General features: G+C 44.6%; 3 protein-coding genes across 5 annotated transcripts; 2 read left to right on the top strand and 1 right to left on the bottom strand.

Moving 5' to 3' along the window:
• The first annotated feature begins 568 nt into the window (after nt 1-568).
• ADSL (adenylosuccinate lyase) lies at nt 569-16,173 on the top strand. The gene is made up of 13 exons (XM_042837868.1): nt 569-738; nt 4,140-4,343; nt 5,490-5,534; nt 6,306-6,385; nt 8,080-8,251; nt 8,410-8,456; nt 8,855-8,945; nt 9,677-9,746; nt 10,721-10,868; nt 12,669-12,759; nt 13,298-13,387; nt 15,563-15,739; nt 16,030-16,173. The coding sequence occupies exons 1-13, from the start codon at nt 583-585 to the stop codon at nt 16,114-16,116; spliced, it is 1,458 nt and encodes a 485-aa protein (XP_042693802.1). The 5' UTR covers nt 569-582; the 3' UTR covers nt 16,117-16,173.
• A 1,816-nt stretch (nt 16,174-17,989) lies between these two features.
• Nucleotides 17,990-43,590, top strand: SGSM3 (small G protein signaling modulator 3). 3 transcript variants are annotated; one of them, XM_042837581.1, is made up of 22 exons: nt 17,990-18,058; nt 25,051-25,134; nt 26,388-26,473; nt 27,651-27,717; nt 29,097-29,305; nt 29,449-29,556; nt 30,296-30,439; nt 30,818-31,013; nt 31,231-31,376; nt 31,932-32,159; nt 33,299-33,353; nt 36,384-36,511; nt 36,810-36,965; nt 37,576-37,630; nt 38,078-38,127; nt 39,351-39,503; nt 39,603-39,673; nt 40,018-40,066; nt 40,383-40,468; nt 40,758-40,880; nt 42,042-42,102; nt 42,443-43,590. In XM_042837581.1, exons 2-22 carry the CDS (start codon nt 25,128-25,130, stop codon nt 42,524-42,526), a joined length of 2,262 nt encoding a protein of 753 aa, XP_042693515.1. In that variant the 5' UTR covers nt 17,990-18,058; nt 25,051-25,127; the 3' UTR covers nt 42,527-43,590. The 3 variants fall into 3 exon arrangements, with proteins under 3 accessions (XP_042693515.1, XP_042693517.1, XP_042693518.1); XM_042837583.1 differs by lacking the exon at nt 17,990-18,058 and adding an exon at nt 18,441-18,522; XM_042837584.1 differs by lacking the exon at nt 17,990-18,058 and adding an exon at nt 23,508-23,657.
• Nucleotides 43,591-46,620: 3,030 nt separating this feature from the next.
• Nucleotides 46,621-123,081, bottom strand: MRTFA (myocardin related transcription factor A). Its single transcript, XM_042837580.1, has 15 exons — nt 123,006-123,081; nt 117,439-117,537; nt 73,374-73,439; nt 58,458-58,513; nt 56,837-56,912; nt 56,012-56,173; nt 54,444-54,619; nt 53,824-53,979; nt 53,069-53,322; nt 52,560-52,731; nt 51,158-52,264; nt 49,907-50,029; nt 48,087-48,308; nt 47,633-47,693; nt 46,621-47,220 (listed from the first exon to the last, which is right to left on the bottom strand). Exons 2-15 carry the CDS (start codon nt 117,446-117,448, stop codon nt 46,721-46,723), a joined length of 3,141 nt encoding a protein of 1,046 aa, XP_042693514.1. The 5' UTR covers nt 117,449-117,537; nt 123,006-123,081; the 3' UTR covers nt 46,621-46,720.
• Between the last annotated feature and the right edge of the window lie 15,367 nt (nt 123,082-138,448).

Raw genomic sequence — 138,448 nt, 5'->3', positions numbered from 1 at the left:
AAAAAAAAAAAAAAAAAAAGGAAAAAAAAGAGAAAAAGAAAAAGCAAACAAAAAGGGTGATGTTTTATTGGAGTGTAACAAGTTAAGAGTAATAAGGAAATAAGTCGTCGTCATTTCATTGAAACTGAGAGATGGTGTAATACATATATAAGTTTTCTGAAGGTTTTTTTGGGCTTTTAAACAGCTTTTTTTTTTGTTGTTTCGTTTTAATTTTAATTTTTTTTTTTTTTTTTTGAAAGATATGATTGTATTATGTGCAACTCAGTTGCTTACATTATAACTACAAAATATTTTTGGGTTCCTGGAAAAAAAAAAGAAAGAAAAAAAAAGAAAAAAAAAAAAAAAGAAAAAGACTAATAAATGTGTTTGGCTGCTAAGCATTTAATCCTCTGCCTTCCCGCGCGTTTTCTTTGCTCCCCCGCGCCGCGGCCTCCGCCCGACAGGCGGCGCTGTCTCCCCCTCCCACCCACCCTGGTCACCGCGTTGGGGGCGGGGCCTCGTGGCGAGGCGGGGCTCCCGCCCTTTATCCCCCCGCTGCCGGCGGCGCGCGTCCCCTTTCCCCCCTTCCGCCGAGCCGCCGTCATGGCGACCCCCTGCGCCGAGGAGGACCCGCTGGCCCGCTACCGCTCTCCGCTGGTGTCGCGGTACGCCAGCGCCGAGATGGCCTTCAACTTCAGCGAGAGGAAGAAGTTCGGAACCTGGCGCCGCCTCTGGCTCTACCTCGCACAGGCCGAGAAGGTAACGGCGCCGAGACGCGGCCGCTGCGACTGCGGTCCTGAACGGGCTGCCAGCCTCGGGTCCCTTGAGCCGGTGCCGCGCCGTGCGGGATGAGCTCGGCGAGGCGACCTTCGCCTCCTCCAAAACAAATAGAAGCGTAACCGCTAAAAGGGGCTCCGATGGGGTGTGTGAGCGCGAGGCCGGCTGTCCTGCCGGCCCCAGCCAATCGCTGCTCGCGCTGCACGCCGCCCTCCCGCTCCCCTGGTTGTGAAAGAGCCGCGCTCGGCAGCCTTGCCCGCCGCAGATGTGGGCTGAGGTGGCTCGTGGTCCGAGCGAGCAGAACGCTGAGCCCCCCGGGCTGAAAGTGAAAAGGCGGGCGAGTGCTGCCGCAAATAAAAGCAAGGCGCAAAAGCTTGTGATGGGACAGCTCTCACACTGTGCCTAGCTAGCGTGTTTCAGTAGCGGTGTGCAGAGGCGAGGCGGGCTCCAGGCCGAGCTGTCACTGCTGGCCTGAGGGCAGGGAAGCGCGGTGCTGGAGGATGAGCAATCAGTGCTCGGTGCGGCTGAGGTTTTCCTTCTGCACCAAAGGCAGCGTGTTGGAAGCTGGAGCTGTTCTGATACAGCTATATTGTGCTCGGGTGAAGCATTACATGCTGAAGTACAGTGACGGACCTAACAGGAGGAAGCAAGCTGCCGGAAGAACCAGTGAGAAGTTCTTGGTGTCTGCTCCCAGGCCTTGAGCTCGGGTTCCCGTGTCTCCTGCCCCTTGCTTTGCCTCCCATTGCCTCCACGGCTTTGCTCCCAGAAAGCTGAGGCAGACAGTGCAGTCTCTAAAGCACACTCTTCAAAGTGGGAGGAAGGATGCCGCTATTTTTATCTGTCTCCTCATTCCAGAGGAGTTTGTCTTCTGAAGTCAGATCTGGCCTGAAAGAGCCAACTCCTCAGCACCTGTTATCTCTGTCAGTGGGCAGGTTGTGATAGGTGCAATCAGAAGTGATTTCCTGAGGTTGTTATTAAAAATGCATAGTATTTCTTTTTGCATACAGTAAAGTAATAATAATAATAATAATGTAATGAATGAACCGTGGGCAACATTTACGCCAGTAATTATCTTCACTGTCTTTCAAGACGTTTGTGCCCTGCCTCTCCAGTCACCCTAGCAGCATTCCTGTAGTAAATCAGAATGGTAGGAAAGCCTAACAGTAAGTTTTCTGCAAGCTGTAGGGAAGTAGCAAAAGAGAACGTACGATTTAGTTATAAGCTTTAGGTGAAGGATAAGGTGAGGTATGTGGTTTCAATACCCACCCTATTCATTGGAGAAATTTTTCAGTGTGCCCACTTGGAATATGTGAAATAGCTGAAAGATTGTGTCACTAGATACTGGGTTAAACAGACAATCCAGGTTGCGTTTTGTTTCTTACAGCAGGTGATGCCAGGAGTTTGAAAGAGGAGAATCAGCAAAGCATGTGGAGACAGCTTCTTCAACTCACCTTCTCCTAGTTAATACTAGTTGAAGTCCAGGCTAAGAGCTAAAGTATGGGAGTTCATATCCATCTCCAAACTCTAATTTTTTTGTTGTTTGTAATGTAAATTCATTTGTATTACAACATTCCCACATCATTCTTTAATTTGAGCCTCGAACTCCAAACCTGACAGTAAGTTGTTTGAAAGACAAGCGAAAAATTAATGGAGCTCTTCTTTCCAGTAGACATCCCACAGCTTTGACCCAACCGGTAGTGTTCTGCACATGTGGAATCTCAGTGTTTCCTCTCCTAAGGATAAGCACCTACAGTTGTTCTCAATTTTTTTCTTTTCCATATGAATTTGGAGTATTTATCTGACGTGTTCTTCATCAGATGTGCAGCCTAGTGTTCTTATTCTGTTTGTCAGAGATGTTCTGTATCACACATCTGCTTTGTTCTGACCTCTTGCTATAGGAGGGAGTAAATGATCAGAGCAGTTACAACATCACGTCACTGTGTTGGAACAGCCTTAGAGAAACTGCACCTTAAAAGCACAACGCAGAAAGCCCATCACTGACTTATGGCACTTCGGAGAAACGTCATGATGTCACTTGGGTCCTTAATTTTTTCAGGTGGACAAATTTGAAGGACATCTGATTGCTTTCTCCCTGAGGTACTGTCAATATTGACAGAAGGTCATAGGGAAGAGGCATCAACGTCATGTTTGTGGGCACGTGAGGGCACAGCGTTGGCACCTACCTTACATGTACTGACGGTGTGACAGTCTCTCTTCTTGGAGATTATTTCTTCCTCTGTGGCTGCCAGCAAGCACATACCATCTTCAGCTTTTCAGAACAGCTCATGGACATGTGAACAATACAAGAGCTGTTAGCGTAAGACTGTTGCCTGATGTCTTGTCTATGGGTTTCCAGGCAGTTATGATCTGTATCAGAGCACCTCAGAGACAGCAGTCTGGAGCCAGCTGCTACCCCTTGCTCATCTGGACATTCGTGGTTGTGTCATTATGCTTGCAGCAAGGTATTTTAAGTTGTTTGGGTGCTAATTACCTGATGAAGACCCTGAAGACTTATCTGCTTCCCTTGCTATTTTCTCTAATTCCAGATTCCACATGTGCAAACACTTTTTTAATCAATTTGATTCTGAATAGAACGAGCTTTTGAAATGCTTTGTATCATTAAAGCTTCCTGGTTGGAGAATTGCAATTACTGCTGTGCAGAATAGTAGCATTTTAACATAGAAAAGGCAGCAGTGCTAAGTTCACTGCGAGACTGTTAAACTCACCATATTAGAAAGAGACATTTTGCTCATCTTAATTAGCTTGTGTAAGGTTTATACCAGTACTTACTCTGTTTTTAAAACAGCTTCCAGAAAAAGTTTAACAAATATTTTAAAAGATGAACTAGGAGTATTTGTCTCGTGCTTCCAGATCAGGGAATTAGTTCTCCCAGATCCCAGTTTCAGGCTGAGATGAATTTTAGGGCTTTTGGAAAGGTGCAAACAGCCTTTGCTTTCCATATGCTCTAAGCAGTTGTTGTAAGCACACCATATATGCTTGCAGTTGTTTTGTCCAGAGTTCCTCCTGACACAAGCTATGTTGTCACCTGGTAGCTGAACTGTTCCTTACCCAAATGGTAAATTTCACTGAAAGAAGTTAAAAGTGTGCTATTTTTTAAGTCTTTTTCTCTGTATGTCTAATGTTTGCAGTTGACACAGGGATGTTCTGTGATTGAGGGAAATGTGAAGCCTAGGAAGAACATCTAATCTTGAACTGTGCCTTACTGGAAGGGTTTGGAGAACTCTAGAATGAAGCATTTTCTCTTGCAACTTTTGACTGTGCCCAATTGCCGTGCTTCCATGAGCTGTCACATGGGAGTAAATTATTTAAACAGCGCCTGTATCAAATTTGAGTTTCCTCTTAAAGTTCTTTCTCCTTCGCAGTCACTTGGGCTTCCCATCACAGATGAGCAGATAAAGGAGATGGAAACAAATCTGGACAACATTGACTTCAAGATGGCAGCGGAAGAAGAGAAGAAGCTGCGCCATGATGTGATGGCACACGTTCACACCTTTGCCCACTGCTGTCCCAAAGCTGCAGCCATCATTCACCTTGGAGCAACTTCCTGTTATGTAGGGGATAACACGGTAATATAAGACTTTCATTTTCCTGCCTGCAGAGCTGGGCAAAACAAAGATGCAGTTTCTCACTTAGCAGTTCTTTATAAATAGCTCTTTATCATTTTGCTTATAAAATAATAGTCAATCGATTATTTTTTTTCAGACATCTTTATCAGTCTTCCTGTTGAACCTGATTACCCTTTTTCCTACGTACCCTAGGAAGACGGGCTCCTCTTGTGGCTTCTCCCCTTTGATATGAAGCAACATCTACCTGCAAATTTACTGTTCCCTGAGCTCTGTTTGCATGTTAAACATTCAAGGAGATAAGATATTCACAATGAAAATGTATGCAGACACACATGAGCTGTCAGTTACGCCAGCGGGACAAGAGTTCACTGGCCTACAAAATAAGCCAACTTTTGGCAGCCCGTGGGCTTTCAGCTGTTGCCTGGGGCACCAGCATTGATTCGGGGTAGATAAAGCTTTTCAATAGAATGGATAAATGTGTTGAATAAAAAAGGAAGTGCCCCCATTCTGCAGAACTGTCAGACGTCAGGAAAAACCTGTCTGAACCTGAGCCCAAACTAAACTGCATATTGCTGCTCCATGATATCTAAGTCATTGCAACTTGCTATCCTCTTTTGTTCTACAAGAAAGCTGCTGCATGATTGTACTTACTCCTTTGAAAATCAATTTGGCTTTTAGCTAATACTCCTTTCCTCAGGTCATTTGGCACCTGTCTGTATTTGAGACTGAAAAGAGGAAAGGCAGGACTGATGCGTGATCAGACCTCGCTCTTCTGCTACCCTTAGCCCGCTAAGTGCCACCGTTTTCTCCTTTGGTTCAGTGATTTAATCTGTCATGTGCATCGTGCGTATCTCCAAATAATCATTATGCTCAGTTACTGGAAATAGGTCTTCTGCTGCCAATATGACTCCCTATGGATAGTATAGTAGGAACAGTGATGGATCCAGCATTTTTGTCATAAACAAGTTCCCTGCAGTGTTTAGGCGCAGGAATAAAAGCTGATGCCTTGTTCTAAGAAGAGACTTCTGGAGCAGGCAAAGTATTTGATCTTCTGTGTTCTTGCTGAGAGAGGTCCTTGTCTGCTCCTTCAGGCTGAATGGCTGGTTGTCAGACATGGCCCAAATTTCCTTTCTTTGCTTCTTTCAGGATCTGATTGTCCTCCGAGATGGGTTTAACTTGCTGCTACCCAAGGTGAGAAGGTGATTGTGCAGTCTCAGAAGCTGGCAGTGCTGATGTTCTGTGGATAGCACGTGTTCAGCCTGGATTTTCTTAGGCCTCACTGAGGAGCTAGGAGCTGGCTGCTTAGGTTATCCTCAAGCAAGTGAACAGTATCTTCCTTCTTCTCAAGTCCTTCCCTAAAGCTTCCCTGCTCATCACAGGAATTGTGAGCAACTTTTGTTAGGTACTAGCAGTTTGTGTGTGTCACAGGTATCAGTCTCAAAAAACAACTGTATTGCTTTCAAGATGAGCTTAGGCAGCCATGTAACTATATCACCAGGAGTGCATCAGCATTAAAGAGGCTATATAATACAACTTTCTGAGTTCAATGTAGATGGAGTGTAGCTGGCCTGAATGTCTTGGCACCCAGTTTTCCCTGGACTGTAGATGTGTCCATTATACCCCAGGCAGCTTTATTTCTGACCAGGACTGAAGGAAATACTCAGGAGTAAACCAGCCTGGGTTGGGTGTGAGCACTGGACTAGCTTCAGCTGAAGACCAGCTGCTTTCATCATCCCGTGCTTGATTTCCTTAGCAAGTAGAAATTGTGTGTGTTCCCTGGCAATATGAAGGGCACCATACTGTCTGGTTAGACAGAGATGTTCAATGACTGTATGCTTGTTTCCGTCCCCCTTTTCTCGCAATGTTATGCTTGAGCATGCCAGCTTTTGTTCTGTTTTTTTTTTCCTCCCACCCCACCCCTTTTTCATTCCACCTCTTTTCCATCCTCCCTGCATCCACCAGCTCGCAAGGGTGATCAGCCGGCTGGCCGACTTTGCTGAGGCACACGCTGACCTGCCTACCTTGGGCTTCACTCACTACCAGTAAGTAGCTACCAGTCTTTGCTTTCATTTGTTCAGCTGTGCTTTGGATAGACTGACCTGCTACTATTTTTTCTTTCTCTCTTCTCTCTTACCATCTCTGATCTCTGGCATTTGGCATTGCAGGACATTAAGATGGTGGTGGTTCAGAAAGGGAGTGTGTTGCTATCGTTGGCCTCACATCAGGAAATTGGACTTTTCTTTGAATACTGTCAGCAGTTGTTTGAACAGAGCTCCATAAGGAACTTGTTAACATAGATGTAAATTGTGGGTTGTTTCAGAAGGTGTGATTTATGAATTGCATTAAGCCTGTCAGATATTCTTAATGCTTGTTTTCCCATCAGTTGTATTCCACTGCATCTTAGAAAGGTTTGTTATTGGAAGGAAACCACAGCTATTCAGTGTGCTAAAGCCTTCTTCTCAAGTGATGATGACTAAAAGATCTCTGTTTTCATATATCTCTATATGACTAAAAAAAAAAGGGAAGAATTTCCCTTTCAACTAGACAATGGCATTTTCTGTCCCTGGAAAATTTCATTTTTTGTGCAATGCTATTGGCATTACTGCTTGTAGGCAGGTTCCTGAGTCAAAATACAGCAAGATTTGGACTTGTCTGTTGTTGGGGAAAGTAATTAATCTGCTAATTCATGAAGATGGTTTGCTTTCAGAGGCTTTAAACTATAAGCTTGGATTTTCTATCCTGGTGACATGGAACAACAGACCCATGGAAATTAAGCACAGATCATGACAGGATCAGTGTCCGTTGCTTTAAAATTACTCCCAAAGGAGAATGGGAGCGTCAGATCAGGTCTCTTGATTAATAATCTTGCTGTATGTGTTGTGTTGTTCAATCAATCAGCTTCAGTCCTTGGTCCCTCTTTATCAAAAGCTTTTCAGAGAAGTAGTATCTGGTCTTTGCTTCACTCTGAATTTTAGAAAGAGTGCAAAGGAGTATTCAAGAAGTATATGCAAGGCAAGTCCTACTGGTGAACACCATGTTAGAAGGCAGCAAGTACCTTGACATTTTCAGTCCTGTGTCAGCAGGGCCCCCTGACTTGTTTAGGAGCAGGTCCACATTTTCCCTGGCTTCTCTTGCTGCTTATGTACTTGCAGAGTTCTTTATTCCTGGATCGCACATCCCTGCTTCCACATCTTCTCTGCTGTCTGTGCCCGAGCTTAATCGGAGCACCTTGCTCATCTGTGAAGTCTTTAAAACGCTTGAGGCCCTCTGTGTCCTTGACATCAGAGCAACTAGGGCAGGTGGTAGTGGTACTGCACTTGCTGTGCTTTCCTCCCAGCTCTCTGCCTTCTCCTGCCGGGCCGGGCCCCTAGAGGGTGCTATTTGCCTGCAGAACTGCTCCTGCCGAGCTGGCTGCTGGATCCTGGTAGCTGTGGCTGGGGAGCAGAAATAAAGAGCCTGGGAGTGGACCCTCCACTCCGTGTTATTTGTTACCAACTAAGGCTTTTCCATTTGACAGAGTTCTGGAAAAAAGCCATCAATATTAAATTTTTTTTTCCTGAAAAGAATAATCTTATTGTCTAGTGTAATTGACTAGTGATACATAGGTACCAAATCTTTAACTCCTGCTCTGATGAGTCAGAGGGATCTTAACAGTAGGCTCATCAGCTAAGGATGGTCTTTTTGGAGTTGTTGTGCAAATCACCAAGGAGTGATTTCTGTTCTCGGTTGTTTTCAGACCTGCACAACTCACCACTGTGGGGAAACGCTGCTGCTTGTGGATCCAGGACTTGTGCATGGACCTGCAGAACCTGGAGCGAGCTCGGGACGACCTGCGTTTTCGGGGTGTGAAAGGCACCACTGGCACTCAGGCCAGCTTCTTACAGCTCTTCGAGGGAGACCATAGTAAAGTAAGTCAGCCAGAGAGCAGACTTTCAACCTTGAAATATTCTCCTGTCTGGAGTGCTTTTCTCTTTAGGGGCACGTGGAGGTTCTGGCATCAAATACTTTTTGGGTCATTGAATACTGAGGTTCTTTTTGTTTTGTTTTTGTTTTTTGTCCCTCTGAGGTTGAAGAGCTGGACAGATTAGTGACTGCAAAGGCAGGATTTAAGCGGTATGTACCAAGAATGCTTAGTAACCTAAATGTGGTGTTAACAAAATCTGACTCTTGTTTTCCGTGTTGACTCAGAATCTATCAACTGCCAAACTGACATCTGTGCTGCTGCTGATTTTACCTTCCCTTGTGGTCTTTCATTCCCACTTGAGGCTCTCTGGGGGGAGCTCCATCTCCTAACCAGGCCACTTCTTTAAAGCACAGCTGTCCACTTTTCCTCTGCTTCACTCTCTCTCCTTGTGCATGCTACCCAAAGAACTGACAGCCTGAATCCAAACATGTCAACAGGGCAAAACGATGGCATTGTCATCCACTTCAAGAGCCATTGTCACATCTTGCTCTCAGTCTTCTCATCCAGTTTAATGTCTGAAGCATTCGACTTCTGTGCTTGTTTTTAGATCATACATGGTCACAGGGCAGACCTACAGTCGCAAGGTGGATATTGAAGTCCTGTCTGTACTGGCCAGTCTGGGGGCATCTGTTCACAAGGTGAGCACCCTGTGCATATACAGCAGGAAGGAGGACAAGAAAAGGTGCTTGTGGTGCTGAACGCTTACCTTGGGAAATAATAATTGATGTTTGTTGTTCAGCTCCTCTTTGACATCACGTAAATCACCATTGGGTCCTTGCTTAGGCATCAGATATCAAAGATCTTAAGACCAGGTATTAGTCTAATCTGTGCTAAATTGATCCAAGTAGAGTAAATGTCTTTCCCAGGGCATATGAGCTTTTTAAATTTCTCCATTTTTCTCCCCATCAGTTGCATCTCTGATTTTAGTGTTATTCTGGCTGTCCTTGTGGATTCTTTTCGTTGATTTGTCTCTGTTCCCTCCCTGGTCCTTCTGTTGGGCTAAAATGCTCTGTGGCATTCTGGTTTAGTTCTGCAAGCTGGCTGATTCAGTGAGCAGTTGTTATCTATGTTTGCTAATTACATAACTTCTGTTATGCTTTTTCAGTGTTTCTTCCTGATCTTTACCATTCCATGCAAACATTGGACCTGCTGTGGGGTCCTGTTGTATTCTGATACAGTGGAGGGACTTTTTTGCTGATGCTTTCTTGACTTTGGGATTTTTAGGTCAAGAAGCATGATTGTAGTGGCAGTTTTTCATTGTTTCCCAAGTTCTCATCCTGGACACAAATGCAAACAATTCTGCACAAACAGTGACAGGAGGTGTGTGTTGGTTTGATTCTGTTTGTTAATTTCTTGGGCTTTTTTCTAGATTTGTACTGACATTCGTCTCTTGGCCAACCTGAAGGAGATAGAAGAGCCTTTTGAGAAAGACCAGATTGGTAAGGGATGGTTGACATTTCTTGGGACAGTGTATGGACCTTTTGTTTGTGCTGCTGCAGCCTTTGAAGCAAACTTAGAAATGTCACTGAAAGAAGTTGTTTTAAATTAACTGGGGTGTAAAGTTTTTAGTGTATTGAATTATTAAAAAAAAAAGAAAAAGAGGAAACAACCAAAGACCTCTGGATATTAAATAATTAACCTGATTTTAGTGTTTGTATTCTTCACTTTCTGGGTTTTGGGAAGAGAAGAATCAGTCATGTATTCCTCGTTGCCCACAAGACAACCGGATCTGAAGAGAACTCAGTGTTCTCCATTCCTCATGAAGCTAACAGGAACTGTAGGTTTTCAGCTTGACTCAGCACGTTTTGTTGCCTATTTACACACAGACAAATTTAGAACAGTAAAACCCTTTCCAGAAGAACACCAATTACGTGTTTCTAATGTTTGTTTAAAAAAAAAAAAGAGAGAGAAGGAAACATAATTTTGGATGTTGGCTAGAAGAAAGCTCAGGCACCCTGAATATTTCCATAGGATTGAGTCAGCAGTTGAAGCCATAGCCCTGTCTGTTAGTATTACTGATCTACATCTTATGCTTGGTTTCACTGGAGCAAAAGGCATCAGTGGAACTATGTGGCTCTCAAAGACAGTGCTCTCATGATCCTAGAGAGATGCTGCTAAGCGCTGCGCTACGACTGACGTCCATCTGCTCCTTTCATGTGGAGGTGCTTCTGCTGTTTTGTACAGTGGCAACATGTCTTCTCACTTTTTTCCCCACCACATTTAGATGTTTCTAATCTGAAGAAGTGTGATGTCACTTTCTTTATTGCGTTTTGTCCTCAGAAAACTATCATATTTTGAGGCTTTAGCATGTTAGGAACCATTGTTTGACTTTTCTTATCCGGGGCAGGACCTGCATCTTCCTGAGTGTGCCATCTCTATTGCCCCATTCCCATCACTCTTCCTCCTTCCACAGGTTCAAGTGCTATGCCTTACAAGAGGAATCCAATGCGCTCGGAGCGGTGCTGCAGCCTGGCTCGGCACCTGATGACTCTGGTCCTGGATCCCCTCCAAACAGCTTCTGTGCAGTGGTTTGAGCGAACGTTGGATGACAGTGCTAACAGGTTTGTGTACTTCGTGCAATGCAGCAGTTTGAGAATACCTTGAGCAAGAAGCTCCTTTGATATGTTTGGAACGGACTGTTTTTACACTAAAACCACGGGTTGCCATCCTGATGAAAAGCAGAGTTGATAAAATCTAGAGACTACAAACTGGTTTTCTCTCAAAGATCAGATGAAAATTGTTAGTTTTCTATAAGTCAAGATCTTTTTGCACAGCAATCCAACAGAGAGAAGAGGGCTGCAGGTGATTGATTGATCTGGTTTAAGGATGTACTGTTACAGCACATGACATCTCACATTTTGCAAATTACTTTTTGTTCCTGTTTTGAACACAGCTTTTGACCCTACTCTTCTTCAACTCATAATGTTGAATGATGCAACAGTTTCTTTGTAATCCCTTCACCCTCCAACTAATCTAAAGAAACTTATTTTCATCTCTCTGTGAAGTGCTCTGTAAAAGAAGTTATTTAGATCCTAAAGAGTGAGCACAAACCATTATTAAGCAATCTTATAGAAACCTGTGCACATCTTCTAGCAAAGTTTGCTGAGCGATGTTTCTGTTTTGTGATTCTTCATTATGACTATTTTGAGATGAACCAAAGTTATCTATAATTAATTAAATAGCAATCGCATTCAGTTCATTCATCTAGCAGTTAATATTAAATTTGCATAAAGTTCGTATTTACCTTGGATATTTCAAAGTAGTCTTCTTCCTTTGAATGTATTTTTCTAAGAGGACTTGACTCCACAGCTGCTAATATTACCTGTCTTGCTAAGGAAAGAGCTGCATAGGCAGAGTAAAATACAGCGTTTAAGAAGTTGGATGCTGGTTGATACAGTGGTTTCATTTCCCAGTAGTTGCCAAGTGTAGAAATATTATTGGAATGTTTCCTATTTATTTTCACTTCATTTAATATAAAGGGCCATTTGTTCATTCCATACTTGATATAGAAAACTCTGTGCCTCGGACTTCTGTTGCCAGAGCTAACGTGTTTTGAAGGGAGGGCAGGACAGAGAAAAGGCAAATGAATGACCTGTGAAACAGCAGACAGAGCGACCTTTTCAAAACGGTATGACAGAACTGGGAACCTTAAACGTAGCACAGGACTGAAGTGCAAGTGTTTTTTTAAAAGATCACAGTTGAGAATGGATCAGGTACTGCTGTCACAGGAGGGTGATGCTGTACTGGCTGTGCTGTGACCCAGAGCCCTTTGCCTGATACAGCTTAGTGCCCTTATTGCTTTCCTCCCTCTCCTTTTTTACTCCTTTTTTGTCAGGAGCCTCCTGAGCGCTCAGGAGCTGATCTCTTAGAGAAAACCCCCACCACTCACATGGACCGCTTTGAAAGTTCCCAGCTGAGCGAAGCCAGGTGCAGAATGAGCATGCAGCAAGTCTCCTGCTGGAGGGCAGGATCAGTAGACGAGGCAGTGCAGAGCACCTGGGGAAAGATAGGTAGTTGCTGGCTCTGTAAATTGCTGCCCTCTTTTCTAGCCGTGTTACCATTGAATTATCTCAGAGCTTTCTGTGTGTGTCTCTGTGCTTTCTCATCTTCTCTTTCCCTATCTCTAGTGACCCAGCAGCTCCCTTCTCACAGCAGTAGTTCTCAAGATGGGTAGCTCTTATTTAGCTTTCCTGTTTGTGACCTTTAAGCAGCAAGAAGCACCCGTAAAGAGAACAATTCAAGCACTAGGGTCTCTGTAATGCTCTCTGGAGACACTTGGAGAAAGTGGAGAGCTGAACTTGTGGTAGACTTGAACGTGACCTTTATTGCTAACCAGGGCCCTTGGGTACCTGTGTTCATAGGCGTGTGTGCCTGGCTGAGGCTTTTCTCACAGCTGATATCATCCTGAGTACACTGCAGAACATCTCCGAGGGACTCGTAGTATATCCAAAGGTAAGTAATGAGATAGCATATGCAGAGTTGCATCCTTGATGATACGGCAGCTGTGCCAAAAAGGCAGAGGGTGGGGCTGGGGGGGGCAGAGAGAAATAGTAAATCTTCCCAAAGATTGTATTCTTATCTATTTGTTCAAACAGTCTCTGAATTTTTGCTTTGTGTTTTCACTGCTTGCAGCATGGATACACAATGGTATTTGTCAAAGCCAAACTTCTTAAAAGGGGCACTTCTATCTGAACTGCACCGTGAACCTGTAGGATTTACCATCAAAAGCAACTGTCAACACAGGTCTCATACAGCCCTGTAAATCATCCACAGGTTTTAAAAAACAACAGCATAACAACCTCGTTGTACACCCTTTCCACTCTAACATTCCCAAGTATAGTTTCAAGCTAGTAGCTTTGTGCTTGGATTTCCAGAGCTAAAATCAAAAAGAGAAATTATCTTTCCTGGGGATTTAAAGGCAGAGGAAAAAGCTCACCAGGAGTCCCAGCTGCCTACAGAATTCCTGTAACACTGCTGTCTTTGTTTGAAGGTGATTGACAGGAGGATCCGGCAGGAGCTGCCATTCATGGCCACAGAGAATATCATCATGGCAATGGTGAAAGCAGGGGGCAATCGTCAGGTACAGATGAATTCCAGAATACCTTTGTTCACTGCCTGATGTCTCACTCTTAACAAACAGAAGCTGCTCCTTTTTTTGTCTTCCTGAACATCTCCCCTTTCTTTGTTCTCCCCTTTCTCCCGCAGAGTTACTAATATTACACCTGTGCTGCAAAGCCAGACTCTGCTTTCTGAGGAGAGAGCAGTTGTAGAGATCCTTATTTACTGTTAGGAATGCTGTGTGTTTGAGCTAATCTGGCTGTCTGTGCTGGAGGGCAGAGAGACCTATTTATTTTTATTACAGGAGATACTAGCAGGCACTTTTCTTCCGTAATTGTTTGAGGGAACTTGGAATGCAGGCCAGACTTCTTCAAATGGAGCCTGTTGGCAGTGGGGTACCTTTATAAATTAAAGGAATGAATCAGTGCAAGTAAGCCCAAACCATTTGTTCTTGTATCACACTTCCTCAGTTCAGTATATTGCCTTTTATTGCTTTTATTTTTTATGGTCCTTCATTCAGTTTTCTGTGTCCGAGCAAATTGAAATCAGAAATAAGAAATGTTTTTCTTAGCAAATAGGTTCGGACACAGATTATAGTTCCTTATCATTTAATTTCAAAGTTCAGTTTGAAACGGGTAATAAACTTCACATCCTACAAAACTAGTTTATTTTCTCTCACCTTGAGACTATAACATTTCCTTCAATAATTGTTTCCCATAAAAGGTGAAGTGAAACTTGCAATATAGGAATAACAGAAGGGTTTCCTAGAAGCTTTGAGTAGGATCTGTGGTTGTGGCTCTCTGGAGCACTTCTGGCAGCTCACCCAGTTAGGAAACATCCTTTTTCCTGTCTTTGTGCCTGTGATGTTTGTCACTGTGTCCATCAGTAAGGTTCCTAATTAAACATACTAAGATTCATATTCTGTGTAAAAGTTTTCTTATCTTTTCAGCTGGTTCTCTTTCTAAAGCAACCTGTATTTACCTAAACAGTCTATTTAATTAGATTGAGAAGCTCATTTCATTTGTGTTTGTTATTGGCTTACCTTCTTTCCGGTGCTCTTTAATTACAAATCTTTAGAGTTGAATACACTTACAAAAGCTGTTCTTTTTCACAGTATGTTCTGTTTTTATGCGCCGAAAACTGTAACAACAAAATTTTCTGAGGAGAAATCTGAGGCTTTCCTACATCATAGCGTAAAAACTCACTTGCCTTCCTCACCACTGAACAGCTCCCTCCCCCAGACATCCTAAACAGCTCTGTTTGCCTGAAGCATGTCAGTGCTGGAGCACGATGGCCTTTGAATAGAGGAAACAAGGAATAGGAGATCATTTTCCTTCTAAACCAAGATTGCTCAAGGATAATGCATTTGAGAAGACTCCTGCTTGACTATAAATGCAATCACATAAATATTTTAGTGCCAGCATGACAGCATCTGATCTTGTGGGTGGTCCTCAATGGCATTTGGGCTTCCTTGTTTTTACAGATGGATTTCACAGGAAGTCAAAGGTGGGGGAAGTCTTTTAGAACAATTAGGACTTTTGTCAGTCTTAATCCATACGAAGATTCTCTAGCAAAGAATGTCTTAAGACCCTTGAATTTGTGTGCTTTTTTCCCTTCAATCTGTTTGTCCTTTTGTAAGCCATGGTTTACATAGTTCACTGCTGATTAAGTTGGACAGCTTCTCTTCTTTTATTTTCTTTTTTTTTCCAAGTTTGTAGATTGTTATTCTCTCAAGATGTTCCGTGCCAGGGATGACTATTTGTGAATAAGGAATTCCTCCATTGTAGTTCATAGAATATCTTGGGAACAGCAATTAGAGTCTGTCTTCAGAAAAAACCGTGCAAGTAGGGAATGGAACAACTGGAAAAACAAATTCCATAGTGAATCCTAAGAGTATGTGGAGAGTCTGAGAAAGTGTGAAGGGTTTTACTGCCGTAAGCTTGTGGGGTGATTGAACAGGGAACATGCATATCATTCAGACTTCTTTAGACTCAAAGTGCAGAGATGTAGAAGGATCAGGAAAATCTTGTTTTCCTAAAGTGATACGAGATGCTACAGTCTAAGCTGTCTCATTTGTGTGCCATCCAATGCAGGATGCTTTGATGTTTCCCCTCCTGCACAAGCAGGATATATGTGAGAGTGAGTAACAGGGGACTGAATGTTTTCCTTTTCCCTCCTCTTCCCCCTGCTCCTGTAGGATTGCCATGAGAAGATCCGTGTTCTCTCCCAGCAAGCAGCTGCTGTTGTGAAACAGGAAGGGGGTGATAATGACTTCATTGCCCGTGTCCGTGCTGATCCTTACTTCAGCCCCATCCATAAACACCTTGACAGCCTTTTGGATCCTTCCTCCTTCACTGGACGTGCTCCTCAGCAGGTAAAGAGGCTACAGGTTTTAGGTGTTGTTATGCAATTATGTTTTTTAATCCTGCATCCTGTGTACTCATATTTCATACCTCTGTTCCTACTACTGTGGCAGACACACACTTACCTTGTTTCATTTGGCTGCCTTGTCTTTCTGCCCTATGGGCTTCACACATGATTCTGGATGTAGCTGACACTCAGTGCCTCTGTGAAATAGACCCCAGTGAGGCAAGCAGGTCTGAATAAGGAAAAGAAGGGAACATCTTTCTTCTACTAACTTTCTTCTTCCCTTTCCTTAAACAGGTGGCAAAGTTCCTAAAGGAGGAGGTTCGACCAGCACTGATTCCATACCAAAGCAAGATGGGTGGGAAAATAGAGCTGACACTTTAGGCACATTCAGCAAAGTCCTCTGGTTACAGGAAAATAATAAAAGCCTTATTGAACCAAGTCTGCTTGTGCTGTCACGTTATTTTGATGGTCTACAGTGTTTAACCCTCAGAGCTTACACCACTTTGATTCCAGATGGGCTTTTCAAATCTTTGCTTGCTGTTTAATCAAGCCTCCATCCATTGTGTGTAGTTACTGAGAAACACTCAATGGTGACAAGATTGCTTTATCACTGTGCCTTTTGATGAGCCCTTACAGAGCACTGCCAGCTGTTTAAAGAGCAGGGTCTGGTGCTGCCTGTCATTCATGTGTGACTTACTGATGAGCCAAGGCTAAGGGGAGCTGAGCCCACTCCCTTCTTATTCATCTTCTCTTAAACTTTCTCTACAGGTAGTTCAAGGAATTCTAGAGGCTGTCCTTGCTGTCAGAGTACTGTAATTTGGGGAACAAACAGGCAAAAATGATTTGAAAGGGAGAAACCATGGAATTTCTGGGCTGCATCTAACTGTGGTTGTCTTTCAGTTAGTGATGTCTAACTGTCCTAATACTGTACCTTCTCACAAGCTTGTTTACCAGCCATTGTGATTTACTTTTCCAGGTCCTTGGCTGTGGGTGCTTGTTTGTGAACTGTATGTAGGCTCTGGCAAACGCAAGTCATTTTCTACCGCAAGTTTTGTCTGATAAGAAAAACGATGCGGGAATTCACTGAATGCCAGAGAAATTCAAGAGGTCTTTGGTCTTATTTCTGACCTTCAATATTCTGCTTATAGCATCTGTGCTTTACTGGGTATTCGGTACTGGACCAAACTTGTCTCCCTCTGACTTAAACTGGAATGAGTTCCTTACCTCTCCTTCCTCAAAAGCTCCTTCTTACCTTTGTTATTTTTCCTGGTTCTCAGCGATACTGTGTTAAACATTACTAGATTCTTGGAATGTTATGGCTGAAGAAAATTACAGAGAACAGAATAAACTGAAACAAGCTACCTGCTCTCCTTGAGGCTGTGATTGCTTGAAGAGGATTTCAGAATGCAGTAATGTGTTGTAAAGAGACTTGTCTAAATTAAGTATCTGGAGAAGTGGGAAGCTTCAGGCCACGACCGCCTCTCATCCAGCTGCCTCTAGAGTAAGGCGTAAACACTGGTTAAGTTTTATGGTGCCTAAAATATTTTGCCTGTTTGTGCTATTAACATTTAATTAGCCATCTGTTTAGAAAGGGGGCAACTTCAATTGAACACTGTATCCCGGGCTGTGGGAAAAGAGAGGTGGCAGCAGGGACAGGGAGGGGATGGTCTGCCCTCATGGGGCCCCATCTGGAGTGCTGCATCCAGGCCTGGGGCTCAGCACTACAATCACGTGGAGCTGTTGGAGTCAGTCCAGAGGGGGCCATGAGTATGCTCAGAGGGCTGGAGCATCTCTCCTGTGAGGACAGGCTGAGAGAGCTGGGCTTGGAGAAGAGAAGGCTGCAGGGAGACCTCATTGTGGCCTTCCAGTACTTGGAGGAAGCACACAAGCAGTGGGGGGACCAACATTTCATGTTGCCTGATAGCGATAGGGCAGGGGCCAACGGCACTAAACTAAAAGAGGGGAGATTTAGGTTAGATGTTAAGGAGAAATACTTTGTCGTGAGGGCGGCGAGGCACAGAGATCCGTGAGTGCCCCATCCCTGGAGGCGCTCAAACCCGCGTCGGATGGAGCCCTGGGTTATGAGCTGGCCATAACCAACCGTTCCAAGCCATTTCTGGTCGCTTCGCACCCCACCCTCGGGCGCTCCCCGCACCGCCTACAGCTCCCAGCGCGCCCCGCGCCGCCACCCGGATGCCGCGCATGCGCGTAGCGGCGCCCTCCGGAGCGGCGTGTGGGGCTGCCGGCGCTGCTCGGGGTCCCGACCCGCCGCGTGAGGGCGGGCGGGTGGCGCAGCGGGCGAGAGGGGCGCCGTAGGGAGCAGGTGAGCGCCGGGCGGGGGCGGGGTTCGGGCCGTGCCGCCGAGCCGGGGCCGCTCAGCGGGCCGCCCCTCAGCCGCGGGGCTGTCAGCCGCGCCTCGCCTCGCCCCTCCCCTCCACGGCGGTCGCGCGGTTCCGTAACGGCCGCTCTCCTTTGCTCCCACCCAGCCGGCGCCCCCGTGCTGTGACACAGCCGCTCCGTGCGCCTCGGCCGCCGGCCTCGCTGCCCTCCGCATCCTCCGCTGTCTGGCTGGGTGGCGGCCTGCCCGTCTCCTATCAGCCGGGGGCAGAGGCACGCGTGGCACGGAGAAGGAAACGTGGCAGAACCTCGGATGCGTGAGGTGCCGGGGGAGCCGGCGGGCAGCGGGCGCTCCTCGTGTCTGCGGTGCTGCCTTCGTCCTGCGGGCTGGGAGCCCCTCGGCAGGAGGCGGCTGTGGGCTCCGGGAGTGCCTGGAACGGAGCTGGTGAGGTAGGGAGAAGGAAAAGTTTCTTCGCGTCCACCTCTCTGCCTTCCTGATTCTTTGAGGGCTCTCTTTGCGTGTACGCAGGTGCTTTCCTGCTGATCGTGTAGGTTTCAGTCATGGGCTGAAACGATCTTGCTGTGATGCTTTGGGGCAAGCGGTGGTAATAACGTGGTAAAAGTGCCGTGAGGGTCCTTCAGCCCTGGCGTATGAGAGGAAGAAACAAAGTGTTGCAGGAATTAAGAGCGTCCGCTGTTCACTAATGGGAAACCTGGTCTTAAAATCCCCCCAAAAGGGACTGCAGCAGTGAGACGCTGCTGTGCTTTTGCAGAAGGGAACAGGGTTGCTCAGTGGATAATCTGAATTCTAGAATGGTTTTTCAGCTGCTCCACTGGGAGGGGGTGTGCTGGAAAGAAGAGCTACTGGAACGAAGGTTGGCTTCATTGTGCCTGTCTGGATGTGCACAGCATCTCTGGAGTTATCCCTCTGCTGAAGTGAAAGGCACGTTCCTGGAGGATGCATGAAGTAAAAAGGGGAGCAGGGCATGAGAAGAGGCATGGTGTGTAATTATAGATGTCAGGGTGTGGTCTGGTCGTGTCCTGTTAATATCAACTTATGTTAATTCTGTGTTTCAAAGACTAAATCGCCAGGTGCTGCCTTTTTCTGTTCCTGTTTAAGATGCTTTGACAGTGTGTCTCGGTAAGCTCAGGGAGATGTTCAATAGGGGACAGATGTGAGCAGCAGCAGCACAGAGGAGGGGCCACACTGGCGAGGGGCTGAAGCATTCAAGGCCAGGCTTTGGCCTTGATGAGACTTTGAGCAACCTGCTCTAGAGGGAGGGGTCCCTGCCTATAGCAAGGGGATTGGAACTGGATGATCTTAAAGGTCTCTTCCAACCAAAACCATTCTGTGATTCTATGACAGTGAGCATCAGCTGGTGAGCTGAGGGGAGCGCTGCACTGCTGCTCAGGACTGAAACAATTCCCCAACACTAGGGTCTTTGCTATGTCGTTTTAGATTTGGCTTTATTCTGTGCTATTAACCCAGCATTTCAGCTTTGTACCCTCAGCAGCACACAGACTTGTTTAAACTTCTTTTTTTGCCGCCTTTCATCAGACAGTCAAAACTGGAGTCACGCAGAGCTCGCTCAAGGTGAATATTTGGGAGGGCCAGGAGGGGTGTTCCTGTCTCATCTTGCTTGTCAACTGTGCTGCTGCGGGCTGCAGGTAGTAAAAAATCCATTTGTTTTATGAAATGGGAGAAAAGAAAGCTGGCACATTGTCATTAGTATGATGAGAGCAGTTGTCACTGCCCAGTCAGTGCAGTGTTTGCTGGCTGGGTAATACCTGATGATTCAGAAATGAGAGAAAATGTCTATAACCCTAACAGCCCTTTTGTTCTGGAGAAGAATTCTTCCTGATCCCAAGCAACAGGAAATATGGTTAATTCTGTCTTGTTTTGTTACATACACTAATGATCATCAAGTTGTTTGTTTTTGTGTTTAATTTGACTTGTCTGCTCGAATAAATTTTTGCAGGAGCAAAAACCAGTTTTGTGTTAGGAGCTTTGCGAACAGTCCTGGATGGTGCTGTAGGTGTTATTTGTCTGTTTCAGAAAGTTGAGTTGTGTGAAGGCAGAACCCCAAAGAAGGTAATCTGGTGTGCTGTGGGAGATATTGTCCTTTAAATGCCATTTTTTTGGAGCCAAATGAAGTGAGAGCTGCTTACGATGATGAAGAGAGAGTCCTGCTGGGTGAGACTGAGGCTCTTTTGCTAACATGAGTTGTACATGAACAGCATAGCTATATGGGAGCGACCTGAACTGAGCTTTCCTTGTGTCTCACAAGGGATTGATAACTAAAGCTCTGCAAATCCATCTGTACCATGGAAGAGCCATTCTTCGGGCTGCTTCTTTGTCACTGGCAGCAGCAGGATGAGAGCAGCCCGAAAAGCTTCTTTGTGCAGTGAGCTTTCAGGGCCAGCTCTGGATCAGGGTCAAAGTCTCACATAGAAAACATACTAATAGCATCTGTAAGTAACTGTCAGTAATGTCCTTCTACCTTTCTTTGGTTTGTAACAAGGAGAGTTCTGCGGTACAGTAAGAGAGGTGAGAGCGGACACCTTGCTGGTTTGTATCCCGGCCTTTTCTTCCTCATCCAACGTAGATTTGCGAAAACAAATCCCACTGCTCCTTCTCTCAGTGCCTAGTCTGTCCCTCTCCTGTGAAGCGGGAGCAGCACTCTACATTCACATCACATATCCCATCATCACTTAGGAATATTGGAAAAGAGAGATCTCCACCTCTCATGATCCCAAGGATCTGGCAAACAAGGTGCTCTGCTGCTGTTTTTGTTAGCAGGCTCCCAGCTTTTGTTGTGTAAGGCCAGACAGCTTTCGCTTTCCAGGATTAAAAGCGTGGTGCTTGTATTAGCAACAAGAAATCAGCAGAGCCCTAGATGAGTTCTGTTTTGCTCTGATGTTTTTTTTCCGTGAACCACACGGGGGAAGCCTTTGTTATCTCCAGATTTGAGAAATAAGTGCTACAGGCAGACCCTAAAGCCTTTTCAAGCTGTGCCCTGCATAAAGGATGTGCTGTCTGCTTTGGAGCCAGCTAGCAAAATAAGAAGAGGTTTGTTCTGCGAGGAAAACGTCTGTCCATAGGCAGGAAGTCTGCATTCTGCGTAAGTGGGTGTTGTGTGGGAGTTTCTGTCGAGACAAGCTTGACATGTCAAACTGTGAGCAGGAAATCAGGCTGGGTTCTGCCTGCCCAGTGCAGAACCAGTAGGAAACAGCATTCTGCTTTTTCACATCCTTATTTTCAAAATGGATACACAGCTGGAAGTGCTCTGTCCTTCTGTGTCAGCTAGCCAGGCTTTGTCCCTTTGGCTCCAGTTGAGTGCTGCTATCCTTGCAGCAGTACAGAGAGCAAAGCAGAGGCATGGGAGTGTCTCTTACAGCATTTCTGTGCCTGCTTGCTTTTCCAGCCTGGCCAGGAGTCTGCAGGATGCTTTTTGGCAGGAGACACGACAGAGTTTCTCCCAGTTCATCTTTTGCTGGGACTGGGGCCACTGAACCCCGAGGCACACTGCCGCCGTCCATGACAGCACCATCAGCAGCTTGCATCATTCCTGGGCTCTGAGAGGGTGTCAGCCCTTGCCACTGCTTGCCAGGCTCCTTCCAGCCTTTCTAGGCTGTCGTGTCCTCTGATGGAGGATTCTTACGGGGAAGTGGGATGAAGGCAGCTGAAGTTCCTCAGCTTTTCATTCCCAGTCACCAACTGAGGTTGGAAGTGAGCAGGAAGGCTTCCTCAGCACCTCCCTCCTGCACCCAGAGCAGCGTGAGGCCGATTGTAAACATCTCAGGTCTACAAACCTATTTCAAGGTATTTCCTGTGGTCATCTAGGTTTACTGGTATCACATTGAATGCTTAACCAGGAGCCTGTGCAGCGCTATGTGGAATTTTACATGCTTCCAAAGGCAGGGGTTGGGGTACCAGGTCCAGAAGTAACTGTGTCTTATCCCATGCTCAGAGGTATGGCTGTGCTGTGCTCACTCACCTGCTTATCTGTGATGCTGGAGTTTTCTTCTGACTGTATGCATGCAGAACAAATATTGACTCGTGGAACTAATGGCATTTGTGGCTCCAGGACACGCCTTCACCTGGCTGAAGGGGAAGCTGCTGGGGGAAGGGAAGGCAGAGGGAATTACCGGGTTCCTGCTGAGGGTTCTCGTTGTGCCATGCATTAGGTGAGTCATGGTTTGAGCTCTGAAAACAAAGCTTCCCAAGTGTGAGGGCACAGAAATGAGCTGCCTGATTCAGTGCAAGCTTTTTGTCTTCATTTCTAAGAGAAGGACGTTCTATATGTTTAATTGGTTGCAATCTACTTGGGGTTTTAAAAGCTGAATTGGAAGGGGCTTCCAGAATTACACCAAGTGTGTGGCTTCCTGGTGAGTACTGTGGCTTTGCTATTGCTCTTACTTCTCCTACAACTCTTTAAATAAAAGAAAACCATAGCAGTGAGCAGTGGAAGCCAACTGACAGTCTGTGTTGAAATTAAGCATGGTGGTTAAAATTGGCAGGGGAAGAATATGCCTGGGAAGGAGTTTTGGGGCCAAAATAAAGATCCTACTGTAAAGCTCCAGACAGCATTGCTCCACTAGGAACAATTTCTTCTCAGTAAGAGAGGTGCTGCAGTGGCACAGACTGACCAGGGAGGTGGTGGAGTCACCGTTCCCTGGAGGTGTTTGCAAGCCATGTGGATGTGGCATATGCTTAGTGGGCATGGTGGGGATGAGCTGGCGGTTGGACTGGGTGATCTCAGAGGTCTTTTCCAGCTTTAATGGTTCTGTGATTCATGGCCTAGCACATCCAGGCACTACCACAACAGGGTTAAGTGGAGATCACATGGCAAAAGAAGCCAAGCGAGTAAAGCATAGGCAGCAGGAGATTGTTATCTGTTTGCAGGAAGGCAGGTATTTGAAATCTTTTGAATTGCGGCTGTGTGGAAGGGCAAGTTTGTCCAGAGGAGGCTTGGTACTGTCAAGTGGAGGTAAATTTGCAGGTCTCCTTTGCAAATATCCATTTCTAAAGGACACTTGCAGGGAAAAGAAAGTAAACAGATGTATTTCTTTGTGGTGCGTTGGTGACTCTGACAGGGGTTTTGCAGCTGGAGCGCTTCAAACAGCTGCAGCTTCCACTGCAGCACCTTTTTTAGGTACACAAGCTGTCCTTCTGGCTGTCCCCCAGTGAACTGGGAGCTGTGCTGTGGTTTGTTTTCATGCATGTGCTTTCACTGGGTTCATGGGATCTCCTTTGGTTGCTTACTGTCTGCTGGCTAGAAGAGCTGAGAGCTGCTGTAGGGTCACATCCCTCTGTCCTGGCCAGCAATGTTGGCACCAGGTCCCAGCTGGGTGCTTTCGGGAAGGTTTCCATGGGGCCCAGGGGCAGGAAAAGCCTGCTCTCGTATCCGGGGCCGGCAGGAGAGCAATGACGTGGGCAGGGGGAGGTGTTCCCCTCTGCTGCACCTGTTGTGGGATGAGGAGGGACCTCAGCACTCCTCCCCAGCTTCCTGGGCACCGTGCTTCGTTCACTGGCTACGGGTGTTCTCTTGTGTATGTGCCTGACGCCAGCTCCTCAGTGACAGGTTGGTTCAGCACTGACTGTGCATGCATGAAGGTTAATGGTGACCTGGGGGCTAGAGGAGGCACTGAGCGTGCCAGAGTGGTGGCAGGGCAGCGGGGAGCTGGAAAAAAGCCTCCAAATGCATTGGCAGGAGTGCCATCAGCAGTTACCTGCTTGCTGCACACACCCTGAATGCTGCCACGTGAAGTGAGAGTGTTGGTGCTCTTTTTCTATCCTTGGGATGGGTTTACCTACTGAGGGAAAACCCTGCACTAAGAGAGCTGGAGCGACAGGCAGCAGTTAGGGGCAGGGCAGAACACACAGGTAAGCAGCTGGCCATGCGTGGTCATGGCAGCTTCTCAGAAACAAAAGCTGGACTTGTGGTTGCTTTGATTTGTTGTTTCTTTTGTTTGTTTGCTTCTTTTTTGCTCTAAGAGTTGGAAGATTGGCATCTGTGCAGCCATAGCAGCTTTTCTCATGCAGAAAACTGCTTAAATCTGGGGGGAAGAAGCCTTATTTGTGTTCTCAGATGCAGGTGCTTTTATAGCTGCTTGTCTTGGAGCGCCGGAGCAAGTCACTTCATAGAATCATAGAATGGCCTGGGTTGAAAATGACCACAGTGATCATCTAGTTTCAACCCCCCTGCTATGTGCAGGGTTGCCTACCAGGCAGACCAGGCTGCCCAGAGCCACATCCAGCCTGGCCTGGGATGCCTCCCCTGTCTCAGTTTAAAACCATTCCCCCTTGTCCTATCAATATCCACCCTCGTAAACACCCGTTCCCCCTCCTGTTTGCATTTGTAGGCTCCAAATGCTTGCTGGAGATATATAACCTTGTACTGCTGAGCACTGTAAACAACTCAGACAAGGCCTGCTGGGTGAATCCCTCACATTCCTTCTTGCAGTGGTTTGCAGCCAGAAGTGGCTTTACTGAAAAAGGAAGCTGGAAAATCCATTCAAAGCATGCAAGCATTAGCTTCTCCTAGGTTCTTTTTGAAGTAAGTGTGCTCCTGTGTTTTGCTTTGATGCTCCCAAGATCTTTTTCAGGCTTCTTGCATCTCAAACTCACTTCAACACCCTGGTCCCTTCACTGTGGGCAGTAAATTCAGAGAATGGTGATGTGCCATCTGCTTTTTTAGTGTTCATAATTGAATAGGATTCAGAATCTGTGATGGAAAAGATAATGGAATTTGATTTGATTTTTGGCATTCTTTGAGTCAGCAATGCTGCTGCAGTCACAGAGAATTTGGTAGGTGATACCATGCTCTTTGTAGCTGATGGGTGTGAAATCAAGAAGGAATTTCCTCTTGGGAAGTCTCTGGAGTTTGCTGTGTGGAGTTTGTGCCTGGGGACTGTGTCTGTCCCTCACTGTGCTCTCAGATGCTAATGGATGTTCTTTTTTTCTGTTTGCAACAGGGCAGTGACCTCTCACCCTTGAGAACAGCATTCCTGGACCTGCTGACAGCCTCTGCGACTCAGCCTTACCTAGAACAATGTCAGGTGAGCAGGCAAAAATGGATGTGATGCCTTCTTTGATGGCTTTCTCTATCTTCATCTGCGGCATGGTAAAAGAAAGTTACTGATTCCAACAGCCGTTCGCTACGTTAACATACAGCTCTGCCTGAAATGGAGGGAGGGAGAGTGCCCAGCTCTTTATGATCTAGCAGCCTTTTTGCTCAGAGGAGTGCAGTTCCTTCTTCTACCCTTTGCTGAAGCCTTCAAATGCTGCTTCAACCATTGAATTACAGAGAAAGGAGGAGGATGAAATGAAGTCTGCCTCCCCATTCTCATAAGACCTGCTCAGTTCTGTTCTCCCAGGACTTGCCCCAAAGTAGGTGGCTTGCTTATGACCTGAGAGATTTATTCAATAAAGTGGTAGTTCTAGGACTGAAGAATTACTGGAGTTTGGCTGTGGGCTACCAAGTTACAAGCTTGACTAATAGTAGGTCTCCTCCAGCACATCCCTCTTGCAGTGGAACTGTCCCACCTCATGTCTTTGCACCTTCCTTCCTGAGCTAGCTGCTTATTTCAGGGAAAACCCTAAAGGAGACTACTTCAAAGCCAGGTAAACCTTGGTGGTGGTGATGTGTACAATGGAAGACCTGGGATGTACTTGTCTGCTTCAGTTGCAGAACTCAATGTCTGATTTCGTTGCAAGGGGCACAGTACCTCTGGGAGGGTGCTTGCCTGGCACACAGAACAGCAAGGTGACAGGCATACCTATGTTGCTGCAGCTGTCTGTGCATGATCTTGGCAGCCTTAGAGGGAGGGCAGCAACATCCCAGCCCTTCAGCAGCAAAGGGAGCAGCTGAACATATTACTGAGGGCTCTGGTGTCCTGTTTTGTTGCCTGGCTGACACAGTTTCAGGGCAGTCTGGAGTGCTGCTGAGTCAATGTCAGTGTCTCTATAGGAGGCATTTACTTCATAAATCTGTTTAATGGTTGCCTTCACTTGGCACAGCTTTTCCAAGAGGAACGATCGCATGATGCCACAGAATGATTTCTGTTCCCCAGAAGTCCGTTTGTTAGAACTCGGTTTGGCCATTCTGCTTCTTTTGCTTGGTAATAAGGGTTCAAACCTTCTAAAATCATTTACCTCCTTGGTGATGTGGAAGCTGTCACAGTGTCTAGAAGTAATGACTAGAAACCAATATCTGGAGTAGAGACTTCTGCATAAATCCTTACCTTGCTGGAGCAGTGTGTACTGAGTGTCCTGGGTTCTCACTGCTGTATGTTGCTCTCTTTGTGTTTAGGCCATCACACTCCCTCTGCTGGGGGTCCCTTCTCAGCACTCACACCCAGCATTTGGCCTCAGGAGATCCTGGCGAAATACACACAGGTACAGTGTTGGGCAGGGTGGGGATGTTCTCTGGCTCTGCAAAGAAATAAAGAGACCCTGGTGATTTCAGGTTGTCTCTAAATGCTGTAAGGAAGAGGAGGGGATGCACTCTTCCTCCAGTGGTTCGCTTGGGGGCACTTGTTTGCTATTTAAACTTCATTTGTTTTGGTGGCTGCGTCCTGGCTCTTGCAAGAGGATCTTGCAGAGCATACAGAAATTTCTGTAAATTATTGCTCTGCTATTTTGTAACTGTTGCTCCCCTGTAAAAAATGTTGACACTCCAAGGGAGTCTCTGTCACCATCAAGCTACACTGGACAGCTTGCGCATGGCAGGAAATGCTAGCCCCAAGGCTTGCCTCCAGGTGGGCAGAACAGGAAGGAAGGAAGCAGATATGGAATTTTGTAACCTAACCCTCAGTGTTTGCTGAAGGCAACTGAGCCCAGAGAAGGAGGCTGAAGCTTATTTTGGAGCTGTGCTAGAAGTGTGCTTCTTTGGGGCTGCCTGGGTGCAATGCTTGCAAGACCCCACAGGAAGGGCAGGTGGGCCAGCAGGAATCAGAGGCATCTGTAGGTATTCACTCCTTACAAAAGCCTAATGATCATAACCACTAGTGCCAACTATGAACACAGGTAGAATAAGCTGAGAATTGAACTGAATTTCCTTTGGCCTCTAATTTGGGTGTGTCTCACAGATCCAGTTTTTTTTCTGCTGTCTTTCAGAGTAAACCTGAAAGCAATAGGCAGGAAGTGGGGCACTGCAGGGAACTGAATTTGCAGTGTGTGCACTCTAGGTTACAGAGGACTACTGTGTCTTAGAGTTGCAGCCAGTAGGGCCCAGTGTAGATGATGTGTGGATTCCTCAGTCCATGAGGAGGACTGTCTGTCCTTTCAGATGGGGAAGTTTTTGTTGTGATACGGTGCTGCAACTCAAGTAGTTGTACCAAGAGATTGTGCAGCTGAGAAAGCAGAGGTTCACATCTTCCATATGGAAGTCAAAATGGGGGCAGCATGCAACACCTCCCCAGCTGGGAATTGTGGAGGAAGGCATCAAAAGTAAAGGTGAAGAATTGCAGTTGCTCAGAGGGCACAGTGTAAGATTGGGCGATATCCACTTGTCTCTGTTCAGTTGCTCAGTGCTGGAGCAGTAAGAATGTCTCTTCTTCCTTATGTCTCCCAGAAAGAAGAATCCATCGAGCAGCCAGAGTTCCGCTATGATGAATTTGGTTTCCGAATTGATAAGGAAGGTAAAACCAGTCCCATCTCTCTCCCTTTCAGTTAGTGCTGCGTGGGGCCTTGGGCAGAATGATTTTGCAACCACTGTGTGCTAGGTTTCATCTATTCAGACGTCAACTTCTTTCCATATACTACTGTTGTTACTAAGGGCCATGTATCAGTTGAGCTGGCCTTGTGGAATAAATACGCAGCAGAGTCCTTTCCATAGCCTTATGTCTGTGGCATAGGTGAGGGAGAGATGGAAGTGAAGAGGAAGCTGCCATTTCCATTAGTGGTGCACTGGGAAAGGCAGCTCTGCTGGCTCACAGCAGGCTTCTGCTGTGGTCAGGAGCACTGAGCACCAATGGCAGGCACAGTGCCACATGCTGCCTATGGAAAGCTCTCAGGTGAGTGGCAGCAGTGTGTGTTCTACACATCCCAGCATCTTGGCAAAGTGTAGAGCAATCTGAAGGGGCAGAACCCACATCCTAGTTTTTCTGCAAGATCCAGTGGCAGGAGGGCAAACAGAAGAGAGCTATGGCAGTTGGGCATTGAACAGCACAGCTTGCAGCCTTTGGAAAGATGTAGAGAAAGGACTGTTGGATGGGGGAATTGCTTTATGTGCTCTGAGAGGAGATTTCCGGGTCTCAGGCCATACAATGAGGGGGCAGAACTTTTTTGCCTGTGGTGCCGTAAGACTCTGCAGTCCTAGGGGACTTTCTTGAAGCAGTAACCTAGAGATGAAGACAGGACAAAGAGACTGATTTCATTCAGCCAAACCATTTGATAGACCTGTGCATTATAAAGTCAGCAGAAAGATTTGGATGGTGTTGTTGAAAATCTGCTATGTGGTGAAGAATGGAGTGCCTTACGTCAAACCTATATTGTGCTAATGTAATAATTAGAAAGCTAGCCTCAGGTTAAGGTACTCTCTCACTGGGAATTGGGCAGTGTTCTTATTAAAGATTTTTTTTTTAATGAATAGGTAGCCCCAGAGTTAACATTTTGTGCCTCATTACTTGCATGAACATACAGCTTTCTGCTTGTCACCTCTGAGACCTGCTATGCTTTTGTCAGCTTGATTTACAGATCCTCACAAAACCCAGCAGGATAGCTGCTGCCAGGGTCTTGTTGAATTCCAGCCACACTCTGCTGTAAATCATGTGTAAGCAGAGCCTGGGCCTGCTGACAGCTTCTTGGTTCTTAAGGCTCCAGTGCCTTTTGCTTACGATCACATTTGCTGCGTGGAGAAGACAGTTAGAAACCAAGCTTTGCCTTCCCATGCTCTGACTGGAAGACGTGAAAGTTTTTACGTGCTTTTATCAGATGGCTGTCCTACTCTCCACCCCGCCCTATGTTTGTTCCCTCTCTCACTTGTCTCCATTTCATTCCCTTCCCTTTGCTGAGGCAGATGGTGCTGAGCCAAACTCCAGCAAACTTCTGGGGCTCCCGCTGATAGAGGAGCCACAGCAGAGACTCAAGTGGCAGGCTCATCTGGAATTCACACACAACCACGACGTGGGTGACCTCACCTGGGACAAAATTGAGGTCACCCTCCCACATTCAGACAAACTGCGCTCCCTGGTGCTGGCTGGCATCCCACACAGCATGAGGCCGCAGGTGAGAGACAGCAGGCTGACCTTCCTGCCTGTGGGAAGAGACAGAGAATTGAGGCCACCCTGTCGTGGTTGAGAAGGTGCCAGGCCGTGGCTTTCTGGGGCTGGTTTAGTGAATTCCTATTGCTGTTCACTCTGTCCCCACAGCTGTGGATGCGTCTGTCTGGGGCCTTGCAGAAGAAGAGAAATTCAGAGATGTCATATCGTGATATTGTGAAAAACTGCTCGAATGATGAAACCATTGCTGCCAAACAGGTGAGAGATGCTGCCTAGTGCTGACTGGGCATAAGGGAGTGGGGAGAACAGCAAGATTTGCTGCATGAAGAGGAAGGGGTGTCTGCCTGATACCTGCATCAGGGACAGCTGAAAGGATGTGTAATTGAATCCCACTAAAGGTTAATCTTACTGGGCATTTATCTGCTTTGTTTGTTGGAGTAGAAGCTGTGCAGATCCCCCACTTCCTAGGGAAGAGGTTTAACCTCTGCTACCTGCAGGCTAGGTTACTACATGGCAGTTTCATCTGGGCAAGTTCCTGATACTGAATGAGGCAGAGGGTGAAAGAGTAATAGATGTGCTTCCACTGAGATAGCAACGGAGGGAAGGACAACTCTGCCCAGGGGGAGCTGTGGGCTGTTCACCTCCAAGTCCCCCACTGCAGGTGTGGCCACATTGTTGGTTTCTAACCAACAATGAATAAGCATGGTGAGAATCCTTGCTTGAAATCCAAGCAGATGAAATTCCCAGCATGCTTACTGCAAGTGGAGAAACTAGGGGCTGAGTGGAGGCAAGTATTTTTAGGGAGTCACCAAGTTGCCATCTGACTGGTTTTTCACATGTTAACAAAGGATATTAAATTAATCCCAGCTGTTTGAACAGTGCCATCTTCTTTGATGCCTAAAGACTTGGGTGTAGGGAAGCAGAGCTCACTGAGAGCAGAAGGCAATTGTTCAAATGCTGCTAACTAACCCTTTCCTTGCTTCTGGCTGTCTGACAGATTGAGAAAGACCTGCTCCGCACAATGCCCAGCAATGCCTGCTTCTCCAACATGAACAGTATTGGGGTGCCACGGCTACGCAGGATACTACGGGGACTTGCCTGGCTCTACCCGGAGATTGGCTATTGCCAAGGCACTGGCATGGTAACCTGCTTTAATAGTGCTTTTGTGATAGGGATTGTTCTGTAGCTACTTTGGGGTAAGTGATTTGAGGTAATGCTGCCAGATGCTGTGACCTCCAGACTAGCTGAAGGGAAATTCTTTTCACACAGAACATATTGCTTGAGGAGGGTGGAACAGAGTAACACGGCATGTCCAAAGGTGTGCAATAATTTGGTTGCTCTGTGGGGGAGGAACTGGTGTTACACTGCACAGAAATCTCTTCCCTGGGAGAGACTGCAGTAGAGCTGCTGCAGAGGAAGGAAGACATTGGTTTCGTAGACACTGGACCATGTGAGGAGATGGGGAAGGAGTGCTACTGTTAGGACAGGCTTGGCATATAATCTTCCTTCAAAATCCTAGGTGGCTGCTTCTCTGCTGCTCTTCTTGGAGGAGGAAGATGCCTTCTGGATGATGTGTGCTATCATTGAGGAACTGGTTCCCGCCTCCTACTTCAGTACCACCCTGATGGGGGTGCAGACAGACCAGCGCGTCCTGCGACAGCTCATTGTACAGTACCTACCCCGTCTGGACAAGCTGCTCCAGGAGCATGACATTGGTAAAAGTGTGCCCATGGCTCCTCTGGGTGGTGTGCAGGCAGAGATAACTGCCCTTGTTTCACAAAGGGAGAGCAGCAGAGCTAGGAGCAAACCTGGCCCTGGAGGCCAGGGCAGTGCATGGTCATCTGTAAGCTGGGAGGGCAGCACTTAGGAGTGTCTGTTTCTGCTGGTTAGCTGACATCCCATAGTGATTCCTTTGTATGTCTCTATTCACAGAGCTGTCCCTGATCACCCTGCACTGGTTCCTCACCTCCTTCGCTAGTGTTGTCCACATCAAGCTGCTGCTGCGCATTTGGGACCTCTTCTTCTATGAGGGCTCTCTGGTGCTGTTCCAGCTCACTTTGGGCATGCTCAGTATGAAGGTAGCACTACCACCACTTCCTTCTTTATAGCACTTCAGTATTTGACTGCAAGATTGAGATGCAACAAGGCTTGCTGTATGTGTTCTGGGAGTGTGCAAGGGAAGATGACTCCTTGCTTTCCTCAGAAGTGGAAGCCGTGAAAACTTCCAAGGTGCTTTGCAGATTCAGGGATTGCTGTTTTCCCTGCTTACCTCATTTGATCCCTCATAATTAAGCCCCATCAGCTGCTCCCTCTGCTCACTCTAGATCCCAACCTGAGAACGCATCCTATTTAAATCAAAATGTCTCTTGGTTTTGCTCTGTCTCTATGACTCAAAAACATGCCAGGTGGAGTTTTGGGAGCAGATCTTAGTGCAGTAGTAAAAAATTGCTGTTCTATTCCCAGAGCTAGCCTGCATTTTTTTTTCTACCAAAGTTTTTAATGTAATTTCATAGCTTTACCTGCATTGTTTCTGGCCTGGGCAGTACACTGAAAGTAGAGTTGAATCTAGCAGCTTCAGGAGCATAACTGTCACGCTCACTGTTCTGTGTGGAAAAACAACTGCATCTTTGCAGGAGGATGAGCTAATCCAGTCTGAGAACTCTGCCTCAATCTTCAACACGCTCTCGGACATCCCAAGTCAGATAGAAGATGCAGATGTGCTGCTGCGGGAAGCCATGCGCGTGGCTGGCTCGCTGACAGATGTGGCGGTGGAGACCCAGCGTCGCAAACACTTGGCCTACCTCATTGCTGACCAGGGGCAGCTGCTCAACTCCAGCACCACTGTCAACAATTTATCCAAAGTGAGCGCTCTGAATTCTGTCTGCCTCTGCTGCTCTGTTTTTACCACTCTGTATTTCAACCAACTGCTGTTTGCGGGCAGGAGGTCCTCCTGTCTGAGAGGACGTCAGCTCTGTCACCCAGAGAAAAGGTCTTGGCAAGAGAAGGGAAGGCCTGTGCTAATGAAATGCTGCTGACTCTGTCCCGATTGATAAATCCACAGATGAAAGGAATGTTGATGTCAATTGTGATTATCATTAATGAGAGTAATGATGGAAAGCATTACATTTCATTAATGAGAAATCATAAAAGAAGCAGCACTCACTTTTGGCAGAATTTGCTTGGTGCTAACGTAAGCGTACAGCAGAGTGGGACCTGGGATTAATCCATTAGTAAGAAACTGACGTGCTGAAATAATTCCAGAAAGTAGAGTGCACTGGCCTTTGAGAAGCTGAATAAGAAACGTATCTGTGTTTAGTCATAGATCACAGTCTGCAGTTGCAGATGTAGTACCTCCTGTTTGTCAAGCCTGCATAAAACATATCTTCTTGACGCTCGTCTTAGTGCTTATCACCAGGCACTCCTGCAATCCCAAAATGTAATAAGCAGCCACTCAGAAATTTAAATACAGTTATGTATGGAAGTGCTTCTGGCAACAGGTAAAATTAAAACTGAAATTATTCAATTGAATCAGAGTTGATTATTGAACTTCATGTATGCTTTTGTCGTAATTGAGCTATAAATAACCCACTGTACATGGAGCAGAGCAAGCAATAGAGCTGATTCATTGCACTGGAACAAGAACAACTCTTGTATAAAATTGCAAAGTCACTTGCCTGCCCCTTGCAATGTTAGCTATCACAGAATCGTAGAAGGGCCTGGGTTGAAAAGGACCACAGTGATCATCTTGTTTCAACCACCTGCCATGTGCAGGGTCACCAACCAGCAGACCAGGCTGCCCAGAGCCACATCCAGCCTGGCCTTGAATGCTTCCAGGGATGGGGCATCCACAACCTCCTTGGGCAACCTGTTCCAGTGCGTCACCACCCTCTGATTGAAAAAAACCTCTATCAGAATCCCTTGCTCAAACCCAACCAGTGTGGAGGATTATTTCATTTACTAAACTTACAAAAGTTTGTGCACTTTGTTCTCTCCTTCTCAGATCGTGCGGCGCAGGACTCAGCGCAGGAAATCTGGCATCACCTCTCTGCTTTTTGGTAAGGACAGTCCTGTGCTTTTCATGTGGTGTTGATGGATCAAGCAGCCATGAGGGGTGGGAGATGCAGGACAAAGGAAAAGAAGAGAAGGGAGCCACAACTGAAGGATGAGCTGGAAGAAGTGTAGCTTTCTATTTGCTTGCTTTGGCCTGATCTTAGGAGGTGCATTTTGGATTAGTTAGTAGGTCCTTAACTGGTGACTTACCATGGATGGGCTCTTTGCACTGGCTAGACGTTTGAACATACTTTCTACTAAACTGTATGCAGTCCATGGGCTGTGTGCTGTACTCCCCTGAAGATCCTGGACCAGGCAGGGTGGCTTGATGTATAACTCATCAAGATTCATAAGTCAAAATTTATAACTGCAAGTATCACTGATGCTCCATGCACTGATGTTTCCATGCCTACTCTGAGAGCTTCACAGTGTGGACATTTTTGATTCTTCCCATTGCTTATGAGCTAACCCAGCCAATGTCCAGAAAGTGCACAGCCAGCATAGATTTAAAATAATGTAATTCTGTGGCTTCATAATAGCCCTTCCTGTTGAAAATCTCTCTGTCATCACCTTCCTTGCAACTGGTTAGCTGTCTTGAAATTGCCACATCTCACCACAGAAATTGTTTTTCTGGGGAAAGAAAATGTACCAAATTTCCAGGATTTAAAAAAAATCTCCTGTTGTTGCAGTAGCCTGAAAAAATCTAAAACTGTGTTCTGCTGGTCTTTTCAGAGAAGAGCTTTTCTGATGATGTCTGAGCAGCTCATGGGCCATCAGAGGCTTGCTTAGATGCATGTTTATACATAACGCTGTACATGGTAGTGCAAGGCCAGTGAAGCTGTTAAGAAGTGAACAAATGCAGGCAGGTTGCTTGTTCAAGCTATGTTCTCATAGCTCTTATGTGTAGTGCTATCATGCAGGCAGTACAGACTATATCTGTAGGGAGCTTAGCTGCCAAGCACATCTTCCTTGTGTCTCAGTTTCCCCTTGGCTTAAGTTTGAGAAGCTTTTGAGCAGCCCAGAGCCACATCCAGCCTGGCCTCGAATTCCTCCAGGGATGGGGCATCCACACCTTCCTTGGGCAACCTGTTCTAGTGCATCACCACCTCTGAGTGAAAAACTTCCTCCTAATATTTAATCTGAACCTCCCCTGTCTCAGTTTAAAACCATTCTCCTTTGCCCTATCACTATCCACCTTCATAAACAGCCGTTTTCCCTCCCCTTTTCCTTTTGGATGGGCATTGCAACAAGGCGATGCATGAGAGTTAACTCTGCACAACTATGCAGCTCATGAGGCTTTGCAGGCTCAAAATAGAGCCCTGTCATGCAGCTGATTTCATACTCGTTTCCTGCTTTTGAAACATATGTGCAGGCATGTCAGGTGCAGCGAGGTGTATCTGCTGGTAACCCCAGCCACTTATTTTGTGTTACATATATTTGAAGGGGGGAAAGGTATAAAACTTTCTTCCTGTCTCTCCTGCTCGTGTTTGGGTGGGATTCATCTGGATGTGGAAGGAGAAGCACGGTATTTTGGCCAGAAGGGACTAAATGATGAAATTGCATTATCTGAAAATGAGGGCAGCCCACTGAGCTAGCGTGGATGTGGTTGAGCAGTTTCTTCTTTAGTCACCTTCTGTTTTAGCAACGTTAATCTTCCGCCCTCTGAGCGATCTGTTTCCAGTCTACCTCTTTGAATCTGTCGCGAGGCTTCTTGCACACTCTGTGGCCACTTGCAGGGAGGTTTTGGTTAATTTTCATTGCTTGGACTGGGACTTAGTGTGTCTTATTTCTGGTCCGGAAACAAAGTTCAGGGTTTTTTTATGCTCTCTGTATCTAAATCTGATTCTCATAATATATATAATCAGTAGAAAAGAATCAAAAATAATTTAAAATCTAATCCTGTGCTTCCAGTTACATTCCTAAAGTTTTGGTCTTTTTAATTAGTATCACTTGAAATTAAAAGATACAGTTCGTCACTCTTCATAAAGCAGGAGCTACTCTTCATGCATACACAGCTATATTGCTCATTCTTTTCATCCTGTTTTCTGCAATGCTGTTAGAAGGCAAGCAGTGTAGTAGTTTGCTGGCCACTGGTTTACAAGGGATGTGTAAAAATGCCATTTATATAAAAACTGGAGTTCATGGAAGAACACATTGTTTTAAATGCCAATTTTGTTAATCAAACTACCAATTCTTCAGTATATTATAGAAAGCAAAAATAGATAGTGAAATTGCACTTTGAATTAAAAACAAAAGCTGGATCCTTTCGTTTAGGAAAAAAAGAGCAAGTGGTTCATTATGCCCAAACTTCAGGTGCCCAATAAAGACTGGATACGTTAACTGTCTAAAGAACCAATACCAGTAGGTATCTATAAATAAGTAGATACTAGCTGTCACTGCTCCTGTGGGATTAGTGAAAGTTGGGAGATGCTTTGGTAACTTTTGTCTTGTACTTGCGACCCTTTCTATATACCAAAATCTTTGAAATGTGTCTGTTAGAGAGGCTAAGATCTCAGATGGAGGCTTGTCTCTTGTGGCTCTCACTTTTAGACTGACAGAAGAGCTGTCTTGGTTGTTCACTTTTTTCTCAAGTTTCAGTGAAGAAGATGCTCTCATCCTGTAGGCAAAAATTAGAAGTAGTTGAAAGCCGTTTCAGTGTAAAGAGAATTTCAATTCATAACAATTTTTGGAAGTTTTTTAGGTTTGAGTCCAACCATTCAGCTGCTTCTGTATACTGTGCAGGCACTGCTCTGAAACAGTAGAGCAGTACTGTGGCATGGTGAGTTGCTCAGAAAGATCAGAATTGACATCCTTCAGCTCCATATGTGCTTGGAAATAAAACTTGAAACAGTCTTGTTGCTGCTTCTTATGTACACTACTGAACAGATTGGCAGTAAGCATCTACCTTAATGTAGGCAATTCTAAGTCAGGCTTGTTTGATTTCTGTAGAACTAATGATTTCTAATATTGATAAAAAATATCTCGTACTTGTTTTCCCTTCTGCATCTTCCCTCTGGCTGTGTGGGCTCCACCAGGAGATGAGGACTTGGAGGCACTGAAAGCCAAGAACATCAAGCAGACAGAGCTGGTGGCCGACCTTCGTGAGGCCATTCTCCAGGTGGCACGGCACTTCCAGTGCGTGGATCCCAAGAACTGCAGCATTGTGAGTGGGAGCTGCTGGGTGCTCCTGGAGCGGGTGGGCTTGAGGGAGAATGCATCAGGTGTAACAGATGGAGGGTGAGGGTTGCACAGCCCTTCTCCAGTGCAGGAAGGCTGTGCTGGGAAGTTGCCTTCCTGTGAGGAGGAGAGTTTGGGAACAAGGGCCAAAAGGCTTTGGTAGATGAGCTGAGTGTAGATTCGTGGGCTCGTTTGAGTTGGAACGGACCTTTAAAGCTCATCTATTCCAACTCTCATCATCTGTTGTTTTTCATTCCTCTGCTCTGTGTCCGTGTGCTTGCCAGGATCTGACTCCAGACTACAGTATGGAGAGCCACCAGCGGGACCATGAGAACTACGTGGCCTGTTCCCGCAACCGGCGGCGCCGTGCCAAGGCACTGCTGGACTTCGAGCGTCACGATGACGACGAGCTGGGCTTCCGCAAGAACGACATCATTACGGTATGCCAGCCTAGGGGAGAGGCACCAGGGCACGATCGTGCAGTCCAAGCTTGTTTGGGATTCTACACTGCCTCTTCTGTGGGGAAACAAGGGAGGAGATGAGCTCAGAGCCCAGTTAGGAGTCTGAAGCGAAGCAGCTGCCTGGGGATGAGGCAGTGTGTTCCTCTGAATGTTGTCATGTGTTGTCTTGTCCCAGTGCAACTGGGAACACCACCCTTTCCTGGCTGCCACACAGCTGAGCCAAAGCTAGATTTAGTCCAATCTGTGCTCCAATTCAACACCACGCACCGGGTTGTGGTAAGACTAAAAGCATCCATTTTGTCTTTTAGTTGTGGGCATCCCATCTGGAACTTAGAAAAAGAGGCATGGAATTGTGTTTCCAGCAGCTTTTTGCTGTTGAAGGCCCAGAACCACGTGAGAAGGGAGCAGTGACAAAAGAGCTGAAAAGAAAGCAGTTAATCATTATGCACCCACAGTCAGGCAGCTGCAACCTTCCTGGCACTGCACGTGCTCCTGTGGGGATGGATTTCTGTTTCCCACTTTCATTTCTGTCTGCTTCAAGTCACTGACACTCTTTCCAACTGCTGTTTTCCACTACCTATTTTTTCAGATCATTTCCCAAAAGGATGAGCACTGTTGGGTTGGAGAGCTGAATGGACTGCGAGGTGAGAGAGCAGGACAAAGCTGTTGTTACTGGGAGTAACAGGGCGGGATGCAAAGCATGCATTCATCCACAGCAACTGTGCTGGCATATTTTAATAAAAAGCACTGCCATTCACTCAGAGGAGCTGCCAGGGACCAGGGGAATATTCCAGCAGGGTATGAGGGTGGTGGTTGCAGCTACATGGTTGCTTCTTGCAAACAGCAAGGTTAGGCTGCATCCTCCTGTCACAGTGTGGTTGGGTGCACATCATCTCTGCTGTTTGTGGGCAGCATCCAGCAATAGGTTTCTTCTTGCAGTTGCCTTAATTCTGGTGATTTTCTGGCTGCTTGCTTCCTTTTTGGGCTTGGACTTCATGAACTCTGATTTATTCCCAGCCTTCACTGGGCTCTCATCTCCCTTAGACAGAATTCTCAGTGTCTGTGGTAGGCTTATGTCTTTGTCTTCGTAGGTTGGTTTCCTGCAAAATTTGTGGAGATCCTGGATGAGAGGAGCAAAGAGGTAATTAAAAAAAAAAAAATATATATATATATTAAAAAAGGTGATGTCATAATTGAAAAGAGCCATGTATTCCCTCTTTGAGTGTGTTTGCTCTCTCTGGCTACTGAGCAACTTGGTGATGTTATCAGCTTATTTTCCTAGGCCTGTTTGCTCAGTTTCCTGAGGCTGGCCACGCAGACAGCACAGGCTGTGGGGGGAGCTGAGTGCAGTGTGGGCTAGCAGGGCCCTCAGAGACCAGCTTTGGGAAAGCAGAGAAAGCAAAAGGCAAGTACACAGCAGGATCCTGTGGTCAGTTGGTCAGTTTTTCTGCCTGCTTCCTACTGCCTGTATTCTCTTCCTCCTCTGAGGTTATTCCTGCAAGTCCTGGTGTTCTGTGGTCACCACAGGGTATGGTCCAAGTAGCTGCACCCCAAAGAGCACTGTCTTGGTTCCTCTTGTGACCAGCAGCAGTGAGATGCCAGCTGTTTAAAGCAGATGCCTCACTGTGGCCCCAAGGTTACTGATAGGAAATAAATATCATCAGCTGTTGGCCTATGCAATTTGCAGAAGTGGAGAAAAATCTGTCCTGCTTCTCCTCTTCACCATTTGGAGAGTGAGGAGTGGCTCAAAGGCTGACCTGAGACTCCCAGTGAAGCCCGTAGTTAGATGTCATCATTGACATCTCACTTGCTTCCTTCACTCCCCTTCTCTGGGCTGGTTCCATAAATGCATGTCACGTATCTCTCTGTATATCAACTGTGCTGCTGAACAGCTCTTCTCCCAGATGAGGATTCCATTTATTTTAATCCTGACATGTTACTGTTAGTCCTTCGGGATAGCAGTGTGTCAGTGTGATACCTTTAAGTGATACACCAGCTGACCTGGGAATTCTCACGTACCCCTATTTATCCTGGCCTTTAGCAGCTGACAGAGTCCCAGGAGCCCTCACTGCTTGTCCCAACCTCACCTTAGCTTGGACAGCATCACATCAAACTGCAACAGTTCCTCTGTGCTGAATGCTGCCAGGATGGTGCTGGTGTCACCAGTATCATGTCCAACATCTAGGCACAAAGGTGCTGGCGTCCCAGCACATCCCAGGGGACCAGCACTGGCACCTTCTGCAAGAGCCAGCAGGAACATAGGAGGCTGAGGAAAATAGGGCATACCTGGGAGTGGAGGACTGGAATCAGCTGTGAGCTGCTCCATTAGCAGTCTGCTGAGAGCTGATTCTCTGTGTTCATCAGTACTCCATTGCTGGAGATGACTCAGTCACAGAAGGGGTGACAGACTTGGTGCGAGGGACGCTCTGTCCTGCCTTGAAGTCCATATTTGAACACGGATTGAAGAAGCCATCGCTGCTGGGGGGTGCCTGCCATCCTTGGCTCTTCATTGAAGAGGTGAGATGTCTCAGTTCCTTTCATGGAACAGTGCTGTTGGAGGGATGGGGTGAAGGGGCAGCAGGGCAATGTGTACTGACTGTCCCTATGCCCTTCTAGGCTGCAAGCAGGGAAGTGGAACGGGACTTTGACTCTGTGTATTCTCGCCTCGTGCTCTGCAAGACTTACAGGTAAGGCCACTTCTTTCATAGCAAGCAGCAGTGTCTGTGCCCTGCTCCTGTCTGTCTGCCAAGCTGCTGCTGCTTACCACCATAGGAAAGGTCATGGTCTGCCCCAGCCTTCATGTGTGTGGTATCAGCAGATTGCCATGCCTTTGCTGACTTGGGGCTGACTTTTGCCCTCTTTCTTGGGTTCCTGCATTCGTATCTGGGGTCATACTTTGCTCTCACAGCTGTGTGATCACCTGTGGGCTCAGTACAAGCAAGGGAGCTGTCACTATTGGGGTTTGGAGGGGCCTACATGTGCCCAGGGATGGTTCCTGAGCTAGCTAGCTTTTTTTCTGTAACCTTTTCAGGCTGGATGAAGATGGCAAAGTCCTCACTCCAGAGGAGCTGCTTTATCGGGTGAGTGCTGCCCCAGCCCAGGCAGAGCCCAGCTGGTAACACAGGGATGTTTGCCATGGGAGCTGCTTGGAGGGTGATGACCTTCTCCAGGGAGATGCTTGATTTCCTTGGTGGTGTGAAGACACCAGGTGCTTGGAGAAAGGCAGAAAATGGAACTGTCAGGCAGTCTCAGCCCCTCTAATGCTAGCAGGTGGTGCTGGGTGAAGGTGGGAAGCTCTTGGAAAGGCAGCACTTGGCTGTGCTGCTGACATGGCTGCTCAGCCCAGCTTAAGGTGAAGCTGTGAGCAGGTGGTAACCACATCTTCCTGCCCTCCAGGCAGTTCAGGCTGTGAACATGACGCACGACGCTGCACACGTACAGATGGATGTGAAACTTCGTTCCCTCATCTGCGTTGGGCTCAAGTGAGTAACCCAGACCTGTCACCTTCACACTGTGGGTACTCGGTGCTCGGGAGGGAGCAAAACAGGCCTGTGGGAAGCAGTTGCTTCCATCTACTTTAGGCCATGCAGACTTCCCCTCTCACTTCAGCCACTGAGTGGTATCTGCTCCTTTCTTGCTTGTCATGGTGGCCCACATAGATTCACCTGGGGCATCCCCCTCCTGCTGGGGCTGAAATTAGGCTGTCCCAAAGGGACAAAGCTTCTTTCCCTGGTTTCAGCCCAGTAACAAACCTCTGCCTCATCACTGCAGCGAACAAGTGCTACATTTGTGGCTGGAGGTGCTGTGTTCAAGCCTGCAGACCGTGGAGAAGTGGTTTCATCCCTGGTCGTTCCTGCGCAGCCCTGGGTGGGTCCAGATCAAATGTGAGCTGAGGTAAGTCTGTTCCTATGGGTCTTGCATGGATTTCCTCCTGCCCTGTGTGGAGGTGGCCCTCACCGCAGCTGGGTTTGAGCCCTCACCGGATAGCAGTAGCTTTGGCTGTCCAGACATCCCCCCCTGCAGAGATCTCTCTCTGTGTGCTGAGGCAGCAGTGACCGTCTAGACAGTTTAATGGGATGCACAGTGCCTGCTTGATTAAGGTCAGAACCTGGCTTCTGGGGAGCTGTCATGACGAACATGCAGGATCTTCCTGACAGCAGCCTCCTCTGGGCCAGCCAAAAGCAGATCAGCCCCGCAGCTGCTCCACTGAAGGTACTACCTTTTCCATCTCTGCCCTTCAGACCCCTCTGCCAGTCACAATGGTTCCCAGCAGGAGCATCTATAGAAGGGAGCAGGCCCATGTGCAGCCCACACCTAAAGGTGCCCTGCTCCTGGTGCTACTGTGGGTAGGAGTTCCCTTCACCTCTGTGCTGCAGTGAGCCTGAGGCTGCTTGCTCACAGCACGGAGCAGTGGGACTGGTTCTTGGCTGAGTTGGGGCTCATTAGGAGCGGGAGCTGAGCTTTGTACCATTCTCCTTCCTGCCTTCATCCTCTGGAGGATCTTGGCCACTCTGCAGCTGCAGGTGTTGAAGAATATTCTTGTCAGATATTCTCCTGAGCCTGGAGGACACTGACAAGTTTGGCCGCTGAACTCTGCATCTGTCTTCAGGGATCCAGCTAGAAGCATCCCCATGCAGCACATGTCCATAGGGGTCAGGATGCCCCTCTTACTTTAGGGAGTGAACAGTGAGTGTAAAATCTTGGAGATGCTGCTGATAGCAGTCAGCTTTCTGGAGAGAAACCTACATGTGTCTGCAACTCAGCAGAGCCATGGGGCTGCCTGCACTTCCCTGCATTGTATTGTCAGGCTCTATAGGGGTTGCACTTGAGTCACATTTCTAAGCTGCTCTTCCCAGCCTGGGCCTGGCAAGATGCAAAGCCCTAAGTACAGGAGGAAACTGGCCACAGACGGCTGGTGCTGCTTTTTTGGTGCCAAAAAAAAGGCTCTCCACCCCTATAAAACTGAGCAATTTTCCAGGGCAAGCTGAGGAGCAGTTGTGTAGCTGGGGCAGCAGCTCTGGATGTGTGCATTACTACCACTCTTTTCCATTTCAGAGTGCTCTGCAAATTTGCCTTCAGCCTGTCTCAGGACTGGGAGCTGCCAATAAAGAGGGAGGTGAGTAGGCAGCATTGCTCCTCTTCTGGGCAGGGGGCTTCGCTTAGCACCTCTCCTCACTATCTGGTGCTCCAGCTCATCCTGGAACCAGCTGTGGATGGAGCTGTTTTCTTTAGCGATGCCCAGGAATAGGTGGCAGGGCACTGCCCACACAGCTGGGGCAGAGGGAAGTGGCAGCCCCTCCCTTCCTCAATGCTCTCCAAACCTCAGGGCCTCTCCCTGCTTCAGCTGGGGTGGTGGGAAGTGCAGGCAGCTCTGCGGGATGCTGGGTGCCTTGGCTGCCTGGGCCCTGCTTGTCTGGATGCAGTGCACTGACCCAGGTCTCTGTGCCTCCTTGCAGGAGAAGGAGAAGAAGCCACTGAAGGAAGGCGTGCAGGACATGCTTGTGAAACACCACCTCTTCAGCTGGGACATAGATGGGTGACCTCCACCCCCCCCTGCCCCGGGAACCTTCTCAGTGGTCTGCACTCCTCTCCCCAAGCCCCATCATCTCACATCCCCTTCCTTCCCTACCCCACACTTGTATCTGTGACAAAATCCCCCTCGGGGGGCTGCGAGGCTACCCGGGACCGATGCAGCGTGGCCTTGTGGCACTGCTGCCAGACCCGAGGGAGGTGATGGTCGAGGCTGATGCTGCACAGGGACATGTGTGTTCTGATCAGAAAAATGAGTGTCCCCTCCCAGCCTTACCCACTTCTGCCACCCCCATTTCCCTGGGGAGAGGGGCTGCAGGCCCAGCCACTGTGTGCCAGTGTTTCCAGCTGCTGTGGGGCAGAGGCAATCCTTGTGGGATGGCTTTGATCCGTGAAGGGTGGCACTGCAGATGCAGGTGGAATAGAGCTGGTGAGGGACTTGATGCTGTGTGGAGCAGGGATGGCACGCACCCCACCTCGTGCTATCCAAGGGCTCACCTCCAAGGGGAGGGGGAGGGCAGAACCTGAAGCACTTGAATGGGTTCCCCCCGACGTGGAGTCAGGGCAGAGAAGGGGGAACTGGTATCAGCCTCATCCCACTTCTCTGGCACTGGTGTGTGGGATGTCGACATGAGGTGCTGGAGAGCACTGCTCTAACAGCCCTAGGGGACGGGCTTTGTCTCCTCTGGGAGCAGACAAAAACCAACACTCCTGTAGAAAGAGTGTTTCATGCTATCATTTTAGTCTCTACGTGATTTTTACTGTTAACCAAAAAGCTGTAAATTAACTCCGAGAACATGTGTATATTTTGGCACTGTCGTAGCTCAGGATGGGGTTCAGGTTGGAGCCGGCTCAGGGAGACCGACTGGTCCTCCTCGCCCTGCAGCGGGGGCAGGGATGCCAGTCGGGAGTGGAGAATTGCTGCTTTGTGGTGGTGGCTCTGGATATGGAGTCTGTGACTTTCTAGTGAAAGCGCTTGTCAGTGAGCACAAACTACTCATGAGATGACACTAGATTCTTACTTTACTTTATTCTGTGGGTTTGTAAATAAACTGCATCTTGGGAGAGCACTGGACTTCGGCTTTGTTTTTCCATGGGACCGGGGCTAACTAAATTCCTTGTTGAGCAGATTGCCCGCAAAGCTGTGGGTGCCCCATCCCTGGGGGCACTCAAGGCTAAGTTGGATGGGGCCCTGAGCAGCTGAGCTGGGTGGGGGCAGCCCTGCTATTCCTCAAGCTCTGCAGCCTCATCTCTAGCAGCAGGGTCCAGGGCAGCCCACAGTGCTGTTAGGAGGCTGGAAGGAGCTACTTGTGCTCCTCCTGCCCTGAGGCCTTTGGTGGTTGCTCAGGTTTTGGAAGGACTCGGAGAGCTCACCCACCCCTCAGCTGGAACAGGCAGCAGCGCCAGGCCCTCCCACCAGCACCACAGAGAAGTTTCGGAGCACGTGGCCGTTTGGAATTTTTTTAATAAAATGTTTTGTTTTTTTTTTTTCTTTCAAATATTTGTAACTGAAAAAATAATTCAATTTAAAGATCCATTCTCTCCCCCATTAACTTGTCACTCTTATCCTTTTCCAGTTGAATACTCGCTCTGGATCCGACACCCCAACACCGTCCGTCTCAGACGGTGCCGATCACCCCTCGCCGTTTGCTGCATAGTGGAAGGGAGAGTTCGTGCTAGTCAAATACACGTTACAAACAAGTAGTGGTTACAGCAGAAAGATTCAGGATTACATTCAAGGTAGAGGCAGAACATCAGACTTCTTGTTTTTCCCAGTGGGTGCAGAAATGTACGTCCAGGGGAATACCTCTTCCAACAAAGAACTATTGAACTATTATTCAAACAAATAATAGTAAGAAAGCAGAGAACTGGGCTAGCCTGCTCTGGGCACATCTTGGGGAAAAGACCTCTATTATTATTTGCTAGGATGAGACGCCCCGTTCCCACTGCCCTTAGCCACCAGGTTATCGCTGCTGTGCTGGCAGAAGCCCTTTGTGCAGGGGGCCCCGGCAGGCTCGCTGCGTTCCTCAGCTGGTTTCAAGTACATTGGGCCAATGTAATGTATTCCTACAGCTTTCCTAAGGGGAGGGGGGTGAGCAAAGGCGAACAGCGGTGCATAGAAACTGAGCCTTTTGCCACCCACCCAGGGGAAGGGTGAAACCAGTAAGGGGCGCTGGCACCTCTGCCAGCAAGGGCTGGGGGCCCCGGCCCAGCGCAAAGAACCATGGCTGAGTCAGGCCTGGGGTGCAGGTGGAGTGCTCCCACCTTCCGTAGGAGTGAATTGCACTTGGATACTTTCATTCTTTATTTGCTGGTTGCCACTTTGTGATTATTTGTACAAAAGAAATCACACAGGTGTTTCTTTTTTTTTCCGGGGGGGCTGCTGCTCTCTGCAGGCTAAAAGCAGCTGATTTTGCTTGAGTTTGAGGAAAAGGCAGCCTCATTTTTCCTCCTTAACATGTGAAATACTTCATGGAGGAAAGATCTTCCTCCTGCTCCCCTGCCACACTTTTCTCCTATGCTGTCTGCCTCCTGTGCCATGTGGTCCCATGGCCAGTCAGCTGTCCTGGGTGGGCTCTGACACTGTCCTTGTTCATATCTCAAAGCAAAGAGTCAGGGCCTGTGCTGCGAGCGCTCTGCAGCATGATTTCTAATCCTGCCTCTGCTCCTCTGTGCCAGGTTCCTGCTTCCCAGTACACACAACGCACAACCACCATAATCATGCTGGGCCTGAGAAATGATGAGTGAGGAAGGCAAGAGTGGAAGGAAGGGGCAGGGATGGTCCACCAGTCCCAGTTACTGGTTTTATGATGGGACTGGGGCTTGGGCAACAGAAGGAGGGGCAGAAAGGCAGCTGTCAGCAGGCATCCCCCACAGATGATTAAGGAAGTGGCTCCCCATGTAGCTGACAAGCAGATCGGGCTCAGGAAGGCAGGACTTTCTCCCAGCTGCACTGCAAGTGTGAGCTCAACCAGCTGCCAGGTCAGTTCCTGACAGCGAGTACTGTGGGGCTGCAAGTGCACAGGAATGGAGGTTCCAGGCCACAGCTCATTGCTGTGTTTGCCTCTTAAAACTGAGGTGTGGGCACAGCAGAGCAGAGACAGAAGCCCATCAGTTCTCCTCAGAAAGGGCCCCCCACAGTAGCGCTCCTGAGCCAGCACAAACCCTCTCAGCAGTGCCTCTTCCCTTTCCTTGCTGCTGGGGCTGACATCCTTCTCTCCTTGGGGCTGGAGGGCAGTTTTGGAGGTGGGAGGAGCTCTTCTTTACACCTGGGTCACCTGCTGCAGGGAGGCAGTAGCACAGCTGAAGGCAGGAGAAAGATTGCACGTGGCCCTTAATGATATGTTTACTCGATGGCAGCTGTGCCCCTCTGCACTCCCCAGGACAGTGGGCTGATGCCCTGCTCAGCTTGGGGGCAGTGAGCAGAGTGCCTGCAGGCTGACTCCAGGCACAGCTGGAGACCTGGGTCAGTGAAGGACAGATCTAACCTGGATTTTAGCACCTAAAAGTCTGTTTTTGCAGCCCAAAGCAAGTGAAGCAAGTGGCAGCCTTCGCCAAGCTCAGCAGGAATTTAGAAACCAGCTCAGAGAGTACCAGGTTGGTGGGAAACTCCGGTTTCCTTTGGCTACATTTGGAAAAGGTGCCTGTTCTGCCTATTCCTTACAGCCCTGTGGCAGAGGTGACCCCTGACGGATGGCACAGGGGCAGCAGGCAGCTCTCCTGGCAGCTCCCTCCTCTGTGCCCTGCTCCAGAGGTAGAATAATCCCCTTCTACAACCATTAACTGGGGCAGCTGGGGCTGTGTAATGCTCCAGATCTGCCAGCAAGGAGTGGGATGCTGCTTTCAGAAGGGCTCGGGTCCGGTCACACCCTGTCCTGCTGCAAGAAGCATTCATCACCTGCAGCTCTATGCCCACATCCTGCAGGAGGGAGCAGGGCTGCCAGCTCTGCTCTCGCCCCAGAGCTGCAGCCATTCTCCTGGCCCCACTGCTCTGCAGGCAGTGGTTTAAGCAGAGGGTCTGCCCTTGCTGCCACTGCTGGCTTCATAGGGGAGGAACACTGTGGGGGAGGAGTATAGATACTAGGAGCTCCTTTTTTTTTTTTTCTCTTTCTTTTGTTTCTGGGGTTTCTTTTGGTTGACTGGCCTCTTCCCCCTGCATGCCCGTGCCCTCCCGCACCCATTCCCTTCAGTCTCTGCTCACAGAGTTACAAGCACGAATCCCAGTGCAGCTGCAGATCATGTCCATCAAGGAAGTCTGTGGAAAAGAGGCTGGGAGCCGTGGTGCTGAGGGGGGCCAGGCTCATGACAGATCCCCCCGGCAACTCCAGCCAGTCCATGCTGTCCAAGTTAGCCTCAGCCAGATCCAAGGCTATGCCCCCGGCCGGCTCGTGAGCAAAGTGCAATTCCGAGGTGTCCATGGGTGAAGGCGGGTGGTCCAGGATGGCCGAGCTGCTCAGCATCTCACTGTGGAGGTCATCGATCAAGGACAGGGGCTCAGGCCCATCGTGGCCTGCCGTCAGCAGCGGGAGGCCGGTGCTGCTCTCCAGGAAGTCCTCCAGCCGCCCCACGGGCACCGTCTGCCCCAGCGACACCGGCACCGCCAGCTCTGAGGAATGGTGGCTGCTGGGCGGTGAGGAGCAGGCAGGGGCTGCAGGTGGTTCTTTTCCAGCTGGGGATGACTGATCCTTGAAGTCAGCAGAAATCTCTGCAGGGGAACAAACACGCCAGCCAGGTGAGGAGACGCGTGGCCAAACACCGCAGCGATTCCTCCCACCCAGCATGGCAACCTGGACCCCCCCAGGATCGAACCATCACTGAGCACAGACAGGGATAAGGAATCTGCCCATGCCTGCGTTCTGCTGCCTGAAGGGAGTTTGTGGTCTGCCCACAGGGAACCCAAGCATTGGCTCAGAGCAGAGACGTGCCCAGAGCTGATGCAGCACAGCAACCAAGCAGCTTTTCAATCCTATTAATGCCCATCTGACATCTCCCTTGGTGCTTTAATGACTGCTAGGGACACAGAAGTAAAGACCTTCATCATGACACATGCTCCCCTCAGTGCTCTATAATCCCCAGGTCAAACCCACTGGCTGGGAAATGCAGGTTTGTCTCCTTACCTCCACTTTCTATGAGAATGTCAAACAAGTCATCCATCTGCTGGCTGGAACAGCCATTCTCCTGGGGAGAGCAAGCACAGGATTAGCTTCCTATTACAGGGGAGCTTCCCTCCAGCAAGACACTTGGCTGCTGGCTGTCCTCCCTCATCCCAGTAACAGGGCTGTCACTGCATGGACAGCACACAGACCCATGGCACCAGACTCCTCCATGATCCCAGGCTGCTACTGGAGGCAAAGGTGCAGTCAGCAACTGCTCTAACACCCACTGGGCACTGAGCAGTTTGGGATCTTTTCCTGGGCATAGGATCTTCCCCAGGCCCTCCAGAATGAATTTCAAGAAGGAATTTGGATAGGAAGGTTCAGAAGGGGTTGTTTTGTCTCTGTTCTCCTTCAGTGGCCCAGGTGAGGTGAGGAAAAAGTGGAATTACAGCAGCACCTTTCCTCCTGTTCTCACCTGGGTCTTTGGCTGCTGCTTCATGGCCTCTTCATAGCCTGGTGGCTGTTTCAGTGGGACTGAGGGGACAGGGAGAGGTGGTGGAGGAGGTCCAAAAAGCGATGTATGCTGCTGCTTCTGCTGCTTCTGCTGCTTCTGCTGCTGCTGCTGCTGCTGCTGTTGTTGCTCCAGGTCCATCTGGGAAGGGGAGGGGGCAGCAGGAGAGCTGGGCTGGGATGAGGGCTGTGCAGAGCAAAGACATAAGGAATGATCAGGAAAAAGCTCATGGTTTCTTTAGCGAATGTCACTCCTTCTCTTGCCTGGGCACCGCTCCTCTCAGCAGCCTGGCTTCTGTGCACTCCATGCACTATGCACCGATGACACAGAGACAGACTTCCCCTCAACTCAGCTGGAAATCTCTCACTGATATTTCTTATGCTAAGACAACCACACCACAAACCACCATCAGGCTGCTCCATGATGGGGAAAGCCTCATTGGTCCAAGTGGGGAACTCCTGGGACTTTGGAAGAGGGCACTTCTCTCACTTTGTTCAGCCTCCAAGCCAGGCCCTCTCCGTCATCCTCCCCTCTTCCCCTCCAGCGCTTGCTTTGGGGACACAAGCAGGCTTAATTAGCAGCAAATTCCACAGCCTGAGGGTGTGAAGATCACTAGAACACTCAGCAGTACCAGAGGTCTCCAAAGGAAACCCCAAGTGTTGTTGCAGGAAGCGGAGCTGGTGACTCAGCTTCACCAGATGAATCAGCACACTGGTGCCCAAAAGAAATGTTACCATGTGGACGGGGTCTTTGCCTCTGCAGTGGTTACAAGTGAACCACATTGACACTTGCTCTGCCAGAGCAGTGATCCCCAGGCAGTTTGAGCCTTTTACGTGTTGATGCTCTACCTCATCCTGTTTTCCCTGGAAATCTCTCTGTCTGCTCTGTGGCTTCTGTGTACAGACGCAGCCCCAGGCGCCTGCCCACTGAGCTGCTCTGGGGTTCTCTGCCTGCCTGAGAGGGGCACAGGTTTTCAGGGACCCTCTGTGGAAGCCATCGAGGCAGAAAGGCTGCAGGTTTGTAGGAGCTGAGAAAGACAATGCGCCCTGTAACAACCTGCAGGGAGGCAAAAGGATTTGGGGAGTTGCTCCAGATGCCCCCACAGCATGCAAGCCAAGGGATTCTAAGGAAAATCAGTTTCTTCATTTACCTTCTGCATTTCCTCAAAGGTCTCAACGTGAACTAAGCCACCGAGCCTTTGCAAAAAGGGTGTCCCACTCTGACTGTGCTAGAAATTAATCCTATCTTTTTATCCTTTCCAGGTTCTGACTCAGAAATGATCCTCCGAAGTCTAAAAATTCTTTGTAGAAATATTTCTGTCTCTTAGTTACATGGCAGAGAGCAAGCTAAGTCATCACTGATGTGGGCTAGCAAGGGAGGAGGTGCACAGCAGGATGTCTTTACAGCTGTCACTTGGAGAAGGGATGATGCCAGAGGTGCTCTCTTTCTCCAGTCTGCACTGCAGATCACAAAGACACAATGAACAGGTATGGTCTCTGCAGAGCAACCACCTCTTCATTTCAGCAGCAATCCTTCAGGAATCGTGAGCACCATTACAAGCCCAGGCCGCCCACTCTGACCTTTCATCGTTTTTAATTGGTAGAAACCCCTGCAGAAACACTAGCTGATATTTCACCCAGCTATGGCAGAAGCTGCTGTGAGCCCTCACTGTGATGATGGGCTCTGACCAGGAGTGGGTGAATGTGTTCCCTCCCAACCAGTGCTACAAACCTTGCAGCAGGCAAAGGAAAACAAAGGGAAAAAGCAAGCAGGCAGCACGCTACCTTTCTGACAGGTTGGTTCAGGCCTCTGGGCTGCTGCTGCTGTGGTGTGGGAGGCTGAGGAGTGCTTGCAGGTGGCTGACACTGCAGTTGGCTGGAAGTTTTAGTGGGCGATGATTGTACTCTCTGGAAAGAAGAAGTGAGAAACTGTTCCCCAGACACAACGTGGAGATAATTGTGATTCTTAAAGGATTTATGAAGTCTGTTTTTCCTCACTCTTTAATCTTTGTGAACTGCAATCATTCTGTCTCACCAAGCAGAGAAATCAAAGTGCAGCAGGATTTGGCATCCTCAATGAGGAGGCAATGCCAGGCTAAGCCCCTTGGCTCTCCGTGGCTTCCTCGGAGTGGCAGCACTGCCACAGCACCTACTGCTAATCCATGCATTTCTGGAGCAGCAGCTGGAGCTGCAGTGTGAGGGGTGATGCTGAGCCCTGGCATTTAGCTGATTTGCATCTCGCCTGCTGCACAGCAAATGCAGCCTGCTCAGGGCCTGTCACTGATAGCAGACACTGCCACTGCTCTGCAGCAGGCGCAAGAAACGTGGCAGCAGAGAATGGAAACGTTCCCTGATTCCGTGGAAGATGCTGGAGTTTGACTTATGCCATAAAACATATTTATGCCTTCCTGGAACTCTTAGAACATTTCTGCTAAGTGCTGGATTCATGCCAACAGGGGAATAGTGGATCATAGCTGATGAAAGACGCTGCTAACCCTGAAATATTGACGTGCATTAAAACAGAGCAGTCAAGATGTAAAAGTCTGCTCTGAGGGTCTGACTTCAGCTCTCAGCAGACAAAGTGATGTATCTATCATTCTGAGTACAATCTCTCCAATAAGGAACAAGGGGTGAAATACACCCTGCTTTTTCTAATGCCACAGGCACAGTTGTTCTTTTGAGAAGTAGCAAAATGTGCCTGCAAACCCTTGTCCTCCAAGCCTGAGATCTTGCCTCATGGGAGGCAGAACCGTGTGTTTGTGAGATTACTGGACAGCCTGTGATGCACGGACATGCACTGCTGTACACAGCTCAGCACTGCCAAATTACAGTCTTTATGGTGAAGTTTTACTTGCACTGCTCTGATGTACATAGCCATGAACTACTAGCCACCATCACAAGCATATCGGGCATTTATTTTGGCATTCTCTGAGTTGAATTTCCAACACAGGAAGTGATCCTATGGTAACCTAGACCCTTGCATGAAGAGGAAGAGGGGAGTCCGACAGCGGCAGTGGGGTTGGGATCTGAGCCTACCTGTGGGGTCGGGCAGCTGCTCACTGCCTTCCCCTGGGGTGAGAGGCCCTGCCTCTCGGCGCTCTGCTTGGTCACGGTGAGGACGATGTGGGTCCCTGTGGAGTCGGTGATGAGGGTTGGAGGAGGAGTGCCCTTGATCAGGGCGCTCCCTTGCTGGCCAAGGAACAGCCGCGGGCTGTGGGACTGGCACGGCGGCTCTGCTTCCGTGGCTGGCACCTCCTGCTTCACCATCACGGCTTTCTTTGGCACTGGGCTTGGGTTCGAAGTGTCCATTTGGCTAGAGGTTGGTGTGGGGTTGAATTGGTCGGTTTGGCCACTGGATTGCTTTGCATACTGGCAGCTCGGGAAACCGTTTTCACTCTTGACCTGGATACCAAATGCTACTGGGTTGGAGGCGAGAGCTGTTCCTTCTCCCGCAGCCGCCGGGGCTGGTAGCGACTGCTGAGCGCGTTTCTCCTGCTCCAGCTGTAGTCTGAGCATCTCAACCAACTGCTGCTTCTGCTTCAGCATGCGGGTGAGCTCCTCGATCTGTTTGTCCTTTTCCTGCAGCATCTGATCTTTGTCCCTAACTTCTGCATCCCTGCTGTTCCCGGTGCTGCACCGCTCCGACCTGGGTGCCGCGCTGACGCTGCAGGAGGCAGACTTGGAGCTCTCTTCCTTCACCAGAAACTGCACTGGAGACGCTTGCAGGGTGAGTTGGGTCAGAGGCGAAGTCACCATCTCCCCAAAGGTGTCCCCAGTGGCTGAATTCTCATCCCCTGTGCTCATTTGTGAGCGTTCCGAAGGAGTGGGAGAAACAGGTGGAGTCGAGCCAGTGCTGCCAAACTTCATCACACCACCACCAGTGACTGTGGCCACAACTACTTCTGCTGGTGCGATGCCAGTGGTGACCAGGGCTGGCCCCGTGCTCAGCCTGGCAGCTGGGAAAGCAACCACTACCTCAGCAGCTTTGGGGAGAATGGCTGCAGTGCTGGGCTTGGGAGTGGAGGTTGTTTGGCTGGCTGTGCCGTTCTGCTCTTGGTAAGCTCTGAGCCGCTCAATCAGTTCTGTCTTTGTGCCCGAGACAGGCAAGGCCCTCAGCTTCAGCTCTTGCTTCAGCTCTGCCACCTGATGGGGGTTGAAAGAGGGCAACATTAAGACAGCAAGCACAATAACCAGAACTATTATCAGCTGCCAGAGCCCTGGGGCAAAGGAGCAAGCTGACCCCCTGCAGGCCAGCAGACTTGCATCTCAGGTCCAGGCTGCAGGGCAGCACTGCCAGCTGTTAGCCTTAGCTACCACCAGTCCATGTCAGCTCTGCTCCAGGGCACAAAGGTGACTCAGTGCTGACTCTCATCACTGACAATGGCAAAACAAAACAGCTGTACAATTCCACAGGACTGAGAGCAGCACCAACTTTTACCTTCATCTCATCCAGGTTGGCAGGGAGAGGGCCTGGCTTGCCCACTGCAGCATTACTGTTTTGTCGCATCAGCCCACCGGAACCAGAGGATACCGAAGATGTGCTATTGACTGCAGCAGAGAGACTGCGTATGGCTGGGGCACTGGCACCAGTCTGCTGCTCTCCTGGAGGCCTGCAGGAAGAGAAAAACCACAGCCATCGAAATCAAGGCAGAAAGGCACTGGAGGCTCTCAGTACAGGAGCAGCCTGCCAAGAGGATCTGTGTACCTATGTATGCCAACAATCGTACAGGTCCAGAAACACCCTAGGCATTAAAGCACGCCTTTGGCTATATTCATCCCTAGGCTACACCCATCTCCAACACTGGCCCTTTCTGAGGCCCACTATAACCCAAGAAGACTGAGTGCATCACACACCCGTTCACCACACCACACACGTAGAACACAATGTGTTTGGTAATAGCACTGGGAAAGGCCTTCCTAAGAGAGCGCTACACCTAGGACCCATACTTTGGTGGAGCTGGCAGGATGGTCTGATAGTTGTAGTGCTGCTGCTGTTGCTGGTTGAGGATCTGAAGCTGGAGAAAGAGTTGCTGCTGCTGCAGTATTTTGGCATAGGATGAATCCATGGGAGGAGCTCCTTTGTCCTGCTTTTGGTCCGGGGGAATATACTGATGATATTTAAGCTTCTTGACTTTCGGCTTCAGCTCCTTGGCTTTCTTACTGCGCTGAGACTTCTCACTAGCAGACTTGGGCTGGCTTTGCTATTCAGAAGAAAAAAAGGAAGCAAATAAGAAAGGAAAACCCTAAAATAACACAAGGCCCCACATAAACCAGAAAGCACGCTGGGATTTTTGTTTCAAAATTCTCCACATCTGACCTCAGGGTCTTTCCACGCCTCCCTAACTCAAGCAATACTACAGCCACAGCACCCACAGGAGCACTGTAGCACCGCTCACAGCAAAACAGCCATTCATCTTTCCCAGCACACCAGACCACTCATCCATCAGGCTCACTAACTCTACTTATAAATAACACCAACTGATTCAAAACGTTCTGCATTTAGGACCCATTTCACAGAAGGTAAACAGCTCACGGAATAGAAGAACCTATTAAATATATTGCTCAAATAGGGTCAGAGGAAGACACTGGTATATAAGCCTTCTTAGCTTCTGTTAACATAGCACTTTCAACTCCAAGTCTTCTTCAGAATAATCATCTCATCTTTTTTCTGAATACACCAATGAAGAAACCATCCAAAATACCTTAATGAGCGTCGGTGGGGGCTTGGCAGCAGGAAGACCTGCTCCATTGGTAAGACTGGGAGGCAGAAGAGGTGGAGGTGGCAGAGGCGGAGGCGGCTGTTCAGGTAGGAAAAGTGTTTCATTGCAGTCTGCACTAATCTGCAATTGGGATGTACCCTGCAGGGACAGAGAAAGGCATAATGAGAACACGAACGAGGAGGGAAGCATTTTAACAGAGTGGTGGGAAGTGCCCACTTAAGGAGGAGCAGCAGAGTATTCAAGTGATTAATTAGATTCCTTTAACCCACTCCATTTGTCCCCAAGAAGCACCACAACTTCCAAGGGCAGAGAAGGAATCAAAACCCTACACTTGCATGTCCAGCTTTGCTTGCCTGAATCAGCTGCACGCCTGCCCAGCCTGCCTCACCAGCCAGGACTGTCCCATTCCCCACATGACACCACTATGGGCACTTCTGAAGGACCAGAGGACATCACCGGTGCCACACACAGCTAAGACCCCTTGTGAAATCTCACTGATTATGCTGTGACCTTTTCGGAGTCCCTTAGCCTTGCATTTTAGGATCCCTTGCCATGAATCAGCAGTAGCTCCAAGGCACTGAAGGAGGCCACCACGCTCTCACCTGAGCTAGTGATGTGCCAGTGGTGGTAGGGAGAGGGTCACAAATCCGTGAGTCCATCGGCGATGGGACAGACCCCTGGGACTCATGGCTGGCTGGCTGTTCTGGGGAGAGGGCATCACTGCTGTCCTCGTCGAAGGAGGAATTGTCTGCAACCTTTGGGTAGTTGACCTGTCCAACTGAAAATACAAACATTGGCCATGGGCTTCCAAGTGGAATTAGAAATCGTTTCACTTGCCACTAGATGTTTCACAAAGAAAATGAAGGCATGGGGAACTGTGTCTGAGTTAAAGTATCATACAAAAAAGAGAAAATGAAACCCAAGTTGGATCCATTTGAAGGGTTTATATTCATCTCTGCTATCAGCAGAATGCACAGATGTGGACTGGGGTGAACCACTTCTCTTGCTTCTCCACAAGATGAGATCAAGAAGCACAACAAGAGCTACTGAAGCCAAACCCAGGGCTGAAGCACGGCCTATTTGCTGACCATGCGGCACCAAAGAAAAAGGTCAGTGTAGGGCTGAGTCATGCTTTCTTGGTGTTCACCCTAGGTGGTGGAAGATAGAATCACTCTTCAAGACAGAATCCTGAATTGTCCTCTACTCTTATAAGCAACAGGGTCTGTGGATTTAGTGGCCCTGACTGCTATTAACATTTCTGTCTGTCTACACATCCCACATACAGCAACTTATCTCAAATTAATCCTGGTAAGCAGAAAATACTATCATTTCCATCTAACATAACTGAAATCCATGGAGATGTGTTCTGCTCAGAGTCAGAAGGAAGCCACTTCTCTAATATGCCAGCTCACAAGCCCACTCTTTCTATTCTTCAGCCATTTCCTGTGCAATAGTTAAGCCAGGTCTCCCCCAGCACTGCCCTTTTCCTTTTTTTCATGAGAAGTATGCAGCCTTGCTCACAGTTGTGTCCCATCTGTCTTTAAAATAGCTGTGTGTGTTTGAGGGAAAGAGTAACCACAGTCGTGCACAGAACACCCAGCCAGGGGAGATGGGAAAGAGCACTGCTGAGGCGGTGGGAAGGCTATTCCTCAGCATTCCTTACAGCCCTTGGAATGGCACTGGCATGATTTACATCTGTTCTGGTTTATTTTTAAAGGGGTTGGATTCTCTGAAGTTTGTAAGTTCACAGACAGCTTTTGTTTCATCACACCTGTTTGTATTCTGTCTCCTTTCCTGATGTGAGTCACTCAGTGGGATCTCCCTGACCAAGGTTGCTGATGTGTCAATATCAGGGGAAACTTTTAACGAGAGAATCTAGGGAATGCAATCTACAGCAGTCTTTCAAGCCCTCAGGGTATGTAAACACTCTTGCATTATTCTGGGATGTCTACACTCATAATTTAATGTCCACAACATAATTTAACATCTCTCTACTACTATCTGTTCCAGAGGGCATTCTGTTTTGCAAAATCCTGGGGGCTGAAAGGCTCTGAGATGGGAAAATAAGAACAATGATAGGATTGCGCTCCCTTAAGCAGGCAGGCAAAACGATAGGAAATCACAGACACCTTGGGCAATGCCCTCCACACAGACCCTCCTCTGGCCTCACCTATAATAGCTTCCTTCAGGCTGGATTCCACAGGCAAGATGTTCTTCTCCACCAGCTCCATGGGACCTGGCCTCTGTGCTATCTTCTCATTGAGGTCATCTGCTAGCCTGGCTCTCTTTAGCTTCAGCTGCTTAGCCTGCAAGGAGGGTTCAGCTGAGGTCTCTGTTCAGGGAAAAGCAAATACAATGGCATCAGTTCAACAGTGACCAACCTACGTACTTTAGCAGTACCTAACTTCTCTTTACAAAGGTAATTGTTGATAATGGTAGATAGCTGTATAGGAAAATAATGGCAGATTACACTAGATAACTACATAATATAGAGATATTATAGATAATATGTAAATTGAAGTTATGAAGATACCATAACAGCTCCTGTGACTCTAGATTAGGATAAACTCACTGTTCTCAAACTATTGTCATCTGATTCTCATTCATCTTTTCCCTTTCAGTTGTGTCCAAAGATGTGGTACTCAGCAGCAGGACAGTACTCCCTCTCTGAAACTGAGGTGCACATTGATTAGATCAAATCTGCCTTCTTCCCACTTCAGTATTTTACAGTGCCATCCCCTAGCAGAAGAGCAATGCCCATTCTATTTCACTGTGGCTCAGCTGCACAAAACTGTACAATCTGAGTTTACATAAGAGATTCTTCAGAGATTGTTGAATCACTCCCAAGAAATCACGCCACAGGCCTGTAGCATGATATTCTGCCCACTCCCAACTAACGGAAAGATCTGGGGGTTGGAGGCACAAGAGAAAGCTGCCAATAAGTAGTTATGACAAATCTTATTGTTGGTGTCTTCCTCTTCCACGTGTGCTGTACCTTCCAGAATGTGCATCCTAACCAGCTCCGATCTCTCTGGCCGGGACCGGATTTTCCGTTTCAGATAGTCCTCTGTCTGCAGCAAAAACAGACAAGCAAAACCAATTTTAGTTGATCAGACACAGGAGATAAGCTTGGACAAGCAAGAGAAGTAACCATCTTTAATTGCTACTGAAATCTCAATAAACTCTGAAGAAGGAAGGGGCGTATCAGAATCCCAAAGCACCACAGAGCGAGTTTATTCTGAAGATGACCTTCTACTGGACATTCCCTCAGTAAAAAAGAGCACTGCTGCCCTGTGGAACTGAAACTGGAAAGGATTTTCTCAAGACCCGAAGCCTTCGTTTTGCCTTTTACGTAACACCACTAGCTTATGCCAGGGTGAAATTCAAGATGTTTCCTTTCACACTGCAGCATGAATATATCGTTCCATTGTTCACAGCAAATACTTTCATATGCTGTTGGCATTTGGCATGACTTGTGGTTCAGGCATATTCTTATTTAAAGACATGCTATTCATTAAGCTACAGACCCTATGCTCTTCCTTGGCAGGCAAAATCTAAATGCTACCAAGACCCACTTCCAGAGCTGCTTTTAGCAACATCTTTGAAGAATGTGCTATGGATGGAGTGATGTATGGAGATGGCCCTGTTACCCTGTGCACGTCCCAGGAAGGGAACCAGGGTGCAGTGGGTAACAGACTGCTAAGTGCTGGAACTTGATGATCTTGAGAGGAAATAAACATCAAAGTCAATCAATCAGAGAACTCCATCGTACTTGCTTAGGTGCCCACACCAGAATGATAACTTAGTAAGAAGGGTTTATTAAAAAATGGAGGAAAAAGCACAAGCCTTTGGGACACTGGTCTTAATGCAGAATCCATTGTTCCAATCCTTCCACCAAACTCAAAGTGCTAACATGCCTTGCAGGTTTTTATCACAGCCATCTTACTTCTTTAGCCTTATCTTGCTTTTAGTTTTAAAACAGAACTTGGCTCACAGTCATAACAGGTTTTATTTCCCTGTAGACTAATCAGCAAGAAAAAAAAAAACAAAAAGACCAACAAACCCCTCTCCTCAGAGGCCTTCCGAGGAACAGAAATCACCAAGAAACCCCCAGTGAGCAAAGGTGAAGTGTGGATGGTGACGCCTAGCTCAGGCTTGCCTTCCTCTTTCTGTAAAGCCAGAAGTCTGCATGATCTCAGTGCTGGCATCCTCTCTATTAACTAAGTTTTCTGTTTCTAATGTCCAAGAGAAACAAGTGCATGTGCACACAAGAAAAAAATCACACACTTTCCTCAGAGGTGGAATCAGCTATTTCAACGACATCCACATCATTGAAGGGCAAAACAGACACTATAAAAATAACATACAGTAAATGAATGACAGGAAGAAAAATATCAGTGACCTCCAAGGAAAATCTAGGTACTGTCTTCAGTGGCTTTTAGTTACAACTGTTCACTGGGGAGTAACCAGCACCACAAATAAAAACATCCCACTCAAATCTGTAACTGCACATTCAGAATGCAAAGGATTCCCTTCTGCGTCGTGTGGGATGCCCAAACTGCAAGACAGACTGCTCCTGATTTCCCTAAAATCTTTGGGAGCATATTGCATCTTACCCTGGCCCGTTCCAAACTCCTTCTTTGTTCATGAAATGCAGCTGGACTTTTCAGAGCTGTAGAAAAAAAACAAAAAAAACACATTTAGAGAATGAGTACAAGTGATGAAGTTCTCTTACCACACGTCCTTCCAGGCCAAACAAATTAACAAATAGCGCACAGCAACTGCCTCGGGCATCTTCCAGCACACAGGACAACATCCCAGCTGGCATAAAGCTGTATGAACTGTCATATTCTGACAGCACAGGAGCTGATCTGTGGGCTACACTCCAAGTGGAACTATCCACTGTTCACCAACAAACTCCTCCAACAAACTCTTCCTACGAGCTTCGATATGGCAACAAAATATCCAGGACCCTTAGGTAAGTGAATGGCACCAAAACAGCAAGGGGATGCATGAGATGGTTGGAAGGATCCTCATGGGGGAGGATCCTAATGAACTGTAAATCCTCTTTACCACCTCTTAATGTCAAAGGAAGCTGCCGATCTTTCCTCCATTTGCACCTGTGTTTTGTGTGCATGCATGGGCTGGTTCTGCAGGTCTACAATAGGACATATACATTGCTCCACGTAACAGAAACTACTATGACAAGAACACTTGGATAGGAAAGTGCATCTGCCTGCTGACAGAAAACCACAACTTGAGGAATTAACAGCAGCACTCCATTTAATGGACCTCCTCACCCCCCCCCACCAGACTAGTAAAAAAAAGCAGAGCCAAAATAGATCAGGTTTTAAGGAACTAATCCTCTGCTGTCCAGGACCGTACTAACCCTAGAAGAATCTCTCGCTCTGCCTGGCTCCTACACAGCACACAGAGCTCATGTCCCATGGGAGAACTGGAGAAAGAGGTGACATGACTTCTAGCTCCATGGAGTCAGTGCCGCTCACTCCTCGTGGTTTTCCCAAGTCCACAAATTGCTTGTTTTCCATAACAGCCCCACTGCGGCCTGTATTCAGAGCTGGCTGGAGGGCACATCACTCGTTCCTATTTCTGAAATATCCATATCTGAAACTACCTGATGGAGTTTCTAAATTTCCATCAAGCTGAGCACCAATGTTCAAAGAGCTTTCAGCTTTAAAGCCACTCTGAAGCTCTTTTGAAGACAGAAGTCTATAAACTGGTGCAGTCAGTAACTCCAATGTGCTGCATCTAGGTCCCACGAAACACAGTCTGCTCATGCTCTTCTTCACTGAAGAATAACGATTAAAGTACTTCTAAAATGCAACTTCATAATGAAATATTGGAACGCTGTTCAAAAATAAAACCTGTGCATAAATGCGATACAAGAAACTACGTCCAATGCACTTCAAAACTTTTTCCCACAGAATAAAATGGAGCACCAAGAAAGGCAAAATGTTAAGGCAGACATTGTCCCCCTCTACTCTGCTCTTGTGAGGCCCCATCTGCAGTACTGCGCCCAGGTCTGGAGCCTCAGTACAAGAAAGACGGGGAGCTGTTGGAGAGGGTCCAGAGGAGAGCCACCAAGATGATCAGGGGACTGCAGCACCTCCCCTATGAAGACAGGCTGAGGGAGCTGGGCTTCTTCAGCCTGGAGAAAAGAAGGCTGCGGGGTGACCTCATGGCAGCCTTTCAGTACCTAAAGGGAGCCTACAAACAGGAGGAGAATCAACTCTTTGAAAGGACAGATAACAGCAGGAGAAGGGGAAATATAAGTGAGGGAGGGAAGATTTAGGCTGGATGTCAGAGGGAAATTCTTTACAGAGAGAGTGGTGAGGTGCTGGAACAGGCTGCCCAGAGAGGCTGTGGATGCCCCGTCCCTGGAGGTGTTCAAGGCCAGTTGGATGGGGCCCTGGGCAGCCTGGTCTAGTATGAAATGGGGAGGTTGGTGGCCCTGCATGTGGCAGGGGGTTGGAGATTCACGATCCTTGAGATCCCTTCCAACCCTGGCCATTCTGTGATTCTGTAATTCTGTGATTTACATCATGGGGTAAAAGCAGAATGCAATCAATATGTGAGGAATTCCAGTACCAGAGGAGGTTCAGACTACAAAGAATCATTTGTAGAATAAGTAGGCTTAAATGAGTTAGAACTAACAGCAATGGGTGAGTATACAAATGATGGGGGGCAAACAGTTCCTGCTGAGATTAAAGGTAAGTTCCATACAATCAAGTTCCATACAAACAGGGAGAAACAACCAGGGAAAGTTTTGCAAGCTGGCCAACAGAATCGCGCTGACTGCACATAAATCAGGATAAAAAACTACACCGGAGACGCAAGCAGCAAACTTCTTCTTGGGTTTCCAAAGGCCCTTTGCCACTAGAACGTGCTGGCATGACAGGAGTGCTTCTCCCTCCCTTTCTTACCTCTGCCGTCAGTATGAGGCAGGACGTGAACTTTACATGACATTTCCCTGGCCACAGCTTATGGTTGCAAAAGTCAACTGCAGGAGTGCAACCAGTGTCACAGGTAGCGTAAGAGGAGCCTTCAATAAAGACGAATAAAGGAAGGAGAAAAGCATCCCTGTGATGAAAGCAAAATGAAAACCTCTCTCTCAAATCACACAGTAAGTAAAGAAGTTGAATAGAAGGCAAAGCAGAAGTGCAAGGGGAAGAACCACACACAGAACAATGTCAGTCTCTCCTTTGGAAACAAGCGCTGTGCTGCAGCTCTGCACTGGCAATATGACAGAGGACTTCATAGCTGACCTCTGGAAATGTCAAGAGGGCACAAATCCTTCACTGCTTCCCTCAGCAATCCAGGATGGGGCTACATGACAGAAGAGTGTCTGTTGTAAAATCCTACTCCATCCAAAATTAACTAAGCCTTGCACATTTTGCTGGGTTTGAAATTGCTAAGGAGGGAAGAGCTGGGCAGTACCTCCCCTAACTTTATTAGAGCGAGTGGGGAAAAAAAGCAACAAATCCTTGTGCAGAAGACTGGAGCTGGGAGGCACAGGGCTGGCTCAGGCACAGGCTGAGCAGACACACATCTCTACCAGTTCCCAGCACTGTCCTTTCCAACCACCTGGCGCCGATTCCTCAACCCATTCCTGCCTCCATACCCCAATGACTTGCTCGCCTGAGTGCTCCTTTATCCATCTCACTCAAGATTATCCACACTGACAAAGCTCTACTGTTCCTAACAATATCTGGTATTCTGTCTCATTTTGATCTTGGCTGCAGATGAGCAGCCAAAAGGATGGAGCCAGAAGCACTGCTAACAGCCCTGGTACAATGCACTGAGGTAGGAAGGCGTGGGGCAGGACTTCTACCACTGGTGCAGGGCATGCATACACAGTGCTTGGTACATAATGCAGTAAATGCAACCCCACAAAGTAAGGATGAAGACACTCAAAGCACCTCATCCTTTCCGACTGCACAGATCTGACGTATACTCAACTACAGCTGAACTGTATTCAACTATACTCAACATACTCAATTGCTCCTTACTGTAAGTTGTCTTATTGTTCTTGAAGACCACTGATGACAAAATGCAGTATTAATGCAGAGGAACTATCCGCAGGCTTAGATGTTCATACTATTTGAAAACATTTCTGAATGTTTAACCTGTATTTCCCTCCTTACAATACATCCTCATTATTCCTTGCCTTAGCTTCCATAATTACAGAGAACAACTTATATTTTCTTCCTCTTTGCATTTATCCCAATATATTTGAAAACTGTGGTTGTCCTAGAATCTTCTGTTCTATAAAATGAGCAAAGCCAGTTACTTCAACCTTCCTTTACAGAGAACATTTCCCAGACCTTTGCTCATTTTACTTTCTTCTGGACTTCTTCCAATTGATCAGCATATTTCTTGGAGCACAGTGTCCAAAACTGAGTATATTTTCCAACTAGGCATTCTTAAATAATACACACACTAGCTCCTTGTTTAAACAGAATTACTGGCGATGGTGAATAATGTCACCATTCAGCTGATGTCACCAATCAGCCATGGACCTTCTTTCTCCCCACCTCATCCAAAAACCCCTCTGTGCTCACCCTCCCCATGTGACACCAAGACTTTACTCCAATGCCGTTTTTTTACCAACTCTGTCCACAGCTTGGAATTGTCCCAGCATGAAAACATCAGGTGAACCTATACCAAGCACCTTACTCAATCCAAGACGTGAAAAAAGGTGCTAAACATTGTGAATTCCTGAGGAGGAATATTTATTCCAGTGCTGGGTACAGCCTTAGCCGTGACTTCTTCCCCTCACCACGTCCCATTCATTTCTGCCTCTCCACTGATATTCCAGTGGCATCCATACCATGCCAAGAGCAATACTAGGCAACAGTCACCAAAAACTAGCTGCTTCCTCCCTGTGGCATGTGCTTAGTCTCAGACAGCTGCTACTTAGAGTGGTTTGAATCCTTGATCTGGCTGACTGCGTGGCCAACCTTGCTATCTTTGCTAACTTGGGGTGAGCTCCTGATGAGAACAGAGTGCTGCTAGAGGCAGAAATCTTGCTGCACTACAATCGCAGTTATCAGCTACTGACGGATTTCCACCTCCTCAATACTTTTCTACTGCTGATATATCCAAGAATGATTAAGTGATTTCCCCCATGCACCTTTCCCATGGTACTCCTTTTGCCTGCCTTTCTGCTTTTCTTTATACACAATATATTCATGTTTTCATCCTCAATAAAGTGAGTTTCCATGTTCTGCCCTCATTCATTCTTGCACCTGGGTCTGGGACAAAGCATGCCAGCCCTCAGCTATGCTGACAACATTTTGTGGAATCAGATCACAGTTGTTTTGAAAGAGTTATTTTAACCTGGACTGGTATGCTCATTTACAGCCCAGCTCCACAAATAATTGTGTCAGCACAACAGAGCAGAAGCTGCCCAACCAGCCAAAGTCAGGACTGAGAGGCTGGGTTTAAAAACCCATTCTGCAGTGGGAGCCGCTGTGAAAGTAATGCCTTGTACTTACTTTCATAGAAACTACAACAGATACAATGAGCACAGTAAAACTCTTTGATAGAGTAAATTCTTAGCTACAAAACACTATTTTTCAACACAGTCACCACCATTAGCTATGCATTTTTACTGGTGATGAACAAGAGCCTGCGTGCCACACTCATCTAAATTTACACCAGCAGAGGGGACCCACTGTTGTCACTGGTGAAATACAGCACCCACCACCTCAGTATGCTCACTTGCACTGTTTGGCCTCTATAAACATTCAACAAGCATCAATGAATGTCAATGGGGACAACTTTTTATGCATGGAGGAATTCAGTGACACACCTTTGCTTTATGTGCACTTCCACATCAGACACCATTTGGTCAGACTGCCCCTCTGTTGATCTGTGTTGAACTGCTGGCCTTCCATCTGATCTCAAAGCTAAGCAGCAGCTATGCGGGACTGCCTCTGATGATAAATGCCCTTCTGTACAAAGCACAGATGGCAATTGCTCATCTTTGCTTAAAAGCAATGTATTAATTCCTATGACACAGAGTTCAGAACAGCAATGCATAACTTCAGCGTTCCCTCCACCCAAGTTGCATTTGCAGATATTGAAATGTCAGTAAAGGGAGATACTGCTGCAAGTGTCATGGTGGAGCTGCTTATAAACAAGGTAACTCAAAATGCAAATGTAGGGTTTTGCATCCGAGGAGAAATAACCACATTCATCAGCACAGATCAGGGGCTGACTTGCTGGAGAGCTCTGCAGAGAAGGAGCTGGATGTCCTGGTTGTCCATGAGCCAGGAGTGTGCCCTTGTGGTCAAGAAAGCCAGTGGTATCCTGGGGTGCATTACAAACAGCGTAGCTAAGCTAGCAGGTCAAGAGAGGTGGTCCCAGTGGGGCCACATTTAGAATACTGTGTCCAGTTCTGGACTCCCCACTTCAAAAAAGACAGGGATCTCCTACATGGAGTCTTGCAGAGGACCACAAGGATGATAAAGGACCTGAAGCATCTTCTGGAAAGGCTGAGTGACCTGGGTCTGTTCAGCCTGGGGAAAAGAAGACTGAGCGGGGATCCAATAAATGTTCATAATTATCTAAAGGGATGTGGGAGGCAAATGGATGAGGCCAGACTCTTTTTGGTGGTGTGCAGTGATAGGACAAGGAGTAATGGCCTAAAACTTGAACACAGGAAGTTCCTTACAAACACACGGAAGAATTTCTTTATAGTAAGGATGGTGGAGCACTGGAACAGGTTGCCCAGAGAAGTTGTGCAGTCTTCTTCTATGGAGATATTTAAGACCTGTCTGGATGCCTACCTGTGTGACTTACTGTAGGGTACCTGCCTTAGCAGGAAGTCAGACTTGATGATCTCTTGAGGTCCCTTCCAACTCCTGCAATTCTGTGATTCTCTGTGAAACCCAAATCAAATCCAAATCTCCAACATAACAGCAGAGACAAAAAGCCAGGCAAAATGGTTCCAACCTTTTCTGTTCAGTGTTTACCCAGAAGCACAAAAACAGCAACTTAAGCCTTGCAAAGCTTTCCAAGACAGTCATATGGAGATATCTGAGTTCCTGTTACCCAGTGTGAGAAATAAGTGGAATCAGAACCAAAATCAGAACCACTCTAAGAACGAAACATAGCAGAGGAAGGTCTGAACCAGCTGCTAAGAAAAAGAGGTCAGAGTGGCTGTATACTGCATTAGCTTCTGCAGTTGACACAAGACACCAAGATCTGTAGAAGCCAAATAATGGATAGAAAGAAAGACAATTTTTTCTCAGATCCTCACAGCTCAAGTGTCGAAGGAGGAGGAGACACTGGAAAACCATCTGGGATAGGCTAAGATCTCAAAATCAGAGTCAGCAATCAGACCTGACAGCCAGTGGGCTTTCCTTGGTCTCTATACTTGGACCAATCTCTTCGGAGACAGCAAGGTGATACCTGAAGTGCAAACCAGCTGGCCAGATATGCAACATTTGTAGGGAGGCTACTGGTAAATTCAAAAGAGTGAATGAAGATTGGCTCTTAAAGGGAAATTAATCTTTGTTTGCTATGACTAAGAGAATCTCATGTCACATCCAAAACCAGCCTCTGACTAATTCACAAAGGCAAGGCCTACTGCTGCAGCTTCTATTCATCTCTGCTCTGAACCAAATTCTAGTTTCTATCTCTTGTTTACTATATGCTTTCATAAAAAGATGAGATAAAGAGCTGCGAGTGTGCTTCACAACTTCCTCTGTCAGTTCAGGGTGGGGTTCCCACCCTGTAGCTTTTGGTGTTTGGTATGCCACGAATCTTGAACCACGGATCAGGGCAGTTGGCATTTTCTTCACCTCACTTCCAAAAAACATTTCTTTAAGGCATGGAAGACAAAAGTATTCAAAAATGGGGTCACATGCACAGAAGGAGCTGTCATTTTGCTGCAGGGCATTATCACAGAGCAGCATGCTGAAAGAATATGGAAGGGGAGGAGGAATACACAGGTGGTGGAAAGAGTGCTCCGTCAGCACCCTTTTGTCTTCATGTAGCACCCATGAATTCCACATATGGGACATAGACCTCATGATAGTTCAGAATCCTTGCTGATTTCATAGCCCTGACATGGATAAGAGCCCCTGGATTAAGACCAAGAGCTGAGTATCAATGTAAGGGTAAGAATACAAATGGTAAACTGTGATTCTTCAAACCCCAAAATACTACAAACTCAGAAAAAGCAAAGTTTAGATTGATTTAAAAAAAAATTAAAAAAAAACAAAAAACAAATTAAAAAAGCCAAAAAACAATCCAAACATTTTTAGGAAAGTAAGAAACACGTCTCTGGCATGCACACAAAAGCAGCTTTGCTCTTTACTAACACCCTTTGATAACAGTATCACTGTCATTACCAGCTGTGAGTGCTTCTAGTCCCAGAGAGAACAGGGGCTGGATAAAGGTTCCTTCCCACATCATTACTGTTGCCAACACTGCCAAAGCCTGGCATCACAGTCACAGGGCTATGGCTTTAGGGGGACTTCGCTGTCGCTGAGGTATTTCAGCTGCTAGAGACATGGCAGAGGATGAAAGGCCATGCGCCATGAAGTTGAGCTGAAGAAGTCCTGCCTTGTAGTGTCGCACCGTCTCCTGCACCAACACTTGTGATGCACTTGGTTTGCTTGGAAGTTTTCCTTTAAGATACAGCAGAAGGATAAGACTTATGTTAGCTGTAACAGCAAAAAAAGAGCCTGCTTGTCAAAGCCAATGTGAAAGAACTCAGAGAAAGCCCGACAAATTGTCAAGTTTGTCAACATATGAGTTAATTTAAACTCTTAACAGAGATGCGTCATTTCTCAGAGACCTTACCCTCTCCAGGAGCAAAGTGGAAACTGTCACCCATGGTAACAGTTATCAGATCTCTGGGTGATTTGCTACAGCTTCATGTCAAAGAAGATGTACAGCAAACACTGATAATGTACAGATCACCCTGCGCATCCCCATTAACTCTATGCATTCAAAAGGCATTACTGAAATATTAATTGGAAAATAAAAAGAAGAATGGAAAGCTTCAATACGGTTATTATTCTGTGTCCAAAGTGAAGAGGAAATGGGAACCCTTTGATTCATCCATTCCTAGACCTGGCCTTATGCCTGCTTCTTTGCTGGGTAACTGTCCCTTTGCAAACTCTTCTGATATCATTACGGAGTGCCAAGGCCGGCTGAGATGTGGGGCAATGAGAAGAAAAAGGGGAGATCATTCCCAGCTAACAAGAATGAACTAACCCAAAAAGACAGTGGGAAAATGAAGGAGAAAGAATTGCATGACATACCAAGTTTTACTTCCCTGAATTATCAAGCATCTTAGCAAACAACCAGTAGAGTTTAATACTTGATTGTTACAGGGAGCTAGGAAAAATGCAGCCTGTCAAAACCTTCAGAACAGACTTTTCTCTCTGGAGCTTCAGAAGGTCAGACAGCATATTTCCATTGCTCACACAATGAACTTTCCTAAGTCTTATGAATCAGATGATACAAACACAGGGAAAACAAACACATGCAGCTATCAAAAAACAAACAGAGCAGGTGCAGTTATTAGGCCTCCTGCAGGGAGGTTCTCTGCTTAACCATACAGGCTCCCTTCTTTCCACAAAGCCTCAAGGCTTTGAAACTGGGCTTCAAGAGATCCAAGTCAGTGAAGCAGCAAAGCATTCCTGGGAGACACACAGAGGGATGATGATCAAGTGAAAATGAAACCAGTTACAGATTTCAGTGTGACATGGCACAAACAGAAGTCCAGCTGGATGTGTCCTCACAACAGTGTTTGGTTTATGATACCTTCTTGGTGTTCCAGTCCTGCTCTCAGAGCGCAGCATCTAGCACTGCAAAAGACTCGCTGGCCTCTGTACTTGAGATTGCATTCTATACACAGCGAACCAGGAAATGCAAAGCTTCAGAGATGAAGAGAAGTACTTTAAAAAGTTTTCATTTTTATATCTTCGAGGCTTGATGGGTTTGGACATTTTACTTTAAAAATCTGGTAGCAATGATACAGTCCATATGTTTGCTTTGAACTTCTTATCCTACGTGAAAGTACAACTTCAGCATGTTTTATGGAAAAAGACAAGAGACAGAAGCAGCACTGGTGGGCAGAACAGCTGATACGGGGTGGTAGGCAAGTATAACTTCGTGTTGTTACTCTAAATAGACTTCCAAAAAATACAAGGAACATCACTTCTAAGTCCTGATGTGTAAAGCAGCAGGAGAATGTTGGAGCTAATACACAGCACAGACAACACAAAGCAGGAAGGGCACATTCAGGGGATTAAAGCAATCGGTTTATCTGCAATTCAAATAGAACACACAACAATCCTGAAATGACCACTGCAGGGCCACAGGGCAACACTTCCGAATCAGTAAAACCCTGCCCAGGCACGGCAGCTCATCGTCTGTCACAGCCATTATGGAGATGAAATAATGCAGAGGCATTAAGAATTGCACCTGAAGTCATCCATGCAACAGCAGAATGTTTCCTGTTGTGAAAAACACAGCACATTTAGATAACTGCACGTGTTCTAACAGCTTGCTACCTTTGCTTTCCTCGATTTACACCAATAGATGCTCCTCTTCAACAAGTAAAACTGGTAAAACATTTTAAAAGCTGGCAGGGGAAGTCTTTTGTTTTGACAATATTCTAGTATGCTCTACCATAGCCACTGTCTATAACAGGAATCAGGATTTGACAATATCCACAAAGGATTTGTTCCCCTCAGCTCCCCTCTGGACAGACCTCACCGTGGCCTTCCAGTATTTGAGGGGAGTCTAAGCAGGAGGGGAATGACTTTTTACATAGGTTGTAATACAACAAGGGGGAATGGTTTTAAACTAAAAGAGGGGAGTTTTAGGTTAGATGTTAGGGAGAGAGAAAAACTTTATTCAGAGGGTGGTGAAGCCCAGATTTGAAGCATCTCCACCTCAGGAGAGTCTGAAACCCAGCAGCACAGGATGCCCACACCTCACGCACAGGCATACACTCAGTAACTGACAGACAAGTCCAAGTAGAAAGCTGCACCTGAGTGTTGCACACCTATAGCACAGAAACACTTCAGGGCTGAGGCCTGTAAAAACAGACGGTCAGAAAGACAATACTGACTCCGTCCTTCCTGGATTCTATTCCAACTGCTATCTTCTAACCATGCAGCATCTGGGAGGCTCTGCTTTCAATTAAGAAGTGATTTGCACTGAACAGTTGGCATGGCAAGAGAAGACAAAACATTACAAACCAGTACTGCATCCAGTAGATATAGAAGAGGGCTCATGGGATGAAAATTCAAAATTGCCAGCAGGAACTAGTAAGCTGACGAGGACTTGAGCTGAGTACTGTATGCTGGAAAGGACAGCACTGTTTTCTTCTTTTAACCTGCCTTCTGCATCCAGTCATATACTCCTCATACACGGCATCCCAGAACCCAAATATACTACAGAGTACTTGGATGCAGGCACAAAAACTGGTGAGCGCCAAGTACACTGAGGCAAAAGGGAAGCTCCTCAAAGTTCTCCTCCTAACCTCCAGCTCACACAATGCCCTTTTCTAAGTGCCTGAGGCACCTTGCAGATAGTCACAAAGCAGTGTTATGGAGCAACACACAGCACATTCCCAGAAATACTTTTCTACTTCTGCTTCATCTGTTTAGGTGAATCTAACGGTCAAAAGAGCAGCTCTGGGGGCTGTGGACTGTGCTGCATGATGACATTCCCCGCTTGGCTCTATTTCATGTCTGCAGGCAGAAGCCAAAGATCACAATCCCAATTGATCAAGCAAGGGGTATGCAAAGCTTTAAAACAGAAAGAGAAAACAAACAGAAAAAGCACAACATGTTTTGCAAAGCAGAGTATTGCTACACTGGCCAAATGCCTTTCCTCTTCAGTTGTTTTACTGTTTTAGTTGAAGACACTTCCCACATGTCTTCCTACTCAGATGTATCTTAGGTGCTGTGTTAAACATTCTTTGTGAGAGCAAAAAACTGAAGATTTGATTTTCACAAAAAATACTTACGATAGCTGTAAACTTTAAATTCAACACTGTAAAAATGGACAGCATCTGACTGTTCTGCAGCATAGCAGAGTGCTTAGCTGAGCACTACCAGCGGTTTTTGTTTAGTTTGCATTTTAAGAGAATATGATGAAAATCACTTCTGTTTATTTACAAAAGAAAAAGAAGAAAAAAAAAAAGCAAATAGTCAAAAGAGCTTGTCTGTTGTCACCATCACAAAACAGGCCAAAACCTGAATAAGTGTAAAAACTTTCCTTGTTTCAAGGTACAGTCCTAGCTCAGATCACAGCTACGTCAGATGCAGATGGAGACTCAGTTATCAATTCTTTCCTCTGGGCAATATTCAATTCTAATCTTCAACTAATGAGTCCCACTGCTAGTAAAAGGTTATGTAAAGTGATAACAGAAGAGTAACAGGAATTAATGAAGCATTAAACTCGATTATTTTGAATCCTCTGTCACTGCTTATAAATGTTTTAGTTCTAACTACATTACACTAATTCTTTAGCGAAGCATAGCCCTGCTGTGTGGTTGGTGGGCTGGAAAGGCTACTCAAGCGAGATTAAGTGTACTTGGTAAAAAAAAATGTTGATACATTTGCCCTTCTATTATATAAACAGAATTCCACATGGGGGAAAGTAAGCAACTCCCAGCTTTGTTCTGAACAAGCAAAGCAGGAGCGGTGTGACTCTCCCTGGCTCTTTAATATGAGCATCACAAAATGTGTTCTCCACTTAGCGGCCAACAGCCCTGTGTGGAAGGAAGCCTGAAAATACAAATCCTTGCTTACAATTCACTAGCTGAATTCAAATACCACATAAGATTTGTACTTCATTCGGAGAACCAGAAGTATCAGGTACCGTATTTGTTTCATAGATTTTTGCAGGTCTGCTTGGTGGCAGGATCCAGGAATTGAATTGAATTAAATGCTAAATCTTACTGAACACCTAGGATAGCATTAAAAAAACCTACAAATTTGCCAAGAAAAACAGTTGATGTTGATCAAATGACATCCCCATCTGTCTGTGATAGTGAAACAGTAGGTGTTGTGCCAGACGAGCTCTAGTCTGTTCCAATGGACTGAATGAATGCTAGGCACAGGCAGAATATCTTCAATTCAGATTCATCCCAATGTAACACAACTCTCAAACTCTGGGACCTTTCTGTGGTGCAAAGTGAGGTACAGCAGGAAGGTTCAATCAGGAATTTGACTTCAAAAGCCCCTTTCCAACCAAAGCTGTAAGGCTAATGGAGATACAATCACAACTGCCACAACTCTTTTGAGAGTGTAAAGGCTCTTCAAATGGAAACAAGAAGCTAGAAGCCAACCAGCATTTCCTGTGGAGGGAGTGTTCCGTGCCGGCTCATTTCATTCAGCACCACACCACCCTCTTGATTCCATGTTTTAATTTTGTTAAACCATGAGAGAGGGCTGCACAGGGCTGGTTTCCTGAGCAATGAACTCGAGAGAGGGTCAGGGTTTAGTACAGCCATGCTTTGTAGCAGATGATGGGAACACAGTTAAGTTTCTAAATGCTTTCACAGAGTGTGCAGGGTAAGGATATGATAGAACTCTGGATACCTGCACATTGCCAGTGGTAAGTAAAGAGTGTTCTGAACTGCTGAAAGTAGGAGCAAAGCTGTTGTAAATCTAAGATGCCCTCAGCAGGAACATGGTCCTTAGTCATCTCCTGTACTTTCCAGGTTAAAAACTGGACTTTGCTTTAAGGATCACAATTTATCTCACATTGATATTCTCATTAAAATGGCCTAGACGAAGAATGTTTTAAACATTTCCCTACATGTGGTTATTCCCAGTTGGCAGGTATGGGTAAATGACAGCATGGCTTGGAGGGAAACACTTTCAAATCATATTTAGAACAGATCCGCTCTTAACTGCAGAAAGAGCCTTTTTATGTGGTGCCAATATTTTCACAATAATACTTCACTGGGCATTCTTCTTTGGTCTGTCATAAAATTCACACGTACAAGACATGAAGCAATGAAGGGTACAAGTCTGCAAAGACTTGTTATTTAGGCTGTATTTTAAGCAAATTTAAGACTGACTAATTACTCCGGGTGCCTTGCTTGAACTACTTGAAAGAGACTCATTCTCAAAGGGCCTGTAAAACAGACCCCTCTCAGGAATCACAAGTTTGGTCAGCAACACCTTGAAGAAAGCCAGTACTGAACAAAATATGTATTTGCCTACAATCTACCTAAAGCAGAAGACCACAAAGAAGTCAAGAACATTTAGGAGTATCTTCTTCTGGGAAGCATTAACAAATCACACAGCCATCAGGACATGAGTTTTTCTTCCAAAATCAAGTGCATTCTGTAGAAGCACATGTATGAACTATCCAGGTAAAAATAAGAAGATAGGCGTGATGAACTGTATCCAGACAGGACAATCTTTCCTATTTAATTTGGTAACAGAATTTTAAACAGGGAGCTGAGAAACATCTTGAGCACGTCACTACCTCCCAGTGAGCTGCTTCAGCTGACAGAGTGGTGCTGACAGGTTGTCTTCATTCAGAGAGAGAGCTGACAGCCTAACCTTATGGCTTTACCAAAGTTTGAGTCACGCCGCTGTGTCGTATTACAGCATGCTCCCCAGAAATAGAAGTAAGAAGAATTTCTTTAGTATATTGTCCTCATGGTGTGTGAAATGGGGAAGGGGGTAAACTTCTGAAAGAAGAAAACATTTACCTGAGCCACTGCCTTTTACTAAAGCTGTGAAGTGAAACTGAGCAGAACTCTAAACACTTGTTCTTTGGTCTTGCTTCAGGTTGTTACCTACATACCATTTAGTTCAGAGGCACCGATGCACGTGGGACAGGGCAGGGAGCAAAACAAAAGTGTTTATTTCTCCTCCTGACAGTGAATTTATTTCACTCAAGGGACATCCAATGCATCCACCCAGGCAAGTATACTGAAGTTCTCTGGCTCTGCAGATTTTGCCTTCCCTTGCAGGAAAGCAACTAGCTGATGCCCGTAGGTCCCTTGCTGGCCTTGTTTTCTAGCTACAAACATAAAACATGCCTCCTCCTGCGTTAACATCTTGTACGCACTGCCAGTTTGGACCAAGTTTATGGAATATGAACATACAAAGCTGAAGCTGCCTCAGAGGTCTGAGGAGCTGACAAACAAGAACAGAAACTGCAAAGGCAGGAAGCCTGTTAGAAGAGCGATTACCAGCATGCGTCAAGAATATATGACACTTCTAACAGTATGGTCTCCAGGAGACTTGTCTCCACTACAATCAAACACAAATGTTCTTTTGGGGTATGGTTACACTTGAAGCCATTTACTCTGCTCCTTGGTATCAAAGGAGGCCCCATACCTAGAGTACCAACCAAGGACAAAGTTCGGTGGAACTGGGTGGGGCTCCTGTATATGATGTTGTTCACTCAGAAACGGACAATTAGACCTTTCAAATCGTACATGAAACCAGTCTCAGCTCAAAAACAAGCACAAAAACATCAAGAGAAAGAGTTGAAGTGATACTTACGCGGCATGATCCCTTGGCTCACCAGCTCCTCCCGTGTGCGTCGCTGCTGAAGCTTCAACTGCAGCACTGCACAACAGCAGAGACAGGGAAGAGAAGGAAAACCATCAGTGTGAGAAGCAATTGAGCACACATTTTCAAATGCATCGTTTTCTTCTTTGGACGTTCAGCGAGCAGCAGAACAAGCAGATCCCCTCCCACCGCACTGCCCTGCACCGCTGCAATTGCAGAAGTGGCTGCAAGCATCGAGGTTTCCGTGTTCTGCTGTGGGTAACGAGGGGAGGAAGTTGAAAAGGGTCTTGGCAGGGTGATAAAAATGTGCACAGCCAGAGCTGTTTCTCAATTCTTTCTAGAGCATCAAGGTCTTACAAACCATTAATATTAAAAAACAAACAGAAGAACGCTGTCTGACAGTACTCCAACAAAACCAGAGTGACACTCCAACTGCTAATGACTCCTAAAAACCCAAATTACTTTGTGCAGATTGAATTGATCTGAGAAAATTATGGGTCATTAGGTTCTCTAAATTACAGGACCAATTTCCTTCCTCAACTGAGACATTCTTTCACCTTCACAAACATCTCATGAAAATGAAATATCATGGCTATCTCTGCAAGAGTCCTTATCCCACAGCAGAAGGAATCCCTCATCACTAGAATGTCCTCTACTTACTGGAGTGCAACAGAATATATGCATTACCTGTGTACGATGCAATTATCTATTTTTTTTTTCAAATGCAAATGACCAGTTCACTCATAATTTCAGCAGCTAGATTTTAACAGCAGTTTCCATTCAAACTATATAATCAAAGCAAAATTGTAGAAGTTGTCCTTACAAATGTTCAAGGGCAACTTCCATACAAAAGGTATCTTGCAAAAGCAAAGAAACATACACGCACACACGCACCGATTTAGGACAACCTGAGAGAACAGACACCGAATCTCATCTGCAGTCAAGCCCAAGCTCCTAAGCACACTCAAGATAAAACAGTATGAATAGCATGGCATCTTCCTTGTTTAAACTTCAATTTCTCTGTCAAGTTCACGTTGTATAGTCCACTCAAGAGAAGTCCACACAGATGCAGCAGAACCACCAGAGAACAAAACTGTTCTACAATCTTATTACAACCCTTACACTTCCTTTCTTAAGTATTCTTTTGGTCCAGTACATTCATTTCCTACACTACACCCAAATTTATACTGTACACACCCTAAAGCAGAGATCAAAAAGCTTAAGCAGAAGATGGCACTTCACCTACTTGCATACATCAGCCCATTTTACCTGTTTCCTTAAACCTTCCATCTGCCCTTTGCATTAAACTGAGCTACACCTTCCAATAGGGCATCTGGTCTTCATGTGAAGTTGGTGAAAGATGAAAACCCCATGTCACATACCATGACTTCCGTGGTTGCTTGCACAGCAGCTAATCATCCTCACCTCAGCTAGGCCGAACTTGCCTAGCTCCAGCTTCCAATGGCTCTCGACATTCTTTTTTGTTTTTCTTTTTTTTTTTTGTTTACAACAATGTGAATATAATTCCTACATCTGAAAGCACTTCCGCGTACAGTGTTCAACCCAGCTACCTTTCTTTTACTTAAGCCAAAGGATTTCTCAGGGGGTTCAGGAGTGCTCCTGCATGGCTGGGTTGTTGCTAGCACTAATACAAAGAGGAGGCGAGACCTCATCCTCCTGCGAGCAGTCTCAGCCCTGCCAGGTAACTCTCACTATGCGACATTTTTTCCACTCCTAAGCCATTTGGGGGGCTCATTTCTGTAGCCTAAACTAGCACATCTTACCAAATGTACACCAGCTAAGCACTGACTTACAGCATCCACCACCCTAGCTTTAACTTCAGATAAGCTCAGCATTACTCATTTCTTCCCACTTACACATCTAGCAGTGTATCTGTCAGCTGGTTTTGCCACTTGGCTATTTATTTGGTGGGACCCCCTGCCTTCCTCACTATGCCAGCTATCTCCTCCACCTACCTCCCAGCTGACTCACCTTTTCCCCAGCACTAGGACATTCAGAGATGAGTTCTCCCACTCAGATGCAGACAGAATTTTCTGCTCCTTGGTGTACACACCTGTAGCTATGCACATTTCACCCAACTGTCCCCATTTGCCTATATTACCTTTTTTTTTTTTTTTAAACCATCACTAAGATCATTTATGACTTCACTAATCTTTGTTCCTTCCACACCTTTAGCAGCGCTTGTTTCCAGGCCATGATGGGCTGATCCCAACTAGAAACTCTACATTCTTTGATTACAGGCAGCTCTTAAACCACTTAAGCACGACATCATTATATTCAAAGACACTTTTAGAAACTAAAACATACTGCACTACGTTAGAGAACTTACACAAGTCTGTTACACCCAGGCAACAGCCTTGGAAACCAAATTTCCAGTATCAAAACAACAAAATCGTGCTTGAGCAGACCTGCTCTCCTAAAATGGAAAAGCTGCATAATAGGATTATACCGCAGCTCTTATTTAGATTATCAAATTTTCCATAGCTTTTTCCCCCTGGAACTGATATTAGATCACCCTCTGGTTAATCATTCTCACTTTTTCACTAGCAGTGCAAGGTTCTACTTCTCTTTCACTCCTCTGAAACCTCCCTACTACTACCAGACTTATTAGAAATCATTGTCAGTCAGACAGAACACGAACTTCACAAACAGCTCAAAAATCCCTTCCTGAATTCAGCTTCCCTTATGAATTTTCCAAATATAACTTAGTTCTATATCAGTTACCATCTGCTACCCTTTTTCTCTCCTCATTTTATGCACCTATTATTTTTAAACACCACATTCCCTCACAGCAAGAAGTAGCAATTGTCAAGAGGACCAAACCAAGAGTAGGAAAAAGGTCATTTTCTGGATATTTTTAATAGCTATTAGGTAATGCCTGGGATTAGTAAATGTATATGCATATTAAGCAGAACTTACAATCAGCACTTTTTTTCCCAATACAGTTTATTCTGGGAGGAGGGCAAAAAAAAGAGGATTAATTCAGCTCACTTCTGAATTCATTTGGTTTAAATAAGTACTCAGAGTTCCAAACACCATTTTGTATATTTAGGAGATCACCTGTTTACGTGTGCAAGTGTGTGAACCCTATATATAGATTAACAGATGTCCCAAGAACCAATCCAAGGCTGTTCCATGTGGAGCTCAGCCAAGGGTCTAGAATGACCAGAGAAATACAAAGTTACTCAAAGACAGACCGAGTGCAAGTCTTTCAATCACAAACCAACCATCTCCTGTTTCCTTTAAACCTGCAGTTAAAACTTTATATTAATTTCCAAGTCAGGAAAGAGCATATATCTGCTGGCTGGAAAATAACTCACGTCTCTCATAAAACTCATGTCTATGTAACATTTTCTAAGCTTTGCATCCTTGCCTGATCCTCCCACCAGAAAATGAGAATGTCTGATCTATTTCATAAGTCTTGAAATACACTTAAATTTGGACAAGGCTTCTAGGTCTCTAATGGACTCCTTTGAGAATGACTAAGACACACCCGTGTTCACTGCAGGGGAAGTTGGGACTAGATGACCTTTAGGGGTCCCTTGCAACTCAAATGATTCTATGACTATGCTTCCAGAGCACCTGGAAGATGGTACAGTGAGTTGTTGGCAGCCATTTAGAAGCAGGGAAAAGCAGCACTTCTGTGAGTGTGTAGCAACAGACAACACTACCTACTTAGTAAAGCTTTTAAAGAAATAGAGCAAGCTGTGACCACTTTCTGTTCATCTTAGCATAGAACTGCAGAACACTGAACTCATGGGCACTGTCTGCTAATGGCCGGTGGCAACAGAGACTGCACCCACACTGACCATAGTACCAGGGTGCCTCAGCAGTAAGCAGTGGTAAGAACAAATATTTATGATGAGTAAAGTTGTTTTTGCCATCTAAATCTGCAACAGCGTGTCTGCCCCTAGGTGTACCTACCTGAAAGCTCCTCAACTTCTAAAGCACACTGCATGTGTAACAGCGTGCACAGGGCTGCTGAAACTAGGCCACAGTCTCTGCATCTCAACTCCTTAGGAGAAAAAAATACTTCGAGCCTATGTCACATACCATGACAGATTTACAACAACAAATTAAAAAAATATTCTGTATTTCCTGTTGCTTGTAACCAGCAATGAGAGGTGTGCGGCTCTGAGCCTGCTATGAGGCCCAAGAGGCAGTATACCCATTTCTGCCAACCTTTTCTCCTAAGGAAACCCCACAGACCCTGAAGGTGGCCTAAGCAAAGGGAGGGCAGGCAGAGTACGCAGCCCAGTGCAGCAACAGAGTGAGCAGAGACCAGAGCCATGTGCTGGCTGGTTGCCTGGTTGCTGGTGGAGACCGCTGATCGATTTTCAAAGTCGGTGATTGCAGTTTGCCCTATATAAAAATTCCTCCTTGCAATCCATAGTCACGATAAGTCACGCGATTGGAATTGGAAAGAGAAACTAGCAAAGAGCAAGTGAAATTAGCCCAGCCTCATTACCATAACTGAGGAAAGTGCAAGGCATTAAGTCAAAGCAGTGAAAAGCAAACCATGCACTTTAAGGCTCATTACGGGCCACGGTGCTTTACGTGTAAGTGCTTAGCACCTCTGCACACCCATGTGAGAGCCCAGAGTTGCAGCACGCTCCCCACTCCCAGGACAGCAGGAACACAAGCTGTCACACTGAACAGCTGGAATGCAACCAGCTCAACTACGATATACAGAAGTACAAGAAGGGTTTGACAGCATGGGACAGCTAGTGAGGAAAACCATTGCAGCTATTTGTGTAACACTAACTTCAATATGATAGCATGTTACCACAGCTTTGAGAGGCAAAGCCCCATTCAAGCCACCCCTCAGCCACCAGCAGCCATTCTAATTACATCAAGAATTTTTTCCTAGCTTCTGCTACATTAAATAGTCACATCTGACCAGCAGCCGTGGAATATGCAGTACATCAACCCCCAGTTTCAGTGGACATTGTATCTTTGGTTTATGACAATTTCAATCACTAGGAGATGTATGGAGAAAGCTTTCCCCCGGCACCACAAATGGTCTCAGCGCTATTTTGGCTGCTCCTGCTTACAACAGAAAGGCTGACTTGCATCAGTCCTTCCATGCTTCAAGGGGAAGCCAGATTACATCCCACGTCAGACACCAGCAAGGAGAGCACGTGGCCACCTTCAACAGCAAAACTGTTCTGGACTGAGGCAGCAAAGGGTGCTGTTCTGAGGTGTCAACAAGAAGCTACAAAAGATGACAGCTCTATGAGTCTATGACTAATGAGTGAATACACAGTGGTCAAAATGAATTTTGAAAATAATTCTCAAATTGCTCAGGTTGGTAATTTTTTCAGAGCTGCCTTTTGTGCAGTTGACTACAGCGGCCCATGACACAGAATTTGCTAGAAAGCTGGATGCCAACAAAGAAAAGCCAACTTTGGGGCCCATTTTAAGGGCAATTTTCTCAGGCTAACAGTGCTTTAATCCACTAACTGCTGATGGGAAACACACGCTGGCTTTGCATTTAAGCAGACTGTGCAGTTAGCAGAGAAGCATTTAAGTGAAGCAGACTGTAAATGACACCCAAACTGCAGGGATTATATGGCAGTTTGCTACCCAGGCAAGGGGCTGCCAAAAATCTGTGTCCCTCTGCGAGGTGAAGGAGAAGCAGCAGAGTGCACAGCTGATCCTCAGTCTGCAAGCAGCCACTGGTGCTGCAAGCAGCATCCCTGTGATTAGATTCATTTGGATGCATTTACAAGAACAGCTTGGAGTGAGCCTGAGCAAAGGGACTGTTAAGCAGAAGTTTATTTCTTTACTACGTGAGATTATCTCACATTTCACTACCTCTTTTCTCCGCTGCAGCAACAACAGCTGCTATTAAAATGCAGGCAGTTTCCTCATCTCTTCCTTAGCAACCATACTATGGCAAAAATTTGGTTTGGGAGGACGAGATGGAGAATTGGTTTAGTCTCTCAAACTGCTGCAAGGACTTTTTGCATTAGAGGCATACTTCACTGACTTCTATTCATGCTGCGCTCGCCTGTTCATGCGAGGCAGGATTGAGGTCCACCTCGCTGCAGCCAAGGAGGAGGTCTGGGCCACATCTCCTGAACAGGAAACAAAACCAGCATCCGCGTGGATCCTTGCTGCAGGTCCTGTGAACAATTTCTTAGCAGCACTGCAGCAATCAGTGCATCCAGCTGCAATATGCTTAGGTGGGCAGGTGTCTCATACAATTTGGGTGATATATATATGAGTGCTGACAACCTCCTTACCCAGCTTGCCCAAGGACAGATGAACATTGACACAAGGCCACCAGGAGGTTGAACTTCAACGTCATTTCAATAGCACTTCAAGTACAAAGGACTTGAAACCTTTCTCACGACCACCTTTTCTTACTCTCTTGAGAGCACAACTCATTGTACATATGGGAACAGGAATACAATTCTCAAAAAAACTGAACAGATCCTCCACCTCCAAAGCTACAACCATCAGAATATTTCACAGTAGGTGGGCAAGCAGTAATCCAGGGATGCAATGTGGGTCATGCAGTGCTAGATTTTTTTCCATTCAGCACTTCAAAAAGCTTTTTAAAAGCAGCTGATAAGTATAGAAAAGGCATGAGTCTGGGCATCTCAGCTGGACATTTAAGAACACAAAGAGAAGGAAGAGAGAAAATAAACCAGCTTTCACTCTCAGGACAAGAAGAGCTGGTTTCTTGATAAAATCATTCTCTTCAAAGTTTCTGTAGAATTTTACAGCTCAAAATGTTATTGGATTGTATACGATCACGACCAAGACATGCAGTCCCCAGAGGCCTGCTGACAGATGAGATGCTGCATAGCAGTGGCCCAAAGGCCTGGCTTCGGATGCCAGAAACAAAATTCAGTGACAAGGCAAAAGCTTTTTGTTGGGAAGATGCTGTTGGAAGAGAAGTATGAAATAGGAAGCATCTTTCAAAATGTTTTTAAAGTATGAGGACATACTTGCATGTGTTATCATTTAATGAGTCCATGTCACGAGGCATTAACTCTTTTAGTGCAGTTACACAAATATGGATTCTTTGATATCACTCATGTAGCAGAATCAAAGATCCCAACCTACCGAAGAAATTGGTCCTGAAAGAATATGGAATGAGAAGCAAATACACAACCAAAAGCAAAAGGATCTTCTCCATCCTCACACACTACCACAGGGTAGCTTGCACACACCACTGAGCACAGAAGAACCACCTTACCAGGTCATTTTTGAGGCTTCAATATCAAATTCAACACAATGCCAAAATCAAAGTAATCTAAATTTTAAGATGAATTTCAAAGACAAAGCCATCATTCACAGCAATTCTAGTTTTGTGACCAGGTAACACTACCAAACAGACAAAAGCAGTAGCATGGTAGGAGTGTAATGACATAACATGATCTAACCTCAAGGAAGGACCAAATCCTGTTCGGTGCTTCTCAAAGGCTTGAGTCAGCACTGCAGTTCTACAGTGGTGCAATGTGCAGGTGTGGAAGGAAGACCAGGTCCATAGACTCAGGAGTTTACAAACTCAGTCTTCAATTTCACAGACACGTTTACTACACAGGTACTGCTCACATATGTACACTGAATAGATGCACAACTTTATTACTACTGCAATCCAAAAGTTACACCAAATTCTGCACATTTCTTGTTATGTTAGTTTAAAGGAAACACCAGCAGTTGTTGTGGATTTTACAGCATTGCCTTTACCTTCTTCCTTCCTAGTTTGTTTAAATTCCTGCAATTCCATACAATCTTGGGGTGGTTAATGAAATTTTGCTCATTGCTTTTTAATGCAACATAAGCTTTGTTTTCTTACTAGCATTTTGAGTCAGATAGATATATTTCATATTATTGTACATATGAGATACGTTAGTACATTAGTCTTTCCATCTAACACAGAGAAGCCCACTCTAACAGCCCACACCTAATAGCCCATTTCAGCACTCACTGAAACTGTTAAAATAGGCCTTTGACAAATGAAGCTGGCATTTTTAGTGAAATACGCAACATGTAAAAGTGTGCAACAAGCTCATCAACAGGAAAAGTGGGTCTTCCTTCTGGGCAATGTATCAATTCCTATAGAATGATTTAGTCCCAGAAATACTGGTTAGGTGAAAACCAAGGATGTGAATAGCCAGGCACATATCCCTATCTATGGAATCTGGCTACCATGCATGATCCAACAGGATGACCTGTAACAAAATACCTAGGTGGAAAGGTCTACTAAAATTGACACATCAGTATCATGAGACAGTAAGTACGTAACTACCTCCTGTTGTCTGTGATGAGTGCTTGTAGATGCCATCTGTATATCCATTGTTGCTATCTATAGCTGGAAGGGAAGCCCTGAGGGAAAATTCTGACTTCATAGAGAATTTCCCAACTTGCCACATGAAGTCAAATCACAAGTCCATACTGATTTATATGTTTCCATGAAACAACAAACAACAAAGAACCAACATTGCCCTTAGCCACCTTGCAAAAAAGACCCCAGAAAGAAATTCTCCGAGATAACTTAACGTGACGTGGCAGATGAGGACGAATGAAGGAAAAAGAAGGAACGGACAGACATATCCTGACAGTCAGATCTACAGCTGTCTCCTAAAGAGACAGAACAAAAGGCAAGCTGCATTAGGGGAAACACACTTGTGCTCTTTTCATTTCATTCTTGTACAAACAGAGGCATCTCTGCCTATAAGAAGTAAGAGCTCCAACAATCTTATTTCCCTTAAAGCCAAGACATCAGAGTTTTTTTCTATTTTGTTTTGTCTTAAAAATTATACAGGAGACAGGTAAAAGAATGTTTAGAAACAACAGAATCTCAGCGATTTTTCAGACTATTTTAAATCCCTCGTTCAAGGGACAACACATATTTGTGCATTCCTATTAAGCAGAAGAAAAATCAATTCTTGAGAGAATGCCAAGTCATAAAACGCACGATTGATTACGCACGTTTATCATATTAGATTTAATGAGGAAAAGCTTTCCATGCCTCTTCCCGCAACAAGAGACGCGACAGCGCATTTTTCCTTTACAGCTCAATTTCTGCTGCACACAGAGCTGCGCTCTACCAGCCTCCCACATCAAGGCCAAACCTTCCCCAAACACTTCTCAAGGACTGCACTGGCCCAGAAATTCAGCCTTCCTTCTATTTCAGGGCACCCTCTACAGATAGAATTTCTCAGCTCCCTTCACAGAAACTACCTCCTGGTGAAGACATCACAGAATTTCTGTACAAAAAGATGGGATCCTTAGACATGTGAGCTGTATTATTTGGTTTTCCACCAAACTGAGGAATCAATTCTACATTTCTAAGATTTTCTTATTTGAAGAAGTGGAAACCAAATGCAAATTAAAGCAAATGCTTTTTTTCATAAGTGGTAGAAAAAAAGAACTTTGAAGTATGCAAATTCAAACACAAAACCAGCATTTCTTTGGAAGAACTAATTAACTGATTAAAAAGGGATCTTGGAAAGTGGGTCTTTATAATTTTAAATTAGCTGGCTTTAGCATCCCTCACCCAGCTTCAGTCTGTTTGACTGTGCTGACAGTTACTTCACAGGACATGAAACAAATTGGGCTTTGCCCAGCATACATACTGCATGCAAAATACAAGCTCAGGGCATTCCCTATCCACCTAGCATTCCTGCCACCAGCTACTGTCCAAATCACAGCATCCTCTTTTAGCTAGAAATTCAGGTAGATGCTACAAGGAACTACTGCACTTCCTTATGAAAAAAACATCTTTGCTGTTTCCTCAAAGAACATATGCCACAGCCATGACATAGAATCACAGAACAGCCTAGGTTGGAAGGGATCTTAAGGATCATCTAGTTCCAGCCCTCACTCACCACATCACGCAGCTCAAGTCCACATCAGGCAGCTCAGGTCCATATCCAACCTGGCCTTGGGTGCTTTCAACAGCTTCTGTGGGCAGCCGGTGTCTTCCCACTCTCTGAGTAAAAAATTTTTTCTAATATCTAACCTAAATTTTCACTTTTTTAGTTTAAAACCATTTCCCCTGGTCCTATTACTATTAGATTGTATAAAAGTGAGGTTTGAATAAAGATCCCCACCTTTTTACTGCAACAACTTGCTGCATTCTTTACAGTCAAGGGACAGAAATTCTACTGTCATTGTGTTTGCACTTGTGAAAAAGTTCTAAGTTTCAGCTATGGCCATTGTGTATTGTACACTGTACAGTAGAAGTCAGTTCCTCCACAGAAGCATGGTATGGAAGCTGATCCTCAGAGTTCACTTTACACACAAAAAGCACATAAAATCCCCTCAAGCTCAACTGTGATCATACACACCTGTCTGCTACTTTTTGCTTTCTCTTTGCATATTCCTTCCTCGCAAATGTCTAGACTTTAGATCTCCAGAACACTTTGGTTTGGGTGTTGAGCTTTTTTTTTTTTTTTTTTTTTTTTTTTTTTTTTTTTTGCATAAGAGAAGTTCCACAACCTTAAACACAGATCAGGGGCTATAGACTTCATGTACTTCTTAAGTGCTTAAGTGCCATCATTGCTGTAAGTACCTAAATAATATAATTTTGTGCAAAAAGTCAACCAGCAAAATAAAAATTAAAATAAAAAAAAAAGAAAAAAAGAAAAAAACACCCAAAAGCAGCAGACTACAGCAGCTTGTGTGACCACTTGACTTCAGCCTGGTGGACAAATTCTGCGGGTGTTTCAATAGCTCCTGCTGGCTCAGAGTTCTTCTGAAGGCCACAGAGGAGCAGCAGGTACCCTCACACTGCCTGATCCGCTGTCAGAGGTGAGCTTTTGCTGATGTTCAGAACAAAGCAAGTGAAGGGCAGACACGTTTCCTTTCCGTTGCTCCTTGCAGTGAAGAGGCAGCAGAGATAGCTTCGTGGTGACTGCACTTGCAAACCGCTGTACTTAGATTCACAGTCACATGTTGGTCCTGAAGACACCATCCTTGTACTGAACTGCCTACAGTCAATGTGACAACTATTATTAGCAGCTGGGAGAGTCTCTCAGTGAGGCACAAAGGCACTGTTAGTTTAGTATCTACTCGTAAAATGTCATCTGTCACTTCCGAATGGCACAATTTGAGATCTGAGCATGGAAAAGGAGGTAAGCTGCAAGCAGGCTTGGGATATCCATTCATAAGTATCATGTGGAAAGAAGTGTGAAAGCTTTGGAAAGTGAAAATGAAGAAAAAGAGCATCAGAAAAGCATCACATGGAGCATTTTGACAGGGGCACCAAAATAAGAACGAAAACATCAGAACTGAAATAGGGACAGGTTACATGCTGCTTGCAATGATGACCAAATGACATGAAGGGCGTGTATATGGTCTGGCTTCCAGCACTGCTGCACAATTTGCTGAGATAAGCAATGGAAGAACATAGCTCCTACGGCATGCCATTCCTACCAAATAACCCACAGCTGTATTCTCCATGCATTTAATACTACAGAAATAATAAGCAGCACAAATAAACTTCACATGGAGAAAGCTGAAAGCAGATCTGTTCTCTCAGACAGCCAAAGGGTGTCCATCCCTCAGTTCTGCACAACAGCCCAGCCGTGCAAAATGTTTGTGCCCTGCCAAGTGTGCCTGTGCAGAAGGTTATTAATCAGATGTGCAGCAGAGAAGTTGGGGGAAGTACTGGGCCCTCAGACTCTGTGAGCTTCAGCTCTGTGAGCTGCCTCTGGGCATGGAGGCCTCAGAACAAGGTCTTTGTAGGCACAGCTGCAACATATGATGCCTGCATCTACCATGGAGGAAAAACAGTTATCAACAATCTGTTAAAACTTTTGAGTAGTTGCCTTTTTTACAAAAGATTTTCCTTACAGCTGTTTACTTTTGAAAAACTGAATTAAAACGAGATTGTCCAGAAAGCCTGGATGTCATCAATTTTCACCATCAATTTAGGAAGGAATCCATGCCCCAAGCTGAACGTCCCCTCCCTGTCACTGACTTTCTCACACATTCCTTACTAACTTCATCAGGCTCAGTCTAACTTCCGATGGCAGAATTGCAGACTAGAAAGTTTGAGCCTTGATTTTCTTGGAAGAATACTTACTACATCATATAAGCCTTCTTACAGTTCTACACACCTCACTGAACATGGAGAAAAATTCTGAATACGCTGATCAGCAAAAAACATTTAGTGGTTCTGACTCGTAATCACTGTACTGTAATGTACTTCAACTACTGCGGGTCTGCTCTTTCCTTCAGATACTCCATGCTAGTAAATTTTACATAGCAACAAGGCAGAACATTGCATATACCTCCACTAGCCCAAGTTAGCAAAGCAAAAAAGAGCCATGAATTCTGCTTTAAATTATGCCATTAATTAGATTATGCATCCACTGAGAGGCCTCCTGCAAGGAGAAGGAACAGGATTTGCCCATCTGGACTCACTGTATCTCTTTGTTAAATAAACTTAAGCTATGTCAGGGGCCATATTCTGTTTTCTACCATAGGCTGCAGAAGTTCTTGCCAAGAAATATGTTGCTTTAAATTTTGAATCAAAATTTATTGATGCAGCAGGTGACGAGATCGGTAATTTGATGCTGAGAAAAGATTGGGTAGATAGGAGTCAGGGCACTGAAATGAAAGATCAAAACAGGCACTTATTTTTTGGTTTAGATATTCTTTAAGTCGTTAATCAATGATTTACAGGAGTGAGAGAATGCTGAAAAATCTGAGGTGAGTAGTGACATATCTCACAGTTGATGAAAGGACCACAATTAGATTTACATGGGCAGCCTGATGTGGATCTCAAAGACATGAGCAACTGTCACCGGCCCTTATCTTCTCTGGGAAGGAGAGCTGCAGTGACATCTGTCTGGCAAGAGCTCTAAACAAGCATATCAGCTCCAGAAGTTGTTTCTGGATGCAAAACAGGCAATCTGAGCTTAAGCATTACAATTTTGTTTTCAAAAAAAGCATCTACTTTTCAACAGCTGCCAGGAAGTCTAAGCATCAATCATTAGCTGCTTAAAAGTACAAACACAGATCTTTTCTTAAAAAAATACAGAAAAACAAATAATTATCAAAAAAGCAATAATTACAAGGCTGTGTGTCTTTTTCAAGCTTTATAAAAATATTTTCTTGTTGCTAGGAATATCAGTACCCCAGCACTACGGCTGTTGAACATGAAGCTCTCAGCTCAACTGTGAAGAAAATCCAGTTGATGGGGCAGGAAAATACTGCAAATTTTACTTGGTATCATTACCAGTTCAAAGCATTGTCTGCATAAATGCTATTGACAGCTGCACTCCTTGCACTGCACCCACTTTATATTCTTTTCATTTCTGCACATGTTGAGTCCTTACATCTCCTTACTCCTGCAGGTCTGAGACTGAAACTCATTCCTTTTAGCACTATTTTGTGCAAACGAAAACTATTATAGTAGATCTTTTCTGAAAAAATGAATTAGATCACAGCGAGGTAAACAAGTTAGCCTCTGCCCCTCTCCTCCTCCTCCTCCCCCCATTCCCAGCATGAAAATAGCTAGGGCTAAAGCAACAGCTGGGGATCATTACACTGACAGGAATAGTTCAGTAAACTCCAAGAGGGGAGAACATGTCATATCCAAAAAAACTAAAAACACATTAGGGCAGCAGGACCAAAAAAAATACGTGAATTCAGCTTCAGGGATAAAGTGATGACTCGCTTTCCACTGATAAAGACTGACTTATGAAAACACTGGTCAGTCAATGTTAACCCTTTCCTGAAGCTTCCCACTCTTGATGACTTATGCCATAAAATTAACAAATACCCTGAAACATCTCTAGTCTTCAGAGTCAAATGAAGTACACTGGGGATTTAATAGAAATAAATTGCCTGCTTACTGCCAACTTTAAGCCACTTTACCTTAATACCTCACTAACTTACCTTCACCGTGCCATGCATTTGCAGAGTGGCTGCAGAACAAGGCTACAGAGACTCACCATACACAGTGGCTGTACCTCTGGATTTGCAAAAAGGAAAGCCAACAATTTAACCTCCCATATATTTGTTACATTTTCTATGCTTTTCTGTGTCATATTTGCCTACGCCGTTCTGAATTTTGGGATATGTGAGGCCGTTGCTCGGAGTTGCTGCAGTGACATTTTGTGACTGGTTTCTGATGGTCCTTATCCATGTATTTGCAGAAGGCATCGCTTTAACATCTCCCCCAGCATCTTCGGGTTCACCCTGAATGAGGAAAACATCGTTCAACCTTGACAGAAAAAGGCCAGCCCACATTTCTGCGAGATGCCTGGGATGCACTCTCTTGCTGGGGATGCCCTTGAAGTTGAAGCCTCCCCATCCCCATGGGCAGGTTCTTCTGCCCTCTGCTGGAAGAGGCACAGGCCACCCAGCAGCCTTACCTTCAGGTCTTGGGAATTAGGACAATGAGGCCTAGATCGCTCCTGAAGAAAGCTAAATATTAACAAGCACTTGCACGACTCCTGATCTCTTCAAAGTGCTGAACAGATATTAATAGTTTAATCAAAGGCTAAGCTAACTCAAATTACCTCACATTTGCTGCGGACCAAGAATGTGCACGCAGTTACCACAGATCAGATGGCCTGCAGTAACTTGTTCGTGCTGGGGCCCCAACACACAAATCTTGGAAAAAGACAGCTGAATTTCACTGTCAGGCTCTCAGTCACATTGAGCATTTTTTGATGCGAAGACTTCCCAAAATAAAAGCTTGAGAGCAATGAACAAAAGACTTTGCAAAGAGGTAGAAAAGTTGGAATTCACTTTTGGAAGCGTTCACTTCTATACCAGTTCCATGAGTGCTCATCAGCTTTAGAGAGGCTTTCTGGAATTTTCTAAAGCTTGCAATTCCTTCCTCCTGCCTTTCATCAGCAGCTCCCATCCCATTGTGCTAAGAGGCCTAAGAGCTGCAAACTAAACTCCGGTATTTGAAAACTAAATCACTCCAAGGCACTGTTTGATGGAAAACATGTTTATGGATTTTTGGATTCTAGGAATTTTACAAATAACTGCTCCAACATGTACTTTGAAAAATACAAGCACGTGTCCTTTGACTTCCCCACGTCAAATGAATTTGTGTGTGGAAAGGATCAGAAGTTCCAGATCACTTTATGTCAAGTTCCACTTCAAAAAAAACCCAAAAACACTAAATCAGATTCTGGATAGCATGTTTTCCAAAGACAATAAAACAAGATAAAATTTATTCCAGATAGCCACTTCTCATAAGATTCACAAAGCAAATAGGAGTGAACCTTGTCAGCACAACGCAGACACCTCTTTTTTTGCTTGGCTTTACTAAGAAGTGAAAGCAAAGTGACACCCATCCATTTGTGGGTGGTAAAATGTGAGGAGAGAAAGAAATTAATTTTCTGTCCTTGATGGTAACAAAATTAAGCTGTTCCACTTTTTGCCAAAAATAAGGTACAACGGTCCTTAGAATTTCATTCAGTTCAGTGGTAATTAGTGACTTCCGTAGCTTCTGTAAGGACTCAGATATGATTCCCTCTGCTTCTCCACCGCCTCTAAGATTTGGCTCTGCAAAATACAGCGAATGCTACAGCATAAATACAAAAGGCATCCTGAGATCACAGGAGACTTGAACGGAGCCGCAGAAAAGCTAAAGGATTATTCTGTACTCCTGTGACATGAAAGAAGTTGGCAGCATGTATTTCTCTTTCCTATCCTTCCTGTTTGGTAGCTGGTAGCAAAAAGCTTTCTCCATTGCATATTAAAATATCATGAATTTTAGGCATGTGGTTGGGCATGGAGGGACGGCTGATTAGTATTGCAGAGAACTTTGCAGAGACAACACAACTTTTTCAAAATACAAGAATTCAATGGTCTTAATTCACTTCAACTTCAGATGGCAGCAAGCATTCCTCTATTGATTACAGTACTATAAGATTACATTTTCCTCACTCTACATTTGATCTCACTGTAGAATGCTTGTGATATTTAGTGACTGGATGAAAGATGTATCCTGGCACATCCAAAGGCTGAGCGCTCACCTTCTGTGAAAATCAATGCCTTGCAAACACAAGACAGCTGCAAGTTTGAGGGTTTGGGTCTGGTTTGTTTTTCCCTCTGAAGACTGATGTATAGCAGGTCTTTGTCTCCAGAGCAGACAGAAGCCACCTGGGAATACCATTTATACTAAAGGATTTACTAGTCCCAAATTTTAATTTGGCTTTTGTTTTCTTTTCTGTTTCTACCCTTGTTCTATGAGGAGTATTCCAGTGAAAACCAGCAACAAAAATAGTGATATCTTAAAAATTAATAGAACGATTACTCCTGATATCTGATAAAGGGGCATGGTATGGGGAATGACAGTAGGGGTAGAAACTTAACAGTTCTGTATGGCAGCCTCAGTAGTCCAAGAGCTGTATGTGAGAGAAGAATCCTCTAAATGCAACTGCTAAAATGGTCTTCTACTCACCAGCCATCTCCCTGTAACAAATACGCCCTTATTCTATCCAACTTTCTGTTCTCAACTTCGACCACTCTTTACTTTTTGATCCAAATTGTCATTGCAAGTCATTTTTCTCTCCTCTCAGATCACATTACCCACTCTTAAAATCACTCATCACCTTACTTCTCAGGCCACTGTGTTCAAGACCTTTGTTCAATCCTTCAAGTCCTTAATAAAATTCCACTTGCAGTAGTGAATCCACTACTTCTTACAAATATAACTCGTTTATTTGTCACTGGCATGTTGTTACGTTCTGTCATTCTACCCTGTAATCTTTTCCCAGTTCCCATTGGTTGCTGTTTATTATGTTGCTCACTATGAATGGATCACTGTCTGGACTCATCTTTTCAATCTTTTCTTCAAATTCATTCTTCTCATAGATAACACTCCTTGAAAATTGACACAGAATCATTCAGAATTGTCAAATCCCTATAAAATTCATGTGAATTCGTAGGAGAATTATCTAATACTGAATCTTACTCAGATATACATAAGCCATTCCTTCCACACTCTGCAAACCGCAACACGGAAACTTAAAACATGATATTCTATCCCCTTCAAGACTGAGTTGCCACTTCAAGATAAGCCTTCATATTTTAATAAAATAGCCTTAAAACACTGTTTACAAGAGCTCTACAGGCATAGAGAGAGAAACTGAAACTTGGAAAGGTAAAGATCCAAACACAAATGAAATTGTCCCAAGGTGCAGCACTGCATGTCACTGCACACAGGGCTCCGACCTCATCCTGTCATGCTTACAAGCGCCCTCAGGAACAACAGGTCACAGGAGTCATAGGGAAACCCAAAATCTGGACAACTGCCCAGGCTGGACAGAAAAAGAAAAAGCAGGCAGATTCTACATGGAAGGAAAAAACAACAACAACAACACAAACCAATTATGCAGTGCCTAAAATGAAGAAAGCAGATACTGCTAACCTTCTCGCAAGCTGTGGTATGAATCCTGATATGTGCTTGAACAGCTCTTCCCTTGCTTTGCCACAGTCTCTGCAAGCGGCACAATCCCGACATAGGTAGGCTGGAGTGTCTTGGCTTTATCCAACATATTAGAGGAAATCCCTGGACCTGAAGGCCGATTCTGCAGCACAGGAGGCGTCCCCGCTAATGGAAAGGGTGCTTAATCCTCACAAGAGATCAAACCACACAAACCCTCGCTACCAGGTTTCTGTCACTGTACCGAGGAGAGTGGAAAAAAAAAATCAGTTTACTGCTGGATTCCAAGACTGTGCTTGCATAGGAACACAGAGGTATGCGAGGCACAGACAAAGCCTGACAGCCAACATCTAAAGATTAAAATCAGCAAGCCTCTTGGTAAAACTCGTCTTCCTACTATCTCAAAGCTCAGGCAGAAACTCCTCTACTTCAGCAAGCGGCTGTAAGCATTCAGGAGCCCAGTATGCAGAGCAGTGCTTATCAACAGATGCGTGGACTTCTCCGTGGGGCCACTGGCAGTAACAGCCAACCTCATTCACCCAAAATAGTGAACAGTTGGTTCTTCTACTCACGCCGCAGACACCTGCCAGACAGGCAATGCCATGTGATTCAGCACTGCCCTCTGCACCTCCCAGCTGCAAACACATGAACCAGGAGCACATCACTGCTCTGCCAGCAGCAGCCACGCTGTCTCTTCTTCTTTCCTATTCCAACTATTATAAACTGAATTTTGGCCGTGGAGAAAGCTCAAATGAGTACTGTGGAAACAGACTTTACACGCATTTGCTTTGAGACTAACTAAGGGCAACTGCAGGTTACTTCACTGCAAGCATGAATGCCTGCCTCTTCCTTCCTTCAATCTTTTCTCTTGACTTACTAGAAACACCCAGATGCAGATAACCAGCAGGCTCCAGGCAATACACTTCTGCAAGCACCAGAATCGCACAATCCATGCTTGTTTGGATGCAGCTGTCCCACCTGGAGATTGTTTAATTCATATAATGACTGTATGTCATATGGCTGTCAGTCTGCAGATACACATTCTACCCAACAAGGTACTGGAACTGGAAGTGGCTGGGGAAAAGCACACTTCATCCTAACAGCAGTGGGGACAGCCAGTGTTCTGTTGTTCCTTAATCTCATGCAATGAAGACCGAGCAAATAAAATAAATAAAGATGGTGGGGGGGGGGAAGGAAGAGAGTTGTTCAATGAAAACACACACTTGAAAAAGGTATTTCAGTATCTTTACAGACTATTCAGCAAAGCATGAATAGTAATTAATGTCAACATACGAGACTGAAGCAAGACAGCCTTCATGGCACAGATAAGGTGAATACTCCAAACCTTACAGGAACAGTCTGCCATTTTGTATTATGGCCCCCATCAAAACAGGGCTGACATTCCTCATCTCCCAACGGTCTGAGTCACGTTACAGAGTGAGGCTGCGGTAACATTCACGAGAGGAAAATCTCTTTAATAATGAAGCTACAATCTGCAAAAAGCGGTGTTCAACCAAACATAAAAACCCCAACTTTAACTGTGCCGTTAGCAGCATGAGAAGTCATCCTTTAAGTTACAAACTAGAAACTAAAGTAATGAATTTTAACATTTTATTAAACCGTGATTCGAGACTGCATCAGTGACACTTCTGAGCTCCTGCAGCAGCCCTCCTCTTAGATGACCTTCACTTAAAAGAATCCAAACTCTAAAGTTACTATGGGTAAAAAAATATGTTTGGTTATAATGAAAAGCTCCACAATAGCATTATTTCTAAATTACCAAAGCAAACCATTAACACACTCTCATCTTAAATTTAGGATTTGTAAAAGTCACGTAAAGATTCAGTTTCACGCTGAACTTTGGCCAATAAGTTCATATTACTGCATATGAGGAGATGATCCCTCTCCTGCACAAACATTAGCTGCAGGAGCTGCTGACCCACAGAGCACAGCACCACTAAAGCCAGCACCAAGGACGAGGGAAACACGCTGCCCACATCTCTTCAGCAGCAACATGGGACTGCACACAGCGCAGGGTCTCACTCTGTGCAGACAGGTCCCCTAATTGCTGCCATTACTGCAAATCTACTCAGTGCCAAACTGAGTCCTGTTCTTCCTGGCAAGGAATACACCATCTGGACAGTGGAAATGACAAGATGCAGCAACAGAGGTCAAAGATTGCTATTACTTTGCCAAGCAGGGCCCCTGAACTCAGCTCACTACTGAGGATAAAGCCTGGCAAATGGGAGCTCCTCCCCTGCCCAGCTGACTCACAGTTCCCCGGGGTGTTGCTGAAATAGCCCCAAGATGCTGCTCGAGTTCTGACAAAGCAAACTTTTAGAATGGAAAGACTGACACCAAGTAGCCAACTATCTGTGAAATACAACATTTTACTGGTGTGCGAAATGATCTAACCAATCCTCTGCTGCTATTACTGACAACTCTATCACGATGAAGATTTCTTCCTCTCAGTGTATTTTTCAGAGCTGCAAATGCATACGCAAACTTACCTTTCTTTATTTCCACGTAGAAAATTGCTTGGAAAGAAAAACATCTGATTGGCTGAATAGCAGTCAAACAAATCTTTTCTTCACTGAGCAATATATTCTAAAATTTCGTTCTACAGTATCACTTTCGGCCTAAGGTGTTACTGAGCATTCTGAAAGGAGGAGCAATTAGCTACACCAGAAAAGGATGGGCCACTCCAGAAAGATGTGGATATGGCCCTACAAGCTGTAAGAAGACAAAATACTGAGGAGTCCGGTTTGGAGGATATCTTCAACACATGAGCAAGCATTTGTGAGACACCTCCTTGCAATAATACAGATTCTAATAGACAAGTAGAGTTATATAAAACACTGACATTACTGCCAGGTGTCAATGACCACCAAGTTAAATGGGTTTCATTTTTTCTGTTTGATCCCAATCTAACAACAATAGAACTGACAATCTGATCAGTGATCACATGAACCGAAATGGCAGTGTGCTGTTACTCTGGATATCAGCAGGGTGGATGGGAAGGTCTGCTTCAGGGCAGAGGTAAGGTGCTCAACGAGTGTCAGTCACTTAGCTGCTCCAGAGAAGTGTCATCAATCCACTTCAAAGCACATCTAGCATTCACTGTTGTGCACAAGCTTTACAGAATTGGCAACATTGCTCTCGGCTGAAAGATCACCTGCATCAGTGGGACCCAGATATTTGCCACAGATTTTTGGTTTGGAAAGCATCAAGCCCAACTTTCACAATTAGTCCACAAGGAATCTATCGAGCCTTACATCATTTGATTTTCACACGGGAAATGAGATAAAAATTTTGGGAACTTATTCTCCCTCAGGATGCTGCACTGCAATTTATGTCTCCACAAGGAAGTAAAGCGTAACATCAGGTGCACATATGGCTTGCACAGATACTGCTGTGAGCGCTGAGGCCTGGTGAGCACAGCACACAACACCCTAAACTGAAAGTCAGTTCTTTTACTGTTTCAAATATGTTCACCAGCTTGCTCTTTTGTTACCTTTCTATTCTCAAGAGCCAAGACAGCATACAAGCAGCAGCTTTTTCAAATTTCCAAACTATGCTAGAAGAGAAATACGACAGACTGAACCTCCCTAACGTTAAAGCTTATTCCCACAAAATAATGTATTCTTCAAGTTAAACAAGAAAAAAATTGCTGGCAACTCACTCCAACTTCAAAATGTTCACTTTTACCACCTTTCCCCTCCTTTACTGCCTGAGTTCTGTGCAGTTCCCTGTCCTCTCCCCCCAGTAACACTGTTCTCGGACGACACAATGCCTGCAAGGATCTGCATGCACACAATTCAGTGATGAAATCCAAACAATGTACTGCTAAAAACTGGCAAACAGTTGCAATATACGCTCTCTCAGGCAACATGAGAAAGATCCCAGTCAAGGTTTAAGCCAGATGAACCTCAGAACAAAAAGTCTGAGCCCAATATACTGGAAGATCTGTCTTCTGGTACTTCTAGCAAGCAGACAAAAGCCAGAAAAACGATAGGATGTTGCACCTGCACCACTGTAAAGTTTTGCTGCCTTATGACTCTACCAATTTTATACTTTGAAATAAATGCAGACTTCACACTGACACTTGTACCGCTTACTTCTCTGCTGAGGATCACATTTATGTAATGTGAGTTAGCACTGGATATTCCCAGGATCCTGCCTCCCACCAACAGTGACCTTCAGGAAGAGGTAGAAACACCAGTCCAGGATCACTGTACATTCCTGCTCCTCCAGTTCGCAGGAAGAGCCTGAAGTTTACAAGCCCTGATCTTCTCAACTAGCTGGTGACAGCCAGCACTGCCAGCTAGTGCTCAGCATGCTCCCAGACATACCAGGTAGCCAAAGGTAACCACCATGCAGATTTATGAAAAGGCAAGAGCAGCAGACGTGCCTGGGAACCTGGATGTTTGCCTTCCCAGCTGAGCCACTCTCCAGCCCCTAGCCCACGCTGGGATATACCACCACCCCCGCTTCTGGCAACTTGGCTGTCACTGAGCTCTAAATACTGAGAGCTGAAAGCATAAAAATAGCTGCTGCACAGGCTGGAAAACCTATCAGATGATGTCAACTTGCATTTCGAGCCCTCCTCCCCCACCACCACTTCCTTTCCTATGTCACTTTCTCATTACCTCACTGTCTCTAATTCTGAAAGTGCTTCTCTCTGCATCTTTCAGCTGCCAAAGTGAACTTTACACAGCGTCCAGAGCCAAATCAACCCACAGCACATATATAAACTCTGCCACCCACCCCATTCCTTGGGATTCATCCAAGATGTCAGTCTGCCTTTCCCTGAAAACACGCACATGAAATCCACAATCCCTATCTGCAAAACACAGCACCAAGAAGAATCAGTTCACTCCAAGGAATGCAGTGCTGATCTACATTTGATTAACTGCAGATAAGTAGTTTCCAACCAGCAAGACAAGTCAGAGTGGTGAGTGAGGTGAGGATAGGCAACAGCAGCAAGGCCTGGCTTCCCCAGCACTGTGCAGGCCTGACGACAAAGGTGTGGTGCAGAGAGAAATGCAAAGTGTTTTTTTTCCATATCGGTCACTGCAGAAGGCTGTATGTACACATGGCAGAACTGTGATGCCAACGCAGAGATTTCTAGCCAAGAGAAGAATTGCAACCAGTAGGTGAATTCCTCTGGCTCAGTTAGTGGCCAGACTCCATCTGCGAAAGAAAACTTCAGAGCAGGGGGAACAAAGAAAGTGGGATGGTAAGAGAAAGAAGTTCTACAGTTAGTTTCCAAACAACTGCAACCCATTATGAATATAAGCCCAACAAAGACAAGCAAGAAAATTAAAATCACGCATCCAAACGCATTTTATTTGCTATTTTTACTATTTGGGTTGATTAACTCTGGTTAGACGCATGCACAGTCAGAGATCTCATTATAGTTTATAGTTATCAGCCCCTTTTCAAATTTCACCACCAGCCCCGTCACTGGGACCCCAGAGCTGGCTGGATGATGTCCTCACTCTGGTGCAGTGCAAAGTTAGAATGATTAGCTCAAATTACCTCTGCTAAGCCAACAAACTCCACAGTGAGAGAGCTCACACATCAAGCACGATGTCTCCAGTGTGGAGAGGGCCTCTCCAGCAGAGGGGCTTAACTTGGAGCTGCTGCAAGTGGCACTGCGCCAGAATGTTCTAAGTATTTCTCTACTTCAGGTATTGCTGTCTTGCTCAAAAACTAATTAGTTTGGACTGAAGGAAGAACAGGTAACAGCTCCCTGCTCTTCTCTAAAAGCAATAGCTTGCCTATAATAAAAGAGTCAAAGGCTTTAAGCCAGAGACAATGAGCCAAGTTTCAACACAGTTAAACTTTTCTCATCAGCCTTCCCACCTGCAGCTGGTTCCACTGAGATACCCACACACGCTCAGGTAACTTGAGCATCTCCAGCAGCAGGCAAGAACATTCAGAAGTTTCAGAAAGACTGACATGTAAGTATACGCTGTGCCCAGTCAAGAACATCAAGCACAAACCTTTCCAAGTATTTCCTCTTGCAGATACTCAGAAGGCTGGAGCACCCCTCTTATGAAAACAGGTTGAGGGAGCTGGACTTGTTCAGCCTGGAGAAGAGAAGGCTCTAGGGAGGCCTCACTGCAGCCTTCCAACATTTGAAGGGAGCATATGAACAGGAGGGGGAACGGCTGTCTACAAGGATGGGTAGTGATAGAATAAGAGGGAATGGTTTTAAACTGAGACAGAGGAGGTTTAGGTTAGATATTAGGAGGAAGTTTTTCAACAGAGGATGGTGAGGCACTGGAACAGGCTGCCAAAGGAGGTTGCGGATGCCCCATACCTGGAGGTTCAAGGCCAGGCTGGACGGGGCCCTGAGCCACGGGGTGGGACTGGTTGGGCTTTGAGGTCTCTTCTAACCCAAGCCATTTTAAGATTCTATGTTCCAGAATTTATTTTAAAACACTGTGAACAAGTGTGTGTGTGTGTGGGGGGGGGGGGGAAAAAAATTCAACAATTTGGTTCTGCTCTTGAAAGCATAAAAGAAAAATAGAGGCTCTGGCTACCAACCAAGAGTGGCAGTGAGCAGAAGAGAGAAAAAAGGGAAGCAAGATATTTCGAATTTCCTTAAAACGGCAATTTCTTTTTTGGAGAGAAGAACTGGGAAAGGATATGAGAAAGATACCTGCTCATGTTAACTAGATGATCATTGTGGTCCTTTTCAACCCAGGCCATTCTATGATTCTATGATCCTGTGCTGCCTGGTTTTCAACTCCCTAAGCAAGAGTGGGAACAGCCAGGCTGCGCTTGATGTTCACACACTACTCGTGAAAGGATCAGCAAACCCTTCACTTCCTTCTCAGTTTATACTAGCAGAACAGCTCCTAGGCACGCTCCTGTTTCAGAACCATGACTTTGGCCAGAAAGCTACTGTTCCTTCTACAAATATAACACTTACACAGGCAATAGTAACAGTACTGAGGCTCAGTATGGCAATCGCCCACGGTTAATGTGACACAGAATTACTAGCCCAGAATCTAGAGTTTCATTAAAGTGTATCTTTACTCTCTATTGTTGCAAAAGAACGCTTCCAAACTTGATACAACTAAGCATTAATGGCTGTATAGTTTTAAAACAGAGTATATGCTGTCCCATTCATGTGGGATGTTATTAGCCAATGTTAATTTCAGATATTTTCCTCTCCCTCCCCTTTAACTTTTCCTCAAAGAATGGTTCTGATGCTTTGTCACAGTGGTAGTGGTGGAGATTGGGATGAGGTATAGTAAGAGAGGAAGCCTGCTTATGCTGCTAAGCCTATTCAGCAGCTGGCTGCTACTGAAAGCAGCAGTCCTTTTTCCATTGTCAGGATGTTCACTCCAGCCCACAGTACAATACCTCCTGTCAGGGTTATTGAAGACAGAATAATTTCACCTTGGAATGTAAAATTCAGTTTTCGCATTGCCAAAAATCTATGCATCACTTCCAATATCCAATACTCAAACTCTAGCACTGAAACTCTGTTACACACTGAAGAGATACTCATCTCAACCTTCCACACTGACTGAACAACCGAATGTATGTTTCCAATATAAAATGGCAAAGCAGATCCAGGTTCTAAGCTGTGGGCACAACATAAAATAAGTCAGAAGCACTGTCCCTCATGCTAGCATACAGCACTGGCATAGATGGAAAGGCTTCCCAGGATTTAGTATGAACTTATACCCTCACCACACACGCAGAGAACTCAAGGCTGTAAGTGTAACAAAAGTCAGGGATCTCAAGATGGAAACAGATATGGGATCATTTTTACCCGAATCTCATTGAATTACTGAGCTTTTGATTAGTAGAAAAATATCCTGGTTATGCTACTATGGAAGGAGTCCTACAATGCCTTCACGGGATTCACGTTCCAATGACTTTGGGGGTATGCAGTTTTGACAGTACTACCATTCCTTCTCCATAGACTACATTTCTACATAAATTGCATTCAGCTTTAATCAAAGCAAAGGTTTATTTTAATTGGAGCTGTCCAAAGCTATAACAGAAGACAGAATCTAACTTCTCCCGATTCATACATCACTTGCACCTCTCCCAGATGATTCAATCACAGTACTCACAGCCACCAGACCAAACACTGTATTTCCCCCCAAATAACCTGAATTGACCTGAACTTCTCATACACTTAATGAGAAATCCCATTTTTCAAGCATTTAAAAAGAACCATTTGGGGATGGAAAACCTCACCAAAATCAGCCTGGATAAAACAGCAATTTCACACAGAGCCATAAAGACAAGAGCTCCCTTCATTAAAAACAGGAGTGGGCTATATTACTTTCACTGTTTGGTAACATAACAAGGTCCACATGTATGGAGAATTGCCACAGAACGTAATACTGTAGCTTCACATCCTAAGCTTAGTTTGCATCATCCATGTTCCACAGCTCTGCTCCAAAGACCTACGATTTTTAAGCACTGATGCACTAACATCACTGGCAAGTTTAAGAGAGAAAAGTAGTGAAGCAGGAAGGGAAAATAGAATAAAATCCAGCATACAGTTTCATCTGATACACGTGGTTACCCAAAAGCAAGGGATGTGAGGGGGAAGCAGAGACACAGGCCTCTTTTGCAAGGAGCACGATTCCTTTTTAATCAAATCTGATCTCAGATCCAGGAGGTCTGATAATCCCAACCTTGAAAGCACAAAGAAAAGACCAGGAAATGGCTGGATGTACCTTCTTCCGCTGCCTCAGCAAAACCTGCCAAGTCTTACAAGTTTTAATCCACCACTGGCTTGAAAACATTCAAAGGTTCAAGCCTAAGTGCTCACAACTGTGCTTGGATACTACGTTCTGATCTGGGTCTCTGCTTTCTGTTTTGTTTCCCTTCTCCCAAGCCTCTGAGCTCACCTGAAATGATACGTACAGAAATCTCTTTCCTCAGCAGTCTGACACCCAGCTAAGAGCTTCGTTTGTCACTTTGGTTTGAGTTACCAGAACTCATTGGTCAGAGCCTCGTATTTAAGGATTTCAGACAATTCAATTATATTAAAAGCCCTTTGATTTGATAAATCAGGTTTACGTGTAGCACCAAGTCTACGTGTCAAAACTGAATTATCATCCTTCCTTGGCGACCAAATCTATTTTGTGAATGCAGATACAAGACAGGGACTGTTAAACTGGGACTGAATAAAAACAAATGGGTTCATGGTATAATTGAATAGACAATCATGCAACTGGAAAAGCTGTGTTTTTTTATATGCCTGCCAGTTCTTAAAGATGTGGCAGGACTCGGATGTGTGCTTCCAATACATCTAACAGCTGGTTTAACAGATGACACTTGCAAACTAACTCTATAGACCAAAAATCAAGTTAATAGGATAGACGTCGCCACATGCTTAGTTTTGGAAACCATGCCACTGTAGGTTCCGAATTTATTGTAAACAAATACCTCTTTCCTATCAGAAAATATTTTTGCCTGAGCAGGACATCTCTTGGGCAAAACTGTCCTTTAGTTTCAGCTACAATTTGGAGTGACAGATGTGGCAGATGAGCAGAGAGCAGTGGATACTGCCCACCCTGACTCAGTAAGGCTTTCAGCACTGCTTCCCATGAGATCCTCACAGAAAAACTGATGGAAGCATAGGCTGGATGGGCAGACAATTAGGTCAATTTAAAACTAGCTGAAGGGCCAGGGTGGTGATCAGCGGCATCAAGTCAAACTTTATGACCCCAGGGATCAGTACTGGGTCCAGCCCTGCTTAGTATCTCAACTCAGAGATGGTGGAGATGGCATCCTTGCAGATCTCCAACAGCTGCCTGGATGCACTATGCTGTAGGTGGCCCTGTTTAAGCAGGGGGTGGCCCAGATGCCTGCAGAGATTTCTGCCAATCTCAGCCATCCTGTGATTGACCCGTAACTACTTTTTTTTTCCAGCAGCACGCTCATCCTAACAACCTCAGAGTAAATCCAAAAAAACTTTAAGATGACAAACTTAATAGCAGGGATATTGTTAATATCCACCAGTATGATATGAAGAGTGGACCATAAAGAATTACCCACTCCTAATGTCATAATTTCTTAATTGCTTGCATCTATCACACTGCATATTCTTCCTTGCTGTCTTATCTCTTCTTTGTCATAGACTTACTGCCCAGATACCACAACCCCTTACTCGTTCCATGATCTGCTTTTCAGCAGTTTTCTTATCTTTCTGATGACTTCATGGCTTAAAACTCATTCTCTTCTCTCCTAACTCAGCATAACTGTTCAGTACACATGGTTTGAGTAACATTACACAAGCCAGATGAAATTATCTACCATCCTGCTTCATTTCTCATAATTCCTACTTTCTGATGGTTCTTTGTCTCATAATAAAGTTCACTGAGTTCATTCAGCTCACTGGTCCAGCAGAAAACATTTTTTTTAAATGGCTTTGTTTTCAAAAATGATTCCCAAAATCTGCATCCAAGCAAGCTGGAGCTAACCAGCAGGTGCACTGAGCTGCTAAGAATGAAAAATGGAGGAACAGTAGGAAAAAAGGAAAAGTAGGGCTTCCTCCTGTCCCTTCCGCTGGTCATCACAAATCAATGGGCAGTTCCAGCTGCCTCCTGTAATTTCATCCTTGACTCAAGTTTTTGTTTCATTTTAATTTCAAACTCTTCACTATAAAGAGATTGGAACCCTAGAGACAGGGCTGCTACATTTCTGTTTGGAATATCCTAAGGACAAACATATAAGCATGTGCTATGTAGACTGCCAGAGCACGTACAATAAATCCAGCACTCTGGGGACGAGCCAGGATTACTCTTTGTACTACAAGTACATTAAATATTTCATTTGCAAAAGCACAACTCTTTCAAGATATGTCAGATTTATTATGTAATAGAAACATATAGGATTTCTGAATGGTTTTTGTCTTCTTGGTTACAGAGGTCTACGTCCAGCAGGGTGGTCAGACATCTGGAAATTCTGTAACAGAACCCTCACGGTCCAGATGGGAGGAAAAAAGGGGGGAAAAAAACCACCAACAACAAAAAAAGCAGACAGTCTGGGAAAATCAGACGTCCAATAGTCATGCTGAAGTTCACAGCGAGAGGCAGTATCTCTCCTTAGACCAAATCTCTGGAAATACGAATGCCTCTAGCTCCCCATAACTGACTCATCCTTTAAGACAGAGCCTTAGAAATCCTATTCTGCAATTTTCTTGTTCTCCAGGATGTGCTTCTGCATGAAAACGTCGTATTACACGACTAATATTACGCACAGCCAGCTTCCTTACGCAACTTAGAAAAACTACTTAAGCATTCATCAGAACTGTGATCTTCAGACAACCTTTCCCCAATGAGTCCTCCCACACTTTCCTCTTTTCTCTCAACTCTCCCCTCCTCCTCCCATAAAACAGTTGCTCACTGTTCTTCATTAAAGAAATCATTTCTCCCTCCCGCTCACTCTCCCAATTATTATCTACTTAAAACAAGCCCTGCAATATTCCGTCCTAATTAAACCAAAGTGAAGATTTGTTCACATAAATAACATTTTCAAGATCTAGTTTTGGCTTCTAGATTTTTGTCAGCAAAGTTTCCAGTCCTGCCTCGGGGCCAGAAGGTTAAACATTTCTCAGTGACGTAGGCTCCCTTAGCGAGAGAGTGACGAGGAAGTGGGCCAAAAACCCTCATTCTTCCCAGGCACTAAATCAACAACTCCAGCAACCAGCGAGTGCCTCTCACTAAGGAAAATTGGGGGGAGTGGAGTAGTCTATTATAAGCAGTCGCTGATTCTGCCATCATAATGTAGAAGCCCAGAACAAAGAAGGAAAGAAAACAAAACAAAGGAAAAAATAGAAATGAGATCTTCTGAGTGGTATATTTAGAATGGTATGGAAAACAAAATTTTAAAAACAAACAAAAACTCATCCATCTGCAGAATACTGGATTTCCATACAAAACTGCATTTCTCTGGCAGTTTCAGCCCTAAACTTGAAAACGCTCTGACTTAAACTTTTTTGATTTTTAAACTTTTCCATGCATGACACATCACTACTTCAGTGCTATGCTGCTCCAGACACGTGCACACGGCAGGCTCCGGATTTTCAAGATAAGATTAGCAATAGAAGTTTTTCCATAAGGAGCCTACTAATCTGGATCTTGTTCTTGCTTAGTTTGAGGTAATACAAGGTCAGTAAAGGCGTGCAGCGAAGCGTTCTCTGTTCATTTGTGCTTCCAGTAAAAGAACGTTGAGGGCTCTGAGCTTTGGAAGCGTTTCGTAGTAAGTTACGTTTGAGATACTTTCCCAAGAGGTTAAACAAAAGTTTTGGGATTCCCATTTCCAACTGGGGGTATCTCAATGCCAGGTAACTTTAACAAATCAAAACTACTCATTTTGAAGTTGTAGCATTTGAGTTGACATCAGCGAGCGCAAACTCCACATCTCATATGTTGGAAGACAGAGAGAAAAACAGCTTCAACCATAGGAAAAAGAAAAAAAATTAAAATCATCACGGCTGACCAAGTCAGATGGTGACTCAGTGGATGTTGCAGCTTTATTTGGAAAGCTTTCATTTCTGAGAATTCAGAATACTTTCATTTTTAAGAAAAAAAAAACAAACAAACGACACAAAAACAGGGCAGAGAAGCTGGAAGAGACTACAAAGAACCATAAATACATTTTTCAACCTACTTTTCGCACAGGGTAATTAAATAGGTTCCTAACCTGCTGGGATTCCCATCTCGTGCATAATGGCCAGGAAGTGTCCTTCTTAATACTGAAGCACCTGACTTAAAATAAGCACTGGGATAGAAAGGAATTCAGTAAGTCACAGTAACAGACACTACTTTGGCACTTGCCCACTTAAGGATTTTAACCTTCTTCTAGTAAAAACATTTAGTCTGCATTAAATCTTACTTCAAGTTAATTAGAAAATAAAGAAATAAATAAAAACAAAGCTATTTGGACCTAAAGACATTGATGTATGTGCTCATTTAAGATTAAAAACTAGAACATTTTTGATTAAAGAGAGAAATCTAAATCAACTTTTCCACTGTGTGTCACTGGCAACAGAGCAGTGTAATAATGCTTTTAAATAGTGCTTGATATAAGTAGGAAGGTCCAGTTCTGGTTTTTTGTAACTCCTTATCTACTTAAAACCATTCCTAAACTTTAACATATTAAAATACACTGAAGTTAATCATTTTAAAAGGGAGCTGTGCCGCTGTAACTAATTCAATTAGCAAAATTCTTTTGACAAAGACACTGGGAGGAAATATTTTTTCCATTAAGATACAGCTTGGTTTCACTTCCATAAGGCAGAGCTCACGTTCCACAAATGAAAAGTTTAGACCACCACAGGATAACCTGTTGAGGATTCTCCATGGGAAAAGAGAATTTGAAACAAATGCCACTCTTCTGGAAAAGCCCAAAGGTCAGAACAGCAGAGGGTGCTGTAAGTCTAAACTAGCTGCATCAGCACAGCAAAGGGGCATCCAGATGTGGCATGAAGCTGTAGGGTACCTTGGTTTTGTTTGTTTTTGTCGCTTTGTTGCTACTCCAGGATTTATGTGAGACTGGTAAAAGCAGAGAGCAAACGGTTAAGTATTAAAACTTATCTGTTTTGTCAGTTTCCACATGACATCAAACAAAATCAGACATTTTCAAAACCTTAGCAACTGCTTATAATCTGTACCACTCATCTATTCAGCTCTGGGCATACATTAAAGACTGCTTCATACTGAAGCTGAAGCTTAAAAATAAAACACTTGCATTTTAAAGCCTATAAGTAAAGCGCAGAGTGGACATGAATCCTATCATTACAAAAGACAAATTGTAAATCCTCATCTAAACCCTAATCTACATTTCTGCTATCATAGAGGAATGGAACACTATGTGCTTTGTTCAACATTAGTCATCTCTTAACCCAGCCGGCACTGCGAGGAGAAAGCAGGTAATGGGAAGACAGAATGGATGCGTCTGCACTGTTCCCCTTTAGGCAAAGCACGTATGGTGTAATCACCGTATCACTTGAGGGAGGCTGAGCACAGCACAGGGTCAGCTATTAATCTAGAACCTAAATCACCGGCAGCCAACAGATGACGATGATCAGCCTGAGTCTGTGTAAGCAATCGGTAATTTTTTAATTTTACAATCATGCCTAAAGACTCCAAATAAGAAGTTGATTTAAATAATTTCTTTTACTTAATTTTGCTCATGCTTTTGATCTGTTTCTAGAGAAAAGCTGATTTATATTCATCACATAAATTAACTGGTAGCTCACAGAATACAGTGATGGCAATTAAGTATGGCCCATTACGTATAAAGTATTAGTTTTTCAGCAAGAAAACTCTGCTTTGATTAAAGCCAGAGAATATAAAACCTTACAGGACTTTATATGCACTTGAAACTTTCATTTAGTTCTAAATAGCAATTGCTGAATGGTACAAATAAATTGGTATGAGCATACAATCAGTATAATGTCCAAAGAGAGCTGTGCACACCCACATCTGTGAGAGCTATGTCTTGTTAATTTTCAAATACACTGGAACAAACAGAAAGGTTAGGAATCAAAGCAATCTGTGAGTAATTGTTTTGTGTCTAGCACATCTTTGCTGTTTTAGAGCAAAAGCATGCTTACAAGTTCATCTTGGCTCACAGGACAGACAAAAGGCTGCCTGGATGGTTTTCTTCATCCTCCTTTTGTTTCAACCTGCAGTGCAACACTCACTGCATACCATGAACGATCAGAGCATTTCCAAACCAGCTGGAGAAAAAATTACTGTTTTTAAAAGGTAACTTAACACTTCAACAAGTACAAGTCCTAGGTTTTAATAGATTCCCAGTAACTTCTTGTTTAAATGTGAAACCGTCACTAGAAATAGGCACTGCTCAATTAAGTGATTCTAATGAGTAATCTTTTATTTAAAACTTCATTAAGAACTTGAAAAAGTAAAGCATCTTTTACATATTTAGCTACACTTCAATCCTTTAACTCTCATTTGACCAACACAACAGCAGCAATTTGATTACTCAATAGTTAATCACAAGCATAAAAGGCAGCAAGAGGTTATGCTCAAATCTTTCATGAATGGAATAACTCAGCAACGTTGCAGCTTACAGCTGTGCACTCCTCACCGCCTGTCTTGTAAGAGCCAACTCAGACCTCTGTGCAGTTAGCAGCAGCTCTGGCAGAAAAATTTCCATATTTAAAGCTGACTTCAAGAACATCCCATTTGCTGCTTCGGAAAGAATTCCCATTGCACGATGACGATGAGGCTCACATAACTCTGTTCAGTCTTTGGATCACATGCAGGATTCTGGTTAAAAGCCAGTGAAGTGTCATTTTATCAGTACTCAGAATATACACATCTCAGGGAACTTTACCAGCAACAAAACCAGGGAACTCTTTACACTCCCCAGGAACTCGCTACCTAGATACAACAGTTACATTTCCAAATGCCATAGATACCAAGTGGAAATCAAAAGTTCTATTTTTAAAGTGGTGATGATGCAAACAATAAAGCCAGGAATGTTCTACCCTCACCCCATCTTCCATCCAAAACCAAAATCCTAATTGCCCTGATTCAAGAACACACTGGAAACTTAGCAGGGATGGGGACTAGGAATAGAGTTTAATGTTCTAAGTTCTGCTATTCAAGCAGAACAAATGGCCAAAAATTACAGGGGAAAAAAAAAAAGTTACAATTAAAAAAACCCTTCTTAATAGTAAATGAAAATACCAGTAAGGGAAAAAAATCCTACTAGCATACTTCAAAAAGACAAGATGAAGTTAGAAGCCATTTTAGTGCATGAATGAGAGATCTCCATTATAAACACCAAAAGCCAGCAGTAGATTTAAACTTTACTGGGAATAGGAAAACAGCCACAGAAACTGCAGCATTACATTTGTCACTCCTGAAGGAGCAGATGGTGGACACCTCCCTTCTGTGAATTCACAGACAGGCTGTCTGCCCCCTTTCCACCCATTAAAAGTGGTTTAGCAACTACATTCCTAAAGCACTTCAACGTAACTACTTTAAAGAGGGAAGAGTCAGCAAGCAACCTCTAAAAGCAAATTGAAGGGAATCACATCCCTAGACCATTAAAGTGGCTCAAAAATGCAACTTTTTCCTTGCAAATGAGTGAAGTTCCATATGTGGTTCAAGATGACTCTAGATTTAAGTGATTGTTGCGGAAAGCAGGTTGGCCACGAGTCAGCAGTGAGCCCTGGTGGCCAAGAAGGCCAATGGTATCCTGGGGTATGCATTAACAAAAGAGTGGCCAGCAGAACAAGGGAGGAGATCTCCCCACTCTGCCCTGGTGAGGCCCCATTCAGAATACTGTGTCCAGTTCTGGACTCCCCAGTTCGAAAAACACAGGGATCTCCTACATGGAGTCCTGCAGAGGGCCGCAAAGACAACAAAGGGCCTGGAGCATCTTCTGTATGGAAAGGCTGGGTTTGTTCAGCCTGAGGAAAAGACGACTGAGGGGGGAGATCTGATAGACATTTATAAATATCTAAAGGGAGGTGGGAGGCAAATAGATGAAGCCAGGCTCTTCTCGTTGGTGCTTAGCAATAAGACAAAGCAGTAATGGCCTAAAACTTGAACAAAGAAAGTTCCTTGTGGAAGAACTTTATGGTAAGGGTGATGGAGCACAGGAACAGGCTGCCTAGAGACATTGTGGAGTATCCCTCCATGGAGATATTCAAGATCTTTTGGACGCCTATCTGAGCGACCTATCGTAGGGTACCTGCTCTAGCAGGGGGTTGGACTTGATGATCTCTTGACATCCCTTCCAACCCCTGGAACAGTGTGATTCTGTGACTGCTTCTTCTAACGGTTTAGAACAACCTGCTTCTGGTTTGCATACCTGATTGACCTTGAATAGATTCTATGTTTTTTTGGAAGATCAATGGAACAACATATTGAAACCCAATGAGGCTATCTAATAAATCACTGAGTGGAAGTGATCATTTTTTCATTATACTCACAGAAAGAAATTAAGATCACACACAATTATTAATGTGCAATGTGCAAACCACTGGGTAAGTGCACAGAAACAAACCAAGAGCAGTAAAACATAGAATGGCTTGGGTTTTGAATGGACCTTAAACCTGCCCATTTCCAACCCCCTCCACAGGGCACTCACCAGTTCAGGCTACCCAGGACCCCATCCAACCTGGCCTTGACTGCCTTCGGGGATGGGGCACCTAAAGCTTCTCCAGGCAGCCAGTGCCAGTCCCTCACTGGCCATCAGTAAAGAATTTCCTCCTAGCATCTAATCTAAATCTCCCCTCCTTTAGTTTAAAACCATTTCATCTTGTCCTATTACTATCTGTCCATGTAAAAAAGTTGGTCTCTCTCTTGTTTATAAGCTCCCTTTACTGGAAGGCTGGCATGAGGTCTCCCCAGTCTTCTCTTCTCCAAGCTGAAGAAGTCCAGCTCCCTCCGCCTGTCTTTGTAAGAGAGGTACTCCTGATAATCTCTGCTCAGCACTATGATAATCTTCATGACTTCCTCTGGATATGCTTCAACAGCTCCACATCTTTTTTGGGCCCAAATCTTGGACACAGTACTCCAGATGGGGCATCATGAAGGCAGAGTAGAGAGAGATAATCCCTCTCCTTCACCATGCAGGCCTCCCCTCTTTTTGATGAAGCCCAGGATCACTGAATGGTTTGAGTTGGAAAGGATCTTTAAAATGACCCAGTTCCAACCCCCCACTAGAGACATGGACATCTCCCCACTAAGTTGCTCAAATCCCCATCCAGCCTGGCCTTGAATGCTTCCAGGTAGGGGGCATTCCCAACCTCATTGGGCAATCTGTTCCAGCGTTTCACGACTCTCACAACAAAGAATTTCTTCCTAAATCTACTCTCTTCCAATTCAAAGCCATTTTCCTTTGTCCAGTTGCTACATGCCCTTATAAAAAGGGCTCCTCCCTAGCTTTCCTGTAGGCCCCCTTCAGATCCTGGAAGGCCTCTGTAATGTCCCCCCAGAGCTTCTCCTCTCCAGGCTGAAGCACCCCAGACCTCTCAGCCTGTCATAAAATCATAGAATCACAGAATGGCCTGGGTTGAAAAGGATCATCTAGTTTCAACCCCCCTGCTATGTGCAGTGTCTCCAACCAGCAGACCAGGCTCCCAGAGCCACATCCAGCCTGACCTTGAATGCCTCCAGGGATGGGGCTTCCACAGCCTCCTTGGGCAACCTGTTCCAGTGCATCACCACCCTCTGGGTGAAAAACTTCCTCCTAATATCTAATCTAAACCTCCCCTGTCTCAGTTTAAAAACATTCCCTGTTGTCCTATCACTATCCATCTTTGTAAACAGCCATTCCCCCACCTGTTCATATGCTCCCTTCAAGTATTGGAAAGCCACAATGAGGTCTCCCCTGAGCCTTCCCTTCTTCAAGCAAAACAAACCCAGTTCCCTCAACCTTTCTTCGTAGGAGAGATGCTCCAGCCCACTGATCATCTTCACGGCCCTCCTCTGGACTTGCTCCAACAACTCCACGTCCTTCTTGTACTGGGGGGCTCCAGAACTGGACACAGCACTGCAGGTGGGGTCTCACAAGAGTAGAGGGGCAGAGTCACCTCCCTTGATCCGCTAGTCACATTTCTCTTGATGCAACCCAGGATATGGGTGGATTCTGGCCTGTGCCTCATGTTGATTCTTTCATTAACCTGCACCCCCAAATCCTTCTCAGGGCTGCTCTCAAGCCATTCTGCACCCAACCTGTATCTGTGCGTGGGACCTTGCACTTGGCTTTGCTGAACTAGCACACACTGTTGGCTCACGTTGAGCTTTTCATCCACCACAACCCACTCAAGTCCTTCTCCACAGGGCTGCTCTCAATGATTCCTCTCCCAGTCTGCACTCACGTTTGAGATGTCCCCAACCCAAGTGCAGCATCTTACACTTGGTCTTGTTGAATCTTACTAGGCTGACATGGTCTCACTTTTCAGTGAAGAAAGTTACACACACATCAAAATTTAGGACAAATGGAAGTAATTAACAAAAGTTAGCTACTGCTAATATCCCTTAATGTGATGCAGTGTTAGACTCTGAGTGACTGTAAGTGGCCGTAACTCTCATCCATCCATGCAAAACATCTGTGAAAGTGATCCGAAGTTTGGATCTGTCTGATTGCACCTCCATACGTGTACAGTGCAAATATTTCTGCCCAGCTACTTGCTAGAATTCATAAAGAGGAACATGTGAAGAATAATAAGAAAAAAAAAAAAAGGGTAATTGTCTTCAGAACTACACTTTAATCATTTAAGCACAAAATTAGCACTTATTAGAAGATCACTAAGTCTGCCCAAAATACTGAATTTCTAAAAATACGAAGGCACATTTTACTAATATCAAATTGAAAAAAAACCAAACACTAAACACTAAAAAAACACTAAAAAAAAAAAAAAAAAAAAACTAAATTCAGCATATGTAGATATGGTCTGTCTAGAAACATAATTTCAGTATGAGTACTCACAAACAAAATAAACCACAACAGTAATCCAACCGTTATTTCACATCACTACCATAACAAGTGAGGTCTCAATATGGAAGCTGTTACACAGGCATCAGACTATACAGAAAATCAGTCACAGCAGGCAAAAAATGTCAATCTAATGACAACTTTCTCTATAGTAAGCTTTACAGAGAGATAAGACTCATGCCCAAAGTTCCTGAGATATCCCTAACCTGTGTAAGTCCTTCACACGGCTGCTCAAAAACTGTTTTATCAGACTGTAGACTGTTCAAATAAATAGAAGTGTTCAAATAAATAGAACACTTTGTTAATAGAAGGAATCTTCATTAACAAAATAATAGTATTTGTGATTCAGCCAAATACTCTGCTACAGAACAAAGCCAGGTCATATCAACATAGCATTCAATCCATATCTTAATCTGAATGGGGACCAACAGCACAAAAATGTGCAAGATCTCTAAATGCGATAACAGGTAGTGACGTGAGTAAAGCAGAGGCTTTGGGAGACCAACAAAAGCAACAAAAAGAGAGAATATGTAGGAAGATTAGACTGAGGTAGATAATGAGAAGGAAACTGCAAGCTGGACTCAGCAAATACATAAAAGGAAAACAAACGAGTCATATTCTAGGTCATCAAAGGCAGAAGAAAGAACCAAGTGACTTTTGGACAGAAAGGATAATCAGGGAATTCCCCCTGCCAAGAGCTTGGTATAGACCTGAATATCAGCTGCATTTTCAACAGAATGAAAACACGCACACTTGGAACACCAGGGATTCCAAACCCAAGTTCTTGGGTGAATGCTGTGTGAACGACTGGATCAAATCTTCCAGTAATTTCAGCAGTCTGATGATATTTCACGTACAAAGTTTCTACTCTCAGCTTCGTACATTTTCTGGGACTGCTACCTTTTTGAAATGTCTTTTCAGCTTGATTTTCACCTTTGCTTTTTCTTCCTGAGGTACAACATGTACCTCAATAATCAGATTGTTTCTGCTTCACTTATATTTTGTTCTGAGTAAGTATTCTCTTACAGAGGCCTTACACAGCCTGCAGTCTGTAGGGCAAGCATTCTTAAAGCATGCAGGTCATAAGAATGCGCTTATTTAATGCTTGGGTACCCAAGCCTATCAGGATGATTTATTTACTCAGCTTAGGCCGTGATTCTCCTACCTCTCCCAAGGCCTTTCAGAAGCTGATTGCACACCTCATGTGTTGGCTGGGATAACTGTTTCAAGTTTCCATCTTTCCAGGGGGGCTTCTGAAGATGCACATAACAGATGTGAAGCCCTGAGAAGTCAAGTCTAGCTTTTAACAAAAAGAAGATTCAATTTCTATCTCTAAGAATTCTCAGGTAGTTTGCCTGACACACAACTTATCACAGTAAGCCAAATAACAGAAGTCACAGAAGGGGTTTTCTTGGAGCAAAATTGTAGAACAATTTGGTTTTGGCATCTAGTAGCCATTTTTCCTTGTCTAGAAGTTGACAGTAAGCTTCCATTACTGAAGACAGATCTTTAAAACTTACTGTGCACATGGCTCCATCCTGTTGTCATACGTTATTTCCCAACCAATCTTGTGAATCCATTTATGTAAACATTTCCCTGTTTTCCCTTGCTAACATTCTCCCAGCAGTAGTTGATCAGGAAAAAAAGAGCTGCCACTGATGGAAGAGGTGCAATGAATGTGTACCCCTCATTAGGAAAACTAAATCTGCCAGAAAATTGCCTCAAAGTTGCAGAACACCACTGCATAATCTAGGATCACAGAATCACAGAATCACCCGGGTTGGAAGGGACCTCAAGGATCATGTAGTTCCAACCCCCCTGCCTAGCAGGGCCACCAAACACACACATTCAGATCAGGTTGCCCAGGACCCTGTCCAACCTGGCCTTAAACACATCCAAGGACGGGGCATCCACAACCTCCCTGGGCAGCCCGTTCCAGGGCCTAACCACTCTCCTTGTATAGAACTTCCCCCTAAAATCCAACCTAAATCTTCCCTCCTTCAACTTGGATCCATTTCCCCTAGTCCTGCTGTTGTCAGCCCTTTTGAAGAGTTTACTCCCCTCGTGGGTGTAGGTTCCCTTCAGGTATTGATAGGCTGCAATGAGGTCACCCCGCAGCCTTCTCTTCTCCAGGCTGAACAAGCCCAACTCCCTCAGCCTGTCCTCATAGGGGAGGTGCTCCAGCCCCCTGATCATCTTAGTCGCCCTCCTCTGGACCCTTTCCAAAATCTCAATGTCTTTCTTGTACTGAGGGCTCCACACCTGGACACAGTACTCCAGATGGGGCCTCACAAGAGCCGAGTAGAGAGGGACGATCACCTCCCTGTCCCTGCTGACCACCCCTCTCCTGATGGAGCCCAGGATCCCATTTGCCTTTCGAGCTGCCAGAGCGCACTGCTGGCTCATGTTCAGTCTCTCGTCCATCAGGACCCCCAGGTCCTTCTCTGCCGAGCAGGATCAGATGACTTAAAAGCAAAGATACATCCAAGTATTCTTTAGTGAGAGAAACTCTCAGTCTAAGTATTAAATGGTTCTAAATTTAGAACAAACACAGCTACAATAGATGTTTTGAAAAAAGTAATATTAATATGAAGGCTGTTTCCCTAATTTTGACAAGGCTTATTTTTTTCTTCAAGTTTCCCAGAATATCATGTACAAATTTAGCTACAAGTACCTTGAAATTTAAATTTAAATTGAGAACAATTAGAAAATCTATTAGAAACAAGGCCTGCTGAGTTAAGTGTCTTTTTCAGGCCCTTACATAAAGACTTTCATATGAAGGAAAACAAAATTTCTTTACAAGACAGACAGATTAAACACTGCCTTGCCATATGCATCCTGTTCCACATCAAACAGCTTGCTAATGTTTAAATCCTAGCTCCAGAATTCAGACTACCAGAGTACCACTGGCAGGATGATGGACTGTGTTGTCTCAAAACACCTTTCTGTAATAGTCACAAATTAAGACAAAGCATGCACTCCATGTAAGATGCAGCCCTGATGTAGCACCTCTCTTGCCTCTCCCGTCTACAACAGGAGGTGGGAAATTCAGTAAATCCAGCCATTTCTGAAATCAACAAAACACTCATCTAAAATTATGAAGTTACTGTTTCACTTGTCTCCTTTCAACTCAAGGAAAAGTAAAAGCATTTAACTTTTAGAAACAAGTCTGTCTTGACACTTTTGGCACTATGTATGGTCAGCTTTTCTGGCAATGCCTTACAGAAGACAAGAGCACACAAATGCAAACTCAAACTTCCACACTACTACTACCAGTATAATGTTGATTCTTCCCAAGGTTATGGTCAGTCCCTGCTCCCACTCATAAAACAGAGGTCATCCATATCTATACATATTTGTTTGGTTTCGTGATTACAGAATGTCCTAATGCTGCAAATAAAAATGCCCTACATAAGTACACCATACTGTCATTAACAGATAATTTTAACTCTATCATGTCTTACGTTTCAGAAAGGCAACTCTGTACATATCTAAGAGCTAAGTGCTACATCACTTAGTGGTTAGGATAAAATCATGTATATGCAAGTAATACCACTTCAATTCTGAAACCATAAAACAAACGCTGTGAACTTTCAAAGTATGAGAGGTTTTTCCCTTCCAAAAATTAAAAAAAATAAATAATAAAATACAGTCTCTCTAAAGAACACATTTCATTGAAAACCAATAAAACTGTCAAATAGAAGCCAACAAAAAATCAGCCAAAAGCTGAACAGAGCAATCTTCTTTAGAATAAGTCACAGATTTGCCAGGGATCTTCTAGTCTTTGCAAGACATATTAACACCAGGGACTAGCAAATGAAGAGTGGAAAGATAATTTTATCTCCAGTGAAGCTCTAAAGTGATCAGTATTTAGCATCCATGTAGCACCCACCTATTTCCAATCTGCACATGAAATCACGACTACTCTCTAATTTGTTACTCAAAGTTACATCCTGTCACTCCCTACGTAGCTCAGCATTCATGATTCACCAGCAACATTTACCCATGGCATATGTTTGGGATGATACCTGATTGGAGTGTTGTCATCTGCATTTCTGGTTCCAGAAGTGTCATTGCTGATCCTCAACTGTTTTCTGAACAGGTACAATCCCTTAGAGACTTCTCTTTACATAAAGACAGATATTTAAAGATTTATATATTAAAAAAAAAAAATTATATTAAAAAAAAAAAAAAATCCACACAGAACCTATCAACTTTAAGCTTATTCAAAACCTGCAAGAAATTCTTATCCGCATATGATGAAAACAGTGCCTACTGAGAAAAGTCAGGCTTTCAACATGTAGTTCTCTGCTTATTCACTACAGGCAAGTTGGAACAGCCCAGAATCAAATTACAGCTAGGAGAAAAATGAATACTCAAAGGGGAACGCAGGATGTGTAGTTTGCAGAAGTAAGGTCCGCCTCTTGGTGCTCTGTAAGTGAAAGGAAGGGGGGAGGAAGGGGTCCGAGATATAAGAACTGGCAGTTTTTTCCTCTTTTAAAAGGGAACGATGACGTCTTAAGCAGACTTTCAATCCCCTAAGGGACTCTGTTGATGAGGCAACTTCATTCCAAGGACAAGGAGACCCACTGTTAACATAAACATGCAGAGATCCTCAGCTTAGAAACAGCGTGGCCAAAAACACATACATCCTGCTGACAGATCAATCACTTTTGGTTAACCTTCATCTGTTGTTTCTCTCACTAATTGCATCGTTTCCCTGTCCCTACCAAAAGCCACTGCTGCACACTAAACCTGAACTGCAGTAACAAGGGATTAGAACTTCTATCAAATGAATGTCAGTGTCGGTTTCTTAAAAACAAAACAAGTAAGTGAAACAGAGAAAGAAAAATATCCTTTCTCCCTCACACTTTTCCCATCATTATGGTTCACAGCCTCTATCCAACCTGTCTGCATGTTAAAAAAAAATGAAGCCATTTCTCATATTCAGATAATTTGTTCCAAAAGATTTGGGATAGTGGACAAAACTCTTATAGTTAAATATTTCTCGAGACCAAAACCTAAAAATAGAATTAAGTCTTTCCTCACTAGACAATTCTAGCTTCTAACAGAAAGGAAATTCAATGTCAGTCTCTAAAGAGTCTCAAGTAATTTACCCAAAAGACAGTTTAATTATCTTAATAAACTAATTCCAATACTTCTGTCCCCAGAGCAGCTTTTCCTTATTCCCCCATCATCCCCAAGGCTCACAATCACTTCTCATTAGGTCATCTGCCTGCAAGTAGCTGCATATATTTGCACCAATAGCCCAAAATACATTAAGCCCTGCATAAAAGATATAAACCAATTTTGACATTTAAAATCCTTTTGAGCAAGTAGATTCCCTGGTCTTCCACAACTGCCTTCACGAAAGTGAGGAAATGGGTGCACAAAGCTGCTTTCTCACTGTCTGCTGCCCCTCCGATCTTAAGCAACCTGAGGGATTCTCTCCCAGTTGGATGCAAGAACTTCTCCAGCAGCTGCTTGACAGCTGTGAGCAGAGCAGGTTATAGCAACACGTCTTCCTTCCCCCACACAAAGACATCTGGGGCTTCAAAGGAGGCTGCAACAACTCATTTGGTGACTTTAACCGCTACAGGAAAATCCCTTGCAGTGATGATATTGTAGTATTCATCTAATTTCCATACACTTTACATCAATAGCATGTTGTAAGAGGAAAAAAAATCAGCTCATTTGGGCTAGTCAAACACCACATATGCAGTTCTAGGTTCACAGTTTTAGATTTTGCTACAGGAACATTGCAGGCCTAAATGTTAATTCTAGCTGCGCCATCCTTACGGAAAGGAGCGATAGTGTCAAACTGTGTTCTGAGAATTTAAAGACACTCATTAGCAAAATAAGTCACTTGAACATCCATTGGGAATATCCATGGTCACCACACAGAAACAGACCTATAGATGAGGGAAGGGATTGTCCCACTGCACTGGTGTGGCCTCACTTTGAACACTGGGTGCAGCTTTGGGCACTGCAGTATAAGGACATAAAACTATTAGGGGGCATCCAACAGAAGGCTAAAGAGTGCTACAGACCTGGAGGGCAAGATGCACGAGGAGTGGCTGACATCCCTTAGTTTCTTAAGCCCAGAGAAGAGGAGCTGAGAGGAGGCTTCTCCAGTGACAGCAACAAGGTCTCATAGAACAGCGTGGAGCTGCATCAGGGGAGGATCAGGCTGAGTGTTAGGAAAAGGTTCAACAGAGGGTGGTTGAGCTCCTAGGGTAGCAGTCACAGCACTGAATTTGCCAGAGTTCAAGAGGCATCAGGACAGTGCTCTCAGACACATAGAACAGTTTTTGGGTGGTGCTGCGTGGAGCCAGGAGTTGGACTCTATGGTCTTTATGGGTCCCTTCTAACTCAGGATATTCTATGATTCTATAACGTTCAGCAGAATATATACTTTTTTTTTGTGGTGATGTGTGGAGAACAGTATGAGCAAAGGGGAGAGGAACTCCTTCCTGCTGTGTCCAGGATCATCCCTTGGCTCCTTGAAGAACATACACATGCACCATCAGTGACTATGGACAGACAGAACAAATTTAAGGCATTAGCCATCACAAACCAGAATAACATTGCTGTACAGAAAGAAGCAGACATTCAGGAATGATGCAGGAAGCAGATATTTTAAAAGTCTGAGAAAAAAACAACATGTGTGACAAATCTTTACTAAGGAGTAAGTTCGTCCTATCATTTTTGGAGTACAGTCAACACTCCTCAGAGTGTATCATACGCATACCCTATTGAAAACTAGAACCTCCCTGGCCACACAGCAACTCTGGTATTGAGCCGGAACCTCCAGTCCATTACTGCAGTACAAAGCACAACAGCAAAGTTACATAGGTAATTTCATATTCATAGTATTAGCAGAATGCCGGGCTTTTTAATATTCAACATAGAGGCAATGAATGCTGCTGTAAGCCCACAAGAAAGGATGTTGCCAATTTGACCAGCAAGGAAGATGAAGATTGCACAACCTCACATCTTCTACCCAACATTTCATCATTACACTTTGTGGTAGCACACTGATTGCAGAGGAGAGCTGCAGTACACAGAAGTGGCTCACAGTGTCCTAATAGAAATGAATTATAGAAAACTAAGAGTTTTTCATAAAGAAAGCCACATGTTACAGAAACAGGCTGTTACCAAAGATGAGATTCAATTTACCAAGAACCATCAGCTATTGTGAAAGGATGTGAATCTTTCTTGCATGAAGCAGCTGCTCATGGTTTAAGTAGAACAGAGTCCTGCAGAATGGCATTCTCCCTTCAAAAAAAAAAACAGAGATCTTTTCATAAGTACACTTAAAAAAGCAAAAAGAGACCTTACTTACGTAAACAAAACAACTGCCCAAATCTGGGTCTGACCTGTGCAGTGAACAGTTGAAATTCACCCAAAATAAGTGTTTTCATCAAATAGGTACCAAACGCTATGTGTATGTGATCACCCAGCAGCCCTTAACCTTGAAAAATCAAAGACAAACTGGAATAAGAAAGGAACTAAAAAGGAGAAACATAGGAGAGAGGGCTATTACACACCAGTGACTGGGGAAAGGCATTACAATCATGTCAACTTTATCAGGAACTAACAAAAACTGTGTTAAGAGCTAACTTACTAAAGCCACCACATTAAAGCTGCCTTTGGCATTACTCCCTCCAGATCAACTATTCCCCCATTGCTATTTAAAAGTTTGTTTGTTTTAAATATTTCAAGAGATTACCACTTCTCAGTTGCTTAGTAGCTCCCACCAGTAACAGGCCAGTCATTTCCATCATGCTCCGACTCTCATAGCTCTATCAGAGATTTTCAGACAGCATACTAAATTTATAGTCTCCTGGGACGCAGTCCCTTAGATCAAATCCATCCAAGATAGACTGCTTGTTTTCATTCTAACAACCATTCCACTTACTCACACAAAAGAGAAAACAGCCAGCCTCCCTGGAATGTGTGTGAAGGACAGATCAGAGAGAGCTGTGCATTTCCTGCCTCAATCCTTTGTTACCATACAGACTAAAGAATCTTCCTCCTATGTAAATTGATGAGGCAGAAATCATCACTTGGTAATTAAGTGCAACTTTGAGTCACATTCTTCCAGAAATCCTCTAGACTGAGAAAACGGTTTCAGAATGATTCCATCTGTAAAACACTCCTTCCACAGGAATAAAATACAACTCTTGTTGATAAGCGCGCATGCTTACCTTCAAGTCACAACAAGCACTTTTTAAAAGGACCATTAAGTCATGATTTTAAGATGACATTATCAATTTTTTTTTTTAAGTAACATTTGCCAGACAACAGCTATACAATTTGCAAAAACTTTCTGAGTTAAATCTGTATTTTCTGAATCTGCCTGTTCAATATGACAATCCAGGACAGGAAAGAGAAGAGGAAGGAGTCTGGAACACATAAACTAACAAAAGAATTATAGCAGCAATCACCCACACAATTCCTTGTAATAAAACCAGGTGCCCTGATACTTCCATATTTTAACAGTAAACGGACTAGGCACTAAATCAGCTCCTTAGAACCATTTTTAAAAGTTCCATGCTGCGATCTGTAAGCGGATACATTCTCCATCAGCTTCTGTGGCACCAATTAATCGCATGCTTTGCACAGCACCAGGTCTTCACTGTAAAGGGAGTACCTTCTGATACCTAAAGCACATGCCTGCTATGTGACTTCAAGTCATACTGAAATTCCACGCATTCCAGTCAGCCTCCTTCCCCCAGCACACATGGCACTCGGGTGAAGACAAGCATCCCAGATCACGTAAACCCCAAAGAACTGACAGGCCGGTGCAAGTTTTGTCCAAACCTGTAATCAAAATGCAACAGATCATTCGAAAGAATGTTACCTGACCTTAAAGAAGCCAACAGAGAGAAGCACCACAATAGTGGCAGGCTTTTAAAACACAAAGCTTTTCATGAGCTCAGCACAGAGGTAACTCTGAATTCATCTGGGGAAAACAGTGGCTAATAAACTAGGGGAGTAAACATAATTTAAAATGAAAGCTAAACAGATGGATGATCTTGATTAGAAATGACCAATCTGCCTAAGATTCTATATTTATTCTGTTTTTTTTTTTTTTTTTTTTTTTTTGTAACCACATTTATCAGGACCCTTACTCTCAGCCTAGCCCCAAGGGTCTGAAAAAGCCATCTTGGCATCTCTGCACATAACTGAAAAAACATCAAGATTCTTAACAGCTTCAGATAACTATGATGACCTTTTTTGGCTTGTGTAAGGAGAGTGAGTCAGTCACTGGTAATCTCTCAGTTTAAGAAAGTAGTGGGATCAAGGCTTCAATGAACATGGGTAAAAAAGGGAAAGAAACGCAATGCGAATTTCAGGTTAAAAAAATCATTATAAAACAAAAAGACCAATTAAATGCCTACACCTTAAATGATTCATTAAGCTTAATGTCTGATTAGAACCTCATAAATGTGTCAAAATATTTTATGAACACCTTACCACATATGGCTCCCTTCCATCAGATTGACAAAAAATGTTTCTTATCTACTCGTTGCGTTGCAGTACTTCACAAATACCCTTATGATCTTTTGTCTCATTTTAATTTAGTATAATTTAATAACAACAACCCAGCCAAGATTTTTAAAGCCTTTACAGCCACCCACCCAAGGACCTACAAGGATAAAGCATAGCTGTGGTAAGAGAAGAACATGAAGTGGAGCTTGGGTCTGAAAAACAAACAAAATAAAAACAAATAAGAAAACACAAAGGTACAGTCTGGAGCTGCTCTCCAGCTCTGCTCAAGTAGAGAAAAAAGAATTTACTGTCCTAGGGCATGTGGCAGCATGTGTACACAGGACTGCACCCCCAGTTCTCCCATAGGATATACAATCTATGATGCTTTACATGCCAAAGAGTTTTCTATTTTACCTCAGCTAATTGTTTACATTCCAGAATCATTGCCTGAAGTAACAAATTCAGCAGAAATCCATGTATTCTTTTTCTACAGGTATCCACAGATAAGGAAAGCCTTCTGTAAGAGGGTTGCCTAAAGGGTTAACCTGTTAGAGCAGTTCAGCTTAAGTCCTTCCTGCAGCTGTGAGTCAGCAATGCCTGTCTAGAGCTGCGACCAGGAGACCCTTTGACACAGATAGGCAGCTTCCAGCAAGTCTCGGATTTTACCATCTCCTCCCTTCCCACCACCACTCATCTTCTATCTTCCTCATACTTGGAATTTGGCAAATTGTCACAGAAGCAGTTTCACTACACAAGATAGGCTTCTGCGACCATTAAGGATCGCTCAAATGTTCAGATTGCTATCTCAACTAGCAGATCATCTCTAAAGATTGTTGAAAATGTTTGAAGCCAATGGCACAGCAACAGAGATTCCTCATAAGCTCAATACTTTCAACAAGCATGCAACTTTTTTCCCAAGGTAGCTGAAAAGTTCCCACTTAGGAGAACTAGTTATCAACTCAAAACACATCAGCTGTGTTTCTCAACAACTCACTAAGCCAAGTCTCCTTTTATGTTGTGACAAGTTTGCAGATAGCCCCATTTCAACAGCATTTTTCAGTCCCACAGAACTTGAACAAATGTACACACAAGCAGCACATAACATATCACAGCCTGGTAGAAAAGTACACTGTATACATCTGAAGATAAAGTCAGGTAGTCTGCAGTGGAGACTTTGGACTTTATGCCTTGTCTGAAAAGCTGCTCCTCCAACAGTCCAACTGCTGCTGTTGAGCTGAGCACTGATAGAGAAGCAGCTCTGAAGGGACCCACCTCATGAGTCACATCCGGGAATATCCTTATTCTCTTTGGCAAAAGGTATGGATAGAGGTGCTCCATTTTTTATATAATTTTTAAACCCAGCTGTATTTCACCTATTCCAGTCAAGTAGGCTGGCAGCCCACAGCGACAAAGCTTTGAGGTTGAGCCCCAAAAAACAACATTTTGATAGAGAAAACGAAAATCACCGATTTCTCTCAAGTTTTCCCAATATGCCATTTTTTAAACTTCCCGAACTACTGAATTGTATACGGACTTTATGTTTTCTGTAAAAGAATATCCTTTCTCTAACCATAATAAATCCTGTTTTGTCCTGGCTTTATCTATTCAAAGCGCGGCGACAAGGTTCTTTTCCCTAACTAGGTACTCCTGTCAGTTCCCAGTAGTAGCATCCCCTTACTTTGTGATATCAAGAATAACTGCTTGTTCTCCTTCACGGATCCTTTATTATGTCTCCTTCCCTATGAAGAATTCTACCTCCAGTAAATTCCCATTGTCACATTCAGTTGGCTAGCTGTCAAGCTTTGGAGGCAAAGAATCATTTGCTTTACCCATGCTGCCTTCAATCCCTCTACCATGCTCAGAACTACTTTCTTTAAAATTAATTAGAAACATTGCCTTGCCATCATAACTATAAAACACCCAAGCCTATCACAAGTAGGAATGTGTTGTGATCAGAGTCTGCCATGCTGACTAATATTCTGTTTTCTTTTATTTTCCACCACCACTCTTTATCCTCATCCGTTGTCTTTTATCTTATAATTTGAAGCCTACAAACATTAATGACTATTAGCTTTTTGTTCTGCCCTTGCAATTTCTAGCTTCTCCGCTTTTAAGGCCTTTGAAAATGACCACAATCACAGAACCATGGCATAATGTATATGAACAAGGAAGTTTTTGCTGTCCTTCTGGAAACAATATTTTGGGTTGAAATTAACTCTTCCAACCAGCAAAACACTAATAGACTTTTCAGGGAAAGGCACACTCAATTTCTGAAGCCGATGAACCAAGCGTGTCAAGTGTGGTATCCATCCAATCTAAACTACTTTTCTAAAGTGCACATATTCCATATCACTTTATCATAAACATTAAGTACTGGCTATAAAGCCACTCCACAACTCTGTAGCATTTCCAATACACTGTGACGTGCAGCCCTGTACAATGCACATAATGCGTAACACTACATGGCATCCAGAAGTCTCCAGCATCTTGCACGTACAGTTGATAACAAGCAATTCACACTACAGCAATTACATAACAAGCCCTTCATTCTGTCAAGAGCCACCAACACATACCCCATGGGGAAAGAGAGATGATCAAGAGGAATTCACAAACAGAAGCCACCTGTTACCAAATGGTTTCATCAGTTTTACCAGGATGTGGCTGAATACACAAAAGTTTCATGGCAGCCTGGAAATCCTGAACTTCACGCAGTTCACGTCCTCGAAATGGAAACTTTGGTCACCCAGTGACAGTTAAAGGGATTCCTTTGTTTGCTGTCCATTCTGTCCAACCACAACTTGAGAAACGTGCTGGCCATTCTCGCGCTAGGACTTAGAGGGCCTAGTAGGATATTTCATTGTTAACTCAAGATCCTGTCCCTCCTTCTAACAAGTATGACAGAACTTTTCAGACGCTCGCGGTGAGAAAGATTACTCACCCTTGGTAATGTACAAACCAAGGTGGCCAAGAAAAATGTACAGATCCTTGATGGCTCTAGTCTGAGAATGAGCTCATACTTCCTTTGATTCTCTCTTGGCCTGGCAAACTTTTAGTCATCACAAATCACATGGAAGTTGTTTCTAGTGTTTATCTAATACAGTAATCTAACTGGTTTCATCAACACCAGATCATTAGCTCTTCGTATGAACAAAATGCTTTAAGAAGCAGCACTGCCATCCAAACACGTACCAGATCAACACCACGGCGCTCCCTGTGAGCCGGCCAATGGAGCTCACCGCACCACTTACCATTCTTCCTTTCGCTGAGCGGAGGAAGGTTGGGGTTTCGGCCATGGTGGAGGCTGAGGGTCAGCTCGGGCTGCAAGGAGAGCTCCTGCAGCTCATTGGCAACAGCTTCGCTCTGAGGGCTGGGGGCCGCCGAAAGGGACACCAACACCGGCTCATCGTCATTTTCGCCAGCCCCTCCTCCGTCCAGCCCATTTCCAGCAATGACGGAAGGGGGCAGGCACACCACGCCGGAGAAATCCACTTTGGCTTTCGTGATGGCAACCTGCAAGACAAACCACAAAGTAAATCTCATGGCAGAGTCCCATCCCATACCTCCAGTTCACTGTGGCACCTCCACGCTCTTGAGAAACAGGCTCTTTAACAGTGCGTGTTGGACTGAAACTCGTCCACTAACTGAAACCTGCAGAACACAAGTTTATAAACTTGCTTATGCCTCCAACAGGGTCACCACAGAAACTATGGATGAAAACTACAAGTTAATATCATTCTCTTTAAAACTTAAGGAAAACACAGCTGTTACTACTGTAGGAACCAAATCTTGAGGAGAAGACGAGAACGGTAAACAGCATGGATTGTGTTGGTGTCCATACTCCAGCTTCCACTGAAGTTAGCCTATTTAGAATCTTAACGAACTCTTGATGACTCTCCTTTCATACCAGCAATGGTGTTTTAACAGGACAACTGTTAATATGAAATCCAGCCAGGCAAAATAAGGCTTCAAAATATACCTGGAAGAACAGCTGAATACAACAAATGAGGATTTTCAAATAATGTAATTTGTATTTCAAAAAATAATTCTCTTACCCTGTTCTCTCCTCTCACTACTAGTGAAAATGAATGCAAGAAATATATATTTATGAAGTATACAGAAAAGCTTTTTTGTCTAAAACAGCCACAGTAACTGAACTGTGCAATATCTAAGGGGGTTTAAATGATTAAACTAAGAAGCAGTTTTGATTTTTTTTTTTTTCATATACTTCCTTAATTCCTTAAAGAACTGTTTAAAAGCCACCACCATGTTAAAATTCGTTTATGTTCACTCATTTAAACAGAAACAAACCAGCTGGAAGTCTCCGACGGAATGGTTACTGTGTTAAAGTCTAAACAGTAACAGAGAGTGTAAGTATACAAGGGCAATCATATTTGGATTTGATTAATGACGGTGAAAGGTTCCTGCTTCTTAGTACACTGCTCCTCTGAAGCCCAGCACTACCACAGTCATGTATCAAGAAAAGTTTTTCCAGAGCTTCAAGATGGAGGCAGAGCTAGCTGCAAAGAAGCAAAGTAAAAAACATCTGGACGATCTTCCAGAAACCACTCACAAAGTACCAACTTGGAGCAATATCTTTAACAACACGTTTTTTTAATTAAGAATCCCCCACTTAATGCTCTTGGTTAACATGCATGCATGTGACAACATTCAACACGTTAATAGCTGATAAAGTAGTTCAAATAGTCATTCCCCCTGCTTCTATTTCAGTTTTGTACTTCATTTGTGAGCAATGTTTGCTCCGTAACGCGCAGAACAGAGTTTTAAGTGGCGGTACATTCGTCTCAAAAACTTGTTCAGTACACACGGGGTGCAACAGTAAGAGTTACTGGTAATGAATACATGCTATTTCATTCCTCGTGTCAGACATTCATTCCCAGGACCCGATGTCACGATCTGAGGAGAAGCAGGGAAAAGAAGGGTGGAGAGGACAAAAAGAAAACAACAAAAACCACTGACTGAAGCTGGTGCTTGTTGTAACAAAACAAATGAGACTGAGCCAAAGCTTACTGCCATATGAAGTATTCGCATTTCTTCAGTTACAGTTTGGCAAGAATGTGCCTGCCTCCCTCTTCATACGTTTCCTGTCCAAAGCAAATAACGCTCACATCCATTTGAGAGCAAATTTTAACGGTAATCTGCAATGAGAATCAAATGGGCTGGTGCTCTTCTTCCCTTCGCAATGGATACAGAAAGCCCAGAAGCACACGCCCTTCAGCTATAGACTTGAATTGTTTGGTCAGCTAAAAGAATCATTTCGAAGGCTGCAAAGAGTTAAATTCTGACCAATAAAATGGACCCCAGGCCCTGTCCTTGTAGTGATGGGAGGCCAAGGGGCTAAAAGAAGGGGTCTTATGGGGGTTAATGCCAATCTGTTTTCTTAAAGGAGATGTGCTGGAGAAAATTTGTCTAGTACCAAATGGTGGCTAGGTCAGATACTGCAGGAGCACAAGTGCAGTCAGCTCTGAATCTACAGACAGGTGACTGGCATCTAACACCTACCTCGTAAGGATTAAAATGGCAGGAGGTTTAATTTCCACCGCAGAAAAGGAGTTCCTTCCTCTTCCACAAGGAAAAAACAAAAAAAAAAACAAAAAAAAACCAAACAAAAAAAAGAATTTTAAATGGCTCAAATGCATGGGAACTGCCTAAGCTAAGAAGATAGAAAATGGACTTAGGAACTTGTGGCACGCTGGATTTTCTGCTAAACAGGAATTTGTAAAAACTAGGAAAATCTCATTTCAAACAATATTTTAACGGCTGTAAAATAATCACTTTTCCTAATCTAGCTATGGCTCCTTTATGTAAAGGCACAGTACCATGCTACAGAAAAAGCAGCCCAGCTTAGTTCAGCCATAAGAGAAAAGAGGGCAGGAGATCAGCTGTGGCACAACAGACTGCTGTGCAACCCTGTGCAACACCATGCCAAGTGATACTAGGATTATAAACCAGAGTTTCTCCAGCAAATTGCCTTGAAGAGCTCCAGCACAAGGCTTGGATCATTGCAAGAACTGCACCTGAAAAGCTGCAGGATTCCTAACTCATGAAGAAGATGGAAGAGATGGAAGGCATCTTCTCAGTCTGGGTTGGCATGTCATTCCATGTCTGTCCACACTGAAAGTAACACAGCTTAGAAACTCTTGCTGTCCCTTGCCTGAACATTCATTTTTCCCCTTTCACCAAGCCCTCTGTTGCACTAGCAAGTAGGGATGCAGCTCAAAGCTAAACTGAAATGAACCATGAAAGGAATGAAGAAATCCTGCATCCTCCACAACCTCTCCCATTTCTGCAGAAGCACATGGATCAGGTTTCTCATTGGTTTATCAATGTAAAAACCCAACCTTTGGATAACCCCTGATAAATCAGGTCCCTGGTACAATGTGCCATGCAGCCACACCAATGCTTGTGCCAGCACACCACTGAGGACAGAACCTGCCTACATTGCTAATACTTCCAAACATCTAGCCACAACCTAAGGGAAAAAGAGCTTTTTTCAGATCAATGCTACGACTCAACAATATGCAACATATCCCCATTTAAAAAAAATAATAAATGCCTGTGGTCCACTAGACTATAGAAAATGTTGTAACTGGGGGGGGGGGTGGTAATTTTGGTGTTCTCAATTACAAGTCTGATGAGGGCATACAGGGATTAGGAAGATGCTTTGAGGATTTATAACCATCCATGTCTCATTAGTTTGAAGTCACAGATCTCCTGCGAAAGACATGGAATCCTTCTCTGTAACCAACAGCAAGGCTGCTATTAGGCTTCCCAGACAGTCATACCACTCTTAAAGTGTCACTGTAGAATGATCAATTGGTTACACACGCTAATACTTAGAGCCCAATTAAAATTTTAAGATGTTTTTTGTCTGTCATTTTCGAACAGATTAGAAACTTTCCCATAGAGAAATGTTCCATACCATAAAGATCTTTAAATGAGTCACGCAGAAGCTGATGGACAGCCTGTAAGAGCAAGCATTTCTTCTACTCCATGAGGGTTTCAGGGTGAGCACTCTCAAGGATTCAGATCTGTCCAGATAACCAGACAAAGCATTTTGCTGTGTTGCGTCCAGCTGGTTCTAGAACATGAGGCTATGATCCCCTAGATGTAATATCAGCTTAAGCAATACTCAAGTCCTCCACTGTCCAGTTGCTCCTTTCTGTCCTCATGCTACCTCTTTTCCAAATGGGGAATCAATTCAATTTGATAATGAGTTTTTCCTGGGTTATTCAGAAGAGTCCATTCCCCACTGCCAACTACAAACACAGCATATCACCATGAGGCAGGGACAACAGCAAGCTCTCAGGAGCCAGGAGTGCTCACATTACATTGCTATAAAGCACAACAGCATTGCCTCAACAACACAAGAGTAGAGAGCTAGGAAGATGGAACCACTCTAAAGAAACATTAGACACTGCATTGAAATACACACATAATTTTCATCCCTTTCTGATTTCCAGAGGCATCTAACAGACCTCAATTTCAGACAGACAAACACGGTGGAGTCATTTGTGAGCAAGGCAGAAGATTAAAAACCATATCCAATGTGAATGTTTGGCAAAAGATCTTTATAAAAATCAAATTGCTCTTTATAGGTGCATCGTCTTGCCATCCCAATGTCATTATCACACCAAACACACAGTAAACGTGATGAGCTTACTCCCTGGTGATGAAGTACTCTACTTCGTGTTCACCACATTACAAAATTACTTACTGAAACTTCTTGCAGAGCTGCTCGAGCAGAATCCCTAAAGGATAGCTCAGGGCCAACGAGGTGAAAGAGAAACAACACAGATACATGCAGTACTGAAACCTGTCTGACTTGCAGTGAGTTAGCTCACGGAGCCAAGTTGAAAGATGACTGGGGGGTGGTGGGATGGATACTCAGGATTAGTTGCCTGCCATTTTAGCTCCATTAATCAGTCCACCATAAGGCAAGACAAGCAGCAACACTGGCACAAGCAAGCAACAAAGCCACGCATCCAAGACCACCTCTTTTGGCAAGAGATTGCATACATCAATTTAGTTTTATCGTAAGACCACATCCTCTGATTAGACACTGCACTGATATTGCCTATGACAGTCCAGCCTGCTCATTCCTCACCTCCCACTGGCCAGCACAGGCTGAACCAGATCAAGGAACTGATCCAGGTTAAACCTGACCTGGCCACACGCATACAAATTGCTAGTTGTAATATGCACCAGTTCCTGATCTGGTTTGCCACTCAGCCACACAACTTGGCTAGAATGAGAGAGAATGGGGTACAAAAAATGAAATCAGGATGGCTATTTCTGGTAGGAGTGTAACCTTAAAGTGTTATGTAGTTCACCTGTCCAACACTCATGATGGACAAGAACACACGCACTAAGTCTTTATGCATTAGACTTCTCGACTTCAGCAATACTCACGTGCTCATGGTGTAATTAACATCTTGACAAGGAGTGTTTAATTGAACCAAAAAACAGCACCCCCTTCCCTAACACGAAGCCTCAACAACCAAAGTAAAACCTCCAAGGAATTTAAAAAACAAATCAATAAAAATCAGGAGGGTACAGAAGACAAAAAAAAAAAAAAAAAAGAGGAAAATGCACGGCACAATTCCCAAATCAAGCAAGGACATCTCCATAAAAAACTCTCTCATTTCTGTTTTGGGGGCTGAGTTGTCAGGATAGTGGCAATTTCCTACCAATTTAAGAATTGCTAAGCAACCTCCAGCAGTTAACAGCAAGAGCTTGTGTGTGCAACTGGGTTATTTTGAGAAAATAGTTTTCCCTTTAAATTTAAGAGCACCCTTCTTCTAAATGATGTTGCCAGCTGAAATCATCTGGTCAGGAAAAGAGGCAATCTTAGGGCAAAACAGCTTTAAGTGGCTGCTGTTTGAAATGAATAAGAAGAGAAGTCAATGATGTGTCATGTCCAAAGGCAACTATACTCCCAGGTATTATACAAATAAAAAGAATAATATCTAGAAAGGATAACTGATGCTTGCAGCAGACGTAAGCCAGAATACCTCATTAGCTTTGAGATGCTGCAAGGATCAGAGTGAAACCAGTCAGGTGATTCTCCTTCTCTTCAGATACCAAATGAAAGTCACAAATGGACTGACCTCCAGGATTATACCTTTAAGTTAATGAACAAAACTACAGAGTGCTAAAAGAGGGATCTTAGATTATGGCATTTTAACACATATGCAAAGGCAATTCACACAGGGTTAAGTGGGTCAGGCAGTTTCCTTCATTTTCACACTAACTGGGGGGATTGGGCAACAACAGGCAAGAAGTAATCACATTTCTTCTGGATTAGCACTGATAATTTGAAGGTGTAAACTGTCCATTTTAGCATTATCACAAGCCACTATCCAACAATGCTTCCATTAAAAATCCAAAGTTCGCAACACATGAACAAAGATGCTGATAAGAAATGGATGGGTACAACTTTCTATCTGGAGCCAAAGAACACTGAATGTGCAGCGCCAGTAACCCTACAGTGAGACAGGCCAATTTTGAATCACCATGAATCACTACCAGAAGCCTCTACACTATTGCCTCCAGCAAATCTATCACTACAAAGAGTCAAAAGACACGTACAGGCTAGCAAGAAAACAGCAAGGAATCTTATCAGGCAAAAAGCATGAACATCTGTATAGAGATGTTAGGACTTGAGAGGAAAAGGATCCAAAGAACATGTCTAATGCAAAGCAACAGCATCCTAACTGCCACTGCACTGTTAAGGCCCTGCACACAGCCTCCCACCTGATTTTAAAGACCATGTTTTCATCAAGAACCATATTTCCATGCCATAAATATTATCTTCATAAGGTACTGGCTTTCGTTCTACTCAGGCCAGCAGTGATAGAAGTCTTTAAGAGGTTTTCAAAAATTGTTAACAAACATTCATTTCTTAAAACCACAAATTACTGGCCAAGAAATGTAGTTTTGCATTCCAGATGCTTAAGAAATACTTTTCATGATTAAACACACATTTGGAGGAAGTTGGTGGCTTTCAGTCTCAGTGGAACTCTGGCTACACTGAAGATAATATCAAAACTAGTTTTAGAATCACAATGGTATTTATAATAAACAATCTTTGCTCAAAAAAAAAAAAAAACCTCCCCACCGATTTTAAGAGTTCTTATTCAAGCCCAAAGAATGAATGAGGCAGACAGCCTTCTGCTTTCAGGGGACATTGAGCCTTAAACCATTGTGTCGAATTCATCACCTAGATTGTGAGAGTAAAGATGATAGCTACTAAAGAAGAAACAATTTTCACTGAGGTTCAAAGAATGCAAGTGAGCAAAAAAGACGTGATGTTCCCATCTCCTGCGTCAATGGCTACGCTGGTATATTTTAGGTGTTGGCCATGATATAGCTCAACTTGATAGCTAAAAGGAATCCAGCCTTCTCCTACTGAGCTCTTGTTCCTGCTGCTTCTTTTCTGCCCATCTTTTCGTACACCCACAGAGCGACTCCCGTCAGCTGAACCAGCGGACGACTAACTCTGCAAAAGATGAGAAACCATTTTCTACAGGAATCATTTAGCTACGTGCCCTATGGCGGCACAAACAGCCAACTCTGATGCAAAGGAAGAAGCAGGAGTGCACAGCTGCCTGGAGGTTTGACCAGCCTTTGCAAGAGCAGCTTGCTGAAAGATCAACTCAACGGTAATGTCAAAGAGCACACTTAAACATCCAAAAGCAGTGCCAACCTAAGCAGTCTGCTACACATTCCCACTCTCATACCTTCCTCATTGTGAAACTAGCATAAATCTTATGGAGACAACATGTACTGGATCAGATGAAAAATAAGCTAGCAAAAACCACTTCTTTCCAGGAGGCTCTGTTCCCCAGAGTGGCTCACCATGGCCACAAAATAAGCTATGCCAGCAAAACAGAGGGAGCACTGAAGGGGAGCAAGCTGTTCAGGCTAGCACTGGTGCCAAAGAGATGCACGATGAACTGTGGAGTGCTTAGAACAGGATTGTCCTACGCCTGTTTTTCAACACCTTCTGCTGATTTTCCTGCAATTGTCATTGGTGTGTTTTTTAAGGTTTCCCACATGTAAGAGGCAAGGCATTCCTCCTGTCCCTCCATAGGGACAAGTAGATGAAGCTAAGGACTTGACCCAGACAGCAGTGAAAGGCATATGGCAACAGCAATCACTGGCAGCAAGAAGGCTGCAGCAAACTAGAAAAGAGAATGTTGAAGGTCTGTGCCACATATGAGCTTCAATTCAGGAATTCATGGAAGGAGAACTCAGGGGCCGAGGAGGAATGCAGGAGCTCATGTTGAATATGCACTCAGGGTGGATTTGAAAGCGAAAGTAAGTGGACAAGAGGAGTCTGGAAATAAGAATTCCCAAGAAACAATAAGCTTTTAAACAGAAGATTTTAACTTTGGGACAGAACTTCAAGTATCTAGGGCATAACAGACAAGCGACTTGGGTAAGGAGGCTGAGATAGCTCGAGGAACTAATCTAGCCTAACCAAAAGGAAAATACATTGTAAAAGAAAAAAAGCCATAAAGGAAAAGCAGTCTCATTTCAATCAGTTCAGCTCCCCAAACGGTCTCATGGAACAAGTATTCTTATTAAGCACAACGGAGCAGACAAAATTGCAGCACTTGAACTATCCTAAGGAATTTATGGAAAGGCTTTCTGGCAAGTCACTTGTGTGAGTAAGAGAATACTTTAACATTGTACCTACTTCAGTGTGATCATGCATTATGATGGAGAATATAAGTCCATGTATGCATTACATTTTCCCATTTCATTTGTAAATTCTTATCTGCTATGCTTCAAATCCAGTGACTACAGCCACAAAGCAGAACAGCTCAGTGTGCTGGTTGATGGAAAGCTACACCTTGAAAAATGGTTGTCCTCTACAACACTAACTATCTGGAACCTGGAACCACAGGTTCATTAGATACAATACAAAAATTAAAAAAAAAAAAAAAAAAAACAAACAGAAACCACCACCAAAACCAGAGGAACAGGGCCCACTGACAAGCAGCAGCTTTCAGTCAGCCTACGTTTGGCCTACTGTGAAACCAAAGCCTGAAACAGATTACAAGAAGTTTTCTGACCCCAGCTGCATTCTTTACTCATGACAGCATAGGCTGTCTACAAAAATTAGACCAAACTGAAAGGACTTTGCTTCTCCTCCCCATCAATGCAGGCTGGGTGAGGAATACAAATTTCTTTGAATTTTATTGGCACCTCCTAATGCTGCTACCTTGTGTGACATTCATTTAAGTGGAAGTCCAGCAATTGCAACTGAATTACCAGGTCTTTCTATTACCCTTTTTCCTCTGTGAGGGCTGACTTTGCAACCCCAGCTTTCTGTACTACTGAAAAATAGATTTTTCTTCAGTAATTCACACAGAAGCACACATCAATACTGCTGCCTTGTCTAAGCAAAGGAGTTCATTGAGAAGAAATCTTAAATACTCAATAGTTGCTTCCTTATGCATAAATTTAATGGATGTGGGTAAAGAATATGTCAGGGTGATGCTGGTGTGGAGTACTGCTACTGCTGCTGTTGTTCCTTGTCAACTCAAAGGACAATAAATTCAACCAAAAAAAAGACCAACATCTCTGAAGCAGCAATACTAAGAGCCAGCACAGAAAGGACATCTAAAACAAGACATATTCCAGTGCTAGAATAGATTAAAATATTTCCTGTTCTTTGCTGTAAGACTCAGTTTGGGACCACAGATAATGTCTGAATATATCATTCTCTTCTTTGGACACTACTGTATCTTGGCAATCTCAGTCACAGCTTGGAAGACACCCCAATTTTACAGGATAGTGCAACTGCCTGGCATTACAAACTTGATTAAATCAGTCCAGATATACAAGAACCATTATAAAAAGACACACAGGAAGAAAAGTTTGCAATACAGTACAAGCTAATCTGCAACAAACAGGACTAATTGTTAGGCAACAACAAAAGGGCCACAAGAGTACATTTATACTCAACACTACAAAGTTCTCACTGGATGCTGCCCAGCACTAGCACAAATTCAAGATACTCCACCTTCAGCACACTACTAACCCTCACAATCAGTGACCACAAGTAAATATCAGTTCAGCACATAAGAACAAAAGGTACAGACTGAAGACAACACAGGGAACATAATACATACCTTACTCAGAGTTCCCACGAACAAACCCAGCTCACTTCCATGCCAGCAGCTCTCTCTCCAGTCACTGAAATGGAAAACAGGACACATGATTAGGGATCTTCAAAAAAAAACACACACACACAGCCCATTCTTGCCCTTAAGATTAAGGAGCAAATCCTATCTGGGTCCCTATTTTCCCATTGCCTTTAATTAAGCTGGCATATTCCAAGAAAGTTGGACTGAAAACGGAGACTGCCATGCTGATATACACATATCCATGCTCCTTCCACAGCAGAACTTGTACTGCAGTACTGTTGGTATGTCAGTTCTGAAGAATGCATTGTTTGAGATTTACTAAGCCAGAATACTCGGCAGATGATACACTCAATCTTCCTGTCCTTTACCGAAATATTTCCTCAAACACTGGATGGTAGAAGTTGGAGACTATTATGACTAGTTTATTACGCCATGTAGTCCAGCCAAATGAAAACAGGGAAAGGTTAAAAAAAAAAAAAAAAAGGAAAAAAACAAAAGTACATTCAAAGTAGATTTGCTGAGACTGCCATGGGGATCCCGGATAAAAGGGAGAAGAGAATCATCCCATCTCAAAACTTCACAAGTGTACTGAGGTAGCACAACCATTTTTCTTCGGCAATTTTTTTAGGATGTATTCACAGCCACACTTGGCTAGAAAATAATTACTTCAGAGGCTCTGGAAAACCTCTTTCAAACAGCAATATAAAGGGGTCAGAAGTTGATGTGTAATGTACTTTCATTTCTACTTCCTTAGTCACGTTTAAACAAAAAACAACAAATCACAGGAAGGTTTTAATATTGAGTTCCCATTCCATTTTCACCTCTGGGCTTTTCAGACTTCAGGGCTTCCCAGACAACAGCACCACTCACTCTGTGGATACACAGAAGTGTAGTTGGGATACTATAATATCCTGCCAATAGGAGGAAACAAAAGAAACCCAGCAACCTCCCCAAATACAAACTTCAGATCTAGGGGCTTAACTAAGCTTTAACATAGCTGGAGTGGGGAGAGAAAGAAAGAAAAAAGAGAATGAGCTGTGCTGTATGACACTAATATGTGAAGGGATAAAGCCAATTACACTGATTGGAGTGAAGAAAGAACAACCACAGCTAGATGCTTGGATAATCAGAGTATCAACATTTGCTAGAACCCTCTGATATCAGTAACGAATTGCACATCCACTTGGCCAATTCTCATCTAATTAGCAATCTGTAGGAGAAGGGATTTACAATACTGACACGAATTTTAAAAAAGGGAAAGACAGTCCAGCTTCAGAAGCTTTCTTTATGATACCGTTCACTGAGAAAGGTTCAGTTTTTCTTTGAATAAAACACATCAGCACGACATTCATCACAGCTCTGCCACAGAATCAACAGGTCATTCTGCCACCTCTGACAGTGCTCAGCAACAAGTGATGTTTAGAATTACTCCCAGCTGCTCAGTTTACTGTGGGAACCCAAAATGAGAGTTTTTGTTTGCTTGCTTTATAACATAAAGCTGCCAAATTGATACAACGGTAAGATATGAGAATAGTGAAAAAAGGTAAAACCTTATAATATTAAACTGTGAGTTTTAACAGAGCGGATCTTAGATTTCCTGAAGTGCAAAGACATTCCTGGAGCTTTCTTCTGACAGCAGTGAGCACACACCATCAAAATGGGAGTTCTGAATGGTGGCTTGTGATAGAACACTGTGGTTGGTTTTTTGTTCTATTAAATTATCAGTGACTGAATTTTTGTGTTTGTTTGGAGGACCCAAGTGCTCCTGAAAACACTTCTCCCATTTGAAAGCACAGAGAAGTGAAGGGATGCATTTCATTCTAAGACTCCCGCTGGCCAGTCCCTAACTTCCAGTAATCATGGCTCACAGGATAATCTCTCCCCATTTAAGACTGCAGCAGTGCTGATAAAGCTGGACAACTATCATGCTGCTCCAACTCATTTCCAGCACTTCAGATCCATGTTCTCAGTCACCTCCTTGCCGCAGTTTATTTACCTCTCCTTACTTTCCAACACATCCAGGATCTCTGGACACACGGTGAGGCCGATGGTCTCCCTCTTATATGTAATCTTCTGGGACAGCCTGCATTCATCCTTCTTTCTCAGCTAAGAACTAGTTTTATCCCACACACTCCAGACAATAAAAGGTCAACCTTAAAACTTTCAGTCCTATTTGCCAAGGAAGTTCCTGCTCAATCTAAGCAGATGGTTAAACCATTGCAACATACGATTTACTGCTGTCAGCTGAACGCCACACAGGAGATAAAGCGGCGTGCCACAGGCATGGACAGTCACCAACCTTCTCTCTTAACGTGCGTGCCATTCAAAATAAGAGATGCGGCAGAATACCAGCCTTGTCATTAGCCTTATTCAGTCACCCATCCCCTGGAATTTTAATCCCACATGAAGATGGAACAACACAGACACACTCTGACGTCAAATTATTAAGTCAAACTTTACAGAAATTGACCAAAGCAGCCCCACAACTGTAATGAAAATGAGCTCTTAACTGTTCCTTCTACTTTACAACCAGCGAGTAAAGATTCATCTGATAACTGAAATATTTTCTGGCAAAATTCCACAGCTACACTGCTTTTGTAGCCCTTTGATTACAGAACAATCAAAACACTCCTCCAGCCCTCCTTTTTCCTCTGACCACGAGGTCAAGGCAGGAAAATTCTACCGTCCTAGATTTTCTGAAGAAAAAAATAGTGTCATCTCCGAGAAATGCAGAAGTCTCTTCTTGCTGATAAACTTCTCCATCCAGTGGAAATGTTTATACGTCAGTGTTTACATGTTCAAGCCAAATGGCTGCTATTGCAGCGATTACAATGGCGTATGGCCTTCACTGGTGTCTTGGGGTTTGAGCAGTTCAGAAACACACTGACATGATTCACAAGCCTGACGTGACCACATCAGTGTAGAGTTCAGAGCCCATCTTCAGCAGTTGGGCTACCCCTCGGATAGAGACTTTGAGAAGCTTTGTACTCAGGGTGATCCAATCCTGTAAAGCAGGTCTCCTTGGACACATAGGAGAGAATTTAGAGAGATGGTTATATTTGGGTTAACATTAACTTGGCCCTCTCACCTAGGATTGAAAACATCATAAACTATGCCCATTGTACATGCTGCGATGGAAATAAATCTAGAGGCTGCAATCACATACTCCTGGCAAACTTCTTGTATTGTTATAAAATTGGGAAGGAGCAAAAAAGTAAGTAAAGAAAGTACGAAATCATCCAAGTAGAGCCCATGGATGCTTCTGTAACAGTTTCCTTTCAAAAGGAGAGAAAGTTTCCTTGTAATCATCGACAGAAAGTGAATCCTGTCTGAACTCTGCTCAGACCTGTACCTTCCCACTTATAAACAACTGCAGAAAGAATGAGTTCATCATAACATGGATATGCATATGGCATGTAAAGGATGATCTCATTTGAGCAAGGCTAAGCAGGGTGTCAGCCGTATTGATCCACAGGGCAATGAAGACATCTTCAGTGTCTTTACTGAACCCTGGAAAAGGCAGAACTCGAAGAGCTGCAGCATTCACAGACTGTTCCCTAGCACGCCTGCAACTAGTCACAACTGCCACACGTTACAGGAAGTATTACTTTGAGGCTGACCCAATCAGTGATGCAGACTCTTGTTGCAAAACAAACTTAACTTCACACAACAAGACCCGCTGTTTATTCCCCTAACGTGGAAGGCTCTGAAGACAATGTGTAGACAGCACATTTATTTGTCTCACTGGAGAATGGGAAAATAGATGTATGCACTTTACTACGCACCCGCAGCAGAGACAGCAGCAGCAGCTCCCAGCTCCAGGGAGGGGAAAACTCTTCTTTCAGTGGTTTAGGAACTTCCACAGAGGCAGTCCCCCACAGTCAGCTGTTTACAAACAAGCTGCCAGTGCATGCAGCACCAGTGCTATGCTGCTTCTGCTGTGCTCCACAAAAGCTCAGCTCATCTGGATCAGCAGAAGCAGAGTGAGCTGAAGGAGGGAGCACAGCTTCATTAGGAAGGATAAGTAGATGTAGCTGACATGCTGGTTTGCGGCAGAAGAACAAAAGCAGATAAATGGCATGAGGTCAGGGAGCAAAAGAAACCCCCCAATAAAAAGCTCAGCCTTCAGCTTTCAATATTTACAAAGACTCGTGATTATGTATTAATTTTTACATTCCGACAGGGTCGTGTGCCTAAATCCAAAGTGTTTCTTCACACAAGAATAACGATATTGGACGCAGGCAGGAAAATGGGAGAGGCAGGGAGAAAGGAACACTGCGGAAACTTAATTAATTCCTTCAGTTTCTGAAATAGAAAACAATCCAATTTCAACAACTGCAGCACTTCGCTCACTGACAAACTCTCACATTTATCTGCATGGAAAATAAGCATCTCAGATCAGGAACAGAACAAGATGAAAGGAAAACGATCTGCTGCTCCTGGCACTGCTTCCTGCTGTCTGCAAACACTGCGCCATGCGGATGCCGGGTTGCTGTGTTTGCTGCACGCCTCGTTTGCCCTCCACGAGGAGGACCCGTGTTTAAAAGTCTCAACACATTGCCTGGCCTCAAAGACATGCATAAGCCTGGTATTGTAAACTGTCCTCACCCCGATGCCATTCATTTCCCTCAAAGAAGCCGCTCTGCAGTGTTTGTACTCCACAAAGCACTCAGAGGAGGGAAGGTGAAACGCACACACCAACCACACACCGACTCCCCAAGCACCACCAGAGCATCTGACAAAAGAAGAGAGGCTGCAAACTGCCACCAGCCCATCCATTCCATCTATTTGTCACACGTCCATAAAAGAAGGCTGCTAGGGACAGTTGTAGGCTATGGTTCTTACAGCGCTTCTTTTAGCTGCAGTACTTTCTCACCATCCCTGCAGCCCTCCGCTCAGCTCCAGCTCTGTGATCCTTCTGCCATCCCCCAGCGCTGATTTTGGAGGTTCAGGGGGAGCAACAGAACCTACAGAGGTTGAAAACAGGCCCTGTGATGAGGCACAACAGGCAGCCCCCAGCCACACATCTCTGCTGAGGAGACAGAGAACAGTGGGGGAAAAAAAAAAAGCAGCAGATAGGAATACGAGCAGCTTAAGCCAGCCCCAACACCATGAGAGACGTCTGTGTAACCACATCCTCTGTTTTCAGCCTCGGCTCAGCAATGTGTCCAGCAGGAAATAATTAGATTTGCCTTTCCCCAGAGTAGGTGTTTGACAGTTTCAGGCTGCTGAACAGTTGCTTTTTCTGCTTCCTCTTCAACAGGAAAAGACACTGACCCTCGGGACACGGCTGATAACTCTTTAAAGGAAGAGTATTGCATAACCATAATAAGATGTACTAATTGTTGCCTCTTTTTACACAGAGGAAATTAGCTGTGCTCTTCAAAAGGGATCTTTAATCATGCGACTGAGTTACCAGCAGTAAACAGACACCAACACAGCCGTGCTCTGTCACCCAGAATAGAGGAAGGACAGCTGGGTATACAGAGTAAAAGGACAAAACTCTGGGAATT

The sequence above is a fragment of the Centrocercus urophasianus genome, unplaced genomic scaffold, assembly GCF_019232065.1.
Source record: "Centrocercus urophasianus isolate 14NV4802_14NV808 unplaced genomic scaffold, USGS_Curo_1.0 seq_73, whole genome shotgun sequence".
NCBI lineage: Eukaryota > Metazoa > Chordata > Aves > Galliformes > Phasianidae > Centrocercus > Centrocercus urophasianus.
Note: the sequence above shows the minus strand (reverse complement) of the source record. Positions and strands in the feature narration are given on the sequence as shown.

What these genes read in the sequence shown, in the direction of transcription:
- ADSL (XM_042837868.1), top strand. Translation starts at nt 583, where the DNA reads ATGGCGACCCCCTGCGCCGAGGAGGACCCGCTGGCCCGCTACCGCTCT. An exon ending in TTAACTTGCTGCTACCCAAG is followed by an intron (nt 5,535 to 6,305) that starts GTGAGAAGGTGA and finishes TGCATCCACCAG; the next exon opens with CTCGCAAGGGTGATCAGCCG. An exon ending in AAGCAGGGGGCAATCGTCAG is followed by an intron (nt 13,388 to 15,562) that starts GTACAGATGAAT and finishes CTGCTCCTGTAG; the next exon opens with GATTGCCATGAGAAGATCCG.
- SGSM3 (XM_042837581.1), top strand. An exon ending in GCAAGAACGACATCATTACG is followed by an intron (nt 36,966 to 37,575) that starts GTATGCCAGCCT and finishes CTATTTTTTCAG; the next exon opens with ATCATTTCCCAAAAGGATGA. An exon ending in TGGATGAGAGGAGCAAAGAG is followed by an intron (nt 38,128 to 39,350) that starts GTAATTAAAAAA and finishes TGTGTTCATCAG; the next exon opens with TACTCCATTGCTGGAGATGA.
- MRTFA (XM_042837580.1), bottom strand. An exon ending in CTGGCACATCACTAGCTCAG is followed by an intron (nt 53,980 to 54,443) that starts GTGAGAGCGTGG and finishes CTGTCCCTGCAG; the next exon opens with GGTACATCCCAATTGCAGAT. An exon ending in TGAACCAACCTGTCAGAAAG is followed by an intron (nt 48,309 to 49,906) that starts GTAGCGTGCTGC and finishes TGCTCTGCACAG; the next exon opens with CCCTCATCCCAGCCCAGCTC.